The sequence below is a fragment of the Choloepus didactylus genome, chromosome 16 (assembly GCF_015220235.1).
Source record: "Choloepus didactylus isolate mChoDid1 chromosome 16, mChoDid1.pri, whole genome shotgun sequence".
Lineage (NCBI taxonomy): Eukaryota > Metazoa > Chordata > Mammalia > Pilosa > Megalonychidae > Choloepus > Choloepus didactylus.
In genome coordinates, this window is record NC_051322.1 from 6,177,504 (window position 1) to 6,321,682 (window position 144,179).

Sequence of the window (144,179 nt, forward strand, 5' to 3'; positions counted from 1 at the left end):
CTCTCTCTAGCATCTGAAGTAGGGCAGTTCTTTTATTGGCAAACTCTCTCAGCATTTGTTTGTCTGTGAAAAATTTAAGCTCTCCCTCAAATCTGAAGGAGAGTTTTGCTGGATAAAGTATTCTTGGTTGGAAATTTTTCTCTCTCAGAGTTTTAAATGTGTCATGCCACTGCCTTCTCACCTCCATGGTGGCTGCTGAGTAGTCACAAATTAGTCTTATGTTATTTCCTTTGTATGTGGTGAATTGCTTTTCTCTTGCTGCTTTCGGAACTTGCTCCTTCTCTTCAGCATTTGACAGTCTGATCAGAATATGTCTTGGAGTGGGTTTATTTGGATTTATTCTATTTGGAGTTCGCTGGGCATTTATGCTTTGTGTATTTATATTGTGTATAAGGTTGGGGAAGTTTTCCCCAACAATTTCTTTGAATACTCTTTCTAGACCTTTACCCTTCTCTTCCCCTTCTGGGACACCAATGAGTCTGAAGTTTGGACGTTTTATTTTATCTATCGTATCCCTGCGATCCATTGCGATTTTTTCGATTTTTTTCTCCATTCTTTCTTTTGTTCTTTCATTTTCTGTTCTGTGGGCTTCTAGGACACTGAGATGTTGTTCGGCTTCCTCTAGTCTTGTATTGTGAATATCCAGAGTCTTTTTAATTTGGCCAACAGTTTCTTTTATTTCCATAATATCTTCTATTTTTTTATTTACTCTTGCAATGTCTTCTTTATGCTCTTCTAGGGAATGCTTTATGTCGCTTATATCCTGGGCCATGGTCTTCTTGATGTCCTTTAAATCCTTTGCCATGTTTTTGTTCCTCGATTGTAGTTCTTTGATTAATTGTGCCAAGTACTGGGTCTCTTCCAATATCTTGATTTGTGTGTTTGGAGTTGGATTCTCCATATTGTCTGGTTTTATCATATGCATCAAGATTTTCTGTTGTTTTTGGCCTCTTGGCATTTGCTTTGCTTGATAGGGTTCTTTCAAGTTGTAAAAAAAAATATGAATCTAATTTTTCAGAAACACAGTTTAGTGGCATATGCTCTCTCTAACTAACCAGCAGATGGCGTCTGTGAGTCACCTATATCCCTCAAGTCAGTTCTTATCCTTGTTCCCATGGTGTATGGGGCAATGATTCTTGTGGGGTTCAGTTGGAGAACTCAGTTTGGGTGTGTTGCTGGAGCCGTCCGCCCCGAATGTGGGGCATGTGTACGGGTGGCCAGGGAGGAAGGACAGCTTTAATATTCAAATCCCCCAGGTTCCTGGAGATTTAAGGCCACTGCAAGAGTCTAAGCCTTCATTTCATTTCAGCCCCAGAACCTCTCTCACTGTCCCACAAACCACCAGACTTGGCGTAGTGTCCCTGGGTTCTCTGAGTGAGTCCCCCCTCCCAGCTGCAATCCTCCAGGACCTCTGCCAAGGGAATGCTGTGCTATGTCACCAGTGCACACCGTCCCTCAAGGGAAGCCCCGGGCTGCTGCGCTGTGCAGCGCTGCTCTCAGCCTGATGCAAAGATGGCCGAGTGGGGCATCTCAGCCCCCTCCTCCTCGCACAGTTCCTCCTTCCCAGCTCCGGGACAACTGGCGGGGCTCTGGGCTGTGGGCACGGCCCCGGGCAGGAGTTTATCCAGCCCTCCCAGGAGCCAGCTGCGAGCCACGGGGCTTCTTTCTGCTTCCGGCTCTCCCCTCCGTTCCCCCGGCCCCTAGGGTATCTGCAGCAGGCTGTCTTCCAGGCCAGACACTGAGAGGCCAGCCCAGCCCCCTCTTGCTATATTTTCCTGTGTGGTTCCCACTGCAGCCGCTCCTGGGTTTTTCCCATTTTTTTTTTTAAAGGGCCGGTCGGTCTCCAAATGCCAAACCCTGGTTTCCCCGGACTGCCGCGTGGCTGCGGGTCTTCCAGCCAGCTTACTCACTCGTTTCTGAATGCTGACTCCCGGTTTCACCAAGTACACAGCCCCTGTGGAACTAGAAGTCCTCATCCAGCTGGCGCATTGCTGTAACCGGTATTCTGGGTTACTGTCTGGTTTTTATCTAGTGCTTTTCACGGAGGTGTTCTTTTGCCCTGTCTCACCTAGCCACCATCTTAGTTTCCTCTCCCTAGGCAGACTTTCCCCAATAGAATCTTAACTGATACACTTAGCATATCCTTGAACTCACCCACAAGCCCCCACGAACTCCAGAATCAATGATGAGTAATGGTGATTCTACTGAACATTTGTGAAAAGATGGAGAAAGATGTTATATCACAATTACCTGAATTCCTAAAATCCCTTTTAAAACATTTCTGTTCTTTCCCCCAAATTATTTTCCCTACAGAATCTGTTCATTTCTATACTCTCTTCCTGCTCAATCTCCCCCTCAGTTTAACTTATCGCTGTCTTCCCCAATGGACCCTCTCAAATTTTGTCAGCTCGCACACTCTAGCCCAGCGTTCTGCTGGGCAAAACGGGACCACAGTTGCTCACCAAGTATACCCCTGTGGGGTCTCAGTTCATTCTGCCGTATTTTAGGATATAGTTATTCCCCTCTTCCCCACCACTCCGCTTCTCACCCCTCTACCTCACAGGGTGGGTCCCGGGAAGTACAGGGCTGTCTTATGCAGCTTTGTGTTTCCAGGGTCCGTGTTTGTGCGACATGCGAGGAACAGCGTAACACCTGCCTGATGTGGGTGTGACGCGTGTTGGATGATCACGGGAGAGTGTAACTCAGTAACAATCCTCTTTCCTGTGGGCGCTCTCTCCATGGCGGCCTCCAAAGGACAGCAAATGGATAGCGTGGTAGTGCTTGGCCAAATAAAGACTGGCTAAGCCAAGATTATGTCCCAATCTCTGGCAGCTCCTTCAGTTCCTTTTGACCTACGTGTGGGAGGTAAAATTACCTCCTTTTTGGTTTCCTTCTAAATAGACTGCAAGGCAGGGACCTACTTAAATTGCTCTGTTGGTTAAAAATTTCAAAGCTAATGTCCTTTTAGGCTTAATGTATTTCTTGTAGGCTTCACTGTGTGCTTTCATTGGCATTATCCCAAACCTTTTGGGCAATTATTTTTGGCTCATACAGTGAGCGCTTTAAATCAATTTCTTCTGTTCTGAATGCAGAACATAGGGCTCATCCTTATGTAGTGTTCATTGCTTTACTGCAAAGTGTTTCTCATGAGCAAATATTTTTGTCCCTAATGCAGTTCTCTGTGGGTGCTGTGCAGCCTCTTTGCTCAGCTCAGTGGAGAATGCCCAGTGAGCTCTCCGTTGGAGGAGCTTTCCTCCCAGACTCCATGTCCGCAGCAGGGGGAGAATCTGAAAAATTCTGCGCTTGACTTTCCCCCATATTTGCCCTGTGCAGACTAGCATGAGGTGTACGGCATCCCTGAAGAGCATCCCTGTAGCGTGTGGTGGGTCGTGGGCTTGAGGGGCACCCTTGGGCCAGGCTGCAGACCGGCACGGAGAAACCACGGGCAGTGCCCAGTGCATGGGGGAGCAGATCAGTGCCGAGGCCTCGGGCAGGGGCTGGGGTGGGGCTCAGGCTTGTTCCACATCTTCTAATTCCCTCTCCCTCTGCATTAGTTTCCTGTGCCTTCTGTAACAATTCCCACAAACTTAATGGCTTAAAATAACACAAACTCATTAGCTTACAGTTCTGGAGGTCAGGAATGGGTCTGAGGGGCTAAAATCCAAATGTCAGCACAGCTGGGCACTGGTTCCTGGCCTTTTCCAGCTTCGAGAGGCTGCCTGCCTTCCTTGGCTTGTGGCCCCCTCCTCCATCTTCCAAACCAGGGGCTTACCATCTTCAAATCTCTCTCTCTGACTCTGCTTCCCTTGTCACTTTTCCTTCTCCAGCTCCTGCTTCCCTCTTTCCCCTAAAAGGACCCATCTGGTTTCATTGGGCCCACTCAGATGTTCCAGGATAATGCTCCCAATTCAAGATCCATTACTTGGTCACATCTGCAGAGTCCCTTTCACCTCGTCAGGTAACATGCCCACAGGTTCTGGGATGAGGACATGGGCACCTGGGGGGCCTGGATCCATTAACCACACCCTCCCTGTGCTCTGTGGGACCCCTGAGGGCAAGGACCCCTGAGGGCAAGGACCCCTGAGAGCAGGGCCTGGGTCAGCCCCTCTGGGATCCTGTCCCGTCCAACACAGGCTGCCTCCAGGGACCGAATAACCTTCGATTGGCTGAGCCCGTGTGGAAAGCTTCTGCGAGTTGGACCACTGATTTCTTTTTTTCCCTACAGAATGTTGGCCGTACTGTCTTCAGAGAATCCCATGTACCACCTTCCTCCTTTTTTTCTTTTAATCTTGACTTCTCTTTTCTATTAATCCCTTTCTCCCTCATTTTTAATGTTCTTTGATTGCCCAGGAAACCTGGGACTTACCAGAGGGAAGGAAGAGAAGAACACCAATCAAGCGCCATGTTGCTCCTGGCTGTAGCCCCCACAGCCAGCCATGGGGTAGACGGAGGAGGTGGGGAGGAGGCACGTGGGGAAGTTGGAATTGGTTTATTTAAGCACAGAAATGTTTAGAACTTAAAATCATTTTTGCATCTGTTGGCCTTTTCCTCTTTTAGATTGGGTTCTTTAATCATACTTCGCTCTTCCCTTAAAAATAAATAACTTTTATGTGTATTCTATGGCTGGAAAGACAGCATAAGTCTGTTGTTGTTTAGGCAATGTATTAGTTAGGGTTCTCTAGGGAAACAGAATCAATGAGAGATATCTATGAGTATAAGATTAATAAAAGTGTCTCATGCAACTGTTGTTATGCACGAGTCCAGATTCCGTAGGGCAGGCAGCAACTCCAATGAAGATGTTTGATGAAATCCTCGGGCAACAAACTGGCAACTTCAATGAACTCCTCAGGAAATGCTTCACTGGTTAGCCGAAGAAGAAGTGAAGTCCTTTATCTGTCTTCAACTGATTGGATTGAATCCAGCTGACTGCATTCTCTCATTGTGGAAGACATGACCTTCATTGACGTCATCAGTCACAGCTGCAGCTAATTGACCGATGATTTAATAAACCAGCCTGTTGGGTTATTAACCAGCCACAAATGTCCTTGCAGTAACGATTAGGCCAATGCTTGCTTGACCAGACACCTGGGCACCATCATACGGCCAAGTTGACACATGAACCTAACCATCACTGGCAATATTAGGAAATATGGGTCTTAAGATTAGAAAGTGAAAAAAAAAAAGTAATAATTATTCTCATTTGGGTAGCTAGCTATCCCCAACAGGAATCTATGGGCACCATTCTGTTTTAAGGGTGACAGTTTCAAGACCTAGGGATTTTCTTTAAAAGCAAAACAAAGCACAGTTCATAGTCTCTCTTTTCCACTTTAAAAGCTTTTAAATGATTTTGTTTAATCCCTTAAACACCATACACAGAAGATAAGTAAGTTCCCACACACAATATTTTTTTTGGAAAAGAATATGGTCTTCCAAACAGTATTATTTTAATTTTGTGAAATGAGATGAAAGGGTATGAGGAAGTTGGGATTTGCCATGTCACAGAAACAAATACAAGTCAGTGATCTGTATTTAAAAGTCTATAGGGTAAAGGGTTTCCTTTTTTTTTTTGTTTTTTTGTTTTTTGGCTGTTACTGGGAGATTCAGGGTTACTGGGTTGTCTCCGGCCTTGAGCTGAGGAAGTGGCCACCTAAATTTTACAAGAGCAGAGGAAACTGGACCTGAAAACTGCGAGTTCTGCTCGCCCTCACCAGTGCTGGGACGTGTGGAAATCATCTAACTTACCAGAGTGGAGCCCCCTCCTCCTGTTTGTTGCAGTTAGGGGGGCTGTAAGGAGCAGATGCTTGCGGATCATTGTTTTCCCAGGCTCCTATTGTAGGCGTAAATTAGACATTAGCAAATACTTTGAGTGCTACGTGTTTAGTGTTGATGCATTACTGTGGCATTTCAAGTTTGGAACCACGAGACTGTAATGTATGCATGTCCCAGACCCCGCTCTCCTCCGGAGCTCTTATCACAGATCTGGTGGCAGACTCTCTTGAGAATGGGCCAGAGATGCAGAACAAGGCAGAAGTTTTTCAATCTAAGAAATAACATATTGTGCTAGTTAGAGTCTCAAGGCACTTTTTCTTCTCTTTTTCCCACGAGGTTGGGATCTTCCCTTATTCTTTCCCAGTGCAAGTTTGTCAAGCCCCAACATTCCTCTGTGAGAGAGGGCCAATGGGTTTCCAGGACTTAACTTGAGTGCCAGGCACAGGGCCGGGGGTGGAGAGGGCCCTGGCCGGGTGGTGGGGGTCTGGCCCCAGGACTTCACTCGGTGGTCCTGGGAACCCCAGTTCCACGGCCTCAGCGTCCAGGCCCCAGGCTCCTCTCCACAGATGGAGGTGGGGGCATGAACCCTGAGAGCCCTGGGCTCTTGGACCTGTGGCTTGGATGCCCCGGTGGCCTCTTGCCTGTTGAGGGCTGTTGAAACCACACAAAGTCCAGGGGCTGCCAAGCTGCGCACTCCACAAGGCAGGCCCCACTGTGCCCTGCCTGTCTGCGTCTTTGGTGCCTTCCAGTGTGCTCATCGGACAATATGGCGCTCAACAGATGTCTCCACAATGAAGAAATCTGGGGTCTTGGGCTGGGCCCTCACCTGTGCTCAGTTGGGGAACATTTTCGGGAGCCTGTCTGGTAGCCGGAGTGGAAAGCTGGCAGGCAGTGTCTCATCCTGGCCGTGAGGTGGTTCTGAATCTGTGGAAGGTGTCCCGAGGTGAGACGAAATGGGGAGAACCGGGAGGGGTGCTGATCGCTGCAGCCTGGCTCCTCCTGAGCCTGAATCCAGAATCCTGGGTGGGTGGGTGGGGGGTGGAACCTACGGCCGGAGCCAGGAGACAGCTCTGGGTGCCAAACCTGAGGGGCGAGGCAGGACGGAAGGGAACGGTCAGGAAAGCAGCAGGAGAGAGGAGGACCACCGCGCCGGTGATGAACAGAAGGGATGGCTTCAGGGCTTCCGGCTGCTCAAAGCCAACCCCACAGACCTGGCAGGACCAAGGCAAATCAGGCCAAAGGGTGAAGGATGATACTGACTGTTTTAAAACCTCAACTTCTGTGTGAGACCAAGGGAAGAGATTTTATTTGGTGCAAAATCTACATTTTTTGTAGCAAGCTAAATAATTTAACTTGTATGGTCAGTTTGTTCAAGCACTGTAATTACACGGAACTTTGAATAGGGAATGAGACCTGGTTGGTTTGTACAAGTTAGCATGAAATCCTGAAACATCCCAAAGTAATTTGGGCAGAGAATAAAAATGTATATGCAGGGCCTCCTATGAGGAGCTGGGGGAAAATGCAGAAATATTAAACTTCCCCACCTGAGGAATTACTGAGATTCTCACAAGCACTGGGGACTACCAATTTGGTAGCCTGAGCCCTCGATCTTAGGGCTTGCCTTTGTGAAGCTTGTTGGTGCAAAAGAGAGGCTAAGCCTACTTATAATTGTACCTGAGAGTCATGCCCCAGAGAACCTCTTTTGTTGCTCAGATGTGGCCTCGTTCTCTAAGCCAACTTGACAGGTAAACCCACTGCCCTCTTGCCTACGTGGGACATGACCCCCAGGGGTGTTAATCTCCCTGGTAACGTGGGTCATGGCTTCTGGGGATGACCCTGAACCAGGCATGAAGGGATTGAGAAAGTCTTCTGGACCAAAAGAGGGAAGAAAAATGAAACAAAATAAAGTTTCAATGGCTGAGATACTCAAATGGAGTTGAGAGGCCATGGTGGAGGTTATTCTTATTCATTATATTGATATTCCTTTTTAGTTTTTAGTGTATTAGAATAGCTAGAAGGAAAGACCTGAAACTGTCAAACTGTAACCCAGTAGCCTTGACTCTTGAAGACAATTGTGCAACTATGTAGCTTACATGGTGTGACTGTGTGAATGTGAAAACCTTGTGGCTCACACTCCCTTTATCCACTGTATGGACAGATGAGTAGAAAAATGGGGACAAAAATTAATTGAAAATTAGGGTAGGATGGGGGGGATGGGATGTTTTAGGTGTTCTTTTTTACTTTTCTTTTTATTATTATTATCTTTTTGGAGCAATGAAAATGTTAAAAAATTGATTGTGGTGATGAAGCACAACTATACGGTGGTACTGTGAACAAATGTACACTATCGATGACTGTATGGTATGTGAATATATCTCAATAAAACTGAATTAAAAGAAAAACAATCCAAAGGCACAGAAAACTTTGGTGGCTTTTTAGCGGCTTCTCTTTTTCAGAAATCCATAATGAATAATAGCTTGAGACCATACGATGCTACAATTTCAACGTTAATTAAATAGAATGAGAATCGTAACCTTTAAAAAAGTCCATAAACTGTGGGGATTGCCTTACTATGTTTAATCTTGTTTTCTCCTTGCCCTTTAGCTCAGAGTCTTCGGGATATACAACTTGAAAAGAGAAAAGAAAACCAAAAAGCTGATCTTTGTGGAATCTATAAATGCTAATGATGGTGGGAGTGGATTCCCTGACAATTCCAGGGCTTTCTTGCCTTCTCCCTGCTCTAGTGATTTTCCTGAACTTTATGCCAATGTGGGACCCCGATTAAAAGTGTTTCACGTGCAAAATGTGTGCTTGCCTTTCTGAGATGTGAGAGCTGGCACCCTCTGATCTCCTGCTCCACGTGAAGGGGAAAGCACGGCGCCCTCCCTCAGACGAAAGGCCTGGCGGGGAACAGCGCAGGGAACAGAGAGCAGCGTCGGAGGCGGCTAAGCGTCGGCTGTGGAGACGGGAGGGCAGCAGGCAGCTGTGACCCTGGACCAGTAGCTTGATGTCGCTCCTGCTTCGTAGATTGGGATGTGCTGACCCGTTTACAGTTCCTCTTACAGGATAGAGGAAAGCAAAGGTAAAACCTCAGGGAAGAACTCAGCGCTCTTTGGAAGGAAGGTGCTTTAACACAACTTCAGGACAACGCAGCAGCCTAGGACAGTGGGGAGAGGGTACCGCGTCGGGCCGGCCTGCCGTCCCCTGGGCCTGAAGCGCTGGCTGCTCACCGCATCCTTCGCTCTCCAGGAGCCAAACCCAAAGCTTTACATCTGACAGAGTTTACAGAGCTCACAGAAAGCTTTCACCCAACACCATCATCGCCCCATTTCAGCCCCTGCCGGCATGTGATCACCCAGTCCACACGATAGACGGGTGTGGAGGGAATGACATTGGGAAAATGGGGTGAACCTGTTTTCTTGAGAAACTCTGCCCTTTGCCTTGGAGCTTGCGTGGTCTCGACGTCTCACTGTGCTTGGCGTCCACCCAGAGGGGCTGAAGGATTCGGGCTTTCCTACGCTTTTTGTGCTTGAGTCCCTCCCAGCACGATTGTGGATAAGTCACCAGGCTTGGATCAGAGGCACGGGGATCTTAGAAACCCACTAGGGAAAAGGCAGATACATTCTGAAACGGGGGGCGGGAGACCATCCAGCCTTGCGGATCAGACAACGCTTCGTGCGGCTCCTCTGCCTGCCCCGGGGCAGCCCGCACCCAAGCCTATGGAGCGCCCCAAATTCTGCAACTTCACAGGCGCCACCGAAACAGTAACAAGTTAACGGAAAAGTGATGTGCCTGAAATCTGAAATGATTCAATACATGGTGCTATTATGGTGGCGTTCAGACACCTTAACACGGTTGTCATTCGTTTTGTTTAGTTTTCTAGTTTTTGTTGTCAAAATTATACATACATGTGCTTTGAAAAGTCAAATAGTTCTATGGAGATTGTAACAAAAAGCATTAATCCAGTCCCCCACCCCCACCTGCTCCCCAGTTTCCCCTTGCAGAAGCAACCACTTTCACCTCTAGATGATTATTTGGGTATTTACCTCTGTGTCTCCAAATGACATGCTTGACTGCTACTAGCTTTCTTGATTTTTTGGTTTTAGGCGTTGTCTATTTACTTGCAATGGATACGAGGATTTATTGCCCTTTCCTCCCTGCTGCACCCAGCTCCCACCCCTGCTGCATGTGTGCACCCCCTAACTGCGTGCACCCCGAACGTGTTCTGTGATAGTTGTGTCTAGGTCAGTGCTCAGTGTTTACATCACTGTGACTAGAGATTGGTCACAGATGAGCCGTGAGCAATTCACTACAAGAATTTTGGTTTTTCTGGGCTGAATAATTGTCTTTTTTTTGTTTGCTTAGCTTTTGTTTCTATTACTAATTCAACCTCAAGCTCTCCTCCATTTGATTCAGCTCCTCTCAGGACACTCGGAGGCATTGGTTTCACTTTGCTGCGTCGCTCTCTGAGACCTGCACCGTGTCCCAGCCTGACCGCTGTCCCCATGCACGCCCTGGCTGCCATCCGGCATCTCCTCCGCCACTGCCGCAGGCTCCTCGCTGCTCCCCTGTGTTGGGTTTCTCATTCCCTCTTGCCCACATCTCCACTTTCTTACATTTTCCAGAAGCTTTCTGAGAAAAGAAGCCTGGGGGCTAACTTATTTTAGATCTCGTGTCTCTGAAGTGTCTTCGTTCTGCTGTGACAGATGACGGACAGGCCAGACAGAGACTTAGGAGATGGAAAGACTTGACTCCATTGTCTTTTGAGTTACGAAGCTATTCTGATTCCTGCTCATTTGTATGTCACATATTTTTTCTTTCTGGGTAATTGTAGGATGTTTTCTTTGTCTCCAATGTTCTGAAATTTCACAATGACAAGTTGGCTACTCAGTGGGTCCTTTCAGTCAGGAAACGCATGTCCTTCACTTCCGGAAAATTTTCTTGAATGACTTTTTTGATGATTTCCTCTCTCCAGATACTATTTTGTTTTCCTTTTTAGATATTTTCCTTTCAGATATTAAACCTCCTGAACTATCCTCTATTTTCTAATATTTTTCTCCTCTTTTCCATATTTTTCTTTTTTGCTCTATTCTCTGAAGTTTTCCTCAACATTATCTTCTGGTTCTCCCATTGAATTTTTCATTTTGCTATCATATTTTAATATCCAAGAGTTCTTTTATTGTTTTTCTCTGAATGTTCCTTTTTTTAAAAACAATATCTTGTTCTTGTTCATGATGAATATTCTTCCCCTTATCTCTCTGAGATATTGATGATAATATTTCTGAAGTCCCTTCTTCCTCCAGAGTCCTTCCTCCTTCACACTGATTGTCTCCTGTTTTCCTGCCAGGGGCTCCCCTCACGTGCCTGCTGGTCCTCGTATTTAGGGATGGGCACTGAGAACCCATAGGACACTCCGAGGACTTGGGTGAGTTCTGTGGACGGAGGCTTCACTGCGGGGTGATCTGGCTGAGCTGGTGAAGGGCCTCCAACCTCAGTATCTGTATTTAGGAATTTCCTCTTGAGCTGGTCAGGGTCTCCACAGATCATTTTTCAATCTCTTGCCTAGAAGACTTTGACTTGGATGCTAAAGTTCTGGGAGTAGCTTGGAGGAAGAGAGCTGAGGGTCTCCCACGTCAGTGATGCAAGCAGATCCTCTTAATTGGCAGATCCTGAGTGAGCGCCCACTCCGGACCAGACCCTGTGCCTGGCCCTTGCCCCATCTCCCACCCGGCGCCCCTGCTCAACCACACAGGCGGCCTCCGCTCAGAGGGCCTGGTGGACGCTCCCAGAGAACACAGCCTCAGGGCAAGTCGCCTGCATTAGCAGATGGAGGGACTACGGGGCCTGCTTCCTAGAGGAGCCCCTTTATTTGAGTAGCCCCACATCGCCCCTGCATGTCCCAGACAAGCTGTCATCTGCTACTTGTCCATGTGCTTCCCAGATTCTAAAATCATGTTGCTACTTGATCAAATCAGCTGCTTTGTAAGCATTTTAGCAGCTTCCATTTGTAGTCAATTTGAAAATCATAAATGATCCTCACAGATTAAATGGTATTTGCAAATCTTGAAGGGTTTTTGTTTGGAAAAACTGAAACAATAAGCTTTCATTTCTGTGTAATTAAAAATAGTATAAAAGTCTTTAAATGAAATGTACTAATTTATCCTTACCCTCCCTCAGTTAATCTGAATTAATGAAGTTTTGCTATATTATAGTAAACACACAGGAACTTTTATTTGATTTACTATCATTTGAAATGTCTCTTTCTCTATGTACATTGCCCAAGTGTTTATCATGATACTATCACAAAACGCAAAGTTTCTTCAGCTGCATCAAACTGTTAACACAAAAATTATTTACCATGTATATGCATTAAGATGTTCATCACAGCATAATGTAAAACGCAGCACTTGTAAACAATATATAGGCCCAACATCAGGAAAATATGAGTTAATTATGGAACACCATCACAATGAAATTTGAGAAATATATTCAGTCACTGTCCTGATTTGAATCTATTATGTACCCCCCAAAAGTCATGTTCTTTTAATCCAATCTTGTGGATGCAGACATACTATGGCTGGGATCTTTCGATTAGGTTGTTTCCATGAAGGTGTGACCCCACTCATTCACGGTGGGTCTTGATTAGTTTACTGGAGTCCTTAAGAGAGTTCAGGGGCCCAAACAGACCCAGACGCTGGAGACGCAGACAGAAAGATGTTTGGAGATGCTAAGCTAAGAGATGAAGCCCAGAGTTTGCTCTGGAGAAGTTAAGAGAGGACCCCCAGATACTTAGAGAGAAACACCCTGGGAAAACAAGCAAGGATGCACAGGTGCTGAGAGAGAGAAGCTAAGAAAGAGAGAAGCCTGTAGACATTTTGGAGAAAGCCATTTTGAAAATAGAATCTGGGGGCAAAGGACCAGCAGACACCAGCCACGTGCCTTCCCAGCTGACAGAGGTGTCCAGATGCCATTAGCCTTTCCTCAGTGAAGGTGTCCTCCTGTTGATGCCTTAGTTTGGACACTTTTATGGCTGTAGAACTGTATATTTGTAACCTAATAAATCCCCTTTATAAAAGTCAATCAATTTCTGGTACATTGCATAACGGCAGCTTTAGCAAACTGGAACAGTCATTAAAGTGATAATTATGCACATTCCATGGGAAACCTGAGAAACTGATCATGGTATAAAGTTATGTTGGAAAAGAAACCTGCATGATTACTAGAACACTCTGATGAGAACTATATAAAATGCATATAAGAGTAAGGAGAAACAACAAAGCATAACAGTTATGCCATGGTAGGGGATATGAGTAATTCTTTCCTGTTTATTTTCCAAACACTGTAATGCATTATTTGGCTTACAGCACATTATACACAAAACATATTCATTCAACAGATATTTTTAAAAACTGTTAGATGCTTAACTTGTCCTAATAGAAGCATTTCCTCCTTAGGTAATTCCCCAGTGGTTTTATTTAGCAAATCAGAATATTACAACTCAAAATGCTAACCACCTGCTCCACATGATTTGTAGACCTAGTTGAAAACTGGTGTTGGACATGCAGTAACTGGGAGGTGACTGAGCATCTGTCCTCCACCGACGCCTTAAAGCCCAGGGTTGCATTCTAGATAATTCTGTGCACAGTTCCTGGGCCCCAGCCCAGCACCACCCTCCTCTGCAGCCGTGCAGCAGGGTTACCTCGGACTTTGTAACAGAGAGCAGTTCAGGCTGTGCTGGCTCTCCTTTATTTCTCCCCAGCATCTGGGAAAGCATTTGAAAGGCAGAGATGGATTATCAGGGCTGGGGGGTCAGAGTAGGAAGGTAGAAAATAAGGGGAAGGAATTTGGTGGTGGGCAACAGCTGATAAATACAATGAGCAGGAACTAAGTTTCCTTACGAAGGGCTGAGCAAATACTTCTTGAAGAGAGCTTATTTTCCTGCAGTACCAGACCTGGATACCAACCAAATCCTAAGAAACTGTGAACATCACAGGTCTGTCATTTACTGCCAAGGTTCGGGCTCCGTCACGGTGAAGGAGTGGAAAGGAATAGTGTCTGTCTTGGTGGGGGGGCCCCCGCTGTGCTGGAAAGCAGGCTCTGAGAAGCCTGGGTCCCGGGGTCGGGGAAGGCCATGTCCGCGGGCGGCCCCTCACATCCCAGACTTCCCGCTAGCTGGCCCAGCTGTGTCACCCCCATCGCTTTTCTGGCAGAGAAACAGTCTGTGTCCCCACGCTGTGCAAACAGCAACTGCTCCAAACTTGACTGACTCCGACTGCAAAGCAGAGCCAGTAGTTATGTTCCAAACCGCATGTGATAAGAGAAGAGCAGACACCGGCAGCTTTAGGAGCGGCTGTCATAAACGTGCCCCCAGGCCTCACTGGACATGTTCCAGACGGACGCCATTCATGGACAGCAAGACAAGACCATTTTTAGGGCTCTATTCGGTATGTGGACCCGAGCAGGGGCTCTGCAGGCTGAGTTCTGTGAACCCGTTCGAGGTGCCACCAGCCCCTGTGGTCTGGAGGGCCCGTCTGAGATGCAGCGGCTCAGCCCAAATGTACCGCAGGGTGCGCTACAGACCCCAAAAGCCACGTGTGAATCCAACTGTGCCCCTAAGCAGAGTTTGGATTTTCCAGTTTCTGAACCTGCTGCTCCACCTGAATTTCCGTGCATCAAAGTCCCACCCATTCTCCAAGACACAACTACAATGTCACTCATGCCGGGACATTTCCCGGATCCCCCGGTGGCACTTCTCATCTGCCTTGGTGTGGTCCCGCGCCAGGCCCCAAGGCTGATGAAATTTAAGAGCTCTCCGAGCCAGGCTTTGTAAAGCCTTGTACCCTGTTGGAATCTGGTCACGGATGAATATTTTACTAGCATGCCTTGTGCACGCCTGCATACTTTCTACATCTTGTTCATCCTGATGAATAAGAAAGTTACTAATTCAGGGCACAGACCATGAGGAGCACATGGGATACGGGCTGACTCCACAAAGTATTTCCATGGCACCATGGGCAGCTCTGCTTCCCCGTTTCCTAGCTCCTTCTCACATGCGTCATTTGGCAAACAAGCAGTGGTGTTTGTTGGCTGCAAAACTAACAATAAAAGTATCTGGTTAACTTACCATGCAATACTATACTTACTCTGGCTGGTGAATAGGCACAAATTAAAAATGACCTATACAAAACAATTAATTTCAGAACTTCTGAGGTTCTTTTAATATTTCCTCAGGTGCCGGAGACAAAAAAAAAAAACAAAATAAAACCAGGATCTGCTCTGAAGGAAAGCAAACCCAAGATGACAAGATAACCTGTCAAGCTCACAGGTAGAAAAAGGAGAAGGGCCCGATTTGAGTTGGAAAGCAACGCCACCCTGAGGAAAACACGTCTGGCCAAGGGGAAAGGCTCCACAAAGGCAGGAGGGAAAAGGCAAGTAAGCAGTGCTGTCGGCTGGGACACAGAGGGGGTGGCAGTGGATGATTAGGAGCAAGCACGGCCTGGGTGTTTAGCCGGAGAACTTGAACCATGCCCTGTGTCATCACAGTTACAAATGGAAATACTACATTTTAGCAAGACCCTCCGATGGCAGCATAAGGATGAGTCAGGTGGGGGGTGATGGCTGGACGAGGGGTGTCAGTCGGTCGGCAGGTTGGTGCAGCAACCCGGCTGGAAAGCGGAAGAGTCAGAGGAACCCACGCAGCGGGAAACCGAGTGGAGGGGATGCGTGCACGTGTGTGAATGCACTAGTCGAATGCACAGGAGTTGGGAGGTGCTGAGCTGTGTGCTGTGAGCAAGCAGGAGTAATCTGGGATGAACGTCCACATCTTTGACAAGGAGAAGTGGACGATGTCCTGCCACACGGGTCCAGCAGGTTGCGAGAGACGGTGAGGGCGAGGCGCTTGATTTATTGATGGCTTTTGGTGCCAGCTGGGCCTTCATGCAGAGCTGACACTCAGGAGGGCTTAGGCAGAGGGGACTGTGCTGAAACACACATTTGGGGATCACCTGCACGTAAGAGGTGATTCAAGCCAGGGGAGCGCACGAGAGGACAGAATCCTGGGGAACACCCCCATTTCAGGGTTAGGAGAAGGACAGGAACACAGAGGGAGAACCAAAGATGGAACCAAGTCCAGAAGGAGGGTGACCCCGAAACCTGGGGGGAGAGTGCTGGAGGGTGAAGGGCAGGTCAACGTGTCCAAGGCTGCAGAGAACCCAGTCAAGGGCAGTGGGGGCCTGTCAGTCAGAGTTCCCCAAGGGAAAAGACCCAGAAGGATATACATATATATATACATATATATATATATATATATATATGTATATATATGTATATGTATAGAGAGAGAGAGAGAGAGAGAGATTTATTATGAGGAATTGACTCATGCAACCATAGGGCTGGCAAGTCCGAACTCCATAGGGCAGGCTGCAAGCTGGAAACTTGGAGAAAGATGATTTTGAAGTCTAGCAAGTCCATATTCCCCAGGGGAAGCTGGCTGATTGGACTGAAGGCAGTAATTCTGCTCTCTGATTCCTGAAATTGCCATTTCTGGTTTGTAAGACCTTCAACATTGCTAAGAGTAATCTCCTTTGTTGACTGTAGATGCAATTAGCAGATTGCAGGTGCAAAGCCATCCACAAAATACCCTCCCAGTAACAATCTGGCCAGTGCTTGCTTGACCAAACAATGGACACCATCATCTAGCCAAGCTGACACAAGAACGTAACCATCACAATGGCTGGAAAGCATGTTTGGATGTGGTCTTGGTTACAGGCATTTTCAGTGGAGAAGAAATCAGAGTGCAGCAGAGAGAGGAAAAAGTGTCAGAGAGAAAATGGAGGCTGAGTGCAGCACTCCTTTGTGAGTACATCTTAATTCCATGAACAGATTTAGAGATGCCAGGGTTTGTGCCTTACAGTTATTCTAGTTACCCCAGTGGTCAGGTGGAAGGAGCACTGCACTTGGAGTCTGAGGCCCTGGCCCGAGCTTGCCTTCCCTGCTGATGTCTGTGGAATGCCTTTGGGGCTCTCAACCTCCGCTGCACTTTGGCATCACCTGAGGAGCTTGAGGCCTGGGCCGCACCCCAGAAACGCTGGTTGAGTTGGTCTGGGCGTGGCCTGGGCATGAGGGGGTTAAAGCCCCCTGCCCTGGGTGAGCGCAATATGCCCCCCGGGTTGGGAACCACACGCTAAACTGTCCGGCAGCGTCTGTTTGCAAGAAAGAGGTAGAGATCATCTCACACGCAGAGTTGCTGTTTTAATGGGTTCTTGGGATACTGTAGAGAGTCCCTGGAGGAACGCGCCGGGTCTTTGAGGCCGCATTTGGTCTTGATGGCAGTGATCCTTCCTAAAAACAGGAGAATCCCCAGGAATTCCCGCTCCCAGCAGCGTCGGGGTCACTGAGAGGCAGGGCGGGCAGGGCCGCGGGCTCCGGGGAGCAGCGCCTTGGGGTGCGGGGCGCCCCCGGGGGTGGGGACACACACCTGCCTGGGGAAGCACGTTTGGGGGGTGGTGACGGAATCGAAAGAACAGGTAGCGCCGGGGATAGGACCGGGGGTGCCAAGGCTTCCCAGCTCCGTCCTTCAGGGGGACCCCACGTCCGGGCCTGGGGCGCGGCCCCATCTCCCACCTCGGGGGGAGTGGGCGAGAGCGCGGTGGCGCTTTGGGGTCTGCAGTGTCCGTGAAGAGGGGCGCTGCTCTCCCTCCTCTCGGTGAGGCGGAGGAGACGGAGGACCCCAGAGGGGCCTCGTGCGGCTTGTGGGCGTCGCTTCTTTCCCAGGGGGGCCCCGGGTCGACCCCCGCGAAGGCGACCCGCCCCAGGGCTCCCGGCGTGGCGAGCCGGCTGCGGGGGGACAGCCGGGAGGAGGCGTGGAGAGGGCCACCCGGGGCTCCCGGGGAGCAGGAGGGGGCCGGGGTCCCGCGCACGAGGCCTGCGGAGGGGCGGCCCTGGGTTGGGGGCCGCGCGGAGACCAGCCTCTTTGCCCTGAGACCCTCCCGGTCCCCGCATCAGAGGAGTAGCCCAGGCCAGCGCTGCGGCGGGAGGAGCAGAACCCGCCCGTCTCCCCAGCGCCCCTCCCCAGGGCGCACACGCCTGGAATCCCCGGGGCGCCGCTGCAGCCCGCTGGGGCTGGGGAGGGCTGGGTCACACGCAGGACTCAGGCCTCAGAGCGAACAGGGCTGCATCTCAAAAAACCTGAATGAAGCTTTCTAAAACCCTACAAAGTGACTGAGAAGTTGTGGAGTTGGACTTGGTGAGCGCTGAGCAAGGTGTCTGCCGACCGGCGGGAAAGGGCGGAGCCGAGAGCCGGCGGCAGCCTGGAGGTGGGAGCACCGTGGCCGTCACGCTTGGCCGTCGAGGGTGGAGCGACATTTGAGCCCACTCTGCCCCGGGTTCCAGAAGGAAGCGAGAGCCTGTCCCTACCCACCCTCGCGCACCCCAGGCCAGTGGGGGCCTGACAGGCTGTTAGGAGCGCGCACCTCATAAATAAGGAGGATTTAGAAATAGTTTCCTGCCACTTTATTCCCCAGGACCCAAATCCTTGGCTTTTGGACAACTTTGAGCAGCATTTCACCTTTCTTCTTTCTTTTCTGGTGTAGGCCTCCCAATATAAAACATCCTGCATTATTACTCAATTTAGATGAAGCCTCGTTTGGAAGCTGTTTCTGACAAGTGTGGCCTCCTAACCTTACACAGAGGCCAGACCTTCTCGAAGAGCAGGGCCCCCTCCCTCGAGAGCCCTCAGGGAAAGGGCACTCAGACTTGCTGTTTATTGCCACATTGGTTTTCACCTACAGTCAGAGGTGACAGTGCAATCTGTTTTGGATTTTCCATGTGTTGATATGTTGCATAATCAAACCATAATGGGAATGCAGACTGGCTGAAGCTGGGATTTTACTCATATCTATTTTTTTAATAAATACCCCTAGTGCCACTGAGTGTTGGCCTTTCTATGATTTGAAAAATTGAAGGAAGACAATCACACTGTCATAGCGACAACCTTCCTTTTCCTTAATAACTACCGGTATTGGGGAAGAACTGTAGCGTGTGCTCCCCACATTGGCTCATCACCTCTGGCAATTTGTCAGTCTGTCGCCAGCTACAGGCAGGAGACCTCAGCGTATCGTTTCTTCTTTAGGCTTTGGTAGTCCCCACCAGTCCTGAGGTTTATTTGGCCTAAAGTTTATTGAGGGCCTTTGTGTACCCTGGATCCCAGTTCAGGTTCATTCTGTTCTGAAATTTAGGATTCCACAAGGAGAGCAAAGCACCCTGTACACAGTAGGCACTCGGTGAGTATCTGTTGAATGAATGAATATATGATAGTGAGGATATGATTCCCTGCTGTTGACTCCCATCATTGGCAACAAATCTGCTTTGTTTCTCCTATGTCACCTCCCCTTACTTGCAGCATGGTAACGCCTGCTTTTGTGTGGCTAGAGGGAAATGTGTAAAATAAAACTGTTAGAGGTCATACAAGGGGGGATGGAGAGAAAACCAAATACCCCAAAACATATGCCTTCCTGCTTTCCTTCATCTCTTATTTAAAACATTTACTGAATGCCTACTAAGTCGTAGGGAAGCCATATGAATAAAGTCCAAAGCCGCCTTCCGGGCCCCCATAATTTGGCCCCCACTGCCATCTCCTGAACTCCTACAACTTCCCTTGACAAACCCTCCCTCTAGTCAAGCTGGTCTGCTCACTGCCCTCAAACCCACCTGCAGCTTTCCAGCATCCTGTGTTTGCAAACGGCCTTCCTTTGCTCTCCCATTCGTTCCTCAAGCTCACCTCAAGTCTCACATTCACAGAGAAGTCTCCTCTATCCCAGATATTTTGCTTCGCTCAAGCTGATGAGATGCAAATTTACAACTCTAAGGCCTTGAAAATGTCCCAATTAAGGCATCTCCAGGACGACACCTTCTCTGAAGACTGGTTACCCCGCTCCTCTGACAGATAGCAAGGCACATGGTGACGTCTCTTGGTCCTTCTCTCCCGGATTTCGTTGCGTCAGCATCTAGCTTCTTTCTCTGTGGCATTTTCTCTAAACTTCTCTGGGTGTTTCTGTGAATTTCACCTCTTAGCTTCTGTATGTGTTTTATCCTCTTATAAAGGCCTCTAATAAGAGGATTAAGACGCACCTTGAATGAGGTGGGTCACATTTCAGTCAAAATGACCTATCAAAATGTCCAACCTACAGTAGGTCTGCATGCGCAGGAATGGTTTTAGGACCCTTTCTGGGGCACATAACAGCACAGCAGACAGAAGGCAGAGCCCAGGAAATCTCCTTGTCCTCTAAACTCCTAGAGCACTTGTTGTCTGCACACTCTTGATTCCCTTCCACATAATCATCTTAGAAGGAACGGTTCAGCTCCTGCAACATCTTCCTTTGAGCAGATGAAGCTGTTCTATCAAATCCACCTGGAGAATAGATAAAGCCTTCTCAAAAGAAATCTAATGGAAACTTCCAAGGTACAATGCAGACTAAAATTAGGAACTTTGAAACTGAACTATGGGCTTGGTTGACAGTGGCTTTTATAAACTATCTTATTTTAGAAAAGCTGGGTACAAGGCCTCTGTGCTTGTAGCTGGGATTACCATGACATTTGGCTGCTGGTTACTGAGCTTACATAAGCTGGGGCCAACAGTTTAAATAGAACTCCAGATACTCATTTGGAGAGAAGTTGAGTTGTGCTCTAGCTTGGCCATCCCATGGGATGTGGAGGTTTCTAATATTCATTAGAGAAACTAGAGAAATGCGTGACTGCTTCTCTCATTAGTCTGTCGTTGAGTCAGGACTTGTGGAATTCAAAACTAGAACTTGATAGAGAAATAAAATAAAACACAAGAGTGATTGTTAGACTAGAACTTCTCAAAATGTCAACAGAGGCACAAATATGATCTTCTCAGATGCAGTACAGATGTGGCTAAGTATTTCCAGTTAAGGAGTGTGGGTAGAAACCATGGTTTTAAATACCCAGAGAAGAAACAGCCTTCAAAAGAGAATAGAAAGTGTCCTCAAGCTGTTTTATATTAAAGTTGTTGCAGGCTACCACAGGGCTTCTTAACCCACTTTATGGCCTTTATCTCACTTCCTCTTTCAAAGCACAGTATTCTGAATGACAGAAAAAAAATAGTTCTTGGTTTCTTCCTTTTAAATTGTACCAAATTCCCCCAAATTTGTGACTTTCAGGACTTACGGGAACTCGAGCTACCAGCTCCTTAATTTCTTCACTGTTTATCACCAGCTCCAGTTTACAAGGCAGGGTTCTATACAGTGTTTCCTGAGGTGATCGATAATCTCTTATCTGCAAGGGAAGGTAGGACCACAGTATCTCAAAACTTCTAGAATTCCCACACTGTGAGAAGTAGATTGAACAACCATTTTCCAGACACTATAGTAATTAGAGAAAGGGTGGAAGGCAGCAGGGCTCCAAGCTGGCATTAGGTCTCAATAGGCACCCACAGGGAATCTGGGGTGATTTATAGGTGCTAACTACTTACAGAATGCAAAGGAAAATTCTGGATTCCAGCTCACATTCCCAGTCCAATGCACAATTCTCTTCCTCTCTGAATGTTAGTAATAAAATACAGTGACCCGGGACAAGACCAGATACTAAGATTATATATATATACACATATATATGTATATATATATACACATATGTATATATACACACACACACAGACACACACACACACACACACACACACATATATGTGTGTATATATGTATATATATCTGCTTAACCCCTGATGAGGAGAGAATAGGAAAAAAGTTGTAATTTTAAAGTTCCTGCAATTTACTGCCTCCTTACAGATAGGAGCTTGAATTAATCTCTGAGGCGGATGGTGTGTTTTCTTCTGGGAAACTCCCGCAATGGGGAGAGACCCTCTTCTGGGAAGGAGATACTTGAGAGGATGTGGCTACAAAGAGCCAAACTCCTTTGCATAATAATGTAGAGGTTGTAATTACTGTGGTCAGAGTTACTTTTCTGCAGATTTTGATTCTTTAGAGTGATTTTCTTTTCCAAATATGGGTTTAGAGTATGATGGGCCAATGTTTTATTGCTTATTTTTATGGAGTTGTGCATAGTTTCTCAGAGGCAGTCCTGAGAAAAGATCCCCTGAACTGAGGGAAATCCATGTGGGGAGAAGCCATTAAAAATGAAAACTGAAAAGAAAGAAGGAAAAGTATGATAAGATAAGGGAATTAAAGGAAAGAAAAGGAAAAGGAAAGAAAGGGAAAGCAAAGAAAATAAATAGAAAGGAAAGGGAGGGGAGGGGAATGGGAGGGAAGGGAGGGGAAGGGAGGGGAAGGGAGGGTGTGCTGGTTTGAATGTATTGTGTCCCCCAAAATGCCGTTATCTTTGATGTAATCTTGTGTGGGCAGATATATCAGTGTTGATTAGATTGTAATTCTTTGAGTGTTTCCATGGAGATGTGCCCCACCCAACTGTGGGTGATGACTCTGATTGGATAATTTCCATGGAGGTGTGGCCCCGCCCATTCAGGGTGGGTCTAAATTAAATCATTGGAGCCATATAAATGAGCTGACAAACAGAAGGAACTCAGTGCAGCTGAGAGTGACATTTTGAAGAGGAGCTACAGCCAAAAGGGACACTTTGAAGAACACATTGGAACTGAGAGAGGAGCTTCAGCTTACAGAGACATTTTGCAGGTGGCCTTTGAAAGCAGACTTTTGCTCCCGAGAAGCTAAGAGAGGACAAACACCCCAAAAGCAACTAAGAGTGACATTTTTGAGGAACTGCAGCCTAGAAAGGAACATCCTGGGAGAAAACCATTTTGAAACCAGAACTTTGGAGCAGACGCCAGCCATGTGCCTTCCCAGCTAACAGAGGTTTTCCGGACACCATTGGCCACCCTCCAGTGAAGGTACCCGATTGTTGATGACTTACCTTGGACACTTTATGGGCTTAAGACTGTAACTGTGTCACCAAATAAACCCCCTTTTATAAAAGCCGATCCATTTCTGGTGTTTTGCATTCTGGCAGCATTAGCAAACTAGAACAGAGGGGAAGGGAAGGGAAGGAGGGGAAGGGAAGGGAAGGAGGGGAAGGGAAGGGAAGGGAACTGGCTTCTGGGCAGTACAACCTGCACTAGATTGTTGGGGTTTCATCTATTTATTGTATTATTTAGAATGGAATAACCCAGACTTGGGGAGATACACTGATGTTGGGCCATGTGTTCTAATATTTTGGGGGGCCCATTGGTTAGGGATACCCCAGTTCATTTCCACTGCCAGCTACCCTGGGCAGGGGCCACCAGCTCATGTTACTGCACCGTGCAGGTGGCAGCAGAGTGGAGTGGAGGACTGCGAGGGAGGTGTGCTGCACGCTACCTGCTTACTCACAGCTTTACTTAAATGACCTGCAAGTAAATCAGACCCAGCATATGCAAAGATCAACTCAGCATTCTTGCATGCCCACGCCTCATTTATTCCCCTGGATTTGCTCTCTCTGCAAATGGGGCCACGTCCACCTGAGTGCCGGTGCCAGATGTCGGGAAGTCACCCCTGACTCCTTGTTTGCCTCACAGGCCCCAAATCCAAGGAAACAGGACACACATGTTTCTGGCATGAGGGGGCAAGGTGGCCTGCAGTTTCCCTCCTGCTGTAAACAACTGTGAAACAGGAAAAAATATATAAAACAACTATTTGGATAGGAGGCAAAATGGGGCTATGATTCCTGAGAACAGGAGAACAAGCAAGGTGAGCCTTACCATCAGCTGGTCTTTCAGTCTGGAGGTAATTCCTGGACTGCAGTGGAGGCGGGGGAAACCCAAGTCTGGCAATTTCTCTAATTTGAGGAGACAGAGATTGGAGATTGGGGAGGCCTAGTGGCTCGAATCTGTGAGGCAGAGTTCAAAAGAGAAGGGAGCTGCAGGGATGCACTCCAGAAACCTGGGTCTGTTCAGTCTTTTCTGAACGCAAACCCATGCAAACGCAAAGCGAAATCCCACAAGGCCGGACAAGAGACACTGAGGAAAGAATAATTATGGCTCCCAGAACTCACAAAGAGCAAAAAATCATATAAGTTTCTTCCAACCAGAGTGGTCATTACTTAAAAAGGGGCTAAGTAAAAAATAGAATAAAGGCTACTCAACCTAAAAGAGCTTATAAATAAATCCCAAGAGAATCAAAAAAGTCCACAAGTAACTTAATTGTCTATTGGAAAAAGTTCAACTCTCAGTTAACAGAAATATTCAGGAAAAAACAAAAACAAAAACAAAACAGGGAATGTGGAATTTAGAAAAAAGGAAATTAAAAGAGCTATTATAAATATCCTGAAGAATATAAAGGAAAAGATGATGACAAGATACATGTAAGATATGAAACAGACTATAATGGAACATCTAGAGATGAAAATATAATTTGAATGAAAAAAAAACTGGATGGGATTAACAGCAGATTAGAAACTGTAAAAGAATTGATTAGTGAACTCGAAGACAGAGCAACAGAAACTATCTACGATAAAACACAGAGACAAAAAAAAAAAGATTAAATAAAAAATGAGCAGACCATCTGTGACCTGTGGATTAAAAATCAAACAGTCTAACATACTTGGAGTTAGTGTCCCGGAAAGAGGGAAAGAGGAGAAATAGGAAAAAAATTTTTTGAAGAAATAATGGCTGAAAAATTAAAAATTTGTTGAAAACTGTAAACTCAGGTATTCAAGAAGCTCAATAAACCCCAAATAAAATAAATATAAAGAAAAACACACTAAATTATATCTTAATCAAATTGCTGAAAACAAGTGGTAAAGAAAAAAATACTAAAACAAGTGGTAGAGAAAAAAGGACACATCACAGTCAAAGGAACAAAGATAATAAGAGCATCAGACTTCTTTTGCTATGCAAGAATAGAAGAAAATGGAGTAGTATCTTTAAAGGACTGAAAGAAAAAAAATAATATCAACTTAGAATTCTACATCCACAGAATGTATCTTTCAAAAAAATGAGTGCGAAATAAAGGCTTTTTCTGAATTACAAAAAAAGTTAAAATTCTTTAGGCAGAAAATGAGAGCACAAGAAATATGGATCTATATAAATGGTATACATGTAGGAAAATATAAAATACATTTCTTTCACAATTTAAAACTTTAAATATACAATCTAAGGCAAAAATAATAATGTATTTGGAAGTTTGTTACATATGTAGGAATTAGAATCTATGACAATGATAGTACAAAGGATGGGGGTTGTAAATAGAAATGTCTACTGTTGTGAGGATGTCAGTCTACATGTGAAGGTAGACTGTAAGCTAAAATGTACATTGCAAATGCTGGAGCAACCACTGAAACAATAAAACAAAATAAAGAGGTATAATTAATAGTTCAATAGTGAAGGTAAAATAGAATCATAAAGTTAATCAAAAAGAAGGCAGGAAAGGAGGAAGAAAGGATAGTGGGGAAAATATAAAACAAATAGCAAGATGCTAGAGTAGAACCAAACCATATTTATAATAACATTCAATGTGAATGGTCTAAACACTCCAATTAAAAGGCAGAGCTTCTCAGATTGGATAAACAAGTAACACAGAACTATGTGCTGTCTACAAGAAACTGAAATATGAATATATATATATAAGTTAAAAGTAAAAAGATGAGAAAAGGACATACCAAGAAAATGCTAATCGAGAGAAAGTTATAGTGGCTTTATTAATATCAAAGCATACTTCAGAACAATGAATATTACCAGGAATACAGAAGGACATTTCATAATGTAAAAGAGTGAGTTCTTTAAAACAAAGTAATAATCTTAAATGTGTATGCACCTAATAACAGAGTTTCAAAATACATGAAGCAAAAACAGACAAAGCTGAAAGGAGAAATCTTTAAAAACCCACCACAATTATAGATTTCAGCTCTGCTCTCTGAGTAATTTTTAAAACATGTAGACAGAAAATCAGTAAGAACATAGAAGACTCAAACACAGTGCTAATCAAATTGACCTAATTGACATTTATAGAAGACTTCAGTCAACAACAGTGGAATATGTATTTTTCATAGGTGCACATGAAACATAGAACATATATTGGGCTATAAAACAAATCTCAGTTAATTTAAAATTTAAAATGAATGACCACAGTAGAATTAAACAAGAAAGCAACAATAGAAAGATATCTGGAAAAGCCACAAATATTTGGAAATTAAACAACATGCTCCTAAATAGAAGTTGGAAAATCTGTTGAACTGAATGGAAATGAGCATTCATCCAAAACCTGTGGGATACAGCTAAAGCAGTGTTTTGAGTGAGATTTATAGAACTAAAATTAGAAATGAAAGGTCTAAAATCAATGGTCTAAGTTTCTACCATATCCAATTAAAGACTAAGTCCTGTCTTTATAATACTAAATACTAATAAGTATTTCTTAATCCATCACACCATTTGCGTCACATCAGTCTGATAAATCCGTCAGAGCTCCACACCCCCCAACTGATCACCTGTCTGCCCCCTCTCTCCAGCTGCCTCACTCCCCTTGCCTTCTTCCTTGTGCTCCAGTCCTACTGAACTTCTTGAGTTCCTTATACCCATCCTGCCCTTGACTGGCTCATCTCACACATATGTTCCTCTGCCTAGAACACTTTTTTTTTTTTTTTTTTTTAACCTCCAATGGACACTGCTAATTCCTATTCATTGAAATATCTTAGCTTTCTTTCTGGAAGACTTGCTCCTGCTATATGCTTCCATAATAGCTCATTATACTTCCTGGTAGCACTTAGCATAATTTATTGCCATGACTTGTGTAATTGTCCATCTTCCCCACTGGATCAGGGGGAGCACTGTTGTATATCTGGCCCCTAGCCCAATTTTCTGGCACATAGTCGGTGCTTAATAAATATTTAACAAGTGAATGAAAGCATATTTGAGTCGAAACATGACCACTAAATTTGTGGTTACAAGTCGATAAGGTCAAGATCTTCAGATTACAGTGGGCAGTCAACAACTGGTAGTTTCCCAGCATCCGTTTGTTCTTTCCTCTTAGAAAAAGCCCTGAATTCTGTTTGGGGATCCATGGGGCTCCTAAGGTAAGCTTATTTGTACCCAAGCTCCAGCTGTTACTTAAATATTCACCATTGAGAAAACTGATCTGTTTGTGGCTTCAATTGCTTGAAAATGCAGTTTCTCAATTAAGTGAGCTAGTGAGATTCCCTAAAAGGCTAGGGGGCTCTCCCGTTTGGCCAACTCCCTAACAAGAGGGGCACAGGGTAAGTTACCCTGAAAGTTCCTGTTATGCTTTTCTGATAGAACCATCTTGGCTTTTAGCCTCACGTGGCCCAGAGGATCTGGAGGTTACGTGGTGCTTTGGGAGGTCACAAACAGTAACCTGGCAACGTGTCTGAGTGAAACAGGCCTGACATCGTGGAGGAGAAAAAAGAGGTGAGATAACAATGAAAAAGAAAACAAAGGTGGATTTAATGTTCCACAGTTAAACAATATTACTTATGTGATTTTTTTTGCATGTATCAGAGGAAAAACACCCAACTGGCCTAAAGGGAAAATGTTGTGTCTTGCTCCAACTTTTTAAAAAAAATAATAACACAAATTGTCTTTTTCCTTAATACAAATAATTCATAGTTGTTATGGACAATTTGAACATTAAAAAAAGTATATTAAAGAAATGGATCACCAAAAATAATGCACAAAGTAACCACTGGTAATGTTTTATGCACTTCCTTTCAGAAAATTTTTGTTATGTGTCCACACAGGCATGCTTTCTTTTCCAAAATTTGAATATATGCTTTTTTAATATTACCTTTTACTACAGGAGCCAAAAAACAAAAGTGATTTTTATAACCTTCCATTTTGTGGATATGCTATAACTCTCAAAAAGACTTTTCTCTTATTAGTGAACATTTCAGCAGCTCCCAATTTTGTACTATTATAGAAAAGTCTGTGAGGGCCTTTTTTTTTAAATTCAATTTTATTGAGATATATTCACATACCATACAATCATCCAAAGTGTACAATCAATTGTTCACAGTACCATCATATAGTTGTGCATTCATCACCCCAATCTATTTTTTGAACATTTTTCTTGTACCCGAAAAAGTGAAAATAAGAATAAAAAATAAAAGTAAAAAAGAACACCCAAATCATCCCCCCCACCCTGTTTTTCATTTAGCTTTTTGTCCCCATTTTCTACTCATCCATTCATACACTGGATAAAGGGAGTGTGATCCACAAGGTTTTCACAATCACACTGTCACCCCTTGTAAGCTACATTGCTATACAATCGTCTTTAAGAGTCAAGGCTACTGGGTTGCCTTGTTTGATACTTTCAGGTATTTCCTTCTAGCTACTCCAGTACATTATAACCTAAAAAGGTTTGTCTATATAGTCCATAAAAATGCCCACCAGAATCACCTCTGGACTCCATTTGGAATCTCTCAGCCACTGAAACTTTATTTCGTTTCATTTCGCATCCCCCTTTTGGTCAAGAAGATGTTCTCAGTTCCACGAGGCTGGGTCCAGATTCATCCCCGGGAGTCATATCCTGTGTTGCCAGGGAGATTGACACCCCTGGGAGTCAGATCCCATGTAGGGGGGAGGGCAGTGAGTTCACCCACCAATTTGGCTTAGCTAGAGAGAGAGGGCCACATCTGAGCAACAAAGAGGTACTCAGGGAGAGACTCTTAGGCACAATTATAAGCAAGTTTAGCCTCTCCTTTGCAGTAACGAGCTTCATAAGGGCAAGTCCCAAGATAGAGGGCTCGGCACATCAAAACACCAGTCCTCAGTGTTTGTGAAAACATCAGCAACCATCCAGGTGAGGAAGCCCAACACCTCTGCATTTTCCCCCAGCTCCTCAGGGAGGTTCTGCACATTTATTTTTATTCTCCACCCAAATTACTTTGGGACGCGCTGCTATTTCACACTAACCAGGTCTGTGAGGGCCATTTTTGCAGCTGCATCTTTGTGAGGCCACCTCTACTCGCAGGTCACCTCTGCTCTTATGCGGTGGGTCCTCTCCTGCCTTCTTGAGGATGTGGCTCCTGCAACGGTTCACATTTTCTCCTCCCTTTCCAGGAAATTAGCCCACCAGCATGCAAACATTCTCTACTGTCTTCCATAGTAAACAAACAGAAGCCCTCCTCTCACCTCACTTTTCTCTCCAGCTCCCACCCCAATTTCTCTGCTTCCCTTTCCAGCTGAACTTATCAAAAGGCTCAGCCTTGGTGCATCTCGACTTCCCTGGCTCATCTTCACTTGCACACTCTCCGCTCAGGTTTCTTCCCCACCCTTCAATTAAAACTGTGGTTTCCAAGTCAAATCCATGTCTCTGTTCTCACCTTGGTTGACCTTCCAGCAACATTCATTTGAGCACAACCACCTTCCAGAAACAGCCTCATCTTTTGGCTCCCATGACATCACCCTTGTGGTTCTCCTCTTACCTCCATATCCTTCATGGGCACTTCTTCCTCCACCTGTCCAAAAAATGCTGGACATCAACCATATGCATATCCCTATGAGATATATCTGAGCATCATATAAATTGATTTTTATCAATTTAGTAATAGTTACTTCTCCTTTTCACATTCCTGGGTCATCTCATTCTCTCCCAGGCTTTAAATACCAGTGATAAGCTGGTGACCCCCTTTTCTTCTCTAGCTCAGGCCTTTCTCCAGGCTTGTACAGCTAAACACCTGCAAGTTGTTTCCCTTTGGTTGTCTCTTAGGCATCTCAAAACTAACATTGCTAAAACAAAACTTTTTTCCTCCTCTCCAAAACACCTCTGCCCTTCACCTAGCTTTCCTCACCTCAGTAACTACCACTTCTAGTCATCTGGTGTTTCAACCTCAACTGCTTTCTTTTTTTTTTTTTTTTTAATTAAATTCAGTTTTATTGAAATACATTCACACACCATACAGTCATCCATGATATACAATCCACTGTCCACAGTATGATAACATAGTTATGCATTCATCACCACAATCTATCTCTGATCATTTTCCTTACATCAGAAAGAACCAGAACAAGAATAAAAAATAAAAGTGAAAAAAGAACACCCAAATCATCCCCCCATCCCACCCCATTTGTCCTTTAGTTTTTATCCCCATTCCTCCACTCATCCATACACTAGATAAAGGGGGTGTGATCCACAGGGTCTTCACAATCACACTGTCACCCCTTGTAATCTACATTATTATATAATTGTCTTCAGGAGTCCAGACTGCTGGGTTGGAGTTTGGTAGTTTCAGGTATTTACTTCTAGCTATTCCAATACATTAAAGCCTAAGAGGTGTTATCTATATAGTGCATAAGAATGTCCACCAGAGTGACCTCTCGACTCCATTTGGAATCTCTCATCAACTGCTTTCTTTTATTCACCCTTCAGATCCAGCCCAACATCAAGTCCAGTTCCTCTATCTCCAAAATGCTTCTCATCGCCATGTCTCTCCAGTTCCAATGCCTTTCTTTCCTATCTAAGCCAATGTCACATCTTCCTGAGCTACTTTATCAGCCTCTTGACTTTTCTCCCTGCTTTCTACCTTGTCCCTCTATAATCCATTACCCAAAGTAGCCTCTTCACTAGCTTCGCACCGTGTCTCGCCTCGACACGCTGTACCAGGCCCTCAGCGGTCAGCGTCTGCCGCCGTTCAGATCTTGTTTTTCACCAGCCTCACAGTGAGCTCTAGTCACTTTGGCTTTCTTGTTCTTCCTTGAACACTCCGAGCTTTTTCAGCCTTGACCCTCTGCATCTGTTGTTCCTTTTCTTTGGAACGCTCTGCCCCAGCCATCATGTGGCTGCCTCCTTCTTACCATTCAAGACTCAGCTCAAAAGTCACTTCTTCAATTCAAGGTTGGCTCTCTCTTCACCTATCAACTCTAGAGCCTAGAGAGATTTTCACATACATGAATCCCACACAATACAAATCAAACCCACCAAACAAAAATAGGCACAGGAAACCATCCTAAGACCATCTACTGTGAAATGGATAAATTCTGGCACATTCATATACTTGGATACTACACTGAAAAGAAAATGAATAGATTACAGGTGTCAACATAGTTGAACCTCAAAAACATATTTAATGAAAGAAAGCATCACAGAAGAATATATACGACATTGAGTCCAGTTATATGGTGTTTCAGATATACTGCATAGGGATATGCACATGGCTGTAGAAGAGAATGATTGAGAGAAAAGGAGGAGAGTGATTAAGAAAAAACTCAAGAGAGTGGTTACTTCTGTGGAGGTGGGTAGGCAGTGAGACGAGGAAAAGGCCCTTGGGAAGCTTCTAAGGTACTGGTGGTTTTTCTTAACCTGGATGGTAGCATAAGGTCTTTGTTTCATAGTAGCCATTATTATTCTTTAAATTGCACATAAATACTTAAACAATTCTCTAGAATCCATGATTTTTTCACAAAAAAGAGATTTTTATAAAGAGCAAGATGGGACTATAAAGCAACATGATCATGTTTTTCTCATAACTTGTAGTATAAAGTACGAACTTCACGTCGTCCATGCATTTCAGCTTCCTCATGTCAGTAAAGGACCGAGCCTAGTGGACTAAGAGCTCTTTTTGTTCTAACATTCTGTGATTCAGTAAATAGCAGTCAGGTTTGAGGGAAACTTGAGAGGACATCTGGTCTATCCCCATACTTTCCTGCAGAATTACTGGTTAATTAAAACCAGTGCAGGCAACAGTGAATCAATTTGATTTGAAAACCCCACCCCTTTGCTTTCCCCACGAAGAAAATACACAGCCTTGTTATAAAATCAATTTTAAATGCCAGAAACTTCTTCCTTCAGACTTACGCAGATCCTCCATGCTTTGGGGCCTCTTTTTGAGCAGCGTGACAACCTATACTCAAGGTGGGGAAGTTTCTAGGACTCGGTCTAACTGGATCTGCCTGTCAGAAATATCATCATCCCCAGGACACAGATAGCAGTTCATATTCTCTCCTGCAGCGCCAGGGGACAGAGGGGCTCCAGGTACTTCTGTGCATTTGTGTGGTGAGTGCTCTCCTTGGCGAAATGAAATCTCTGTCAAATGGGTAGTACAAATGCAGTGTTCAGTGCTCTCTGAAAGTGGAACCTGCCGGTTGTGGTTTAATGTTTCTGCATGGCAGGGAAACTCAAAACCATATGTTTCAATATAAATATGTTCTGATCATGTAGAACAAGCATTCTGTTTCTCATGGTCCCCAGAATTGAACTGCACTTGAGATCGGGTTAACTAGGGCTAAATTTAATCATCGTGTGACCTGATTGAGTATTTGCAACATGGGGTATTGAATATCCTACTTTATGTTGTTTTTATTCTCAATTTCATCTTGTTATTTCCTTAGGGACGACAGAGCAATAGTAGGCAGCAGAGTAATGAAATGTGGTAAATCTGGTTAAAGAGAAATATGACTAAAAATGCCTTCTTTGTTTCATCTCAGCAGCCCTGTATATAGTATGGCTTATTTCAGTTTATGAAGTACTAAAAGTAGTTCTTATGGAGAAAAAGGAAGGCTGGATTTATGCTCTGGGAAACAGGGCTTGCTTAATTTTATAGCATATAAAAGCTCTTTGTTTTGTAGATGTGCCCTGCAAATCTGGGTCATAATCATTAACTGCCATTTATTTCCACTGGGTGCCACAGCAAGCTCACTGGATTCGGGGGGCTCCTGAGATGGCGATCATGGGGGCAGCCGGCTCTGGGCTCCTAGGGCTCCCCTGCAAGCCTGTGGAGTGCCCGGGGAGACAGGAAGGGCGCGGGGCGTACGTTAGCACCAGGCTTTGGAAGCTTTGACCAGAACCTTGAGGGGGAGGCCTTTCTGCTGATAACTGAGAGAAGTTTCTCAAGAAGTTCTCAGTGCTGTAAACTGGGAAGATTTGGGGGGCTGGCCCACACCAAGTAAGAGTGATTCTTAGGGGAAGCAGAGGAGTTCCCTCCTGCACACCTCGCTTTTGGGGCTTTTTCAAACATACAAGTCCCCATGTGGCACCTCCAAACCCACACTCTGCACCTGGAAACTGAGGCAGTGACATGAGATGCCCTACAAAAGGGGTGTGTTCACGTGGGAACAGGGGAGGAGAGAAAACAGAGAGAACTAACTTGAAGAAAGGTTTTTGAAGGCATTTGTATGTATATGGAACTACTGATAAGCACAAGAAAATGATGAAGTCAACATACTGGCCTGAGGAAGATGGCCAGGCACCTCCGGGCCTGTTTTCCTTCCGAGGCAGACACGGTGCAGCTACCTGCCGGGAAGGCTGCACAGCCGCTGCCGTCACCAGATGGCACCAAAGGCACTAACACATCTGTGGAACATCCCAGGAAAGGAAAGTGCAGAGGGCTGGGGAAGGGGCGATTAACTCTGATTTAGGGGTCAACCTGGCTCCTGGAGGAACCCGTGTCTGTTAGAAAGACTAGTCGGCCTTAACCAGGCAAAGAAGACTTGGTGTTTTATTTCCCATTCTTAGGGACTCCCTTGGTGACAGACCCGTGATTCTTACAGTATGGTAGACTTGTTAAAAATACAGGTTTTCCCAGACTTTCTGGGGAATCTGATACAGACACTAAGGCTTCATTTGTTCTCTTCTTACACAAATGGAGGGTGATAGCAAGTCCAATATAAATTTGCTCAACAAAATTTGCACTGTTTTCTCATATTTTTCTTATTAATGTTCTCAGGTATTTATCTAGAATTTTGCTTGCAACCCCTATACCTGGACCCCGTTTCTATGTGTGTATCGCTGTGCCAGTTATCTACTGCTGTGTAACAGATTAATCTCAAAACGTAGTGGCTTAAAACAATGATGAATACTTACTTCTCACTGTTTCTGTGGGTCGGGAGTAGCTGGAGGCAGAGGTCACTGGGAACCACCCTGGAAACCCCAATAAAACCCCTAAGATCTGGCCTGAATTCCTTCCCCACCCAGACTTCCCCTTCCATTTATCTGTGACTGTGAATCCCTTCCTCCAGCCACTCTCAAACAGTTTAGCTTTTTGGTAACTATTTCCTGCTTCTCTAGGTCATTTTATTTTATTTATTTATTTTTGGTCTATTTCTCTCCTTTCTCTTCAGAGTTTACATGATATGTAGCCACTGGCTGTTTCATAAAACCTCTTCCTATTGAACAGTGTAAGTTTTCACATTTGCTCTTCAAGTTAATAAAGGAGTAGCTTTCTGATGTGCTCTTGCTCTTTATGCTGAATCCTGAAGAAGATATGTAAAATAATAAAACAATATCTTACTTCCTACTGGTCACAAGTAGCTCCATGGTGGAACTCTCTCCTTCCCTCATTGTTTTTTTGCTAACATTAAATTAATATTTTTTGCTAGAGAAGTTATAGTTTTATAGAAATATATCATGCATAAAATATATAAAACATAGAGTTACTATATACCACCTTATTAACACCTTGCATTAGTGAGGTACATTTGTTATAATTCATGAAAGAACATTTTTATAATTGTATTATTAACTACAGTCCATCATTTACACTAGAGTTCATTGTATTGTACAGTCCTATGTGTTTTCCTTTAATTTTTTTCAAGCAACATATAGGACCTAAAATTTCCCCTTTTAACCACATTCACATATATAACTCAGTGCTGCTAACTACATTAGCAATATTGTGATACCATCACCACCATCCATTACCAAAAGTTTATAATCAATCCAAATAGAAATCCTGTACAACTTAAGCATCAACTCTCCATTCCTCACCCACAACCCAGCCCCTGGTAACCTATAGTCTAGATTCTGACTCTATGAATTTGCTTATTCTAGTTGATTCCTATCAGTAGATCATACAATATTTGTCCTTTTGTGTCTGGCTTATTTCACGCAACAAGATGTCTTCAAGATTCATCAATGTTGTTGCATGAATTGGAACTTTGTTCCTCTTTAATGCTGAGCAATATTCCATTGTACGTTTACACCACACGTTGTGTGAACATCAGGGCGCAAATATCTGTCCAGTCCCCGCTTTCAATTCTTTCGGGTATATCCTAGCGGTGGGATTGTCAGCCGTATGGTGGCTCTATACTCAGCTTTCTGAGGAACTGCCCAACTGTCCACAGCAGCTGCACCATTTTACATTCCCACCAACAATGCATGAGTGTTCCTATTTCTCCACATCCTCTCCAACACGTTGTTTTCCATTTTTAAAAAGAATTTGATACATCTCAGTTGCTGTGAGTTCATTCATTTGCAAGTTTAATGAGACACTGTTGGCTAAAGCAGTATTTTTCTTTTTTTCAAATAAAACATCCATCAATTAAGGTTTTGCAACTATTCCTAGTTTTTCCTAGCAATAGGATGTAAAAGAAGGATCACTTAGAGAGAGTGTATATCCTGTGTTCCTGTAGAACCTTCTGCTTCTGTCACAATTAAAACCTATTACATTATAGTAACAATATCTGTCCCTTAACCAGACAATGAACGCCTGGAAAATATCAGGATAAAAAAAATACAGTATACTCCCAATTTTGTGAACACATATACATATGTGCATACACACATGAAAAACTGAAAGGACAAAGGCCCAAAATTTGAATAATGTGTCTTTCTGGGGGGTGTTATTTGGGGTAATTTTTAAATTTCCTTCTTCACAGTTTTCTGCATTTTCTGAACTTTTTCTGATTAGGGTGTGTATTGGTTATAATTCCTTGAAAGGGGCAAAAATGCCCAACCCAAACTGGCTTAAAACAAAGGACATTTTTTGGCTCTTGAAACTGGAAGGCTGTCTCAGGCACCGTGCTGCTGGGGCCAGTTCACCGTCTTTGCGCTGACCCCAGGGTGGGGCAGCGGGGAACGTGCCTCCTGTTTCCGTAAGAGGTGTCCTTGCTTCTCGCTGGCTCTGGGCTGGGTTACATTCCCATCCCTGATCCGAGCACTGTGTCCCACCCCACCCAGGCAGTGCAGAGAGTAGGATTCACGAGCCAGGGGGCCTCAAGCCAGGGAGGAATGGTTTCCTGAAGGAAATCTGAGGGACGCTGGACCCCAAATCACCAAATGTCTGTAACAGCGTTATTACTTTTACAATTAAAAAAATCACCAACTTTGTAAGTGTTAGATAAAGCAGCTTGCAACAGAGCAGATTTGCATTTTAGGCGATAGTTTTGAAGCTGGTGTTTATCCCATTAGCCACGAGTGGCAGAATGCTTAGTGACTGAGAGCACAGACACCAGATTTTAAAACTTAGCTCCTCTTAGCACCTACATAACACTGGGCAAGTTAGCATAACACTGGTTTTCTGATATATGCAAGATATTCACTGTAATGTTGAATTTATCAATTTTTCCTTTATGGCTGGTGCTTTTTGTGTTTCCTTTAAGAAACCTTTCCCTATCCCATATATTATCTTCCAATCATTTTGTACTTTTGCATTTCATATTTAGGCTTTTATCCACCTGGAATTGAATGCTCATGAGTCCCTTTTTCCCCCCATAGGGACACCCAATTATCTAGGCATCATTTATTGACAAGTCCATTCTTTTTATTGATCCACCATCCCACCAAGAGACATATCAAATATTCATATATATATATATATATATATATATATATATATATATATATATATATATATATATATATATATATATATATATGGGTCTCTCTCTTTCTGGATTCTTTATTCTGTACCAATGGTTTGTCCATCTGTATGCCAATACCATTTTGCCTTAATCATTATAGCTTTGTATAAATCTTGATATTTGGAGAGGAAGTTCTCACCTCTTGTTCTTCTTTAAGAATGTTTATTCTTGACTTTTGTATTCCTGTAACAATTTCTGAATAAGCTCAAGTTCCAAAAACAAACCTGTCGAAATTCAGATCAAATTTGCGTTGTGTTTACAATATTGCGTCTTCCGACCCCTGAACATGATGTAGCTTTCTGTTTACTTTGCTCTCCTTTAATGCCGTTCAATAAATTTTACCATTTTCTCCCTAAATTTTTTTTTTATTTTGTGTTTTCCTCTGTTTCTGCCATACACTTAAGTGCCCTTTTGCTTTAATATTATTTTAAACTAAATTCTTGCTTTGAGGTTTTCTCGCATCATGTTGGTAATTTGAATTTGGGCTTAAGGCCCCTGAGGGACCCTTTTTGGGTTGTTTTTTTCCCCTCTTCTACTCAGCACTTTTTCAGGGATGCTTTTCCTTTAATTCTACACAGCACCAAGACAATACACATCTGCAGTCCTATGGGGGTAGAGTGGATGGATCTCCTCATTTAAGGTTTGCCTGTACCCTAGGGGTACAGCATCCCAGCAAAATGTGTGCATTGCAGAGCAGGGAAGGGGCATCTCGGGCCAGACTCCCCGTTTTTGGCAGGCCTTGGGTTTTATTTCTGTTACTTTCAGTCCTCAACATCATCAAAAACACAGGTCAGTTTCAAGTCTGGAATATCAAATACCCTAAGACTGAAAGTGATTTTGAATTTTGTTTTTCTTTCTGGTTTCTCATTTTCTCTTAGGTTTTAGATTGGTGATTATGTATATAAGTTTGGTTCGTCAATGTTTCTATGAATTTTTAAAAATGTATCCAGTGTGATTAACTGTTTTTGGTGAGCGGCTTTGTCTGAATTACCTAGCCTGCCTGTATCAAAAACGGACTGTAACAGGCATTTCAAATTCTGATTCAGACCAAAACAAGAGTTTATTAAGTTCAGAACTGAAGAGGAAAATACGGTAGTGCAGGTCTCTTTACTTAATAAAAGACTTAATTTTATTTCAGTATGGAAGTACTGTTAAGGAGCAGAACTAGGAATAGATTTGAAAAAGGCAACTTCTGTAAAACCCTCATCCTCAGAAATAAAACGTAATAATGGTTTCAACAGAATGTTTCTAAAATTCCTAACTGCAGACCCAGGCTTTTATTTATGTATTTATTCTGGGTGTGTGGTTCCTGGAGGTACTGCAATACTAGGCCGACGCGTGCAGTGGATGGAGCAAACCCCTATTCCATCTTCCTGCTCCAAAAAATCTGCTTCCAGGCTTTTATTTTAAGGCAGCATAACTTGTGCTCTTCAGAGATTTAAAAGGCTTCATTCTAAAATTATCTTATTAGTGAGATAAGTAAATATATAATAAGCCAAGACTCAGTTATGTTTTGCCAGATTTCTCCTTGAATTCGAATGCAGATTTATATATTTTATACAGGAATACAGGCTGTCAACTAGAAGTAATTCCTAGTGGTGCTCTGGAAAAAAGCTTAGTGGAACAAAATAAAAAATATTATGTGCATGATATATTTAATTTCTTTCATCTCTGAATATAAGTACAAACCATTCCTTGGATATTTAAATTCAGGAATTTCATAATATAATGAATAGCCAGAATGATCTTTGTGGAATACAATAAAACATTAATACATTTTTACTTTTTGTGCAAACTAGGAAAATTTTCACTGACAGAAAACATTGACTATAAAAGATACATGTAATATTTTAAAAATCAATCAAGGGCACTCATCTTCCAAAAAATAAGCTGATAAGCTAAGATGTGTGACTGTATGAGTTTTTATCTGTTAATATTTGGTGATAGCAGGTTTCATACTTTTTTTTAATTAGAGGAAAATCTTAACATAAAAAAAAATACTCTGTCCATTTGATGTATTTACACCAGGTGTTGATTTCTTCCTGGTTATCTCTTAGTGTTTCATCTTTGTGTTTCAGATCATACAAGTTCCTTTGCTCTTGCCACCCTCTCAAACTACTGTCTATTTGCCCTTCTCTTCAAAGCTGGCTGCTTGCCGAGTGGTCTAACACAAGCTGCTTCTGCTACCTGACATCCTCATCCTCTTTACCTTTAGAACTGTAGCAGCCATTAAGAGCTCAGACACCAAGGCCATTTGTTTCTGGACTTTGTAGTGACCTCTGATATCGTTGATCTCCTCAAAACTCTCTTCTTCCTTGACTTCTGTGCAACAGGAATTTCTGGTTTCTGATGCTATCCTTCAATTGCTCTTTTTCCCATTTTCTTCTTTTCCCATTCCTTAAATGTATTACGCCTTCAAAGTTGTCATTTGTGTTTTTCTCTTCTCTCCTTGCACTCTCAGACACACCTACAACCGTCATCTCTATGTGAATAGCTCCCCAAGCTATCCCAATTTCTGAGCTTCAGTTGAGTAATCCATGGGCTACCTTTACCTGACTCTTCTGCTAATGCCACCAACCCAGTTTATGACAGGCTAAACCCAGCTTTTTGATGCATTTTTTCCCACCACTCTTCTGTTTTTAAAAGGCAACACTCTCCTTCCAGTGGTTCAAGCTTAAAAATTTAACTTCATCTCTGATACCACCTCTCCAGTATTCATCAAGTACAGCCAGCTTTCATGTCTAGGTCTGTTAGTGCAGTCCTATTTTCCATTCTCCAATCCCTAGGTCATGTTGCTTAAAGAGTCCTCAGATGATTATACTACCCAGTGTCAAACTCTCCTTTCACCATCTTCCCCAGGTCCAACTTTCAGCTGCATCTTCAGTCACCCTGGTCTCCATGAAAAGCACAAGCTAACCAAATCAGAATCAGTCTTCATTGTTCCCTTCCCTGAACACATTTACATCTTCATGCGTTTGCTTAAAAAACATTTCCTTTCTTCTGTTTGGAATACCCTTCTTCCCATTCCTCCTGTGTCCCAAATGTGTCTGGCATAACTACTGCTCATCCTTCAAGGTCCTTCGGGTACTCAATGCCAGTCATAAAGGAAACTGAAAAGATGTGTCCAGAGATGTAAGATTATAGTGGCCATGGGAGAATAGAGTTTCAAGAAGATGATAATTAAGGGACAATATCATTAAGGGGTAAACGAAAATAAGGATGTCAGAGAGTGCACTGATGAGTCTTCTCAAAATGAATCCAGACTCATCTCCATTTTTCTCCCTTCCCTTTTCTCTTAAACTCACTTCACTTAAGGCTTGTGCCTCCACCACTCCATGGAAATTGCGTGTTGCTAAATCCAACAGTCAATGTCCGGTGCTCCTCTTACTTGACTTATCAGTTGATAATAACTGTCTTTCCTCCTGATCAAGCCCAAATCCTTGGAGTCATCCTTGATACCTCTCTTTCTCTCAAATCTCAAATCCAGTGAACTCTACTGTTCAAAATATGTCCAGAATCAACCACTACTCATCTCCTCCACTGCTAACACAGTGCTACTAACCACTGTCATCTTCCACCTGGATATCTGCGATAGCCTCTTAACTGGCCTGTTTCTTCTCTCATACTTCCCTCCACCTGCAGTCTATCCTCCACCCAGCAAACAGAATGATTCTGTTTTTAAAACAGGTCATTTCATTCCTTTGGTCCTGACCTGATTTTACTTAGTGTAAGAGTGAACGTCCTTACCACAGCCTACAAGTCAGTATGATCAGATATTATCTCCTAATATCCCCTCTCTGTTTGATTTTACTCTAGCCATTCTGGGCTGCCTGCTACTTCTTGAACAACAAAAGGCACAGTTCATTCTTAAGAGTCTTTGTGCTCTGGCAGTCACCTATCCCTGGAAAGTTCGTCTTTCAGATATTCACGTGGCTAGCTCTCTCATCTCCTTCAAGTCTTTGCGCAACGAAGTCTGCCCCAAACATCTCTCTTTCCTTGATTTTTTTTTTTTTTTTTTGCTTTTTGCCATTGTACTCATCACTTTCTAATACATTATATAATTTTCTGATTTGTTCTGTTTATTGTTATGCTTATTGTATGTCCCTCCCTGCCAGGATATAAGCTCACTCTTCACTGATACATCCCAAGCATCTAGAACAGATGTTGAATACAAAAATGAAAGACTTGACCCTGGCAATGTGGAATATGACTCCCAGGGAGGAATGTAGATCTGGTATTGTGGGATGGAGAACATCTTTTTGACCAAAAGGGGGATGTGAAATGAAATGAAATAAGCTACAGTGGCAGAGAGATTCCAAAAGGAGCTGAGAGGTCACTCTGGTGGGCACTCTTACTCACAACATAGGCAACCCTTTTTAGGTTCTAGTGAATTGGAATAGCTAGCAGTAAATACCTGAAACTATCAAACTACAACCCAGAACCCATGAATCTTGAAGACGATTGTATAAAAATATAGCTTATGAGGGGTGACAATGTGATTGGGAAAGCGATATGGACCACACTCCCCTTTGTCTAGTTAATGGATGGATGAGTAGAAAAATGGGGAAAGGAAACAAACAAAGGCACCCAGTGTTCTTTTTTACTTTAATTGCTCTTTTTTCACTTTAATTATTATTCTTGTTATTTTTGTGAGTGTGGTAATGAAGGTGTCAGGGATTGATTTTGGTGATGAATGCACAACTATGTAATGGTACTGTGAACAATCGAATGTATGCTTTGTTTTGTATGACTGCATGGTATATGAATATATCTCAATAAAATGAATTAAAAAATTAAAAAAAAATGAATGACTTGAGAATAAAAGTTCTGTGAAGTGGTAAGGATCTGAGACAGTTTACATGGGGCCAGCCAAAAAAATATTTGTGAAGAAATGGGACCACAGAGGTAAAGGAATTTGTACTTTATCTGTCTTCTCAAATTTCACTAAGTGAAATTTAGTGAGTCATTCTGACATTTGAAAAATTCATCTATTTGAAATATCTTTATTATTTTTATTTAAAATAGGACTAGGTGGGATACAACAACATGAACATCCTTAAGCATCAGTCAATAATCACCATAACATCCTTAAATATGTATAATACTAACCATTCTTAACCATAAATAACTGTTCAATATATGCCAGCATAACACCATCTCAGTGGAATTTTTAAAACAAGAGCAAAAATTGGCTAGTCAAATAAAAACTAATCACTGATAAGCTCACATTCTTAACATATTTGCTACAGAAAGCAAATACAAAAAGAAATAATATAACATAAAAATTATATGTTATATAGAAATAACATACAAATATAGCAAGCAGCAAATACTGTGAATCTTAAATATGGGTAGTATATTAATTTTGACATATTGCCAGAGGCTTTTAAATGCAATGGTTGATCTTTATAGGCCTCTGGATATAAGCAAACATAAAAACATTAATTTATGGTTTTAAGAGTGTAATTGTTCTAAAACTAACATACAACTAATAAATACACCCATCTGAAATGTTTAAAATGAATCTGGTGGTGGTGGTGGGGTCCATACTGCATAAATCACCAAAAATTTAAACTAAAGGTTACAACTTAATTTTCCCCAATGAGATGTGGAGTTATCTTGGCTTTCAAAACTTATAAACTTTAAAATTAACCAAAATCTTTATTAATTTCTCCAGTGAATCTGAGTACAGCAATTTGATCTGGAATTCCTCCTCTGAATACAGAATATTAACCATACAAAAAAATCAATCTATCTACAGTAAAGCATACACACACATATATTTCTTTTACTTTCATTAGATAAATATTGTAAGATAAAAAAGAAGCCTGCAATAAGAAAACAGACTGATTCTAATATGAGCAGGTTTTGCCATGTAGATTAACATTCATTTAAATGAAATATTATACTATAAATTCAATGTTTTAGACACTAATGGAGAAGAGGAGGGGCTATCAAGATTATTTATATAAAGAACTGGAATATACTATACAGTTACTTCAGCAGTGAATTTATATTTTTAATTATTTTGCTTAGTCTAATAATAAAATAAGTTTTTCATTCCCTAAGGCATAATGACTGGGCAGTAGCAGGAAGGCAGATTGGGAATATACTGGGCAGAGGGGAAGGAGGCTGGTTTTAAGAATTATTACATGCTGTGGGTGACTGATCTGACCACACATGTATAATGATTAATGTTACTTTCATAAACAATTATTTTCACCACAGCTGCACAAACAAAATGACATGCCACTGTTTTCAGCAATCTGCTAGTTAACTATAATACTAGCTTTGGCACATTCAAAATGGGCTTTAAACCAAATACATTTCCCGATGGGATTGGCAAAATAACTGGAAAACAAACATAATGCTGAAAAACAGAAATGTTTACAGTAAAGGCATATAACAAATTAAGTAGGCACAATTTTAGAAGCAAGTTATATTTGTGATTTTGAAGTATGGTTCATGTTCAATTTTGCTTTTAATTGCAAAGGTTTAGTGAAGTGGTAGACAGTAAATCACTTTAAAAATCAAAAGCAAAGTTCAACTTATATTGGTTCTCTTTTATTTAATGAAGTAAGGTTTCAGTGGAATAGTCATTCAGGGTTTTGGTTTCTTTTAACTATATTACTACAATAATCAGATCATATTTTGTTAATTAAATGTCTAAAATTTTTAAAAGTCAGAATAATACTAATTATGTGAGAAGCTTCATTTGTTTCTTTTTTAGTGTTGGATATTTTATATGTAATTTGGACCAAAAAGTCATTCTTGACACTTGCTTCATTCAATTCATATATACAACTAAGTCTTGCTAAGAACACAAAATAGATTTCTAGAGGCAGACTATAAGATCTCAGAGGATGGAGGTTATGCCAATCTTATTCATTTCAGTACCCTGTCCTTAGCACATGTGACAGTTTGAATGTATCATGTCCCCCAAACGCCATTATCTTTGATGTAATCTTGTGGGGCAGACATAATAGTGGGGATTAAGTTGGAACGTTTGGATTAGGTTGTTTGCATGGAGATGCGCCCCACCCAACTGTAGATGATAACTGATGAGATATTTCCATGGAGGCGTGGCCCCGCCCATTCAGGGTGGGCCTTGATCAGTGGAGCCATATAAATGAGCTGATGGGCAGAGGGAACTCAGTGCAGCTGTGAGTGACATTTTGAAGAGGAGACACAGCCAAGAGGGACACTTTGAAGAAAGCATAGGAAGTAGATGAGAGACATTTTGAAGATGGCCGTTGAAAGCAGACTCTTGCTCTGGAGAAGCTAAGAGAGGACAAATACCCTAAGTGCAACCAAGAGTGATATTTTTGAGGAACTGCAGCCTAGAGAGGAACGTCCTGGGAGAAAGCCATTTTGAAACCAGAACTTTGGAGCAGACGCCAGCCACGTGCCTTTCCAGCTAACAGAGGTTTTCCAGACACCATCGGCCATTCTCCAGTGGAGGTACCCAATTGCTGATGTGTTACCTTGGACACTTAATGGCCTTAAGACTGTAACTGTGTGGCCAAATAAACCCCCTTTTATAAAAGCCAATCCATCTCTGGTGTTTTGCGTTCCAGCAGCATTAGCAAACCAGAACAGCACATCACCTGGCACAGGGCAGGTGCTTAATGAACATTGCTGAAAAAATAAATTTCCATTCTGATATTGTGGTTACATGATTAAAGGCTATAGCTCTGCTGTGAAATCAGTTTTAGGTTTATTCAGGGCTTTTCTATTAGTTTGCATGTTAAACTAAAGTAAATTTAGTGAGTCAATAAAGAAGTAGTAGTTTCCACAAAAATGTAATATATATACACACACATTCCTTTTTCTTCTTTAAAAATATACTATACCTTATCTGTTAGAGATACATACTGAAATATTTATGGATGGAATTGCATAATGTCTTGGATTTCTTTTTAAATACTATAGCATTTAAAGTTTCATTTGTAAGGAACAGATGAAACAGTGGCAAAATATTAATAATTGTTGAAGCTGGGTGATGGATACTGAGAGGTTATTTGTACTGTTATCTATACTTTTTGAAGCTTGAAAATGTCAATAAAAATAATGAATTCAAATAAATTTCAATAATGAAAGTTCAAGAGTGAAGGCAAAATGAAGATATTTTCAGCTGTCAAAACTACTATCTAAGAAGATAATTGGATATTTTACAAAGAACTGTAAAAGATTATTTACCAAGATAATGTAATAATATGAAAAATTAGGAACAACTTAAGCACCAATCAATAGGGAACTAGTTAAACTAGTACATTCACACACAATGAAATACCACGCAACCTTTAGAAAACAAGTGAGTAAAAAAGTAAGCTACACGGCAGCCTCTAGAGTAGGGGTCCATTTGCACAGGAGCGCGTCTTCACAGAAATATCTGGAAGAGTATTCATCAAATGTTGAGAGTGGTTATCTCTGGAAAGAGGAATGACAGGAGCATTTTAACTTTTTTCTTTAAACTTATTTGTATTATACAAATTTTTTACACAGGTATGCACTAATTTTATACTTGGTGTAAACTATTTTCTAGAGTGATATTCTATAATTTTTCTCTTTATGTTGTTATTTTTAGGTGAGGGAATAATTTTCTTTTTATTTTAAAAACTGTGTTAAGTCTTAAGTAATTCAAAGTAGGACAGTGATACACTTCTAAAACAATATGAAATCTCAAACAGATTTCATTTATTTTCAAAAATGTAAATGAAAATTTTAAGGTATGCTAACATATGCATTTTTTCTCAACCACATACTAAATGCATTAAAATGTAAAATGCTAAAAAAACTTTATAAAACACATTATAAAATATATAGGCGCAGATTTCAGTACCTTTCAGTTAATTCCAATCAGGCCAAAAAATTTATTAGTTGTAGGAAGAAACAGCATTTGGGAGGGAAAAGAAGAAAATGTTTTCTAGTTTGTTCATAAAGAATTTGAATTGAAAGAATTCCAATAGTTCCATGCAAAAAAAGTGTTTGTGGATATTTTAGTAATATGTTTGTTCTCAGAATAGAACATATGGCAGAATGGAATAAAATGTAATTTCCAGATGCAAGAGTTTGTGATTCCAGTGCCATGGACTATACATTAGCAGCTAAATCCAAGTTTAGTTTAGCCAGCACTGTAGCACTTTTGGAGTAAATTTTAACTTAATGATTAACCTTTAAAACATCATTTAAGGTTTATTATTTCAGGCAAGAGTCCTCCCAAAGTAGGTGTTCTAGTGGTTGTCAGAATCTTAGTTCTTTGACACTCTGTTGCTGCTGTACCTCTTCTAACTGTAAGGATTTCCAGAACGGGGTGCGGGAGAGCAAGCAGTGGAACCCCTCTCCAGCCCATCTCTCTTAGGGGTCTTTATTAAACAAAACAGTTGGTGTGCACAGTTCTCATGGAAAAGACTGTACAGACGGAATGTACTGCTAACACCATTTCCTATTTCCTTGCCAATTTTACGATTTCAAGGAACCATAGTTCTTTTTACCAAGAGGTTAGAAATCCCTAAACTTGGCAATCCCAATTTGGACACTATAAAGAAGAATACATAAAAGACATTGCGGGACACTGTTATCGAGTTCTGACTTGGCGGGCCTGGGCCAGGGGAACTGATCAGCCCCTAGGAAAGGTAGTGGGGCACGGGTGGTTGCGCCCTCCACGGCCCCCCGGGCCTGAGAAAGTGGAGCCGAATGCAGGCCCCATTTCCTCACCCCAAAGTAAAAACCACTGGGGAGGGCTTGCCGGAGAAAACCGCCCCCTTTACCTTGCCCACCCACTCCCTGTTACCGGAGCAACTCCCGCCCCTTTTCAATCAACCTCCGCGCCCTCTCAGAACCAATCCAAGCCTTTAACCCTTGCAGCTACCCCGCCCTCTAAATGCCCGATATAAACTTGTACTCTCCCCTAATAAACTCTCTTGGTTTTCATCATCCTAAAAGAAATCGTGTCCCGCCTGTTCCTTTCTCGCCGCCCTCCATACTTGCACGCCTCCCGCCGGGGACCTGGCCAAGTCCCCCGCCTCGCCCTCGCCTCCGGGAAAGAGCCCCCGCCGCCGGTACCCTCGGAGCAATCCTGGGAGCCTAGGATTTAGCAACCGGCCGCCACCCTCCCCCAGACGAATCAACTGCGACCGCAAGACATCACCTAAGTTATCTGATGGGGATTTTCCTCTTTTACATGCATATTATAAGCTTTAGGAATAAAGAGAGATTTCTTAAGTTTTGCTTTATCCAAGTCATATATCTGTAACCAGAATGAAGAATAACATTTTGTTACAATTTAACTGTATATACACTTGTGGTTGTGCTAGAGTATTCTGTTTCTTACTTATTGTGTTTCCAGTTGATCTTGGGCATTTCAATCATTATTTAGGGGTTTTAAAGATCTAGCATATGATGAATATCCCCTGTAAACCCCCAGACTAAGCTTGTATTTTCTTTTTACCTGGTTCTTAGTTGAACTGCATTGCCCATAATGAAGAATAGTATCAGAATGCTGCTTCTTTGAAGTTTTTGAAGATTCTTGACATAATTTTCTTTTAGACTTGTGGGCTGTTCTGTTTATTGTCAATCGGTGGACACTCACATCATCTTCAGTTTGATTTGCTGGTTGTTGCTGTAGTAGTTGGGGATCTTCTGTTTCTGTGTCTGATTCAAAAATGTGCAGGTGTCTTTTCCGTTTTAGTGACTCTTGACCTTTCTGTGAAGTTTGCATTATATATTTGCTTGATAATTTTTCTTTCCCATTCACTTGGAAGTCAACAACACTTTTTATTACACTTGAATTATCTGACATCTGAAATATTGAATTATCAAAGGGTTGTTTACTTTCATTTAAATGCACAATAAATGATTTTCCATTAGAAGGGGAATATTTTGTCATTTTTGCACAGGACTCAATATTTTTTCCTTGAAGAGGCCGGGAACTCTTCTGATTTAAATTTCCAGCATGCATCTGAATGTTACTATTAGGTCTTTCTTTTACAACTGTACTTAAATTCAGTTTGTTACCTTGGATCATTTTATTTTTAGGTGAAGACAGCCTACATTCTGTAACAATATGCTGTCTTCTTCTCAGGTTATCAAATTCTGAGATATTTTTGTTCATCTGTAACAATCTATTTTTGAAAACTGGTATGAATTTAGGGGTGATTTTACTTTGGGAGTGAAGATTTGTGTCTTGAACTTGAGTATTTCTTCTGTTGGATTTTGATACTTCCAAATGTACTTGTGGTACCTTGTTAGACAGTGATTTCTTTCTACCTTCAACAGATTCTGACTGGGGATGCTGAGTTGGAAAAATGCATGACTTTGATTGGCTGGCTGAAAGCTCCACCTTGTGGTCCACTGCTACTGAATGTGGTAGAAGACTCTGAACCAAAGCAGGTTTTATGGGAGTGGTTGGAGTCAGAGAAGCTCTGACTACTTTTTTAGTGGTCAAATTAGGTGGCTTGACTTTGTTTATCTGAAAGGATATGTTAGGAAAAAATTTTAATGTAATACTATCCTTAATGGAAAAGAAAACAATATTAAATAAGAATATAAAATAACATTATGATATATAAAAAAGGTAAAGAACACTAAAAATATAAATGAACCTTCTTGAGGAAATATTTAGATTTCTTGTGTTTCTTATCTTTCTTTAGATAATATCCTTTTAAGATAATATTTTAAGATGAAGGCATATTCTAAATTCTGTATAAATCAACAAACAAGCTATTGCAGATAGCTACCTACTGTCCTCCAAACATGCTCTTCTTGTTCTCTTGCTCAGAATGTCTTTCCTTCTTCACTTATCTAAGTTTAGATATCCTCTATGTTCTTCCCAAAGTCACCCTTTCTGTGAATCCTCTACCAATCATCCTATCACAAAGTGATAATTATTCTCTCAACTCCCAAAGACTGTTCTATAACACAGTATTTATTTGTCACAAGTAATAGTACAAGGTAGAGCTCTTATCTTTCTGTGTGCGTGTTCTATCTCCCTAATTAGATTCTTTGAGAGTAGGAACTGGGACTTATTCTTTTATCTTTCACATATCCATCACATTCTTTTTTTTTTTTTATGACCCCAAACACCTCCAACACATTCTTAAATTCTCACATAGTCATTCAACAATACTTGTTGAAATTAATTAAATCCACAGGGGTGATGGTTTCATCTATACTAGGCCCTTAAGAATGAGTAGGATTTTGATGATAGGACAGGGGCTGTCAGGAAATGTGTCTTCATCAATTTTTGTATCCTCACTAGCTGGAAGCAATTCAGTTACTGAATTTAATGCATTTCTCAGATAAATGTGTTCTAGTTTGCTAATGCTGCCAGAATGCAAAACACCAGAAATGGATCAGCTTTTATAAAAGGGGGTTTATTTGGTTACACAGTTATAGTCTTAAGGCCATAAAGTGTCAAGTTCTTATAGTCTTTTAAAATACATATTTATTGATTCCTAATGTCCATAAAAGAGTGATAAGTGCAATAAACTGACATATTGAACAAAGAATTCTTTCCTTGCTCTCCCATATGAAATATACATAGATTAAAATCTTGGGGGAAAAAAAACTTCCCACAAACCAGAACTGGTTTCTCTAACACTGGAGACTGAGTTGTAGAATAGGGTTGAGAGGAGGGTAGAAGAGGTTTTTGGGAGATCACATTGGTTAATAGAGGAAAATTAAGAGAGTGATCCAGTTATCTATTATGCGCAATAGATAGCACCAAAACTTAGTGGCTTAAAACAACAATAATAATTATATTATTATCTCTCACAATTCTGGGGCTTAACTCAGCTTAGCTCAGGGTCTCTTAGGCAGTTGCAGTTAGATGGCTCCGGGGCTGGAATCATCTGGAAGGCTTCCTTCCTGTGTGATGACTGATGCTGTCGGCTGGAATACCTACAACTACTTTTTTCATGTAGCCTGGGACCCTTCACAATGTGGCAACTGGGTTCCAAGAGCAAGTCCCAAGAGAGACCAGGTAGAAACCGTTTCTTTTAATGACCTAGCCTCAGCAGTCACATACCATCACTTCTCTCACAGGTCCACCGAGGTTCAAGAGGAGGGGATATAGATCTCCTGTCTTAATGGCAGGAATGCTGTCACATGTGGGATGGAAGATTTTGTAGCCTTCTTGGAAAATAGAGTAGATAGCAGAGATCAGTCAGTCTCCAACAAGAACCCACGTTAGTCTCTCATCACCTTTAAGCCTCTAATGACAACAATACAGGTGGTCCACAGCAGAGCTTGTGTACTTTGAAATGATGCTGCACACAAACCTGATGCAGGACTGAGAGCAGCTGAAGGGGGAGATGTGGAGGGAGCCGAAAGATGTATGGCCTGACTTCCACCCCACACCAAGAAAGGAACCAACAGGTCCCACATGAGTGAATGGCAGTGGAGACCTTACATAGACCCTCTAAGCATAAATATGGCTCTTGCTTCACTTCTGCCATCCCAGTCATGTGTGAATTTCTCTTGTGGACATTCTAAGCCAGAACTATATAGAGAAAGGAATCCAGGGAAACATATTTCCAGCCTACTAAATTTGACCCTGAAAAAAATCACCAAAGAGAGCAATAGTCCTCTCACTTCGACTATTCTTGGGAGAAGTGGGATGACCCCAAGAAAATCTTGGGTGAGGTTTGGGAATGATGTTGAAACAAGTGACCGGGGCTCACTTCTTGTCTGGAGACTTGTAAATTTGGAGGCTTACCCATGTAACAGGGCAAGAAGAAGTAGTTCCTCCTTCATTTCCCCAGAGGATGACCCAGCAGGTTTCATGACCACGAATGAAGGGATACAGAGGTTAAATGAGGAATATCTATCAAGAAGGGGTATGGCATGACACATACCTCTGCAGACAATAAAGAAGAGATACAGGTCTTCTGAAGACACTCTGTACAAGGGTGCTAGGATAAAGACAAAAACTGTCCTAGGAAACCCTGCACAACTTTATCAAGATACCATATGAACAGAGACCACCATCAGACCAGTCCAGATCAAGAAGTGAATGGCTCCCCACAACCCTCCATCACCCTGCTGTAACTGTGTAATGAATATGGTAGATTGGTGTTTACAGTGGGTTGAACTATGGTCCCCCAAATGGTATGTTGAAGTCCTAAACCCTAATATCTGTGAATGTGAACTTATTTGGAAATAGGATCTTTGCAGATAAAATTAAGTGGAGAATCTTGAGATGAGATCATGCTGGATTTAGGGTAGGCCCTAAATTCAATGACTGGTGCCCTCATTATAACAGAAAAGAGAAAGAGATTTGAAGCACAGAGGGCAGAAGGCCAGGTGAAGACGGAGGCAGGAATTGGAGTTTTGCTGCCACAAGCCAAAGAACACCAAGAGCCACCAGAAGCTGGACAAGGCAAGGAATGATCCTCCCCTAGATCCTTCAGAAGGAGTGTGTTCCTACCAACACTGTGATTTTGGTCTTCTGGCCTACAGACCTGTGAGAGAACAAATTTCTGTTGCTTTAGGCTACCAAGTGTGTGGCAATTTATTGTGGCAGCCCTTGGGAACTAATATAGTGTTCCACATCCATTCCACTCTTACCCTAGTGTTCTTCCTGTACTCAAGCCTGGAAGTCTAAAATCGACATTTTCCAGATTCCTTTGCAGCTAGAGTTCAGGATGTAACTTAGGACAAGACAAATAGACACACTCATACAATATTCGGAAGAAGGAAGTAAAGTCACACTTCTGTTGGTTTTGCAGAAAAGCTTAATTATGACTACCTTTGGTTTTTCAGTTGTGGAATTAGTAGTAAGTCAGTTGTCTACTCACTAGCCTTGTAGGTGTCCAGAAACAGAGCTTAGGACATCCATTTTCTCACTGTGGACCATATTCAGCACAACATATCAAATGCGCTTCACTACCCCACCTCCTTCACCTTACCTTATGTGAGCTTTCCCCTCTATATGCTATCATGGGGAGAAAGGCAATTCTTAGGTTTGACTGAAAGTCCACCTCAAAGAGATTATTTTGTCAGAAGTGACAAAGTCAACTTGAAGTGGCTGGGCTGAGTTTTGTTCCATTTGATGAAAAAAGGTTCAAGAACTAAGCTGAAATCTATTATACAAAAGCAAAGAAGATTCATTTTGGGTTTCATGAACTGTAGTCACTTTTAAACAATATACTTACTATTTGAGATACTAAAAGAAAAAATCCCAGGCATGTTCACCTAAGAATAAATTACTTGTATTCTGACATAGAACTTTTCTAGATTGTGTGTCTGAAACACATTTATATTCACATTCTGTTTCTTCCTCCTCTGTCTCTCAGAAACATACACATGATGAAAATAATCTCCAGGAGCTTGTTGTGCCCCCTAGCCTGCCAATATATTATTTACTCATTCTTTCAATTTCTAAAATACAGTAAATAGACCAAAGGGGAAACCTCTAGGTTTATATTCAAAATTAATAAAAAGGCTACAAAAGGGTCTATATAAACAGCAGATGAGATCATAAATAATTCACAGAGCTAAAATATACTTAAATGGTTAACAAACCAAAGCTTTGTGTAGTTATAACCTAACAAATAACATATGCTTCATTACATCATCTGTACTGTAGATAATGATAATGACACCTAGATAGATGTCACTGCCATATGTAGCTTGGTTGGCTTTTAATTTCTAGAATTTTACATATAATTTATACATATTTCTAGATTAACATAAAATTATAGAAGAAAACCAAAAGCTTTAATTTATGTTTAGATATGAATGCATATCTAATGGTAGCCTAGAATTAAGGTAATGATTAAATGTAACTTAGGGAACAGACAAATGATTGATCAAATGTGTTTTATCTATTCATATCTGATTCTGTGCATTGCACCATCTCAGAGTTTTTCTTGCTTAAAATTTGAACCAGAATTCAATTAAGCCTATAGAAGATATAGAAGAATATGCTAACTTTAAATGATATGATACCACATGGGAGCAATCTATTAAATTCAGAATATGGGACATTCTCCAGGGCAAATGATCCAGTTGTTCAGCAAATCACTAGCATAAATAAAAGGTGTGTGTGTGTGTGTGTGTATACTGTTAAAGAATAAAAGAAACATAAAACACATAACCAAATGAAATTATGTGGAACTTGTTTTGATTCTGATTAAACAAAACCCATAAAAATAAATCTTTGAGATAAATGGTCAAGTTGGAATATGTGCTGGTATTAGATGACAGTAAGGAAGTATTGTGAATTCTGTTAGGTGTACACCGAAATGTTTAAGGATGAAATAATCTCACATCTGGAATTTATTTTAAAACATTCTAGTTTATCCTCCACACAAAAATATGTGAAAGTGGAGCTGGATGACAGGAACATGACAGTTCATTATACTAATCTTTTATATATCTTTGAAATTTTCTGTAAGTTAAAAAAAAAAAAAAGGTTGGGCAAAACATTCCTGCATATTTAATTGTTTAAAGTTTTATCCAGTAATCTGATCAATTTATTTTTTACTTTTTAAATTTACACTTTTTAACACTGCATGAATCTTTGAAATGACGTGGTCTAGTAATAATAGACACTAACATTTATTTAGAGCTCACTAAGTATAAGGAACTGCTCTAATTGAATTTAACCCTAAACAACCTTAAAAACCAAGTACTGTGAAGGACATGGAGTGTGCCACCCAGATCCCCCTTCCTGGAAGGATGTGCCCTGCTGCTAAGAGCGCTAGCAGCAAACAGCCTTTAGCTGGCAGCCCCTTTAGGGACTGCCTCCGTGACAGAGGGCCACCTTGCCCAAGGACATGCCTTTCTCAGGGAAACCCAAATCCAAAAACTGATCAAAGAGGGGGTGTGGAGGCCTGGCTATTTTGGCCAATGCAGAACAACTCTGCTGGGCCATTTTAGCCCGAGGGCTCCTCACAAGGTTGGCGAATACTATTGGCCAGTGTCTCAGCACCTGACTTCTCTCTTTACCTAATCCTGCTTCCTATCCCCCCTTTACACAGATTGATTGCAAGGACAGTACCTAATAAACACTTTGTGCCCTGGACTCCATTTCACAGTCTGCCTCCTAGAAAACTCAATCATTGAAAAATACTATAATTCCCACCATTACCACCTGCCATTTTACAAATGAGGAAACCGAGGCAGAGGGAGATCAAATAACTTGCCCAAGATTACACATGCTAGAAAGGGGTTCAAATCCAGGCAGCCTGTTTCTAGAGCTTACGTTCTTAACCACAAATATAAAATACTTCCAGTTATGGGACTAAGAATCTAAATATCTGGGTTTGAATTCTAATCCTGCAATATATTTAACTGTGTGGCTTTGGTTAAATTATTTGGACACTCTGAGCTTTAGTTGCCTTTTCTGCAAAACTGAGAAAAAATTTTTTTTATCCCAAGGATCTATTTTGATAATTAAAGGAGATAACACACATAAAAGCAACTGGCACACAGAAGGCACTCAATAACATACTCATCAGTAGGACAAATTCTTATTGTCAGGGTTCCAATTGTCAGGAACGACACAAAAACCAGAATTTCCAATTAAGTGTTAGTTTACATTTACAAAGCAAATTTTCACACGTATGTTCTTCTGAATCACTATTTCTAATATAGCCATTGGCTAGGAAATATAAAATGCTCAATAAATAGTCAATAAAAATGCACAATGTAATGACGCATCTTCCAAATCCCTCAGATTCAGACTTTGTCAGTAACTAAACTTTTAAAAATGTTATATCTGGGCACAATTTTATGACTCATTATGATAACGATGTCAAGTGGTATTTGTCTACCAATATGCTGATGTTTAGGCTGCCAAGTTTTTGTACAATTCCTTCCCTACGTCCCCACAATTAATTGTACAAGGGGCCAGGACACCAAATCCATATGCTGGTTAGTGGCAGATGTGGCCTGGCCTGAACAAATGAACTGGGCCTATCAGATGCTGGCTCTGGTTGAGGATTATAAAGAGAATGAAACAATTAGCATGGCAGCAAAAGTTGAATGACTGCCATGAGGTATAGTTTGGGTCATAGAAAGCTAAAGTCATAGTGAACACTGAAATCATTGAAGCAGGAGAAACTAAAAGCAAACAGAGGGCACTAGTGAGTCAAGAAAGGAGACTGAAGATATGGATACAGCAATACAGGAAGAGAGAGACTACACAGTTTATGTGAATGATATCTATGGTTCTCTTGGTTCCTGATGGTTTTCCAAATACAGATCAGTATAAGTGCATCCCTATAGAACAAAAGAAAACAAACACACACACAAACAAACAGAATATTCCCTATTACCGCAGTAATGAGCCAGGCTCTCTTTCCCATGAAAACAAACAAGTTTAACTGTTAGCAAATACACAGAAGGTTATATTTAGAAAAAAAAAAATCTATAAATCTTAATGGGCTATAGAAACTTTTCCAAGAAGGACTCATGGAGCATGATGTCAAAGCAACTTTAGTTTCCCACTGTCCCTCTGAAGTTTATTTAGTGAAGGAGGTTCTTCCTCTGCCTCTGCCCGAAATCTCAGGCAGTCCCATGATTCTTCTTACCAGTTCTGGGTAACAAAAAAGTCCTATGTTCACTCTAAGTCATGAACACAGTCTTAACTAATTGTCTAGCCATGCTGGACACTTCCCTGTTACCAGGAAGATTAATAATTTTAAATTTCAAATCTACATTTACCTAATATTCTGGCCTCAGAATATATAAAGCAGAAGCTGAAAGTAGGAGAAATAGACAAATCCACAAACACAACGGGAGATCAGAACATACCTCTCTCAGCGACTGATAGATTATATGCATTTAAGCCAGAAATTCATAAGAAAAAGATGACTAGAAAAATCTCATAAGTTTAGAAATTAAGAAATACACTTCTAAATAACTCATCAGTCAAATGAGAAATCATAGTGAAGACAGGAGAATATTTTAAAATAAATGATAAAGAAACAGAAATTTTAAAAAGCCACCATTCATAATAACATTCAAAAATATCAAATATCTAGGAATAAATCTAATAGGAGATGCACAAGACTTTTCTAGACATAAAATTATATAATATTAAGGGAAAAAAAAGAAACTATACTAAATGTGGAGATAAATATGCCATGTTCATGGATTGTAAGACCCAATGAAATCCCAACCAAAATTTCAGGCTGTGTGTGTGTGCGTGTCATTTGACAAGTTGAAACTAAATGTGTATTGAAATGCAAGGGTCAAGAATAGTTAACATGCTTTCCAAACCTCCTATAAATTTAATATTATTATAATATTATTTATAATAAATATAAAATTTAAGTTTAAGAATAATAATTCAGATGTGTGGTATTGGGGTGCAAGGATAAACAAAAAGACAAGAGGAAAAGAATAGAGTTCAGAAACATGTAGACACTTGATTTATGACAAAGGTGGTACTGCAGTGTATTGGGGAAAGTATGGTCTTTTCAGTAAATATCACTTGGACAACTGGCTACATATACATAAAAAGCAATTTGGGAGGCAGGACAAGATGGCGGACTGGTGAGCTGTATGTTTTAGTTACTCCTCCAGGAAAGTAGGTAGAAAGCCAGGAACTGCGTGGACTGGATACCACAGAGCAATCTGACTTTGGACATACTTCATATAACACTCATGAAAATGTCCAACTGCTGAGATCAGCGAAATCTGTAAGTTTTTGTGGCCAGGGGACCCGCACCCCTCCCTGCCAGGCTCAGTCCCGTGGGAGGAGGGGCCGTCAGCTCCGGGAAGGAGAAGGAAGAACTGCAGTGGCAGCCCTTATCAGAAACTCATTCTACTGATCCAAACTCCAACCATAGATAGACTGAGACCAGACACCAGAGAATCTGAGAGCAGCCAGCCCAGCAGAGAAGAAACAGGCATAGAAAAAAAACAACACGAAAAACTCCAAAATAAAAGCAGAGGATCTTTGCAGTCCTGGTGAACATAGAAAGGGGAAGGGCAGAGCTCAGGCCCTGAGGCTCATATGCAAATCCCGAAGAAAAGCTGATCTCTCTGCCCTGTGGACCTTTCCTTAATGGCCCTAATTGCTTTGTCTCTTAGCATTTCAATAACTCATTAGATCTGTGAGGAGGGCCCTTTTTTTTTTTTTTTAATCCTTTTTTCTTTTTTTAAAACAATTACTCTAAGAAGCCCAATACAGAAAGCTTCAAAGACTTGCAATTTGGGCAGGTCAAGACAAGAGCAGAACTAAGAGAGCTCTGAGACAAAATGCAATAATCCAGTGGCTGAGAAAATTCACTAAACACCACAACTTCCCAAGACAAGGGGGGTGTCCGCTCACAGCCATCATCCTGGTGGACAGGAAACACTCCTGCCCATTGCCAGCCCCATAGCCCAGAGCTGCCCCAGATAACCCAGTGTGACGGAAGTGCTTCAAATAACAGGCACACACCACAAAACTGGGTGTGGACATTAGCCTTCCCTGCAACCTCAGCTGATTGTCCCAGAGTTGGGAAGGTGGAGCAGTGTGAATTAACAAAGCCCCATTCAGCCATCATTTCAGCAGACTGGGAGCCTCCCTACACAGCCCAGCAGCCCAGAACTGCCCTGGGGGGACGGTACTCACCTGTGACATAGCACAGTCATCCCTCAACAGAGGACCAGGGGGTGCACACCATGGAAGAGGGGCCCACTTGCAAGTCTCAGGAGCCATATGCCAATACCAAGGACTTGTGGGTCAGTGGCAGAGACAAACTGTGGCAGGACTGAACTGAAGGATAAGACTATTGCAGCAGCTTTAAAACTCCAGGATCACCAGGGAGATTTGATTGTTAGAGCCACCCCCGCTCCCTGACTGCCCAGAAACACGCCCCACATACAGGGTGGGCAACACCAACTACACACGCAAGCTTGGTACACCAACTGGACCCCACAAGACTCACTCCCCCACTCACCACAAAGGCTAAGCAGGGGAGAACTGGCTTGTGGAGAACAGGTGGCTCGTGGACGCCACCTGTTGGTTAGTTAGAGAAAGTGTACTCCACGAAGCTGTGGATCTGATAAATTAGAGATAAGGACTTCAATTGGTCTACAAATCCTAAAATAACCCTATCAAGTTCAGCAAATGCCAAGAGGCCAAAAACAACAGAAAATTATAAAGCATATGAAAAAAACAGACGATATGGACAACCCAAGCCCAAGCACCCAAATCAAAAGATCAGAAGAGACACAGCACCTAGAGCAGCTACTCAAAGAACTAAAGATGAACAATGAGACCATAGTACGGGATACAAAGGATATCAAGAAGACCCTAGAAGAGCATAAGGAAGACATTGCAAGACTAAATAAAAAAATAGATGATCTTATGGAAACTAAAGAAACTGTTGACCAAATTAAAAAGATTCTGGACACTCATAGTACAAGACTAGAGGAAGTTGAACAATGAATCAGTGACCTGGAAGATGACAGAATGGAAAATGGAAGCATAAAAGAAAGAATGGGGAAAAAAATTGAAAAAATCGAAACGGACCTCAGGGATATGATAGATAACATAAAATGTCCGAATATAAGACTCACTGGTGTTCCAGAAGAGGAAGAAAAGGGTAAAGGTCTAGGAAGAGTATTCAAAGAAATTGTTGGGGAAAACTTCCCATATCTTCTAAACAACATAAATACACAAATCATAAATACTCAGAGAACTCCAAATAGAATAAATCCAAATAAACCCACTCCGAGACATATTCTGATCACACTGTCAAACACGGAAGAGAAGGAACAAGTTCTGAAAGCAGCAAGAGAAAAGCAATTCACCACATACAAAGGAAACAGCATAAGACTAAGTAGTGACTACTCAGCAGCCACCATGGAGGCAAGAAGGCAGTGGCACAATATATTTAAAATTCTGAGTGAGAAAAATTTCCAACCAAGAATACTTTATCCAGCAAAGCTCTCCTTCAAATTTCAGGGAGAGCTTAAATTTTTCACAAACAAATGCTGAGAGAATTTGCTAACAAGAGACCTGCCCTACTGGAGATACTCAAGGGAGCCCTACAGACAGAGAAACAAAGAAAGGAGAGAGAGACTTGGAGAAAGGTTCAGTACTAAAGAGATTCGGTATGGGTACAATAAAGGATATTAATAGAAAGAGGGGAAAAATATGACAAACATAAACCAAAGGATAAGATGGCTGATTCAAGAAATGCCTTCACGGTTATAACGTTGAATGTAAATGGATTAAACTCCCCAATTAAAAGATATAGATTCGCAGAATGGATAAAAAAAAAATGAACCATCAATATGTTGCATACAAGAGACTCATCTTAGACACACGGACACAAAGAAATTGAAAGTGAAAGGATGGAAAAAAATATTTCATGCAAGCTACAGCCAAAAGAAAGCAGGTGTAGCAATATTAATCTCAGATAAAATAGACTTTAAATGCAGGGATGTTTTGAGAGACAAAGAAGGCCACTACATACTAATAAAAGGGGCAATTCAACAAGAAGAAATAACAATCGTAAATGTCTATGCACCCAATCAAGGTGCCACAAAATACATGAGAGAAACACTGGCAAAACTAAAGGAAGCAACTGATGTTTCCACAATAATTGTGAGAGACTTCAACACATCACTCCCTCCTATAGATAGATCAACCAGACAGAAGACCAGTAAGGAAACTGAAAACCTAAACAATCTGATAAATGAATTAGATTTAACAGACATATACAGGACATTACATCCCAAATCACCAGGATACACATACTTTCCTAGTGCTCATGGAACTTTCTCCAGAATAGATCATATGCTGGAACATAAAACAAGCCTCAATAAATTTAAAAAGATTGAAATTATTCAAAGCACATTCTCTGACCACAATGGAATACAATTAGAAGTCAATAACCATCAGAGACTTAGAAAATTCACAAATACCTGGAGGTTAAACAACGCACTCCTAAACAATCAGTGGGTTAAAGAAGAAATAGCAAGAGAAATTGCTAAATATATAGAGACGAATGAAAATGAGAACACAACATACCAAAACCTATGGGATGCAGCAAAAGCAGTGCTAAGGGGGAAATTTATAGCACTAAACGCATATATTAAAAAGGAAGAAAGAGCCAAAATCAAAGAACTAATGGATCAACTGAAGAAGCTAGAAAATGAACAGCAAACCAATCCTAAACCAAGTAGAAGAAAAGAAATAACAAGGATTAAAGCAGAAATAAATGACATAGAGAACAAAAAAACAATAGAGAGGATAAATATCACCAAAAGTTGGTTCTTTGAGAAGATCAACAAGATTGACAAGCCCCTAGCTAGACTGACAAAATCAAAAAGAGAGAAGACCCATATAAACAAAATAATGAATGAAAAAGGTGACATAACTGCAGATCCTGAAGAAATTAAAAAAATTATAAGAGGATACTATGAACAATTGTATGGCAACAAACTGGATAATGTAGAGGAAATGGACAATTTCCTGGAAACATATGAACAACCTAGACTGACCAGAGAAGAAATAGAAGACCTCAACCAACCCATCACAAGCAAAGAGATCCAATCAGTCATCAAAAATCTTCCCACAAATAAATGCCCAGGGCCAGATGGCTTCACAGGGGAATTCTACCAAACTTTCCAGAAAGAACTGACACCAATCTTACTCAAACTCTTTCAAAACATTGAAGAAAATGGAACACTACCTAACTCATTTTATGAAGCTAACATCAATCTAATACCAAAACCAGGCAAAGATGCTACAAAAAAGGAAAACTACCGACCAATCTCCCTAATGAATATAGATGCAAAAATCCTCAACAAAATACATGCAAATTGAATCCAAAGACACATTAAAAAAATCATACACCATGACCAAGTGGGGTTCATCCCAGGCATGCAAGGATGGTTCAACATAAGAAAATCAATCAATGTATTACAACACATTAAAAATTCGAAAGGGAAAAATCAAATGATCATCTCAATAGATGCTGAAAAAGCATTTGACAAAATCCAACATCCGTTTTTGATAAAAACACTTCAAAAGGTAGGAATTGAAGGACACTTCCTCAACATGATAAAGAGCATATATGAAAAACCCACAGCCAGCATAGTACTCAATGGTGAGAGACTGAAAGCCTTCCCTCTAAGATCAGGAACAAGACAAGGATGCCTGCTGTCACCACTGTTATTCAACATTGTGCTGGATGTGCTAGCCAGGGCAATCCGGCAAGACAAAGAAATAAAAGGCATCCAAATTGGAAAAGAAGAAGTAAAACTGTCATTGTTTGCAGATGATATGATCTTATATCTAGAAAACCCTGAGAAATCGACGATACAGCTACTAGAGCTAATAAACAAATTTAGCTAAGTAGCGGGATACAAGATTAATGCACATAAGTCAGTAATGTTTCTATATGCTAGAAATGAACAAACTGAAGAGACACTCAAGAAAAAGATACCATTTTCAATAGCAACTAAAAAAATCAAGTACCTAGGAATAAACTTAACCAAAGATGTAAAAGACCTGTACAAAGAAAACTACATAACTCTACTAAAAGAAATAGAAGGGGACCTTAAAAGATGGAAAAATATTCCATGTTCATGGATATGAAGGCTAAATGTCATTAAGATGTCAATTCTACCCAAACTCATCTACAGATTCAATGCAATCCCAATCAAAATTCCAACAACCTCCTTTGCAGACTTGGAAAAGCTAGTTATCAAATTTATTTGGAAAGGGAAGATGCCTCAAATTGCTAAAGACACTCTAAAAAAGAAAAACAAAGTGGGAGGACTTACACTCCCTGACTTTGAAGCTTATTATAAAGCCACAGTTGTCAAAACAGCATGGTACTGGCACAAAGATAGACATATAGATCAATGGAATCGAATTGAGAATTCAGAGATAGACCCTCAGATCTATGGCCGACTGATCTTTGATAAGGCCCCCAAAGTCACTGAACTGAGTCATAATGGTCTTTTCAACAAATGGGGCTGGGAGAGTTGGATATCCATATCCAAAAGAATGAAAGAGGACCCCTACCTCACCCCCTACACAAAAATTAACTCAAAATGGATGAAAGATCTCAATATAAAAGAAAGTACCATAAAACTCCTAGAAGATAATGTAGGAAAACATCTTCAAGACCTTGTATTAGGCGGACACTTCCTAGACTTTACACCCAAAGCACAAGCAACAAAAGAAAAAACAGATAAATGGGAACTCCTCAAGCTTAGAAGTTTCTGCACCTCAAAGGAATTTCTCAAAAAGGTAAAGAGGCAGCCAACTCAATGGGAAAAAATTTTTGGAAACCATGTATCTGACAAAAGACTGATATCTTGCATATATAAAGAAATCCTACAACTCAATGACAATAGTACAGACAGCCCAATTATAAAACGGGCAAAAGATATGAAAAGACAGTTCTCTGAAGAGGAAATGAAAATGGCCAAGAAACACATGAAAAAATGTTCAGCTTCACTAGCTATTAGAGAGATGCAAATTAAGACCACAATGAGATACCATCTCACACCGATTAGAATGGCTGCCATTAAACAAACAGGAAACTACAAATGCTGGAGGGAATGTGGAGAAATTGGAACTCTTAATCATTGTTGGTGGGACTGTATAATGGTTCAGCCACTCTGGAAGTCAGTCTGGCAGTTCCTTAGAAAACTAGATATAGAGTTACCGTTCAATCCAGCGATTGTACTTCTCGGTATATACCCGGAAGATCGGAAAATAGTGACACGAACAGATATCTGCACGCCAATGTTCATAGCAGCATTATTCACAATTGCCAAGAGGTGGAAACAACCCAAATGTCCTTCAACAGATGAGTGGATAAATAAAATGTGGTATATACACACGATGGAATACTACACGGCAGTAAGAAGGAACGATCTCGTGAAACATATGACAACATGGATGAACCTTGAAGACATAATGCTGAGCAAAATAAGCCAGGCACAAAAAGAGAAATATTATATGCTACCACTAATGTGAACTTTGAAAAATGTAAAACAAATGGTTTATAATGTAGAATGTAGGGGAACTAGCAATAGAGAGCAATTAAGGAAGGGGGAACAATAATCCAAGAACAGATAAGCTATTTAACGTTCTGGGGATGCCCAGCAATGACTATGATCTGTTAATTTCTGATGGATATAGTAGGAACAAGTTCACAGAAATGTTGCTATATTAGGTAACTTTCTTGGGGTAAAGTAGGAACACGTTGGAAGTAAAGCAGTTATCTTAGGTTAGTTGTCTTTTTCTTACTCCCTTGTTATGGTCTCTTTGAAACGTTCTTTTATTGTATGTTTTTTTGTTTTTTTATTTTTTTTTCATACAGTTGATTTAAAAAAGAAAGGAAAGTTAAAAAAAAAAAAAAAGAAAAACAAGGGAAAAAGTATGTAGTGCCCCCTTGAGGAGCCTGTGGAGAATGCAGGGGTATTGGCCTACCCCACCTCGATGGTTGCTAACATGACCACAGACATAGGGGACTGGTGGTTTGATGGGTTGAGCCTTCTACCATAGGTTTTACCCTTGGGAAGATGGTTGCTGCAAAGGAGAGGCTAGGCCTCCCTATAATTGTGCCTAAGAGCCTCCTCCCGAATGCCTCTTTGTTGCTCAGATGTGGCCCTCTCTCTCTAGCTAAGCCAACTTGAAAGGTGAAATCACTGCCCTCCCCCCTATGTGGGATCAGACACCCAGGCGAGTGAATCTCCCTGGCAATGTGGAATATGACTCCCGGGGAGGAATGTAGACCTGGCATCGTGGGATGGAGAACATCTTCTTGACCAAAAGGGGGATGTGAAAGGAAATGAAATAAGCTTCAGTGGCAGAGAGATTCCAAAAGGAGCCGAGAGGTCACTCTGGTGGGCACTCTTACGCACACTTTAGACAACCCTTTTTAGGTTCTAAAGAATTTGGGTAGCTGGTGGTGGATACCTGAAACTATCAAACTACAACCCAGAACCCATGAATCTCGAAGACAATTGTATAAAAATGTAGCTTATGAGGGGTGACAATGGGATTGGGAAAGCCATAAGGTCCACACTCCACTTTGTCTAGTTTATGGATGGATGAGTAGAAAAATAGGGGAAGGAAACAAACAAACAAACAGACAAAGGTACCCAGTGTTCTTTTTTACTTCAATTGCTCTTTTTCACTTTAATTATTATTCTTGTTATTTTTGTGTGTGTGCTAATGAAGGTGTCAGTGATTGATTTAGGTGATGAATGTACAACTATGTAATGGTACTGTGAACAATCGAATGTACGATTTGTTTTGTATGACTGCGCGGTATGTGAATATATCTCAATAAAATGAAGATTAAAAAAAAAAAAGAAAGAAATATAAGGAAAAAAAAGAAAAAAAAAAAAGCAATTTTATTTCCTATGTCACAACATACTCAAAAATAAATTCCAAGTGGATTTTAAACCTAAATGTGAACAAAAAATACAATAAACCATTTATTAGATGATAGTACATCTTGGGGTATAGAAATATTTTTTAAACAGGACACAAAAAGTACCAAGCATAAAGGAAAAGACTGAAAATTTTGGTAATCAGAGTAAGATTGGTGGATAGTTTCTTGGAGAACTAGATAGGACACGAACTTGCTTACCTGTATATAAGGTTTAGCCAGTTCTTGTGTGTAGTAGCATGGTTTGTTTGTCATCCTTATGGAAAATCCACATATATGTGGAAGTTTAGATTTCAAAACTGAAAGAAAACTTTTCAACACATCTTCCAAATCTACCCTAGGAAAGAACTGTATGGGCTGGCTTCTGATGCAACTGAGAGGGTATCTGAACAATGTTAAAGAACAATATAAAAAATTTTGTACATAAGAGATAGCAAATTTTTGAAATAAAAAGTATTAAAGTAGCAACTTTTTAAAAGGCACACATAAGTAAATCCTAGCTCTTTTTAATAACGCTTATATTCCACACAATCCAGAGCTAAAAAGCACATTTTCTCACAGGGATCTTAATTCTTTCTATTTAAACACTTACAACCAAGACAACTCATTGTATCCTTTCTAAATGAACTGGCAAAATGAACTGGCAAATTACAAATCCAAATTATAAATCCAAAAAACAATTTATAAAGAAGGCACTAAGACACTTTCAGGCTATCAAAAAAAATGTTTATGGTAAACAATAAACAGGTTGCATTTACAAAAGTAGTAAAAAAATCGGTACAGGGAAACAACATATATAGATTGCATTCAAGCTTCAAAACAAGTACTTTGAGAAGAGCCATTATTTTTCCAATAAAAAATATTCTGAAGACTTGGGATAAGGTCTTGTCATCTAACGAAAAGGAATAATTGATATATGTCAACCTCAACTTTACCATTATGATTTGGGATATGAAATGTAGATACAAAAAGAAAAAACAATGGCTCTTCCTTTTTCCATTTTAAACTCCAGCTGGTCAGAATACAGAAACAGAGATAAGTGATAAAATCAGTACTAATATTTGAGAGTTTCACCTTGGCATTTGTGTTTGTTTTGTGTGTGTAGATTTTTAAAAACAAAGTGTTAGAGACAGTTTCTTAAATCACACACTAAATGGAAGTCAAATTTCCTAAACTTTGCCTGTAAAATTAAACAATCTTCCAAAGAGAAAAATATTTTTTAAATAACAGTCCTTTAATTCAACACTTTCAATAAAATCCAATATGCCACTGGAGGGAGCGCTTGGCTAAGGAGAAACTTATGATTGTTTTTTCACTTTCTAATAGGAAACATGTAAATGTTTTTTTCTATCTACTCTGAAGTTTCTTTTGTTAGATAAATTATTGAAATAGTGTTTATGGAAAAAATATCCTTATTAGACTCATCCTCAAATAAAAATTTGGAAAACTCCTAAGCAAAATAAAACGCACTCATGCAGATAAAAAAAGTAGGGAGAAAGTAGTTTCATTTAGACAAAAAAAAGGTTGAAAATAACAAAATCAGGACTGGGAAGCAATTGGATAGCAAGTGTGGGTAGAGAGCATCTGTCATATTTTGGATGTGTAAAGGATATGTGAAGACCCTTTCTCCTATCATCCTGAAATAGATGCTGCAGTTTATTTTAATATTTCCACAATCTTCTGGAAGTTTATAGCCATACTGAAAAGTAAGAAGAAAGTTTAAATCATCTTGAGAGAAAGCTAAATTAGGTTAAGTTATATGAAACAAAATCAAATAACTTTTAATGTAATATATATTTCTATTCCTTACCAGGGCATCCCAGTGCATCTGGATATCTTCATATGAATGAAAAGGACAGTCAGGGGGGGTTGTGTGAAGAATATTTATTATTTGTCCCATTTTCATACTGTGAAAATAAGAGTTGGTAAATACTATGAGCCAATGTTTATCAAATGATGTTTGATAAGTTAACTATGTGATTTAGAAACAGTATTCAAAAAGATTTAGCAACAATTTCACTATCCATACATAAGTAATAAACGAATCATTTGTGCCTAGTTTCAAACACAAATTTTATTAAGTCTTAACTGGAATTGTTAGAGAAAACGGAATTGAATTGGCGTAAACAATGTGCCAATTATAAACATAAAATAATAACTAATAATATGTTGCCACACGAGGTTAACCCTGGTAATTGTTAGTCGTTAGGGGAAAACCTGGTGAGGGGTGAATGAACCAGTCAAATCTAAGTTCCCTTTACCTCTTCCCTGCTTTGACAATTAAATTATGTGTATGCTGCTAATTAATCAAAGTTGTTTTTCCTAAGCAGGTTAAAATTTCATACCAATGGTCATGTTTATATTAATAACAAACCTTTTCTTTCCTGAAGATAGTATAAATTTAAAACTCAACTCATCTCAAATTATCATAAATCATTAATTATTAGATACAAGCTGGTAAAGTTTTTTGTTAATATTATGATAGTTGCCATTTCATAATGAGAAATCTAGAAATCTTACTGTTTTTTTGAAACTAACAAATCTAATAAAATCTAATCTAATAAAAATGTAAACACATAAAATTATTTTAGTAATTTAATAAAGGAAATTGATGGTTTCTGTAAGGATGATGATATTGTTTCAATAATTTTTGGTCTTCTTTAAGTTATAATTCGGTTTCAACAATTCATCTAAATGGTTTATGCTTTTGCATATGTTCATCAATGTTAAGGAAGCAAAATAAGAGGAAACTACTGTATTTTGACCCCACCTTAAATCCCACAATTCTCACCTTGGCAAAACGTAGCACCAGTTGCTTAAAATGGAATGTCTCTCAATAACAGCATTCTTGTTAATATCAAATTCCTTTATAATACTCTCAGAAATATCAAATTCTTTTAGCTTTATATGGAAGTAAGATTTTAATATATAAGTCTTCAAAAGAATTTAGCAAGGAAAAGAAACATTAGAAATACATATTTGTTGTATGTACACAAAAACAGTCAGTTATAAACCAATTTCAAAGGCATAAGTTACCTGAATCACTAATAACCACTTTACATAATGTAATCAGTCTTCAGTTCACCCTGTTTCTCCTCTATAAGTTATTCAAGTATTTCATGATTTCTCTTATCCACCAAACCCAAACTCCTATTTTATATTTATTTCAACTGGTTTTCCATTTTTTTATGTTGATTTATAGGAAGTAGAAATTTTCCAAAAGGATTTTGTGAGAGTATTTATAAGAATAGCACCTTAACCCAAAGCAATTCTTTTTTTAAGTGGAGGATGAGTAAGGTAGTTATATTTCTATCTGGTCTTTTGGAAGGGAAGAGGAAACAGTCAATGACCCCATTCTCCTTTTATACCCCTCTCCACTTCCTGGAACCCTTTCTTCCCTGTTTCTCAGGTACCCTCCTTGTAGGGCATTTAGGCTTGTATAGGACTAGCAACAGTTTTCCATTTACAGTTTGCTCACTCTGGGAAGTTTCCCTGGAAGGAATTTTCTAACAGTAAATCAAAGCAAGCTCAAATGAGGTAATAATAATAATAATAATAATAATAATAATAATAATAATAATAATAACAATAACAATAGTTATATTGGGTGAGAGGACACTAGATGAAGATCTGAAAGAATGGTTTATTAACCCTCGTCCCTTTTTTAACCTATCAACTATAGCATCTTTTGGGACACAATGCCTAACCACACTGCCTATTACTTTTCAAGGAACTCCAGCACCAGCTAAACCAGCAATGTTTTATTGCCTGGACAAGTCAGAAGCATTTTAATTATATATTTGCTTAAAGCATTGGCCCCCACCCACAATTTATGTGTCCTACCAATAAGAGCCTCACAGACCTATACTGGACAAGAGCTCGATGTCCAGTGACCACTCCTTCTCTGAATCCCTATAGCATTCACTAAAACTAATGGAAATGGGAGGGACTATGTGTGCAGGAAGAATAGAAAAATGTGAACGCCGTAAGAGGAAAGTAAGATGTGCTGGAGATGTGTAAGAGATCAAGCACACTCGGAATGAATGATACATATTGCCCTGTGCACAAGAGATAAATCCTGTGCTGTGATGTACTGTGCTTAATTTGTAAGTTGTCTAAGCTGTGTGATAAGAAAAGGGTGGTTAGGGCAGTGATGGCTATGAATGTCAGAAAAGATTGGCTGGAAGTGGAAAGAATAGACAATCTAGGTAAAAATAGAATGTAAAATTCAATTCAGAGGTAGGTATCAGTTTTAAATGTTAGCAGTTTATGAGTTCTCACATAAACCACTTACATAGCTTGACTTTATATCCTTATGGGTGTTTTCTACACCATTCAGAAACTCAAGCCAATTTCTACAGGGCTCTCCACGGCACTAGCAGTTATTGTCTATATAGGTTTTTTCAACACAGATTACTATAAAGACTAGCAAACTTCCAATTGCTCACCATATACCCTAAGACACTGTAAAGCCCTAGAACCAAAATAGTATTTATTTACTTAACAAATATTTACAGAGTATCCTTAGATAAACAAAACCATTATGATAAGCCAGTAATCAATAAATATTACTTCTTCCTCATAATGCCAATCTAAATAATTTGGACTTTATTTTCTCTAGGTAAGGTTGAGATAGTGAGGATATTTAAGTTGGCGACTTTTGTTTTAGAAAGAGAACTGTGTTGACACTTCAGGGGAAGAATTGAGAATAAGGTCAACATGGAGATTGTTTTATTAGTCCAGCAAGAGAAGGGAGTTTTCAGTGGAGCAATGGAAATGGGGATGGAAATAAGAGAGTAGATTTTAGAGACTGAGGAATGCTGTTAAAGACTATTGAACGTAGGAAGTGAGGAAGAGAAAGAGCCAAGGATGACTCCAAAGTTAGGTAACTCATTGGCTGTTGAGGCCTGTAACGTAAAGAGTAACCACAAAGGAGGAACAGATTGGGGGCTGGGAAAGACGACAAATGAATATGCTTGGTTTTAGACATAACTGAGTTTGAGAGCCATTAGTACATTCAAATGAAGGTACTCAAGAGAGGCTGGAGGGGTGCAACTATACAAAAACATTTGGGAGGTGTCACTATACACTTTTCAGGTTAAAGCCATTGGAATGGGTGAGGCTGCTAAGGAAAAAACAAGAGGGCTGCAAAATGGAACCTGAAGGAAGAGCAATATTTAAAGTATGATAGGGGAAAGAAGAACCATGAAAGAATGGTAAGAGATTTTGGGAAAAGCAGTTTCAGAAAAATCGAGACAGAACATGATAATAAGGAAAGGGTAGGGAACAGTGTAAATGTGCCAAAGGTTTCAAATATGAATTCACTTGGACATTTCCTTTTTCTCTAAACACCTAAAGTGGTGGAATTCCTATATATATTGATATTATATTGCCAAACACTGTGATTAATCATTATGTTTTCATTCAAAATATATTAGGTATCTACTGTAAAGTTCTGTGAAGCTCTATGGGGCATACAAATTTGAACCCAGGACTCAGGACAGAAGAAGGAAGAATGTGTAGTAGAAAGAATAGTCTAAGGACAAACGCTACACCCTGACTCTCTTACTTCCTACCTTTATGACCCAGGGCAAGTTATTCAACCTGTGTCTCCATTTCTTGACTTATAAGATAGCAAAAATTTATCTATCTATCTATCTATCTATCTATCTATTCTATCTATATACATATATATATATATAACAGAATTCCAAGCCTACAGTTAATATTTTTTGTGTGAATATTAATCAGTGCTCAGTAAATGCTCCCTTCTCTCAGTAACTTTTGTGTACCTTTTCTAGTGACCTAAATAAAACATTCTGGAAGGAAAAAATATTTCTTTCATTAGCACTATACATAAATAAATAATAACAAATTTGTTACCATGTGCCTATTTCCCAAATTTTTCATGTAATTAAATCTTCAAGTCAAATGGCTTCAGATTACATAATGTTTTTCCGGAATATATCCCTCAAGTAACTATGGATTCAATTATAATCCCAATGCAGCAACAAGTAAAATGGCAGCTGGTACATATTTATTCCTCTCTAAACACTTAATGACTTTCAGGAAAGTATTATTTTAAAGTTTAACATAATCTAGAATTTGATAACTGAGTAAATTATTATTTCAAATACTACTTGAATTTTTTGATGGCCATTTGAACTCTAAAAATAAGGACTGAAATACCATAATGAATTATGATAAAGTGTCTTAAAATTTGCCTACCCAGACTCATAGGTCAGGATTTAGAAAACTATTCTGATTTCTAGCCCAAAAGGAATTAAAGTGAATAGAATTAAGAAATAAAGGTCACCAAGTTCAACATATAAATTAGTCTTCTACCCCACTCAACCCTCTATTTATTTCAAAATATTTAGGAGAGACAGGCTCTGGGGCAGGCTCCCTTGGATAGAAATGTTAATAAAACACAGTCCCTGCCCTCTAAGACCTCTCAGCTTAATGTGACATTTACACAGGCAATAATGAATAACAAATACAGCCAGGAGCACAAAGACAGAGTAGCCTTGGCAGTTGGGGAAGTCTACTCAGGAAGGTGTTAATTCACATAAGCCTTAAAAGATGAGTGGGAAGATGTGGCAAAGAAAGAGCACTACAAATTAGGGAGTAGTAACAGCAAAGACAGGGAAGTTTGAAAGACCATGCTATCTTTGAGAAACAAGAGGTAGTTTGGCTACTTTAGGAGTAGTGATAGGAGATGAGGCAAATATAAAGTAGGCTTGGGTCAGTTTGCTAAGGACCTTTTCTGCCATGCTAAAAAGCTTAGATTTCATCAGACAGACAACGGAAGCCATGGCAGGTTTTCAAAATGGGGAATAAAAGTGCACAAGATGAAATGGAGGGGAGACCCAAACATCCTCTTCCTCACACTTATTCCCTCCACCAGACCTAATAACCAATACTAGATGTTGATAAAAGGAAAATTCAATCCAATTATCTGTTTGTCCCTATGAGGGACACAAAGATGATCAAAGAGATTACAGTTTCGAGGAACATAAACAGGTATGAAACAGATTTTTATAGTATTCAGATTGTGAAAAATGTCATCTAAAAAAGGTAAGTAAAGTGAAATTCAGAGGAATGGATGACTATAATTTAGGAAATTGATTTAATTTAATTTAACAAGTCTTTACTGAATGTATAATGTTGAGAGAAGGAGAGGAAATCATCTCCATTTCTGATGTTTCCTTCCATGACGACAGAGTTCTAACACCTATTCCTGTTGTCTCTCTGTTCCCTCACTGTAGGACAAATGGGGTGACTTTTCTGGTTAGTAAAATTGGGATGAATAAACAGGCATGCTTGGCTCAACTACATCCTCTTGCTCTTGGCAGTGTGCCTTATGGCAAAGAGTCGTATTCTGCTTTCTCTCCAATTTCCCAAGGGAGGCCTGTGGTTTCCCACAACTGCCATAAATGGGGGCATAGGGAGGTAAATATTCCTAATTCGAGGTTCAAATAAGCCACAGTCTCCAACAACTGTCTCTTATTAGCAATAAATATTGTGACCATATATCCCAGTTCATGCATGTTGGGCCAGCATTCTGTCAGGTTTGTGATCCCTTTCACTCTCAAGTATCCCACTGTGGACAATAAATTATATTCCCATGTTAGTAATAAATGTGTGGTTTTTTAAAATCTCCATTTGTCTTATTACTCTTTGTCAATCTTTAAATTGATTCAAAACTATGGTGGGGAAAGTAGAAGTATTATCTGTAGAAAATTCAAAGAGCATAAAACATAATTTCAGTCCTTAAGCAGCTAATTATAAAGCAAATTGGGGTTATAAAAATAAGTATATTTCTAAAAATACAAATAAGTATGTGAGGATGGTTCAAAATTGTATGAGGGTTCAAAAGAAGGTGGGAGATTACATTGGGTTTGGGAGCCTTGGGAAGGTTCCTCATTAGCCCAAGATATTTATATCATGCCATCTGTGCTGGTTTGTATATACATTGTGTCCCCCAAAAAAGGCCATGTTCTTTGATGCAGTCTTGTGGGGGCAGATGTATTAGTGTTGATTAAGTTGGAACCTAGTGATTGAGTGTTTCCATGGAGATGTGACTCAGTCAACTGTGGGCAGGACTTTGATTGGATAACTTCCATGGAGGTGTTACCCCACCCATTTAGGGTGGGTCTGAATTAAATCACTGAAGCCCTATAAATGAGCTGAGAAATAGAAGGAACTCAGAGAAGCTGTGAGTGACATCTTGGAGAGCAACTGAGAGTGATAGTTTGGAGAGCAGCTACAGCTAAGAGAGGACAAAACACTCCAAGAGCAACACTTTGGCAGACACCATCTTGAAATGCAACCTGGGAGCAAGCAGACACCAGCCATGTGCCTTCCAAGCTAACAGAGGTTTTCCTGACGCCAATGGCCATCCTTCAGTGAAGGTATCCTGTTTCTGGACACTTTATGGCCTTAAGACTATAACTCTGTAACCAAATAAACTCCCTTTATAAAAGCCAATCCATTTCTGGTGTTTTGCAAATGGCAGCATTAGCAAACAGGAACACCATCCATTACAGTTATTCATATACAGGTCAGCTTCCCTACTAGATTATATAATTCTTGAGGGCAGGATAGATCTTATTCATCTTTTACTTGTTCATTGCTTCAACATAGCAGGTAATCAAACAAAAAGGAATAAATTACTAGAGGAGACAGCATTTGAGCTGACCCTGAAAGGATAAGTAGGATTTGTAGAAAACAGAGGAGGCATTCCAAGCAAAGGAAATCATCTGTCCTATGCCTAAGATAGTGTTTCTCAATTTCGACACTACTGACAGTTTTGCCTGGATAATTCTTTGCTGTGGAGGCTGTCCTGCGCATTGTAGGATGCACATCCCCAGCTTCTGTCAACTAGATGCTAGCAGCAACCTCCTTCTACCCCAGTTGTGACAACAAAAAATGTCTTCAAGCATTGCTAAATGTCTCGGGAGCAAAATCACTCTTCTTCCTCCAATTTTACACCCCATTGGGAACCAATGGGCTAGGAAAAGGAAAAAAATATTGAGTGACCATTAATGTTTAAGTCCCTATGCTAGGTGCTATGGGAATTAGCAAAATAAAAGATATATCCTTCCATTAATAAGGCAAAAAGTGTTATGTATAAAAAATAGATGCAAAAAGTGGTATCAGAATGTGGATGAGGGGGAGGTAACATTTAGCACGAGCTGAAACAGTTCTTTTAATATTTGGAAGGAGAAGAAGAGGCAAGAGGTGGGTGCTGAAGCAGGCTAAGTTTGTAGAGAGTCTTGATTGCTATCTAAAAAGATTTTTGAGAAAGGGAATAATATAATCAGATCTATGTTAAATTGACAGAATGATGTTTTCTTTGGGTAAACAGATTTATAACAATATAAATATATCAAGCATTTCATAATAAAACAACCTTCCTATCACCATTCTTGTTAAAAATTAAAACCTGATAATATGTAAGTAATAATAGCAAATTAATAGTAAATGTAACAAAGCAAATTGTAGAAATCAAATAGTACCTCAGGTGGTGGCAGTCTAACTGTGCAAGCCTCTATACTCAGACAAACTTGAGTTTCTGTTACATTGATATCTAATACTGAAAACAAAATATTTAACTGTGAATTGTCTGAAATTATCATTCTATCTATCAAATTAAATGTTAGTAATAAAAATTAATTTAACTTATTGAAATCAGAAGCTAATAACATTTTTTCACACATTGCAAAATTAAAATAATCACCATATGATATGTGACAGTATGTAAGCTGAGATATATAAAGAAAACAAAAGTATGAAACAACAAATAGATGTGAGTATGGTGGTGGTGGAGTCAAAATAAGAAAAGTGAGACATCACAAAGCTAAGAAGAAAAAACCCAACAAACAAATTGACATCTATTATATGTGAAAATTTAGAGACTGTCCTCTTCCAAAATCCAGAGTCTTCCCATCATGCTTCTGATTAGAGCATTCCTTTAAATAATAAATGTTCTCAAATATACTGGCAGATATATTCTTGATGTCCTTGAATCCTGGGGCTTCTTCCTTGCTTTTTCATAATTAAAAGTACTTCTAACAAGTTAGGATAGTGATGACCTTGGCAGGGGGGTGAAGGGGTGGGTGGTAGTATCTGGAAGAATGAGGGGGTTCTGGGATACTGGTAATGTTGTATTTCTTGATCCGAGAACTGGTTACAAGAATGTTTAGTTTGTGAAAATTCAATGAGTCATACACGTATAATTAGTGTCTTTTTCTGTAGTGTATTATATTTCAATAAAAGTAAAAAAAAAAATTCTAAGACAGGAGTGAAGAATTTTGCTCTCCTAAACTGTTGTCTTTAGCCTCTGATAGCTGTACTCTCATGTTAGTGATGGGGAATGAAATTAAATTTAATCCAGAGCATTAATCCAGAGCTAGAGTACAGTGATGGCTACTGTACAACTTAAACAAAAAATTAATGCAAGGATGGCAAATAGGTTTCATCCAGAAAAATGAACTCATATTGAATAGCTGTGGATTACAGATGCCAATTCAGGATTTTAAGGCTAGGCCCAAATGGTGGGGAAAACTGCCATGATTAATTAATAATGTCTACTGTGGGTTCAGGATTTCTACATATCTGCTATGCCTGAACTACTATTTGGGAAACTGCCTGCAATACATCCATGCATATCAATTAAAAATTAGACCATATCATAAACTGTATAGTGTTTTAGGTCATCTGTATCCCTTTAGATAATCATTTTTTAGGAGAAAAAGAATCATGTTCTCATAAAAATAATGCTTTATAAACATCAGTATTAAAGAATTTTTTATATGATTCTGGAAACTATATATTATAAATGCTTACCGAATTGAACGCCTTCACAGTCATAATTTTAAAGTAGAGAAAATCAAAGTATAGGTTTTTTTCTCTCAAGATGTGAGCAATTTTGCTTAGATAGATAGAATATATATTTTGAACTACAAGTAATTTCCCAGGTGGAAATTCTGATTGCAAAAATACTTGATTAAATTCTGATGTAATCTAACCATCAAGGTTATAACAACCCAATAATCTGTAACACTGTTTTGTAACAACTGTTAATTATATTAATGCTTCTTAATCTATTGACATATAAGTTTTTACTTACCAACAGCATTTTGCTTTCCCATCTGAGAAAGAAAGTCTCTTCCTTAAAAAATTCATAGGATATGACATGTTATTATAACTCATAAACCATACTTGATAAATATAACTGAAATTATCAAAGCTAAGGAAAATGCTTTAAAATCAAGTTGTTATACAAAGGAATATGTGTGATAGCTCAGGGAGAAATACGATTACTCAAAAATATCTATTCAATTAGAAGGACAGAAATAGTCAAGTCCATCCTCAAATATTTATCTCCTACTATAAAATACTTAGACAATGTTCAGATCTCAACTGAATGAGAATATGACTAAGAAAGAACTTACAATGGCTTTTTCTCCTTTACGGATTTAAGAAGTTATAGGCTAACATGAAAGGCTTAAGTGCTGGTATGTGACAGGGGAGAAGTTACTATTCATAATTAGTATTAACGTGAAGTACACACATGGAAGTAAGGAAAAGAGCAGCATAAATAAATGATAGAACATAAAAAGGAAATCTTGGGTCAGAAATTAAAATCAAGAATCAAGACAGAAAAAAGAGTGTATTTTCTCATTCATGTTTACAAATATGCTCATGAGATTTATGTTTAGTTCAGCAACTAAGACAAACAAAGGGGACAACAGCAGTTACCCTGTAGCTTTCTCACTGTACCACCTGAGGAGTTAACTTCAGCATCCCTGTGGTGATGCTCCGTCGCCTCTGCAGGAGATTTAAGCATCTATACTGGCACAGGGCTCACTGTAGCCTGGGGACCAATGAGCCCAGATTGGCAGCTGCTTTTGTGGTAATCTTCTGGTACTCACATAGCCCTGGGAAACCAGCAGGTGCTGGTCCGGCGGCATGAGAGACTAGAAACTCTGAGGAACCCTCAAACCAGAAACTAGATCCTGATGAAGTACAACTACATGCTTCGTAATGCATTGCTGGCTTTGCAAGAAAGTAAGAAAAACTTCTAAGGGCAAAAACCAAACCAAATAAAAAGCAGTAACCAAATAAAAACCCAAACACTCAGAATAGCCTTGGGGCAGGTTCCAATAAGGTGCTAGAATATGGAGACAGACGTCTCTACAACAAGGTAGGGAAGCTATACCTCAAGATATTTCCAACACATATAATCCGCAATAAATTATTTTCTAGCATATATACATGTGTGTGTATACATATAGAACTCCTACAAATCAAAAGACAATCTAATAAAAAGAAAACAACGAAGAAACACATGAACAGGTAGGAAAAAACAAATGAACAGAGACAACAAAAACTACCCATAAACATCAGAAAAGATTAGTAATCAGGGAAATGCAAATTAACATCACCATAAAATGCCATTGACAAAATTGGCAAAAAGGAAGAATTCTGATATCAAATGTTGGTGAGGCTATCGAGCAATAAAAACTTTTACACACTTAACTTTGTAAAGTAATTTGACATTATCTTGTAAAGTTGAACACATGCATTTCCTACAACCTGGTAAGTCCAATGACAGGTATAAATCCTCAAACAGTGTTTTTCAAATCAATTTAATGGATCAGGTATATATATTTTTTTAAGTAAAACAGGATAGGACAGAATAGAATGGAACAAAATAGAATAGAACAAAAGAGAACAACACAGATGAACTGACAGATGAACTGGACTGCACTAAAAGTAGTAAGGGTAAATGTTGTTTCCAGTAACTATTGTTTCAGTTATTTACATGTGCACACAAATGTGTAGGAAGTGCTTACACCAGATTAGTGGCAAATTCTGTTTCATATTATATTTTGAAAGTCACTGCTTAGGGAACTCTTGCACTTGTAAACCAGAGATAAGGCCAAAAATGCTCACAGAACTATTGCTTGTATCACAAACATACACACATACACACATTCATATACATGTATCTCCAGTGACAGGAAAATTGATAAATATATAGTAGTATATTTGCACAATGGAACATGACACAGCAGTAAGAACAAATGATCTACAGAAACTACATCAGGGATGACTCTTAGAAGCATAGTTGAAAGAAAAAATTAACTTACAAAAGATTACATATAGTATGACATTCATTAACAAAGCTCAAAAAATGAGCAAAACTAAAAAAACTGTAATTCTGTAATTTGAGGGTACATATATGTGTGGTAAAACTATTTTTAAAAAATCGAGGGATGATAAACATAAAATTCAGGAGAGTCAGTTTCAATAATATTGGCAATTTGTGTTCATTGTATTACAATGCTTCAGGATTTACATTTATTCCAAAATATAAAATATTATATAATTAAAAGTAGAAAATACATAATTAAAATTTTAAACAGAAACATCAGCAGGCCTCTGGATATAATCCTAAAATAAAAAGATGACATTTATATTGTTGTGGGCTTGCTTAAAAATGCTTGGTTGGGGCTATACTTAAAGAACTATACCCTAAAAATGATAAATCTTGAAATTTAAAACAGGTAAACACCATAGAAATAATCTAATCCAGAAAGCCTCACGATTGAAGAAGATAACGTTACCTTGAACCAAGAGATGACCAGTTTTGTTCCAGGATGGAGCGAGTCTAGCAGTGAGTGAATAGGAGAGGCAATTTTGAAGAATGACAGGAATTACTCTTTGTGGAGCCTCTGCCTAAAAATATTTAAGAGCAAAATATGGGAAATTTACAGCAAATGGTATATCCTCATCAACTCAGAAAATGTTCACGTATTTAGATCACCATCCTACAAATTGGACTATTCTAAATATTAATTACAATCACTGTTAAAACTAATCTATCTGGTTCTACAGTTAAAGAAATGTTAAAAGATATTCACTTCAAAGCCACGGCTACTGGCATTCTTTAATGCTCAAGCTCTACCTGCCTGTCCTAGCCCAATAAGGCTAAACCTATGGAGCTCCTGGACTAAGAACCTTAAACTTTGTATTCTGCTCCATATAGAGGAAACCAGACCAGAACTATCTTGTAATATTTTTCACTATTGTTCACTCTAGTTCAACATCAGAAAATATTAAATACATGTAACTAGTAGAATATCTGTATTTGCACAGAATTAATTTTTAAAATCAGGACTTTTGCTTCTGACCAATAAGAAGTAACAGGGACCAGATTAATCCTCTGCCCTGAAATGACTAAAAAATTGGAAAGATTGTATGAAACAATGGTTAAACACAACACTGGAAATCAAGCAGTGAAAGAGAGTGTTCCCTGAGATACGGGAAACATAGAAGATGAGCCCATGGTTATCCTAAGTTATGACTAGGGAGGTTTTCCAGGCTACAGTGCAGTGCGAGGAGATCCAGGAAGAGTTGATGGTCTCCCTAAGTTAAGGAGACAGAGCTAGAGTCAAGGGATGCCAAGGAAGCTAGGATTTTCAGGACAGAGTGCTGGAAAGGAGAGAAGGGCAGAGGGAGTCATTATCTTTATTATATTGGACAGGAAACGAATCGACCTGCTTCTCTGGAGGGAGACCTTCAAAGGTTGTTTATTATACAAACCATCCTTGTAAACATAGTCCAGAACAAAAGGCTGTCATTGCTTCTATTAGAAGACATGCAGAAAAGTGAGAGATCTATGGAGACTTGTCTCCCAACACTATTTAGTCCTTGTTTCAATACGCTTGGCTTCCAGTGAAATTTTCCCAGGACACACAATTCATCATAAGTTTTCTAGCCAAAGTGGAATTAAATTAGAAATCAACAACAGAGAGATCCCTGGAAAATCCCTAAATATTTGGAAACTAAATAACACACTTCTAACTAACTCAAAGATCAAAAAAGACATAAAAGGGAAATTAGACAGTATTGGGAACTGAATGAAAATCATAACAAAACATACCAGAATTTGTGGGATGCCACTAAAGCATTACTTAGGGGGAAATTTACAGCATGATACGTGTTTATACTAGAAAAGTTCTCAAATCAAGGATCTCAGCTTTCATCTTAAGAAACTAGAAAAAGAAGAGAAAACTAAACCTAAAGTATGCAGAAAAAAGGAAATAATAGAGATCAAAGTGAAAAATCAACAGCTCTATTACCTATTAAAGAACTTGAAATTATAGTTAAAAACTTTCCTACAAGGAAACACCAGGCCCAGATGGCTTTATTGGTGAATTCTACCAAACATTTAATAAAGAAATTATAAAAATTCTATACATGTTCTTCCAAAAACTTGAAGAGGAGGGATCTTTTCTACTATAATAAAAGCTCGCTGAGAGCAGGGACTGTCTGATTCTCTCCAAAACAAGTAGAGCGTTAAGCACAGTACTGGTGTTCAGTAAGTATCTGTTGACTATGAATAGTATTATGTAAAAAGTATGCATTTAAAGAATAATTGAACATAACCATGAAAGCTTAATGGAGAAGGAAAGCAAGTGAAACTGAAAGAAAGCTTATAAATAACAAGGAATTCAGGGACTGGAAGACTGTAGAGGGGGACAAAACAAATTTATTTAGCAGAAATAAGGAATTGGGATAAGTAGAAGAAGGATAAGACTAGAAACAAAGATTTTTAATCTTTTGGAGTCAGGACACCTTGCAGTGATGAAGTAAAGAAAGTATTTTTAGTAGTGTATAATTTTTCATTTTTTCTTATTTTTGTATAATTTTAAAGTATATATAAAATGATGGTTTTTTATATTCTTTTATCAAATCAATACTCAAATGCTACTTATTCTTATGCTCAGAAAATAACTCTTGATCTTTAGAATTCATCTTTAAAAATCATTGCTTCTATTCCTTTTGTAATATTTGCCATGACTTGTGTCCAAAAACAATACAATTTTAAACTTTGTATATTAATAAGAAGATTAATTCTCTAAGAGCAAGCCAGTAAGACAGCAAAGGGTCCCACTACGTGACTCTGCTGGGTAATTTAATGAAAGAAGACAAAAACCCACTACAGCCAGCTTTAGCCTAGTAACTTGTTATTTAAAAGAACTTTTTTCCGATCACTACATCATGAGATATATTCTACAATTAAAGCTGGATAGAATTCTGGAGGAACTGCTGGAACACATAGGTTCTTAGTCCAGGTAAATGATATGCTGAAAATTTGGTTCTCATAGTTCATAAATGGCCTATCTAGGGTAATCAGAATCCTTAAATGACTAAAGACTCATCTCAGCAAAATGAATGAACTCGAATGCTTTCTCATTGCCCTTAAAGAATACTGTTTTCCACAGATTCTGACTGACTGCTAAATCCAGCTTTCAGGTCATTCAAGGATTTCTCAGGGAATTGAAAAGCACCTCAAGACACTGAACCCTTATCATCATCCAAGAACCTAAAGAAGATATCTCATCTTGTAGATGATCAGAAACCTCCTTAAACCTGAACACCACTAGATCTAGAACAGAGGCCATCAGTAATGCCTGAACAGGCTGTGAAGAATCAGCTGTGACAGAGTGCCTGAGTTCCATATATAGGAACAAAGTGAGCTCTAGCCAAGGCTCCTTGATGAGATTAACTGAGATATGGAGAGGTGCTCAACCCCATGTATTCATTTTTCTCTTTGCTAAGATACAGAAGCTTGTAACCATGTAGAATACAATGCATGTTTTGTTCCTCCACTTACCAGTTATGTAATTATGGATAATAATTTTCACTCTCTGGGTTTCATTTTCTTTGTCTGTAAAAATGGGGAGATTCCTTCCTTCTGTGGGTGAGACCTTTTGATTAGATTATTTCCATAGAGGTATGACCCTGACCATTCAGGGTGGGTCTTAATTAGATCACTGGAGTCCTTAAGAGAGCTGAGAGCCCACACAGACCCAGACGCTTGGAGATGCTAAGCTAAGAGATGATGCCCAGAGTTTGCCCTGGAGAAGCTAAGAGAGGACCCTCAGATGCTTAGAGAGAAATGCCCTGGGAGAACAAGCAAGGATGCACAGGAGCTGAGAGAGAGAAGCTAAGAGAGACAGAAGCCCAGAGAAATTTTGGAGAAAGCCATTTTGCAACCAGAACCCAGGACCAGCAAAGGACCAGTGGACGCTAGCCACATGCCTTCCCAGCTGACAGAGGTGTTCCGGACACCATCAGCAGTTCTTCAGTGAAGGTATCCTCTTGCTAATACTTTAGTAGGGACACTTTTATAGCTTTGGAACCGTAAATTTGTAACCTAATAAATCCTCTTTATAAAAGCCAATCCATTTCTCGTATTTTGCACAATGGCAGCTTTAAAAAACCAGAACAAAGATGTACATAGTAAATGAGATTATGCCACCCAAAACATCTCAAGAAAGCATCCAACAAAACTCCAGCCTCTTCCCCCTCTTTCTATACTACATGTGCACAAAATAACTGGAAAAAATTGTTGAGCTCTTTCACATGACTAGCAATAACTTAAGAGAAAGATACCCCAATTTTTAACAGCTCATAATAGTTAGGCTCATGTGTCAACTTGGCCAGGTGATGGTGCCCAGTTGTCCGGTCAAGCAAGCACTGGCCTAACCATTACTGCAAGAACATTTCATGGCTGGTTAGTAAACCAGAAGCCAGTTTATTAAATCATAAGTCAATTGATTGTATCTGTGGCTGATTACATCTATGATCAACTAAGGTAGTGTCTTCCGCAATGAGAGAATCCAATCAGTTGGATTTAATCCAATCAGCTGAAGACTTTTAAGAGAGAAGAGAGAACTTTCATTTTTCCTTTACCCAGACAGCCTCTCCTGGGGAGTTCATCGAAGACCTTCATTGGAGTTGCCAGCTTGCAGGCTGCCCTACAGAATTTGGACTCATGCATCTCCATAGCAGCATGAGACTCTTTTATAAAATCTCATATTTACAGATATCTCCTGTTGGTTCTGTTTCCCTAGAGAACCCTGACTAATACACTGCTGAAAAAAGAAGGTGAACACAAAATCAATATAAACAGCATCTGGGATTATTATCCTTTCAAAAATTTACCTTAGCTCCATATTTTTTGAGATAGGCATTAAGTTTTCCAGCTTTATAAAAGGGTATCTGTAACAAAAATCCACACATATAAAAAGGACTTAACATGAATATATTCTTAATGCAATACATAAAGAATTTAAACATAATACAGCAGAGGACAGAGAATCAGGTCATCATCCTAACAGCTTCTATGCCTTGGAGACACAAGATATGATCATTCTTTCCTTGAAATTGAATCTGTGGGTACATTCTTGAGGTGAGGAAAGCCTTTCTAAGAGTGATATGATCTCAGAAACCATTTAAAGGAAAAGTTAAAAAATTTTCATATAATAAACAGTTAACACTTTTAACATACAAGAAATTCTTAAAAATGAATAAGAAAAATGGACATAAATAAAAGATCAAGAGGAGGTTCAAAAAAGTCAAGGTGCCTCAACTCACTAATTAAAGAAATACAAATGAAAACAAGATATCATTGTTAACCTAACAGATCGGCAAATATTTAAAGGCTGCTATTACCCAGTATTCATGAAGGTGTGGAAAAATAGGCTCTCACATACACTATTTGTTAAAATGTACTCTAGTACAATCTTTTCAGAGGGTAATATCTGATTATAATTAATGTGCTACAATTGCACTTCTAAGAATTTAACCCATAGAAACTACCAGATGAGTACAAAAAGAGATAATTTCAATGATGTTTTCTGAAGCACTGTTTGTAATAGCACAAAATTAGAAACTCAGAAGTACATTAGGAAAGTATAAACAAAATAAATTATTATATACACATACAATGAAACACTTTACAGTTTAAAAATGAAGTAGATATATGTATCAACATAGAAAGATATCTAGGCGATAAAAGGCAAATTTCAAAACAGTATGCATAATTATCCCATTTTCTCTGTTACATACTTTTGTAACTTTTTTACAAGCAAGAATTGCCTTTATGAGAAAAAAAAGCAAAACATATATTTTAAAAAACAGATGGTTTCTTTCCTCTTTTTACTCTTCTTGCTAAGATCAGGATATGTGAATTTACTGGATCTCTAAAACAATGTCATCCTTGTTCCATACAGATTTTTAGGCAGAAGAGGATACAAACATGAGAGATGTTAGTGTCTACTTTACTCACCAACAGCTTGTCTTTCTTACATCTTATATTAAGGATAAGAAGATAAAAGATGGACATATAACAAAGACCTAAATTAAAATAGAAGAATTGATGGTTTTCGATGGCTTATTAGCCTTCTTAATAAATGTTGATTTCACTGGGTTCTTAGGAATTAAAAATCTCAGGATAACAGGATTTTCAGGAAGACTGACAAAAATCTCAGGAAAAAATGTGATTTTTAGAAATATTTTTGCCATTTCATAATCGTTACCAGTTATATACAACATTGGAAAATATGTTTCTCATTCTAATTTTATTAAGTGTAGAAAAATTTAAAAAAATAAAACCTCCAAATTAAGAAAAATGCTGATCTAGTTTTTAAAAAGTGTTGCAGATTTGTTGGAATGAAAAGTTCTTCCTTTATATTCAGTGTAATTCTAAAGAATAAAACATGAGAAAAGTTATTAAACTTGTGCTATCTTCAAAAATTATACCATAACTTCTTTTATTCACTAACAACCTTTATCTTCAAATTTATGACAGAGAAAACTAAATATCAAATAAGAACTGTGAAAATGGCTTTTAAACGTCAGTCTGTTAAAGTTTCAATCAAACTGCAGCACAGTGTGATTCGTCCTCATAAACCATCTTCTACTTGAGCTATAATTAATATCTGAATTATTGCTTATCAATACTGTGCTCAGTAATTAATCATAGTATATTAAAGATAATACTAACCGCCATCACCACCCAAATTTGGTTTAATATTCCAGGCACAGGTGATGTAAGAATATCTTGGTGCAGAAACAGCAATTGCCTATGGAGATGAAATGTATTAACTTTAAAGTGAATTTGCTCACAGACTGTTTTTATTTTATCTGGTAATTTAAAAAACTGCTTAGCTCCAAACAAAATTGTGAATTTCTTCTAGGCAAGGATTGTTATAGATCTGTTTCTCTCCCCGACTTAGCATGGTACCTTGAACACTGTAGGCTTTCTGCTAATATTTGCATAAAGACAATTATGAAGTTTTACATATTAATAACATTAATACGAGAACTCATCCCTGCATTGGAGTTTCACAAACTCTCTCACCTGTTAATCTAATTTCCTCTGTAAAACTCCATTTTCATCCCAAGCATAGACTTGAGATTAAAATGGGACACAAAACTCATATGCTTACTACTACATAAAAATAGATATATATATTAAAATGGTACGTTATTATGTTAGAATGCTGGTGTTATGGGTAAGTTTTGTTTTTCTCTGCTTTCTAAATTTTTCACAGGATTTTATTAAACTGAAGTTTTTGAAGGCTAAGTGAGAATAAAAGAAGATGGTAAAGGACTAGAAGTGTAAAGAACACTAAAAATGTTATAATGACAACGGATTTTATCGGGTCCAGGCTCAGACCTTTATGTGACTTACAGAGGAGACACAGGTAAGACCCTAGAAATAAGAAACTCACTGCTTATCATTTTATCATCTATGGCATCATTCCTTTGAGTCTTGAGTTTCTACCTATTTCAGTATTTCTAAAAGGGGTTATAGTTAAGTCCTCAAAAGGAATCAAATTATACCTTAGCAGGAAAAGTAAAGGCTCTGGGAACAGGTTTTGTACTGGGGGGCGGGGGAGGGTGGGTTATAGACAGGGGAGAAGAAAAGAGTCACATAAAGAGGAAAACAGAGGCCTTCCTGATAGTGTCTTCCTTATTATTGACCCCTAGCAATCTTCAAGTGCTCTTCTCCAAGGAATTCAGTTATGGATATAATCTTGATACATATTCTAAGAGTCTAATAGTGCCTCAAACAAATTAAGAGACTAATAATACATGGTGGGTCCTCAGTAATCATGGAATTATACTTTCAACTAAGCCATTTTTTAGATTACCTTGGGCCAAATATTTTAATATAGTTCTTGGAGAAATACTCTTCAATGTTTTATATTGATCTGAAAATTAAGAAATTAAACTAATCTAAAATGTTTATAGTATCTCCTAAAGTACTGCATAAACATCAGGTTCTGAATAAATATTTATTAATTAGTATTCCTAAGTTTTGGGATGCCTGATTTAATTGTTCAATGTCTGTAGAAATTTTAAATTAAAAAACATAAAATCTCAACTCAGACATCTCCTTCTCAGGCATTTTAAGTTCCTCCCTAAATATTCCATTATACCTAGTCAGAACACAATTGAATTCCTTTATTTTAAAATTATATTCACAAACTGAATATTTTGCTTTAAATAAGATGTTTCTAAAATAACTCTTACAAGTCTTAAAAATATAAAAACGGCCTTAATTATAAAATGTCCTTTTTACCTGCACATCTTCATTTGTGTACTCCTAATCTCAGTATCTGCCACATCATTACTCAGTATTATCCTGATAGCACAAAGTTTCTGTAAATCTGGAAGAGTGATGAAGAACAGTGACTGCTGCCTAGAATCATTCATGTTTTTCAGTTGACTGAGTCTCAGCAACCAGGCCTTTAAAAACAAATAGGAACAAAAAGGTAGTAAGTGGTCTAACCAGTGGGTTTCAGTATCAACCTACCACATAATGGTGTTGTGTTAGAATAATTTGATAAAAACAAATTAGTTACCAAACCTCAGCAGCTAAATATTATTAACACTTTACCTGCAAGGTTTTCTAATGATAATCTAGAATTTTAAGCCAGCAGTTCTATAACACAAGTAGAGTAATCTGAGTACAAATATTGCAAAAAAGCAGCTACTGTTTTTTAAATATCTATTCTGTTTTAAGTACCAAACACATTTCTCCCATATAGTTTATTTAATAAATGTCTTCTAAAGTTTCTGGTTTTTCGTAGTTTCATTTTGTTTTCAGAAAACAAAATCTCTAGTATCCCAGTGAAAGTATTTTAAAAAAAAATCAAAATGCATTGCAACATCCTCTGCTTTTTCAGATTACCTCTGTAAAGAATTTCAAGTTTGAAGAATTTATTATCTTCATATTACATGAAAGAAAATTCTTACTGAGGTCACTAAATTGTAGTCTTTCCATTTCTACTAAATTATCTGGCTTTAAATCACTTCCTTGGGGCACATTTTACAGTTTGCAATGTATATTATGTAATACAGAAGAAAACCTTGGAAGATTAAAGGAAAGCAACATTTAAGGTCAGGTTCCCTAACATGCATAAATACATTAGCGGAAGATAACCCACACTCGAGAACTTTATGCTTTTAAACATCAACATATCTTCTCTCTTTAAGAAGAAAAGCAGTCACACATAGCTCAGGAATCTAGACTGTCATTTGCCTTTGTCACATCATTTGAGGTATGCTGGCAATACTCTTTTGGCTCCCACACATCTTCCTCAAACCACAGTTTTTGAAATTTTCATCATTAGAAAACCACTTGGTTCCATAAAAAAGAGAAATAGTCTTGGAATGACTAACACAAATAAATTCACACAAGGTGTTAATGAGTTAATCAAGATGACTTCTAGTATCATGAACAATTAAAATATTCCTTCCCTCTCTTTGCTTTCTTGCTGCTCTCTCCTTCAAAAATGCTTACTGTCATGAAAAAGAAAAAAAAAAAAAAAAGTAGAAACCTCCAAGGCAAACACAACCTACTTCACGATTTTGTCTAAAATGGACTTGATATGAAGTTTTCCAGTAGAGGGCATCATTAATGAACTAGGTATACTATAACATGGAGTATGAATTACGGCTTGGTCCCAGGATAATGATAGATATTTTAAAGAAAATAGGCCAAGGACATGGGTGACGTTTGCAATTCATTATTGCCTTTTCTAAAACACATTTCCCACTAAATTACTTTCTCCATCATTTTTCCTTTAAATATCTTATAGAATTTCCAGAGTCCCGTGAGCAGCCATTCCCTTCTTTTGTCAAACTTCAAAGATTCACTGTTCAGAAAATTGTAGGTAAACAACATTGATCTGCTCAACAACAGGCAAGAATTTATTTACTGTTATTGAGAATTACCTTTTCAAAAAACGTTTGAATTTATAATTGACAAAACTTGAAGAGTTAAAGAGAAGTTTGTTTTCTTTTCCTAGATTGTCTAAGAATAGAACTACATTGTAGAACTCAAAACCTGGACCAAAGCTTTACTGATCTATCTGGATAAACTATTAACATATTGTTCCGAGAGGAGCTCCAGGATGATGCCGTCCTGATAACTCATCGGTGTTCGTCATCAGCAGCAGGGCAGGGAGTAAGCGCTGCCTCCAAACTCAGGTTCCCTGAGGAGTCTACATTTGGGGGTCGGAGGGAACCCCAAGCCCGTCGCCACGGGCGCCCAGCCGTGAGGCCGGTCGGCTAAGGCACTGCCAGCGGGTCTGGACCCCCGAGAGCTTCCACCCCAGGCGCCCCTCGGATTTCGGGGCTCGGGGCCCCAGGCAAGTCAGCTCAGCCCACCGGCCTCACTTTCCCATATTCAGCCGGGAAACCCGGGGGAAACATCGCCAAGGTCTTAAATATGGTCATTAGAAGGCGATTCTATATAATGCAATTAACAGCACTGAACTATATATCTAAAAATAATTAAAAGGGGAAATGTTAGATTGTAATATGGCACCAGAATAATTTTTTTTTAATAGCCATGGAACTACACTATGTAGTGAACCCTAAAAGGGGGTGGGGGGTGGGGGTGATTCCATAAATTACTGATAAAATAAAATGCCCTAAATATTGGAAACCATGCACCTTCACCAGTGATGAATAGTGATCACTTTTTTCCTGACCCAAAAGAGAACTAGCTTGATTGAAAATGCGCACAGAAACCGCGCGGTCCCGCCGCGTCCCTGCTCAAGGCCCAATTTCTGCCGAAATCCGCGCCCGCCTTCTAGGCACGGAGATGGAGACCTACTCCCTCGCGTCCCGTCCTTGCTCAGACCGCTTCCTGACAGCGGAAATATAATTTCTACGTTTTCTGAACCTGTCAAAGCGACGCCCTCTGAGCTGTCGCCTCCTGAGGAACAGATGCACTAGCCTTCCCCCTCGTGGGTAAGGAGGGCGGCGCGGGCGGCAGCGCCGGCGGCTACCTCTCTCCCTCCCGGCCTGGCTCCGTAAGGCAGACGCCGCCTGCCTCGGCTCCGACCTCGCCTCGGCGCCTCGCTCCTCGCTGCACTCCTCACGGCCTCCCTTCCCGCCCTCGGCGACGCTCGCGTCAAGCCCTGCGCTCCTCAGCGCCCTCGAACGAGGCTCCCGGCACGCCTCTCGCGCCCGCGCTCCTCATAGCCTCTCTTCCCGCCCTCGGCGACGCTCCCAGCACTCCCGCGCTCCTCAGCGCCCTCGAACAAGGCTCCCGGCATGCCCCGCGCTCCTCACACCCTTCCTTCCCAACCTCGGCCACACTCCCAGCACTCCCGCGCTCCTCAGCGCCCTAGGCCAAGGCTCCCGGCATGCCCCGCGCTCCTCACACCCTTCCTTCCCAACCTCGGCCACACTCACAGCACACCCAGCGCTCCTCAGCGCCCTAGGCCAAGGCTCCCGGCATGCCCCGCGCTCCTCACACCCTTCCTTCCCAACCTCGGCCACACTCCCAGCACTCCCGCGCTCCTCAGCGCCCTAGGCCAAGGCTCCCGGCATGCCCCGCGCTCCTCACACCCTTCCTTCCCAACCTCGGCCACACTCACAGCACACCCGGCGCTCCTCAGCGCCCTAGGCCAAGGCTACCGGCATGCCCCGCGCTCCTCAGCGCCCTCGAACACGTCCCGCGCACCCCGCTGTGTTCCGCTGCCCAGGCCAAGGCTCCCGGCATGCTCCGGGCGCCCCACGGTCCCCGCTGCCCTTCACAACACTCCTGGCGCGCAGCCCAGCGCTCTTCAGCTTTTCCCCGCGACGCCTCAGCGCCTGACACCCGCCAAGCTGCTACCAGCAGTAGTTTTCTGAGCCAAAACCAGGAGGGAGCGGCGAGCCGTTCAGAGAAACAGGCCGCTGGCGAGCCGCAGGCGCTGAAGACCCGGCGTCGTCCGGGTGCGCTGGCAGGTTGCCTGCTGTCAAGAAACCACGTTCGTGCCTCAGGCCTCAGGTATGTCTGTCCCCGCCTTTCATCTCCTGGAAGCCCCTTAGTGGCGCGGCATCGCCCATGCCTGCCCCACTTAAAGTGAGGTGTGGAGGGTTGGTGCACGCACTGACAGGTGCCTCTCATTCCCTTACCAAATTTTTATTAAGCGCCTACTGTGTGCCTGGGCAAACAACATCACCACCACTTGGAGTTCACTTTGACGTTGCTGTGGGTGGGAAGAAGCTCAATCCCAAATTTGAGATCCACTTTGCGCCAGCGCGCAGGACTCGAGGATGTCATGTTTAAAGGTGGCGAGGGGGAGCGTCGCTGAGCGCTGAGAGCGTGGGCTCTGGAGCCGGGCTGCTCCTGGCCCGGCCGGTCTCTAGCTGGGTGAGCTTAGGAAGAACACTTAACCTCCCTGTGCTGCAGTTCGTGGCCTTCCAGACAGGGACTGTGATAGCTCTGCTTCTTGGGGTGTTAAGGTAGCCCTTAATGCAATAAGGGAGCTCATGTACATTAAGTGCCTTCACCGTGTCTGGTGTAAGAGAAACACTGTTCATTATTGATCTTAAACCCTCGGGGAAGCAGTGGAGCACAGGCTCTGGAGGCATAGACCACCTGGGTCTTTGGGCAGGATATATTGCTTCTCTAAACTACAGTTCAATCATCTACAATGTGGGAATAATAATAGTAGCTAGCTCAGAGTGTTCATGTTAGAAATAAACGAGATGATGTGTGTGTAATGTTTGGAAAGGCTGGCACATGATAAACACTCAATGAATGTTGGTTCATCGTTTTGTAGTCTTTACTCTTGTTTCGTCTTATTTTACCATGCTTATTTTCCTTTACGTTGATTTCCGTCTATAGTCTTTTAAATTTTATCATACTACGTGAACTTCTATAAGAGGACTGAAACTCTTATTCAAAAAAGACAGGGTAAGAATAAGAGAATTAATTAGAATTAATGAAAATGAATGAACTGTTTTTAAAAAAACTTGATGTTGACTTAGGAAAGAATGAGATATCTGCTTCCCAAGAGTTTGTTTGCTGACACAAAATAAGAGATGGGAGCTATACAAAAGCATTGATACCTGCTTTCTCCAAAAATTGAGAAATTGGGGAATCAAGATATTCCTTTAGTCTGTGTAACTTCAGTATTATACCCCAACTAATGGAAGAGCAGGTTGGCATAGTTCATTGCCAAACATCCTTAACTGTTAGGAGCTTAGTGCATACAAAGACTTTAGAGGAATGTACCTACCAGTCATTATTTCAAATCCTGTTTTCCAGTGGTGTACACAAGGGAGAGAGAGGCTCTTCCTATTCAGTTTAGTCACATCAGTATCCTCAACAACTAGGAGTCCTTCCATCTCAGTTCTTGGGGATGCCCCACCCCATCGGCCCACTCCTTTCTTAGTCACGAAGTACCCAGAACCCTCACCTTGGAACCCTTTTTCCTTCTGTTTAACTCCTCCTCACTCCAATCCCACCCCACCCCCTCCTCTTTCCTTAGTCTCACAACATTCATTTCTGTCAGGTTGCATTCTGCAGGAGTCCAGAGGATATTTTAGTTTATGCAGTAGGCATTGGCAAGACAAACTATGTAGATAAGTGTTCTCTTAATTTACTGTGTGTATGTATTTTTGCTAAAAGAGCCTAGGTATTTTTATTCCCCTTGATTTACATTTCTAATTATTCAGCATACATTTTTGAGCACTTACTAGGGCATTACTCTCGGTACAAAGTAGGTAGCAGTGAAGCTTGAGGTTTATTAGTGTCAGCATGAAGTTACCTGTTAGATAAGAAATAACTGAGGCTTGAATTGGAATGGGAGCTTGAATCATGCTCCACCCCCACCCCTAAATTCATGTTCAAGTCTTAGTCTGTGTTCTTGTGGGTTTGACCCCTTTTTTAAATAGGCCCTTTGAAGATGTTACTAGTTAAGTGTAAACTTTGAAGATCATGTTTAGATGAGCCAAATTGAATCAGGGTGGGCCTTAATCCATATAACTGGAGTCTTCATAAAGCAGAGAAAATTTGGACACAGTCAATCAGAGAAAACTACAAGAGGAGACCAAGGAGATAGATTTCCATGTGATAGAAGCAGAAATGCAAGCCAGGGAACCCCAAGAATTGCAGCAAGCCAGCACCAAGATGCTGCAGACTCTAGGAGAAAGCATGGCCTGTTGAGACATTGATTTTGAACCTAGCCTCCAAAACAGTGAGGCAATAAATACCTGTTGCTGAAGCCATATTTGGTATTTGTCATAGCAGCCCTGGCAAGCTAAGACAGAGCAGTAAAAGAGGTGAGAAGTAATCAAATTCTGGATATATTTAGACGGAAGAGGTGACAGATTTGTTGACAGATTGGATATGGGGTGTGTGAGAGAGAGGAGACAATGATAACTCTGAGGTTTGAGGCCTGAGACATTTGTGGAAACATCTACAGGACACATGACCCAGTTTCTTCAAAAAATAAATTATAATGAGGAGAAAGGGTGGTGGTGGGGTACTCATAGATCAAAGGAGATTTAAGGTACTAAATCAGCCAATTGAAAGGTATAGACCTTATTTGGATCCTGGTTTGAATAAACAAACTATAAAAATTATGTATGAAGTTTGTGACTGTATATGATAATACTAAAGAATTATTAATTTTCTAAGTGTGAATATTATGTGGTAATATAACAGTCCTTGTCTCCCAAGCATATATATAGAAATATTTATGGATGAAATGAAATGTCTGGAATTTGCTTTTAGAATAATTCAGGGTGGGAGAAGGGGGTGACAATAGAAATGAAACAAAATTGGTTATGTGTTGATAATTGTTGAATATGAGTGAATGTTTGTGTTTGCTTGAACTTTTCTGTAATAATTAGTTAAAAAAAACACTTCTGTTTTTCAAACACAAAATAAAGATACAGGCCTCAAATTGGGAGAAGATATTTACAACTCAGATAATCTACAGATGATTAGTTTTCAGATTATATAGAGAATCCTTGCAGATCATTTGGAGTATGACAAATAGTCCCACAGAAAAAAGTGCAAAAGTTGTAAGTAGGTATTTTGTAGAAAAGGGAAAAGGAATGGCCTGTAAGCATATGAAAAGATGCTGAATGTCTTTAGTTATCAAAGAAATCTAAGATAACTACAGTGAGATACCATAGCATTGTCAAAACACCAAGAGTAGGTAAGGATGCAGAATAAGATCTCTCATACCCTTTTGGAATGTAGGAATGTAAATTGGAAAATAATCTGACCTCATCTGAAGTTGAATATTCATGTACTCTTAGACTCAGCAATTCCTTATTCCTTATATAACCTGCCCCTGAATAAACTTGCTTATGTGCACCAAGAAATGTATTTGTAGCAGTGTTATTGAATAAAACAGCTGCAAAACATGCACAAATACCCAAATGTTATTGACAGGAGAATGGATAAATAAATTGAATTATATTTACACAATCGCATAGAAAAAGCTATATGTAAGAGCATAGATGAATCTTTTAAAATTAAAACAGATTAAATTAGAGCTTGATTTTTCAAAAAGTGACCATCTGGTATATCCATCATGCAGATCTAAAAATAGAATATTACCTGCATTCCTTACATCCTCTTCATGCCCTTTCCAAGCCACTTACCCATTTCCTCAAAGGTAACCACCATCCTGACTTCTAACACCATAGGTTAATTGTGCTTGCTTTTAAAATTTTTATTAATGGAATCATATTACATAAACCCTTTTGTATCAAGCTTCTTTTTTATCCATATTGTTGAGAACAGCAATAATTATTCACATTTATTACTGTGGAGTATTCCATTGTATATATTTCAACTTATTTATGTTTATAAAGTTTATAGACAATTATATTCCGGTTTGGGATTATTATGAATAACATTACTAAGAAATCTTGTACATTTCTTTTGTGATTTCTTCTGTTAAAGATGGTTAAATTTTTAAAACATAATTTTGAATGCAGACAAAAAGTCCCAGAAGACTACTGTAATCTCTTTTTTATAAAGCTTAATAGTTGCCAAACAAAGGTACAATATATTGTTTGTTGATATAAACATATGTTTTAGATTATTTTTTTAGAGGTAAGGAAATAATAAACAATTCATGATAGTAATTTATCTTGGGGAGGCAGAAGGATGGGATATAGGATATGGGAGGGGTACATAGTCCCTAAATCCAGTGAAGGGTTCATTGGTATTCATTATACTTCAAAACATATGCTGTGTCTCTTATATATGTATAAAATGTTACACAATTTTTTTTTAAATTTACAAATGTTTTAATTGCATTCACCCTTTTTTTTTAAACCCAGCAAAATATACGTATTTAAAAAGAACAGTTTCAAATTTTTTCCTTGCTTTTAGGTGTAGATGAAAAAGGCAGACAAATTCTAGATTTCTTATAGACCAAGTTGCAATGAAAAATATTCAAAGTAACTCTCCTTTAAGAAGCAAAATTTTTTAATGAGACCGAAAAAAAAAAAAAAAAAAAAAAGGTCACGGAACTTGTCAGAGTTTCCATCTAATGGAAAGACTCTCCTCACAGGTTTCATTTTGATTACAACCCTGTGAGCCAGCTCATTCAGTTTACCAGTTATATGAAATATACTTGTGTTTCCATTTATCTCACTCACAAGCATTCAAGATGTGAAAGAAACCTCTGCAGGACTCCACACACCATTTTTTGATTGTGTATTGCTATTTTTGTGAACATTAAGATTATTGCATTGTCTAGAGCTATGTTTAAACTGTTGAGACATGCAAAGATTAGGTCATATTTTGTGATAAGGCAAATCCCACATGAAGATAAGGGTCATTTCTTGAGAAAGATTACCAAGGAAGAGGCAGATCTTTATGCAGGAAATTGGGACTATGATGATAGAGTCTAAGTTTAGGGGGCTGGGGCTGGGGTTCAGCACCCATCTTGACCTGGAATTTGAAGAGGTTGGATGTCTAAGATTGTATTTCTGGGTAGAAAGTAATCAGCTGTCCTCGAACATAGGGAGTAAATAGCATGGGTCCCTTAAAAGGGTCCTCCTCATCTGGGAGGTGCATCTCAAAAACACGGAAATTTGAGAATCAGTTACTGCTTTGTTAGTTAAAGATGAGTAAGCTGTGTTTGGCCCTAAATTCATTGTATATTATTCATACATCTCTTTATGTTTTAGCAAAATTCTTTTTAATATACTGGCCATGCTATAAGAAAGCAAGGAAAGGACTATTGCCAGAGTAATGAGAAAAGAAGAGTGGTGGTGGGTGGTGGGGAATGATATCAGCAATCAATGAGGGGATCAAGGAGAGGAGGATCCTGGCCAAACAGTTGCATCCCATGGGACTAATGTCAAGAGTTTTGTTTCTTCTACTGTTCACCTTAGATGTCCTCAGCTGTATTTTGATTAAGGTAGGTGGCTGTGTTTCTGACATGTGGCTCCTGGCTCCCGAGCTTGCTAGAACTCCAGTGCCCTCTCCATCATTCATATTACTTGTAAACTTATCTGAATGCATTGAGCAGCATGGACAGGCCCTAGAATACAGCACACTTTATCACTTTAAACTAGCTTCTTCCTGCTGCTGCCTTTGGCCTTTCTTTTCTCCCAGTTTTCTGACTGGGAAAGAAATAAAATGATGTTTCAACTTTAGTAGAAATGCTGGGAAAAGTTTAAAAACTTGATGAGCCAGTTTGAATGTATTATGTCCCCCAAAATTCCATTATCTCTGATGCAATCTTGTGTGGGCAGACATATTAGTGTTGATTAGATTGTAACTCTTTGAGTGTTTCCATGGAGATGTGACCCACCCAACTGTAGGATAACTGATTGGATAATTTCCTTGGAGGTATGGCCCTGCCCATTCAGCATGGGCCTTGATTAGTTTTCTAGAGCACTATATACACTCAGACAGAAGGAGTAAGCTTGCTATAGCCAAGAGGGACACTTTGAAGAATGCACAGGAGCTGAGAGAGCCGCTGCAGCTTACAGAGACGCTTTGGAGACGGCCTTTGAAAGCAGACTTTTGCTCTGGAGAAGCTAAGAGAGGACAAATGCTCCAAGAGCAACTAAGAGTGATATTTTTGAGGAGCTGCAGCCTAGAGAAGAATGTCCTGGAAGAATGCCATTTTGAAACCAGAACTCTGGAGCAGATGCCAGCCACGTGCCTTCTCAGCTAACAGATGTTTTCCAGATGCCACTGGCCATCCTCCAGTGAAGGTACCCGATTGTTGATGCCTTGTCTTGGACACTTTATGGCCTTAAGACTGGAAGTTTGTAGCCAAATAAACCCCCTTTATAAAAGCCAATCCATTTCTCGTATTTTTCAAAATGGCAGCATTAGCAAACTGGAACTCTTGAGTAGTACTCTTACTAGCAACAGATGAGTAAATCAATCCATATTTCTCAGTATGGTTATAGTTATGATTTTCCAACTACTTTCATACTATCTTCTATATCACAGTTATATTCTTGTTCATTTAGAAACATTTATTGAACTCCTGATGAGTGTCAGGCACCGTGCTAGGGGCTAGAGATACAAATGTGACTAACTGTCCTGCCCTGGAGGAATTTATGGTTCAGAGAGAGATATATAATGTAGTAAGCATGTGATAAATAAACTCACAATAAAATCATCTTCAAGTCATAAATGCTTAATTTTAAAAGGAATAAAATTTTTAAAATTGTGGTAATTACTGCTGATAGATGGAAAATTGTTTAGATATCAACTAACTATATGAGTGATAGAGTTATTTTTGTAAGGTAAAAGTTAACCTTTGCTAACATGATATTTGAAAGTCATGGATGTTATGCAAACCATTTGTGTGGCTATTTGAATTGGGGCCTAGTTTTGGTGAAGTGCCCATTTGTTTTGAGAACCAGCTCTTTATGGTTGGGCTAACTTTTTGCCCTTTGGCAGGAAGGAGCTGCTTACATGCATTTCGTTCATAAGTGGAAATGGAATTAGAAAAGTAGTTAAACTGTAATAATATTTGCTTTTTTTTTTTGTCTTATAGTGGAAGAGAAGGCTGAGTGCTTTTTACAGTATATTTTTGTCTGAGGCAGTTTTGGAGCAGAGCTGGTTTTCTAAATTTTATAAAAATTTCTTTGCTGTAGAGAATGTTGACAAGAGGGTTGTAAATATTTGTGCTCCTTTTATTTCTCAGGTTGTTTGTCTCTAAATTTGCCTAAATTTACTTCACCATGGTGCACCTGTCAGATATTATGCTTCCTCATACCCATGTTTTGTGATAAGGAAGTCTTGTTGAATAATAGTAATAGTAGCACTAGTTAAAATAGATTGATTGCTTTTCTTTGTGTCAGGTCCTGTGCTAAGCATTTTATAAGCAATGGTTTATAACAGTTAGCTGACTGGTTCATAGTCATGCATCTAATAAATCACAAAACCAGATTAAGGATCCAGGTGTCTGGTTCCAAAGTTTTGCCTTTATTGACTTCTGTGTTTGGAACTGGGACTGAATTCTGAAGCAGTCTTGACATTGGGTTATAGAGGTAGCCATGCATTCAACAAACTGATTTCTCTGTTAGAAGTCATGGAGAGATTTAGCAGTTCTGAACTGTTAGGAAACTAATATCACTTAGTTTACTATTTAAAAAGATCTATATGAAATCTATGGCATTAAATTCATACATTAGAAAAGAGAAGTCTCAAACCAATAATCTGAACTCCCCTTAAGATGCTGGAAAGGGGGAAAAGAAACCCAAAGCAAGAAGAATGAAAGAAATAATAAAGATAAGAGCAGAAATCAATGAAATTGAAAAAATAAAAACAGTAGAGAAAATCACTGAAACAAAAAGCTTGTTCTTTGAGAAGATCAATAAAATTGACAAACCTCTAGCAAGGCTGACAAAGAAAAAAAAAAGAAGCTGTGACTTACTAATACCGGGAATTATACAGGAGATATCACTACAGACCCTGCAGACGTCAAAGGAATAGTAAGGGAATACTACAAACAACGCTGCACCTATAAATTTGACAACTTAGAGGAACTGAACCTCAAAAGAACAGTCTACCATGACTCACCCAATATGAAGCAGATAATTTGAATAGACCTATAACTATTAAGGGAATTGAATTCGTAGTTCAAAACTTCCAGAAGATGAAATCTCTAGACCCAAATGGTTTCACAGGAGAATTCTGCCAAACCTTTAGAGAAGAATTAACACCAATTCTACGTAATCTCTTCTAGAACATACAAGAGGAGGGAATACTTTCCAGCTCATTTAATGAAGTCAGTATTACCCTGATGCCAAAATCAGACAAAGAGTATTCAAAGACTGTACACCAATATCTCTCATGAATATGGATGCAAAAATTATTAACCAAATATTAGCAAATAGAATTTAGCAATATATATAAAGAATTATACACCATAAACAAGTGGGGTTTATTCCAGGTATGCAAAGCTGGTTCCATATTTGAAAATCAATCGATGTATTCCACCATATTAATAGGCTAAATGATTATATCAATTGATGCAGAAAAAGCTTTTGATAAGATTCAACACCCATTTGTGATAAAAAATAATCTCTCAGAAAAGTAGGTATAGAGAGAATTTTCTGAGTTTGGTGAAGAGCATCTACAACAAACTTATAGCTAAAATCTTAATTAATGGTGAAAGACTGTAGGATTTCCATCTGTGTTTGGGAATAAAGCAAGAATGTGTATGCTTGCCACTGCTATTCAACATGGTACTGGAAGTTCTAGCCAATGCAATAAGACAAGAACAGGAAATAAAAGAATACAGATCAGGAAGGAAGAAAGAAACTATCACTTGCAGATGATATAATGATCTACATAGAAAATATCAAGGACCATACAAAAAAATTGAGTTCAGCAGTGTTCCAGGATATAAGATAAACTTATAAAAGTCAATTTTATTTCTATATACTGGCAATGAACAACATAGAAATTGAAATAACAATACATTACCATATGTAATTATTCAAAAATATAATACTTAGGTGTAAATCTAACAAAACATGCACAGAACTTAATGCTGAAACTACAAAATGCTGATGAAATAAATCAATGGAAATCTAAGGAAATAGAAATACTATGTTCATGGATTGGAAGCGTCATAAAGTAAAGATGCCCATTCTCCCTAAATTGATATGCAGGTTTAACACAATCCCTATAAAAATCCCAGCAATATATTTACAGATACAGACAAGGTTATTTTAACATTTATATGGAAAAGCAAAGGGAACTAGAATAGCTAAAGCAATCCTGAAAAAAAAAAAGAAAGAGGAATCACTACCCAATTTCAGAACTTATTATATAGCTAAGGTAATCAAGACTCCATCCATAGATCAATGGATCAGAATACAGAACTCAGATATAGCCTCATTGTGGTGTTTTGGAACTTTATGTACCCCAGAAAATCATGTTCATAAAGCTAATCCATTCCTGTGGGTATAAAACTATTTACTGTACATAGACTTTTGGATGAGGTTACTTCAGTTAAGGCATGGTCCAGAGTAGGTCTTAATCCTCTTACTGGAGTCCTTTATTGATGGCTGGTGGGAATATAAAATGCCAGCACTCTAATATAATTGTTTGGCAGTTCTAAAAAAATCTAAACCTTCACTTACCATCATGACCCAGCAGTCACACCTAGAGGAATAAAATTTTATGTTCACACAAAAACCTGTACACAGTTATTCATAGCAGCTTTATTGTAATATCCAAAGAAGAAAAACTTGCACCTTGTCCCTCAGTGGGTGAATGGCTAAACAAAAGTGGTACATCCATTCCACTCAATAATACTTAGCAATTAAAGGAAATGCTCTATTGAAAGAAACAAGAACTTGGTTGGATGTCAAGAGTATTTTTATGCCAAGTGAAAAAACCCAGTCTCAAAAGGTCATATACTGTACAGTTCCATTTACATAACATTCTCAAAATGACAGAATTATAGACTTGGAAAACAAGGGGTTAAGGAAGGTGAAGGAAAGTGGTAGGTGTGACTAGAGTGGGGTGGAACCCGTAGATCTTTGCAGTTCTGTATCTTGATTGCGGTGCTGTTTGCACAAATCTACGTGTGATAAAATGACTTAGAACTAGGAACACACCTCGTACCAATGTCAAAGTCCTGGTTTTGATATTGTACTATGGTGACATAAAATGTACCATTGGGGAGCACTGTGGGTAAAGGGAACACAGAACCTCTTATCTCTGCAACTTCCTGTGAATCTACAAGTATTTCAGAATAAAAAAGTAAAAAAAAAAGTGTGGAGCCTTCTTAGAAATTACTTCAGCATTATCTTTCATTGGTCAATGTGTAATCAGACATTTGTATATTCTATATGAACCACAACTGATTAGTATTATAGGACAAATAATTTACCTTCTTTTCTTGTTAACACTACGTAGTCCTTTAGAAATATTTCTGAGTAGCAAAGTGTTAACACTTGCAAATGTTTGCTTGGCATGAAAGTGAGTGAAAGAAAAAGTATTTGGAATGCGCAGGAAGATGTTTTCTTTGAGGCATTCATGAAGCACCTAATATGTGTGAGAACTGGGCTGAGTCCCCTGGGAGGAGGCCCTAGCTGTGTATCATACTGTGTGGTTCTTTCACCACTCCAGCCACCACTGCTGGAAAGGGCCTTGATAACAATATATCAAATTACTTTTTAACAGGCTGTGATTTTTCCAGTTTTTGTCTAACACTTGTAATTCTTCATACACGTGGCATTAGGGGAAGAGGAGGGCCTGGCTTGGGAGGGATGGCCTCTTCCAGACTCTATTCTAAGTGCTCCTAGTAAACAGTGCTAGTTTATGATTTCCTTAAACAATATACAATTGAGACGAGATAGATGAACTACTGCCAGTGCTTGACTGATAAGTGGTCATCAGTGGAAAAGCTACTTCAGAGTGCCAGGAATAATTAGGAAGTTTTCACTTTTTATTAAAAAGAAAAGACTTCAGATTTCTCAGGAGTTTTTCGTGTCCTGTGAGAACTAGGTAATCCACATCTCGAGCGCGGGGCGGACAGCAAAGTTACAGCTAGTAAAAGTTTAATGTTATTTTGGGCAACACACTTCACCGTTACGAAACTGTTCTTAAAATGTCTTCCGTACTCTTAGTTCAGGAGCTCTTTTATATTTACCTACATGCTACGTTTACCCACAGTGTCCATTTTACGGACTTAGAGCCTAACTATCCTAACCAATTAAGGTCCGCGTGGGTGGCTGCTTTGATCGCAACACACCACGCGACCCTGAGGCCCCGCCCGCCGCGCCCTTTCACCAGCTCCGCGCGCCGCGCCTGTGCGGCTTTCGGCCACGCCGCGTGATTCTGACGAGCATCTGTTCCGACCAATCAGTCACCCGCGCGCTCCGCGGAGGCGTCGACTGGGAGCGGGCCGCCTCCGAGTGACAAGACTTCGGACCAATCGGCGGAGGCTTCCTCCGGGTTCGCACCCCTGCGCTGCGCCTGCTCACTCCTTGTCGGCGGGGCCGGACGGAGCTGGGAATGTCCAGGGCGGAGCCTCCGAGATACAATCTGTCTCCCGTTCGCGGTGTGTGCGCTCGGTTCTTGAGGCTCGCGGCTTGCGGAGATGGCGGAGCCGGCGAACGCTACCGTGAAATACTACACGCTTGAGGAGATCCAGAAGCACAACCACAGCAAGAGCACCTGGATCATCCTGCACTACCAGGTGTACGACGTGACCAAGTTCCTGGAGGAGGTGAGGGGCGCCGGCTGGCCGGGGTCCCGGGGGCTGCTGGAGACTGCGTGAGGGCTGCGCGCCCCTGCGGGAGGGCTCCCCACCGCGCCCCGGGAGAGCGCCCTGTGCGGCTGGGACCAAGTAGGAAGGGGGCCGAGATTTTGCCTCTGAGAGAGGCACTTGGTCCTTAGGCGACTTTGGAAGTTGTGCAAGAACTTGGCTTAACGTAAAGGAAAACCTTCCTTTGATAAGATTATTTGCATTAAATTGTTTTTTGCGGTAAACTCGAAGGGGATTTTCTAGTAACTAACTCTCTTTGCTGCCTATGGATGTGATGTGTTTTAGCACTTTGGGGGAGTTTGAATTACAAATCTTAAGCCGACACTAATTCCCCTCCTTCCCAGCCCCCGCAATTCATGAAAACGTTTAGTGATGGAAATTATTTACATAGTTTGGGGAAAAGGGCGAGAATAGAAGCCTGGGTCACAGTTTACATCAAGGGAATCCTGTTTTGCAGAAAATGTTAACAACAAAACAAAACAACTGCTTTCAAAAACAGTTGGGGTTAATGTTAGTTGATAATGCATTTTACTCTTAAATGTCGTTTGGTTGAGTGCCAGAAGATAAACGAGTGGTTTGAGTTACAAGTGGTTTGTAGTAAGAAATCAGATTTGACCTGTCTGAGCCCCTTGTGCTCTTCTGGATCAGTCGAGTATTTTCTTTCCACAAACTCTTGTGCACCTCGAGTTCATTTCCCATTAGAGTTTCTTGAAATAACCCCTAATAACATCAGGTCTAATTGACACTCCCCTCTCACCCCCCACGTAGCATATGTAATTCTAGGATTTTAAGATACAGTGTATGCTTTGTGTAGTCATGTTGTAAAGAAGCAGCACTTATAAAAGAATAATAGAATACTTTATATTATGAAGCATTTGCCTTTTTTTTTCCCCCATTTCAAATTACCTTATAACTGCTCCTAAAACAGGGTTTTTCCAAGCTTTGCACTGTGTTCTTTGGGCCTTAGAACTGCCTTTGTCCTCCCTGTACTTTCACTTGCTTGCCCAAGTGTCCCTGCAGCTTGTTGGTAACTTGGGAAAGGGAGGCAGCCTGGCGTCACCATTGACTCTGTGCGCTAGCCTCAGCACATCTGGAGTCTGCGGTTTTTGGACATTTTTTTCCATTTCCGTTTTTATTTTTTTGTACTCTGTGTGACCATCTCTTGCTTAATGCAGGGTCCTGCTGATGGACCTTTACCTCCAGCATTGCTTTCTGGGCCTCTCTTTGGTCTACTCAGGCTGGTCTCAGATTCTCCACAGGTGGCTTCCTGCGCCCATTTGGGTTACATCTTAAATAAATGCACATAATCTTAATTCAATCCTGGTGTTTTGTTTCTTTTAGTTTCTGAATACTATTCCATTGTATAACACCATGTTTTGTTCACATATTCACCAGTCATTGGGCATTTGAATTGAGTCCAATTTTTAGCTATTATAAAAAAGCTAAATAAACATTTTCATACAAAAAAAAAAATCTTAATTCAGAGGTCTTTGTCAAGATTAGCTACTGGACAGTTTTACTTCTTCCTAGACCCATGTGTTTTCATTAAAGATTTACGGTTTGTCTTTGCTTGCCAGAACTCCTGTGACAAATACTTCACAGTGAGTTGGCCTGAAGGCTGGAAGTCCAAAATCTGCTATTTACACTCTCTGTGCCTCAGGTTGTTTGTAAAATGGTAGGATGATAATAGTGCCTATTTTACAGGGTTGTCATAAGGCATAAATAAAATAATGCTTGTTGAGCACTTAACACGATAGCAGGCATATGGTCTGCTCAGTAAACACTAGCTGTTACTTATAAACTTCTACAACTGTAGGGGGCAAGTCTGGATATTCCTTTTCTTCCTGTAGCATCACTTGCCTGTAGCTATGTGGTTATTAAGAGTTTTTAGGTAAAGGTGTAAATCTGGCAGGTGATGTTGAAACAAGAGAGTATTATAAAACTTATAACCTTCCAGTCAAAAACCAAAGGTTCACGTTTCTAAGTTGTTGTCAATGTTTGCTTTTTCTTCCTGAAATAATGGCCTTATGAAGCTGTTTTTGTTCAAGAGGAGGGATAGAAACCTGAGAGAAGCCTGGCTCATTATTAAAGGCAGTTTGAATAGCAGGAGGTGTTCAGTTACTGTCTGGTACTTACCTATAAGATTATGAGCTTTACTGCCTACATATATGAACTAGATTTTTTTTTTTCAATCCTGAGTGCTAGTTTTTAAGTTTATATTTGTGAGATTGTGTTGTCATATCAGAGGATATTATTAGCAAGTTGAATGATTATAAAACGTTGAGGACAGTTATTTGATTTCAGCAGCAGCATTTATTCGGTTTTAAAAAGAGCTATGGAAGAAGAGGAGAAAGTATCACATAATTAGTGGCAATTATAGTAACTGTTGTAATTAGTTGAAGTCAGTGGATGTTTAAGCTGTGAAATAGATATATACCTGAAAAGTTTTTAACTTTATTTTGGAATACTTTCAAACATACAGGCCAGTTACAAAAATAATACAAATTCCAGACAGAGAACTCCAAAATCCCTTACCCTCCCCCACCTCTATGGCCTTTTAACATTTTGGAGCAAGTCCCCCCTTATATTTTAAAGCAGTTTTATTTGTACACCATACAATTCATCCAAAGTTTGCTATCAGTGGCTTTCAGTATAGAGTTGTGCTTCATCACCACAATCAACTTTAGAACATTTTCATTGCTCCAAAGGAGAACCTCATACCCCTTATACCCACCCCTTATTGACACAGCATTGGCGTGGTACCTTTGTTATAACTGTTGAAAGAATATTGAATTATTACAGCTACGTATAGTCCATAGTTTGCATTAGAGCATTAGGAGTGTTTTTTCCCGTTTACCACCCTGTTATTAATGCTTGTAATACTGACATACATTTGTTCTAGTTCATAGAAGAACATTCTTATATTGTACTAATAATCAGATTCATTGTCCACAACAGGGTTCACTATGTTGTACAGTCCCATATTTCATTCTGTAATTTCCTTCTAGTGACATAAAGGATCCTACACTTACCCTTTCAAGCACAATCATACCCACAACGCAATGCTGTTAATTACACTCAAGATAAATGTGCTACCATCACTTTTTCCCATTTCCAAACATTTAATCAACCTTATTAAAAATTCTGCACAGATTAAGCATCAGCTCCCCATTCTCTACCCTCAATTCTATCTGCTGGTAATCTGTATTCTAGATGTTAACTCCATGAGTTTGCTCTTTGTAATTAGTTCATTTTAGTGAGATCATACAATATTTGTCCTTTGTGTCTGGTTTATTTCACGCAACATGATGTCCTCAAGATTCATCCATGTTGTCACATACATCAGGACTTCATTTCTTATACTATTGAATAATAATATTCCATTGTATGTATATATCACATTTTGTTTATCCATTCATCGGTTGATGGACACGGGTTGTTTCCATCTTTTGGCAGTTGTGAATAATACCACTATAAACATCAGTGTGCACTTTTCGCATCCCTGCTTTCAGTTCTTCTGAGTTTATACCTAGTAGAGGGATTGCTGGATCATATGGCAATTCTATACTTAGCTTCCTGAGGAACAGTCTTCCACAGTGGCTTTCTGTATTCCCAGCAGCAGTGAAAAAGTGTTCCTGTATCTCCAAATCCTCTCCAATACTTATGGTGTTTAATAGTGGCCATTCTAGGAGATGCAAAATGATATCATAGAGTGGTTTAGATTTGCATTTCCCTAATAGCTAGTGTAGATGGGCATCTTTTCATGTGCTTTTTAGCCATTTGTACTTCTTCTTTGATAAAATGCCCATTCAGGTCTTTTGCCCATTTTTAAATTGGCTTGTGTTTCTTTTTATTGAGTTACAGGATTTCTTTCTTTATTCTGGATGTTAAATCCTTTTTGGATAGTGGTTTCCAATATATTCTCCCATTGAATAGGCTGCCTTTTCATATTCTTGACAAAGTGCTTTGAAGCACAAAAGTATTCAGTTTTGAGGAGGTCCCATGTATCTATTTTTTCTTTTGTTACTTGTGGTTTGGGTGTAAAGTCTAAGAAACCACCCCCTACCACAAGATCTTGAAGATGCTTCCCTACATTTTCTTCTGGGAGTTTTATGGTGCTGGCTCTTATGTTTAGGCCTTTGATCTATTTTGAGTTAATTTTTGTATAAGGTGTGAGATAGGTGTCCTCTTTCATTCTTTTGGATACGAATATTCAGTTCTCCCAGCACCATTTGTTGAACAGACTGTTCTGTCCCAGTTGAGTGGACTTGGCAACCTTGTGAAAAATCAGTTGACCATAGATGTGAGGGTCTATTTCTGAACTCTCAATTCTATTCCATTGTCAATATAGCTGTCCCAGTTTCATGTTGTTTTGACCACTTTAGCTTTGTAATATACTTGAAAGTTAGGAAGTGTGCACCCTCCAACTTTGTCCTTCTTTTGCAAGATATTTTTGGCTATTTAGGGCCTCATAGTCTTCCAAATAAATTTGATGATTGGCTTTTCCATTTCTGCAAAGTAGGCTATTGAAATTTTGATTGAGATTGCACTGAATTTGTAAATCCATATGGGAAGAATTGGCATCTTACCAATATTTCATCTTCGAATCATGAACATGGAATGTCCTTCCATTTATTTAGGTCTTCTTTGATTTCTTTTAGCAATGTTTTGGAGTTTTCTCTATACATGTCCTTTACATTCTTTGTTAAATTTATTCCTAGATATTTGATTCTTTTAGTTGCTATTGTAAATGGTAATTTTTTCTTTATTTCCTCCTCAGATTGCTCATTACTAGTGTATAGAAAGAAACACTATTGATTTTTGCATATTGATCTTGTATCCCGCCACTTTGCTGAACTTGTTTATTTGTTCTAGTAGCTGTTGTGGATTTTTCAGGACTTTCTAAATATAGGATCATGTCATCTTCAAATAGTGAAAATTTTACTTCTTCCTTTCATTTTGGATACTTTTTCTTTTTCTTGCCTAACTGCTCTAACTAGAACTTCTAATACAATGTTGAATTACAGTGGTGACAGTGGGCATCCGTGTCTTGTTCCCGATCTTGGAAAGCTTTCAATCTTTCACCACTGAGTACGATGTTATCTGTGAGTTTTTCATATATGCCTTTGATTATGTTGAGGAAGTTTCCTTCTGTTCCTATCTTTTGAAGTGTTTATATCAGGAAAGGTTGCTGGATTTTGTCAAATGCTTTTTCTGTGTCAATTGAGATGATCATGTGTTTTTTCCCCTTTGATTTTTTACTGTGGTATATTACATTGATTTTCTTGTGTTGAACCACCCTTGGGTCCTGGGATAAAACCCACTTGATCGTGGTGTATAATTTTTTTTTCATTTTTATTGAGATTGTTCAGATACCATACAATTATCCAAAGATCCAAAGTGTACAATCACTTGCCCCTGGGTACCCTCATACAGCTGTGCATCCATCACACTTAATTTTTGTTCAATTTTTAGAAACTTTTCATTACTCCAGACAAGAAATAAAGTGAAAGATGAAAAAAGAAAAGGAAACTCTAACCCTCCCCTATCCCTAACCAACCCCCCTCAATTGTTAACTCGTAGTATTGGTATAGTACATTTGTTACTGTTTATGAAAAAATGTTGAAATACTACTAACTGTAGTATATAGTTTGTAATAGGTATATAGTTCTTCCCTATATGCCCCTCTATTATTAACTTCTAATTGTATTGTCATACATTTGTTCTGGTTCATGGAAGCGATTTCTAGTATTTGTACAGTTGATCATGGACATTGCCCACCATAGGATTCAGTTTTATACATTCCCATCTTTTGGCCTCCAACTCTCCTTCTGGTGACATATATGACTCTGAGCTTCCCCTTTCCACCTCATTCACACACCATTCGGCGCTGTTAGTTATTCTCACATCTTGTTACCAACACCCCTGTTCATTTCCAAACATTTAAGTTCATCCTAATTGAACATTCTGCTCATACTAAGCAACCACTCCCCATTCTTAAGCCTCGTCCTATATCTTGGTACCTTATATTTCATGTCTGTGAGTTTACATATTATAATTAGTTCCTGTCAGTGAGACCCTGCAATAATTGTCCTTATGTGTCTGGCTTATTTCACTCAGTATATTGCCCTCGAGGTTTTGTCATCAACCCATTTTTTTTTTTTTTTAATATGGTTTTGTTCACTCACCACACATTCCATCCCAAGTAAATAATCGATGGTTCTCTGCATGGTCATACATTTATGTATTCACCACCTTCACCACTATCTATATAAGGGCATCTGCATTTCTTCCACAAGGCAGGAGGGAGAGTCAAAGAAGGTAGAGAGGCAAAAGAAAGAGGAAAAAAAAATGACAGCTAGGAAGCACCAAAGGAAAAATAACCTTAAATCAAAGTAGAATAAAGAATCAGACAATACCACCAATGTCAAGTGTCTAACATGCCTCCCCTATCCCCCCCTCTTATCTGCATTCACCTTGGTATATCACCTTTGTTACATTAAAGGAAGCATAATACAATGATTCTATTAGTTACAGTCTCTAGTTTATGCTGATTGCATCCCTCCCCCAATGCCTCCCCATTTTTAACACCTTGCAGAGTTGACATTTGCTTGTTCTCCCTCGTAAAAGAACATATTTGTACTTTTTATCACAATTGTTGAATACTCTAGATTTCACCAAGTTACACAGTCCCAGTCTTTATCTTTCCTCCTTTCTTGTGGTGTCTCACATGCTCCCAACCTTCCTGTCTCAACCGTATTCATAGTTACCTTTGTTCAGTGTACTTACATTGTTGTGCTACCATCTTCCAAAATTGTGTTCCAAACCACACACTCCTGTCTTCTATCACCCTGTAGTGCTCCCTTTAGTATTTCCTGTAGGGCAGGTGTCTTGTTCACAAAGTCTCTCATTGTCTGTCAGAAAATATTTTGAGCTCTCCCTCATATTTGAAGGACAGCTTTGCTGGATATAGGATTCTTGGTTGGTGGTTTTTCTCTTTCAGTATCTTAAATATATCACACCACTTCCTTCTTGCCTCCATGGTTTCTGCTGAGAGATCTGTACATAGTCTTATTAAGCTTCCTTTGTATGTAATGGATCGCTTTTTCTCTTGCTGCTTTCAGGATTCTCTTTGTCTTTGACATTTGATAATCTGATTATTAAGTGTCTTGGCGTAGGTCTGTTCATATCTCTTCTGTTTGGAGTACGCTGCGCTTCTTGGATCTGTAATTTTATGTCTTTCATAAGAGATGGGAAATTTTCATTAATTATTTCCTCTATTATTGCTTCTGCCCCCTTTCCCTTCTCTTCTCCTTCTGGGACACCAATGATACTTACATTATTGTACTTTGTTTCATCCTTGAGTTCCTGGAGACTTTGCTCATATTTTTTCATTCTTTTCTCCATCTGCTCCTTTGCGTGTAGGCTTTCAGGTGTTTTGTTCTCCAGTTCCTGAGTGTTTTCTTCTGCCTCTTGAGATCTGCTATTTTATGTTTCCATTGTGTCTTTCATCTCTTGTTTTTGTGCCTTTCATTTCCATAGATTCTACTAGTTGTTTTTTTGAACTTTTGATTTCTGCCGTATATATGCCCAGTGTTTCCTTTATAGCCACTATCTCTTTTGCAATATCTTCTCTAAACTTTTTGATTTGATTTAGCATTAGTTGTTTAAATTCCTGTATCTCAGTTGAAGTGTACGTTTGTTCCTTTGACTGGGCCATAACTTTGTTTTTCTTAGTGTAGGTTGTAATTTTCTGTTGTCTAGGCATGGTTTCCTTGGTTATCCAAATCAGGTGTTCCCAGACCAGAACAGGCTCAGGTCCCAGAGAGAAGAAATATTCAGTGTCTGGTTTCCCTGCGGGTTTGTCTTAGAAAATTGCTCCACCCTTTGATGCCTCAGGTCACTGTGCTTTTCGGCCCAGCATGTGATGCCTGTTAGCCTATAATTCTTGACTTGTGTGAGGAGGTATGGCAGTGGTGCCCCAGGCTCTGGGGTCTGGTTCTGAATGGAAAGGGCCCCACCCCTTTCCTCCTAGGGAAATGGACCCCCCAGGTGGAGGTCATTAGCATTTCAGTGGTCTTGCTGTCTGCTTGTGCTGTCTCCACCCTTCCCAGAGTCACAGCCCTGGAAACTGAAAATGACTGGGGCTCTCTCCACTGAGCCGAAAAAGAAACAGATAGTCCCCTTCAGACCCAGTCCAAGGCGACCCTCCAGCTCTCCAAGGTCAGTCGTCACCCAGAGCCTCTGTTTTTTGGGGATGCATACCTGTAGTGAGCAGTTCACACTCGCTACTTAAAACCCCAGTTGAAGCTCAGCTGAGCTATATTTGCTTGCTGGGAGAGAGCTTCTCTCTGGCACCACAAGGCTTTGCAGCTCCGGCTATGGGGGAGGGGGACTCACGACTTGGTTCCGCAGGTTTTACTTACAGATTTTATGCTGTGTTCTTGGGCATTCCTCCCAATTCAGGTTGGTGTATGATGAGTGGATGGTCTTGTTTGTCCCCCCGCAGTTATTCTGGATTATTTACTAGTTGTTTCTGGTTTTTTGTAGTTGTTCCATGGGGACTACTTAGCTTCCACTCCTCTCTATGCCGCCATCTTGCCCCGCCTCCGTGTATAATTCTTTTAATGTGCTGTTGGATTCGATTTGCAAATATTTTGCTGAGGAAGTTTGCATCTATGTTCATTAGAGAGATTGGTCTGTAATTTTCTTCTCTTGTAGTATCTTTATCTGGCGTTGGTATTAGGGAGTTGTTGCCTTCATAGAATGAGTTAGGTAGTGTTCCCTCCTGTTTTTTTGTAAGAGTTTGAGCAAGATTGATATTACTTATTCTTGGAATGATTGGTAGAATTCACCTGTGAAGCCATTTGGTTCTGGGGCATTTCTTTATTGGGAGGTTTTTGATGACTGATTCAATGTCTTTACTTGTGATTGGTTTATTGAGGTCTTCTATTTCTTCTTGATTCAGTGTAGGTTGTTTGTGTGTTTCTAGGAAATTGTCCATTTCATCCAAGTTGTCCAGTTTGTTGGCATACAGTTATTCATAGTATCCTCTTAGGATGTTTTTTTATTTCTTTGTGGTCAGTAGTAATATCCCCCTCATTTCTTATTTTATTTATTTGCATCTTTTTTCTGTTTTTCTTTGTCAATGTAGCTAAGGGTTTGTCAATTTTGTTGATCTTTTCAAAGAACCAACTTTTGGTTTGTTGATTATCTTTTTTTTTTTTCTTGATTTCATTTATTTCTGCTCTAATATTTGTTATTTCTTCTGCTTGCTTTGGGATTAGTTTGCTATCCTTTTTCTAGTTCCTCCAGGTGTGCAGTTGGGTCGTTGATTTTAGCTCTTTCTTCTTTTTTAATGTAGGCATTTAGGGCTACAAATTTCCCTCTCAGCACTACCTTCGCTGCATCCCATAAGTTTTAATATGTTGTGTTCTCGTTTTCATTCATTTCGAGATATTTTCTGACTTCTCTTGCAATTTCTTCTTTTACCCACTGATTGTGTGGGTCAAATGTATTGTTTAACCTCCATATATTTGTGACTTTCCCAGTTCTTTGCCTGTTGCTGATTTCCAGCTTCAATCCCTTATGGTCAGAGAAGGTGCTTTATATAATTTCAGTCTTTTTAAATTTATTGAGACCTGTGTTATGACCCAACATGTGGTTTATCCTGTAGAATGATCCTTGAGCACTTGAGAAGAATGTATATCTTGCTGTTTTGGTAAAGCAGAATGTTTTTGTGTCATGTCCACCCACCTCCTTATATTATAAAAGTGGAAACCTGTTTCTGTTAAACATTTTCTGGTGACCCTGGGGTTCTGAGACTTTGCCTCTGTGTCTTTAACAGCATTTGGCCTTATAAAGTATTTAGCTCCTGGCTTAATTTTGCTTTTGGAGTCTTAAGGTGTGTTCTTTATAACAGTACTTAATTTTTGTTATTTTGCATTTAACGTCTGTCTTTGTGGATAAATCAGTGGCTCCTTGCCTAGAGACCTCGGTTTCTCATCCAGGAAGACAGTATGTGTGTTTGAGACTTGCTTTCCTTAATTCTGAAAGAATATAGAGTGACTTAACTTTTATTGTTGATAGGGCTATGGTATTTTGGGTTAAGATATGAGGTACCTATATTTTTTGAAGGAAGCTTGATAGCATTATGTATCTCATACTAATAGAAAGGTGTTGTTGATAAATATAAAATGGAAACAACATTAATTATTATTTAATATATGTAGTTTTGCAAATAAAATTAGAAAGTATGAAATCTGTAGGAAGAAAATATAGAGGGATCCTTGGTAGTAAAAGTGTCTCAGGCATCTTGGGTACAGGGTGGCAGGGCTGCATCTCCCAGGGCCACGTGGAAAATGGGAACTTGTGTTCATGTAAAAGGTCTCTCTCTGTGTATTTCTACATAGTGATTTTTGTAACAGGTTGCTATTTTTTGAGAGATTCCAAGAGTACTCTTTAGGCTACTTTGTTTTGAAATAGTAACACTCTCCCTCCGCCCCGCCCCCCGATCAACTTTTGCTTTTTATTTATCTTTAAGATAGATAAATATTGTTACTACGGAAGAGAAGGTAGACCAGCCAGGGTCAATCAAGGAACAATGCACTAACTTCTACTTAATTCAGATGTCTGTTATTCTAAAAGTCCTTCAAACCATAGACGACAATAAGTACTCCTTAAATTAATTGATACAGTAAATTATCATAGAGTCTAAACTACCTTGGCTGTACTAGATGTTCATGGGAAATGGTGTATTGGGGTTAGGAAAACTACAGTCTTTGACCTGTTATTGAGGTGACCTTGGGCAAGTCAGGTAAATGCTCTGAATCACTTCCTTGTTCTTAAGTGGGGAATGTCCTGTCACCTGGATCTCCCTCCCACTTGTGAAGATTGGGAGAAATAATATGCGTCAAAACACTTGGAAATACAAAGCACTCTGTAAATATAAGGTATTCAAATCACTATTTTGATTAAATTTTGTTATGTGGTGCAGCCACCATTTGTTTAGTGGGAACAAATCTCAGAAATTACAGTGGTAGCTATTATAATTGACAAAAATAATTGATCACACTAATATTCACTTGAAATATAAATTTTCAGGAATATGTGCTATGCGTAATGGGATGTCATCCCTTTTCTGGAGCTTTTAAAAATGCAAGCTTATTGTTTGGGGGGAAAATAATACATCATTATTGTAAGGAATTGAAGTTGGGAAAGTGCAAAGAAGAAGATAAAAACCATCCAGAGTTTCACCACCCAGAAGTAACCACTGTGAACATTTTGGTAACCATTTCTCCAGAGAGTTCTATTTGCATACACCTTTGGGCATGTATGTGTTTTACATAAATGGTAATGTACTCTATATGCCATTTTGTAATCTCCTTTTTTCATGGAATTATATGTTGAAGACACCATTCCATGGCAGTAAATCACTTTTTGTGGATATCTCCTTATTATATGGGTTTATCGTAATAATGTGTAATCCTTCTTCTCTTCTTGCATAATTTATTGTTTACTTTCTTACCTGTGTGATTATTTCCTATAGTGTTGAATCCTTACCTCATGTTTCAGTCTTAATTCACATCCCTGTGGGTGTGACCCCATTTGTAAATAAGACCTTTTGAAGACTTTATTATTCACTAAGGTGGGGCCAGAATGAATCAGGGTGGGTCTTAATCCATATGACTGGAGGCCTTATCAAGAAGAAGTTTGGACCCAGAGAAGCCAAAAGAAGCCACAGGAAGAGAGAATGAAGCAGATCGCCATGTGATGGAGGACTGCCGTCCCCAGAATGCTACCCACTGTGGGGATAAAGCTTGACATTTCTGACACCTTGATTTTGGACTTCTGGCCTTGAAAACCACGAGGCAATAAGTTCTTGTTATTTAAGCCAACCCACCGTGTAGTATTTGTTATAGCAGCTCTGGCAAACTTAAGACATACAGTAAATCTTTATAAGTGGGATTGTTGCATCAAATCATTTATGCTTTTTATAGTTTTGATACATGTTACCAATTGCTCTTGAGTGGTTTTACTAATGACCACTCACAAGTTCTAACATAGCAGTGACAGTTTCTTTCCCCAGGTCTTAGTTCTCTTTAGTATTTGTTTAGTATATCCTCTCCTGCATTGTTTGAGTGTTTACCTGTCCCGGCCGGCGGGACGTTCAACGGAAGCTCCAAATCCTGTGAGGGAGGAATGGTATGGGACAAGAGACACGAGGAATGACAGCAAGACAGGTTTCTGATCAAGCTGCAAAACTTTATTGAAGAGGCAGGGTATATATACCCTAAGGTAGAGGGAGTGGCTAGTACGAACGGGTGGCGGCCTAGGATTGGCTGCTGCTGTTGCTAGGGCGGATGGCAGATGTAAGGCTAGCACAGGATTGGTAGATGCTGTTGCCGGGTAGAAGGCAGGTAGTAAAGCTAGCACCCTAGATGTGAATTTTAGGCGCAAACGGCTATCACTTCCATAGAAGGCTGAGGGCAACTTAAACTGTTGTTACATTAGCCCCAGCTGTTATGTTGCATATCTCCAGCATCGCTGAGGGTGGATTTTATACATGCTACCTTAATCGTCCCCAACATTTACCTTTTGTGACAAATACCTTTTATTACAAAGGGGAATTTTGTAGCCTCTTTCACATATAAATTCTCTTAAAAGTGCAGTGCAGCAAGTAACACTTTATCTGTCTTATGCAAAAATTAGCCATGGTTATTGGCTCTAGTCTCAAAGTCAGCAGGAAGCAGCCGAGGTAACAGCTAATTTCAGTGAGAATTAACTTAGTAATGGCTGAAAGTCATTCTCTTTGTCTTCATAAAGCATGCTTTTTTTTTCTATTACCTTTGAACTTGTTTTTCTTGGGAATATAGACTTAAGTATATTTATCAGTTGGCTGATTGTGTTCTTGGACTAAGCTCTAATATGGGAGTGTGACCCCATTTGTAAATAGGAGAATGAGTTGAAGATGTTACTCATAAATGAGAGAGGGAATATTCAATTCCTGCTGACTGAAAAACTTGCCTGTGCAGCCCACTAATGAATGGCCTCTGGTTAGAGAGTGCTGATCTCTGCATGATGGCACCAAATCACTGACTACATCCTTCCAGTATATTTTAGACAGGCCCATAAGTACATGTCCAAAAGGGTGACATTGGAACCTGCCCTAAGGTGGAGAGGTTTTGGGAGCAGATGGCATTCACTGCTGCTGGGCATACTTTGGGCCCTTCCTTGCCTGGCCTGCTGTGGACCGCAGCCTGTTTGAACTTGAACTTGTGCTTTTCTGCTTTGAGGGCCTTGGCTATACCAGTGCCTCACTTGTTTCTCTTCTAGTGTCTTCTGTTCTTTATTAGGGGCAGAGCTGTTCATCGGGCTTTGCAAAGCCAATTGGTCAGGATACAACGTTGATCCAGCCTGCTTTCCCCTCTCTCCATCTTTTGCAAAAAGTGTTAAATAAGATAAACATGATTCATATTCCCTCCCCTAGGATAAATCCTCAGTGAGTTAATAATAGTAACAGTGGGCATTTGTGGAATACTGATTGGAACACTCAGTGTTTGCTGGATAGTATGCTAAGGGCTTTCCATGCATAAAAACTTTTCTTTGCATTTGTACTGTTAATCCACCAATCACTTCTCTGAGGTTGGTGGTGAGGGTATTCTCCTTTTTAAAGGTAAGAAAAATGTAGCTCTGGGGGAGGTTCAGTAACATGCTGAAATCACACAGCCACTAAAGAGCAAGGCCAAGATTTAAATCCAAATTGAGCACAGCCCAGGTTCTTACGTGTTAACTAGGTTACCGGCCTGTGCTCTCCAGAAACAAGGCATGAGACCTAAGGGATTCTTAAGATAACTAAATGCAGATACTAGAATAGCTTTTTTAAAAAATAGTTCTACTGGTACATAGCTGTTATTTTTTGCCTGGTCATTTTCTTATTTTTCGTATTGTGGAGTTGTCGAACTGGGGAGAAAGCAGGGAAACTATAATGGACAAACTTGAACAAAAAAAGAAAACCTTTGGAAGGTAAAAAGGCAAAAACTCGCCTTTCTTTCCAGCACCTGTTAGAGGAGGTTTGGAATAAACAGATCTCTGATGGAATCTTCATGGCCTCTGGGTTTACTCCTTACTGGGACGTGTGTGGCATGGTCTTAAGAATCAGTGCTGTTTTGTTTAGTAAAGTTATTATTTGTGTGTCAGAACTATATTTTAAGGATGTGCAAAGAGGTTAAGTGTTGTTGTTTTGGAATAGGCCTCTTAAGTAACTGGTCCCAGAGTAATGGTTCTAAATGGAATCCTGGTGAGGTTACTGCTCTTTCAAAATCCCTCAGTGGCTTCCCTCATTGCCTGTCTGCACCCCTGTCCACAGCCCTCACCGAGGGGCCCTGGGCGCCTCGCGCAATATGTTCCTGTCTTCTCTGCTTGCAACACCCTCCCCTTCCCGTCCTTGTCTGCATTCATTTCTGCACAGATGTCAGTTCCCCCGTTTCATGTACATATTGTCTCCTCTGGGACACCCCTTAAGAAGAATTTTTGCCTCCTTTCTTTTTGCTGTAGTTGTATCTGTGCTCCTCTCTCCTGTTTGTTGCCTTTGTACCACCTATGGCCATGGGTCATTGGAATGTCATTTTGTCCCCCTGTCTCATCCTGTCAGTTTTCCTTCCATGTCCAGTGCCTGTCATGAGGCCACTGCAGAGTAAGCACTCAGTATTTCATCTATTTCATCAAATTGTTTTATGAGTTTTCAGTCTGAGTAATATGTTGTTGTTATAGTAAGTAAGAGTACTTGTGGAAACTGATTGACATTTCTCTGCTTAATTCCTTTCAGTGGCTTCCTGTTGCGTTTAGAATAAAATCCTGACCCTGCCCTGGTTTTAAAAGCCATGTGGGACCTGGCCCATACCTGCCTCTCTCATCTCAGTTTGTAACACTAACCCCTCCCTCACTACACCCAGGCTACCCCCAGCCCCAGTCACTCTCTGTCACATCATCCTCTCTTACTTTCCTGCTACCACTTTTATCAATACTTGGGGTTTTTCTTGTTGGCTTACTTGTTTTGCTTATCTTTCTCTGACACACACACACACACATACACACACAAACACACACACACACCCTTTCTTGACCCTCCCCATTTTTCTGCTCCCCTTTTGTAATAAAACCCTTTAAAAGGGTTGTTCAGCCTGCTCTCTCCAGTTCAGCTCCCCCATTCTCTTTTAAACCCATTCCAGTCAGGTGTCAACCCTGCTACCTCCCCCATTTACCAAAACTGCTCTTGTTAAGGTCACCAGAGATAGGACTTGTCAGTTCTCATTTAACTTGATTTATCAAGAGAATGTGATAGATGATCACCCCTCTTGGAAACACTTTTTCACTTGACTTCCAGGTGTTATGCTCTCCTGTTCCCTCCTCCCTCACTGGTTATTCTTTCTCAGTTTCATCTTCTGATTTCTCCTCTTCTCTCTGACTTCAGGGTTCAGGTACCCTAGGGCTAGTTGGGTACACTTTGCCTTGGTCCTCTCATCCAGTATCATGGCTTTAAATATGCTGATGACTACTAAATTTTTGTCTCCAGGCCAAATAGACCTTCTCCTAGACTTAGGATTCTTGTATCCAGGTGTCTGTTTGACAGCTCCACTTAGATATCCAGTAGGCTTCTCAGCCCCAGCTATTAAACTCGAACCTCTGGTCTCCCCTCCCAGACCCTGCCTCACCTTTATCCTTCCCCGTCCTAGTTGATGGCAGCCCCATCCATCCATTCTGTTGCTCAGGCCCAACCCAGGGGTCATGCTCAATTCTTCTCTTTCTCTCACACTCCATATTCAGTCCACCAGGAAATTCTGTTGGCTAAACTTTTAAACTGTAGTCAAAATCTGACAAAGTTTTACCACTACTACTGCTAACAATCTACTCTGGTCTGAGGCACCATCATCCCAGTCTCCCTTGCCCCTTACAGTGTATTCTTACCAAAATTGAGTGACCTTTTAAGAATGTAATTGTGTCACTTTTCTGTTTAAACCAGTTAGTGGCTAATCACGCTCCCCGATTTTAGAGCTTGCAATGTATCTATAGTGATAAAGTAAAAAAGATGGTGTTGTACTGACAGAGGAACAGATACATAGACTTAGATCAATATAACAGAACAGAGAACCCCAAAATAGATCTACACAATTATGTCTGACTAATTTTTGACCAAAATGCAAAAGCAGTTCAGTGAAGGAAGGAATGCCTTTTCAACAAATGGTTCTGGGAACAGTTGGACATCAATAGCTAAAAATTGACTTGACCTAAATCTTTTAACTTGTACACAAATTAACTCAAAATGGATCATAGATCTAATTATAAAATACAAAACTTTTTGAAGAGATTTAGGATTAGGTGAAGAGTTCTTAAACAAGACCCCGAAAGCAGGATCCATATAAGAAAATATGGATAAATTAGACTTCATAAAAATTAAAAAATTTTTGTTCTCTGAAAGACCCTGTTCAGAGAGTGAAAAGACAAACCACTGCCTGGGAGAAAATGTTCGCAAACCAAATCTCTGACTCATATCCAGAATATATAAAGAACTCTTGAAAGTCAACGGCGAGAAAACAAGCAATCCAAATAAATAAATGGATGGAAAATACATACATGGAAAGGTGCTCAACATTGTTAGCCACTAGGGAAATGCAGATTAAAATCACAGTGATATAACACCACACATCTGTTGGAAAGACTACAATTAAAAATATTGGTAATAACAGATGCTGGTAAGGATGCAAAGAAGCTGGATCTCTCATGCTTCACTGGTCGGAATGTAAAACGGTGATGACACTCTGGAAATCAGTCTGTCACTTTTAAAAATTATGCATATACTTAAAAATTAAACATACACTTACCATACAACCCAGCAATTACACTCCTAGGTATTTATCCTCGAGAAATGAAAACTTATGTTCACACCAAAGCTTGTAAATGAATGTTTGTAGCAGCTTTATTTGTAATAGCCCAAAACTGGAAACAATTCATATATCCTTCAATGGGTAAATGATTCAAATGTTTAAACAAATCATGGTGCATCCATATAGTGGAATACTACTCAGCAATAAAAAGAACAAAACAACTTGAATGGATCTCAAGGGCATTACATTAAGCAAGAAAAGATGATCTCAAAAGATTATATATGGTATGATTCCATTTATATAATATTCTCAAAATGAGAAAATTACAGAGATAGGGAGCAGATAAGTAGTTGCCAGGGCTTAGGAAAGAGGAGGGAGAATATGACTATAAAAGGACAGTACATGAGAGATCCTTTATTATAATAGGGTGGTTCTGTATTACATGAATCACTATATGTGATAAAATGTCATCAAACAATACACAGAAACATAACAAAACAAATAACAAAATAAATGCATGCAAAAACTGGTGAAATCTGATTCTGATCTGTAGCCTAGCTAATTTTGCTGTGCTGATTAATTTCCTGATTCTTACAGCACACTGTAGTCATGTTAGATGTCATCCATTGAGGGAATCTGGTTGATGCAACTTCTTGTGAGTTTGTAACTATTTCAATTTATGGAGTTTAAACAACAACAGCAACAACTTCATTGGCTCTCTGTCTCGTTCCTGATTAAAGCTCATGTCTGTATGATGGTTACAAGGGCCTACATAATTTGGTGCCTAGTGACATCTCTGATGATTTCATCTCTACCGCCTGCCTGGCTCATTCTGCTTCGGCCATAGTGAGACATTTGCTCCTTGAACATGCCAGGTCTCCTTCACCTCACGTCCTTTGCTCTGGAATGTTCTTCCCCCCAGATGCCTGCCTGATTCACTCTTTCATCTCCTTCAAGTATTTACCAAACGTCACCTTCTCAATAAGGCTTGTCCTGGCCCAGCCTATTTGACATTGGAAGTCCGCCCTTACCCCAGCCCTGTGCCCTCCTGAGCCCCTTGACCTGGCTCTATTTTTCTTTATTCTTTAGCACATATCACCTCTACCATGCTGCATAATTGACTTAGTACGTTTATTGTTTGTCTGTTTCCCTCCACTAGAATGTATGCTCCATGAGTGCAGGAAATGGTCTGTTTATTCACTGATATCTCCCAGCTTCTAGAACAGTGCTGGCACATAGAAAGGACTCAAATATTTATTGAAAGAAAAATACTTTAAAGTTTATAAGTATAAAATATTAGAGAATTGATGTAGAATGGCTTTTGGGCTTGAATAATTTCCTGAGAACTTGTTTTATTTCTCCCTTGCCTGCACATGCATGTTTCAATCAAATTTATTCTTTTTAGCACTAAACATAAAAGAAAAAGGAAAAGACATAAAAGGGTATTGATGGGGAGGGAGTAAAGATAGCAGTGGTGCCACTGTCATTCCTACTTCTCTTGGCTCTCTGGTCTCAGGGTGTCGGGCGCTCCCGTCATCTCATTGTTTGGACATTCTTACTCAAGATGGAACCGCGATAGAATTGATGGAGTGACAGGCCTCTTAGGTCATAACTCATCTGCCACTGGTCCCCTGATTTTAGTGACTTTGCTTATTCTTAGGAGGAACATTGTGTTGAGTTGGATCGCAAAGCAAGATGCATGCTGTATGCGTCCATCCCACCTGGGTAGGCTCAGCTCCATGGTGTTCCCTGCTCGTGACCTCATAAGCAGGCTTGGCCTTCCCCCCCCGTAAGGTCATGATGACAGAAGTGGAGGCCTGTGTACCCTTCAGAGGCCAGAGGAATAGTTATGTCTCCCCTTAACCCCTTGCTTTGTTTTACCTAACAAGATAAGTTTAGTAGATTCAAAATACTGGTCAGGGCATACTGACCAACTATGAAATAATTTTTGATTCATAGTACATTTTAGACCAAACATTAACTGTTGCAGCTCTAGAAATAATTAAGAAGACTTCTGCTTCTCTTTTTCAAGGAGAGAAAATCATAACAGCATTCTGCAGGATAATGGCCAGCACTGGGCCGGCGTCTGTAGTATCTGTCTGTCCTTATCTCACTGAGAGTAGGCCGTCATATGCAGACCTCAGAGAAGTAGCTCAGGCAGAAGATTTTCATGACTTATAATACATTGTTTCCATTAGCTCTTGTCATTTAATTCCATGCTTAGTAGAATCAGAGTAGTTGGTAAATCCACAGAATTCTCTTGGAGAAGGGGGCAGCAGTGATGAGATCGGGAATCCTTGGGGGTCTGGTGCTGGAACTGGCCTTCAGCAGTTTGAGGGCCTCCTCTGTGCCAGATGCTGTGCAGGTTCTTTGTGGTGAGATAAAACGGGTTGAGGAAGAAAGGGAGAATTTAAATTAATATTCAGTACACCCATTATATGTCAGGCATTCTACTAATTATGCCATTTAATCTCCACCACAGTTTAAATGGGAGATGTTTACTGTTGGGGAAGTGGTGGCCCAGAAAGATCCAGAACCTTCCGAGTCACTCAGCTGAGATGGGACAGAACTGGACCTTGGACTCAGGTTCCTCAACTTCCAAACTCATGCTCTCCCCTTAACGCTCTACTCCCTGCACATAGAAGCTGTGAAAGAGAATAGACTGTGCTCCGAGAATACATATGATGTGGGATCCCAAGGAGTTTAAAGGACAACATGGGTGCTGCCTGAGATTGTCGAGGAGGCTTCTCAAAGGAGCAGGGGCATGGAGTAAGTGGCTCAGATGTGTGTCTAGTGAACCGTTAATAAGCTGTTTTGATGAATGATATGGAAAATGAAAAGTGATTTACAGAGTTGGGAGGTTATATATTGGGAGATATGATATACTTATTTCTCCTTTCTAACTGCCTCTCCTGCTCCAATACCAAAAACAAATGAACAGACTCTCAGACAAACGTAAATATTTTTATACACGTGCAATCTGGTTAAGCTGAATATCCAGAGCAACCCTGAAGAAGGAAGGAGGCCCTAAAAGTGCATGTGGAGAGGCTTCAGAGGAGATGGTGGTTGCCAGATAGAATCTGCCTGAGAGACACCTAGAAGTACCTGGCCTGAGCCCTGTTAGCAGACCTCAGGGAAGTGGCTTATCACTGTCCACGGTGCATGAGAGAATCGGCCCACGGGCAGACAGCCCAGTGCCGCACCCAGCGCCTCAGCTCACCAGCCATCCCCTTGGATGGCTTCTTTCCCTCTGGCCTCTTCACATGTCAGATGGGAAGATCATAACACTGCACATGGGCTTGTTGCGAGGATCCAGTAACCTGAGCCACATGCTCAGAACAATTCCCAGTACAGAGTGAGTATTTGGTAAATACTACCTGCTAGTATTTCTCATTATTTCCCCCCAGACTTTTTCCACAGCTGCTAGAGTGGACAGGAGAGTAATTGAAAGCCAGAAGGCAGCATAACAGGGGGGAAACTTTGGAAGACACAACACTTTTCTGGGTTGTGAAATGCAGCATCTTGAGCAAACAAGTTCTCTTTGTAAGGCGACGTGCCTCCTCACCTTGACTCACCAACATCCCCTCCACTGTTACTTACAGCTCCCTGCAGTTCCTTCAAGATGCCCTCATGTTTTCTGCCTGTGGGCCCTTGTGATCTCCGCTTCCTTTGCTGGGGTTGCCCTGCCCTGGTTCACCAGGTGAACTCTACCGAACCCCCAGTGCCAGAGCCCAGGCCTCACCTCCTCGGTGAGTGCTCCCTGGCGCTGTCACATACGCCCCTTCTCCTGGGAGAGCTGCCCTCTCACCTTAGGGCTGTGGCTCCTGTACCCTGCACTGACCGTGCTTAGCTCTGATTTGGCAATGGGCCAGTTTCCTGATTTGACTCTCAACTCCTTGGGGCAGGGGCCATGGCTCACCCATCTTGGCAATAGCAGAGCTTGGCAGGGCACTCAGCACATGCTAGATTGAGTGTACAGGTCCTAAAGCGGGCTGGGGGAAGGCACGCACAGCCTCCTTCAGAGTTTCCTCCCATGAGCTTCCAGGTGAAGTAGGGAGAAGTAATGCAAAAGATGATGTGAACCTGGGAGCACCAGGTATAGTGCCAGACACAGATGCCAGCACCTCCATGGTGTCCAGAAGGAGGCAGAGCAGACCCAGCCCACTTGGAGGCCAGCACCCTCTGCCTTCTTAGGAAACAGCATCCAGAAATCTCCAGACTCCTTTCAGTTGTTTTCATTTTTGTCTTAATTATTGCAGATAATCTCCTTAAGTGTGTATTTTGCCTAGTCATTGTTTATGGGTAACTTGCCATCTTTTTTGGCAGTGTTTAAGTGAAAGGTCCTGTTTAAAACTCCAAAACTGGTGGACTTTTGTTCCACATAACATTACATTTAAGTGGAAAGGTTTTGTGTTTTTTGGTTTGTTTTTTTTTGTCATCGTTTGTTTTTTGCTTGCTTAAGCAAACTCTCCAAGATAATGACTTTGACCTGAGGCATATTGCAGTATTGTGGTGTAATTCTGCACAGCCTGTTGGATTTCCTATAAGAACAACCTTGTAACCACATAAAACCCTGACCTAGAAGTTGGTGTCTGTGAGTGTGTGTCAGAGTGTGTGTGTGAGTGTGTGAGTGCGAGTGTCTTTTGAATCTTTCTTAGTTGGTAAGGCCCAGGAAGACAAGGAAGAAGGCAAAATTTCTTGAGGTTTAGAAGAAGTGAGAGAGATTTTTCCCCAGATTCTTAGAAACTTTATTTCAAAGGCTTCCTTTGTACATCTAAAGTCATATTGCTCAGCAACAGAAAAATGGTCATTTAATTTGCATGTTAAAAAAAAAGGATGGTTGAACTAAAATGTCAGGACCTGAATTCTGATCCTACCTCACTCATGAACTACCAGTGTGGTCTGGAGCTTAACTTCCCTGGGTCCTTTTTTCCCCATCTGTACATTTAGGATGTTGGGTCTCTAAAGGACCTTTTGAACTCTTAAGTTCTATTAACCTTTAACCAACCCTTTTGAGCCATGATCTGCAGCTTAGCTTTATGCTTCTGATGCTAGGGCTCACAGATGAGATAGAGGACTGGAGGGTATTTTGGGAAGTTGAAAGTAGTTTATTATTATAGCTGGAGCTTGTGGTGAGCAGAGGGGAAGAGAGGAACTTGGAGAGGTGTGACTGCTGCCACCAACTGTTCTGATCACCGTGTGCTTAGGGCAGTTTTCTGCAGATCTGGCCTTTCCATCTCGGAGTTCTGTCAGTCTTCTCTGGCCCATCAGGCTGTCCTTCTGTTCAGGGACTCCAAGGGTCCTCATTGTCTCCCTCATCATGCCAGCTGTCCAGGCACTACATGATGTAGACCATTACAACCATCTAACCCTAGAGAGTTTGCTTTATTCAGACTAATCTCTTCCCTAACCCCAAGCAGCCAGTAACCACTGATCCATGGTCAGACTCTTCTTGAGCTTATTCATCTTCATTCATCAACTCGATTTACTCAAAATTTCACTGTCCTAAAGGGAACTAGATTAATTTTTAAAAGCTCATAATTTTCTAGACTTCTGCTCTGCTTAGCGAGCAATTAAGATCCACTTATTATTTCTCTAATTGTGGAATGTGTGAGGACAGTTGCCTGATTTGGTTTCAGGTCTCCTAGAACTGTGTTTTCATGTCTTTTATAGGCCTCAGGACATTAGGATAGTGCCTGACATGTGGTAGTTCTTAACTAAATAATTGATCTACTGATTAGTACTAGGCTCAAAAGAACTCCAGGTAACTGGGTAAACAAGAAAGAAGTATATTTATCTTTCATAAATAAACCAGCTCTGCACTCCTAGGCTTGGCACGATTGCTGTTCTGTCAAGTCCTTAGGGGTCCACTGACGTAGCTCTCTGCCTCACCATTCCAGGGCACTGTTGTGCCTCCTGTAAAGTATCGTCAGCTGTTTGAATTTGGAGTCTTTTATTTTCATTTGAAGAAAGTTGTGTCTGATTTTTGTTTTCTTTTTTGTGGCTTTTGGTGTTTTCTGCATTTTCTACAATGAACATATATTACTTTTATAATTGGGGAAAAGTTGAAATGAAAGATCTCCCCCCTCCCATATATAATAAATACATGTGTATGTATATGTGTGTGTGTGTAGTGTGCTACACACACACACACACACACACACACACACGTCCCTTCCTGAAATTTGACCTATGGGAATGTGAAGAAGATATTAACAAAGTATAAAAAGTGTGTGCCTAATGCTTGTATTGCCATGTGATAACATGGGGAAATTAATATTTTATTATTGGAGAAAGGTTCATTGCACTTTTGGAAATTGAATACCAAGGTATATATTGGGTCTTTTTTTTTTGATTGGTATAGTTGTTTTAATTCATGTTATATTCATCCACTTTCGTCTGTGACTTCTAAAGTAACCTTTAGTTAAATAAACTGGCCATTTCATTTTAACTACATTTGCCTGAAAATATTATGTTTGTTTTTCCATCCACCCATCCTTTGAACAGCATCCCGGTGGGGAGGAAGTCTTAAGGGAACAAGCTGGAGGTGATGCTACAGAAAACTTTGAGGATATTGGTCACTCTACGGATGCTCGAGAACTGTCCAAAACATTTATCATTGGGGAGCTTCATCCAGTAAGTACATTTTTGAGGGTCTTTTCTTACTTCTTTTTAAGGCTATTTGTAGACCTTATCCAAGTCTTGCATGTATAACAACATTTTTAAAAAAAGCATTATACCAAAAGCAAAAACAACTCCTCTTGAATTTGGAACATCATTTTTGTCATAAATAAATTGACCAAAAACTTCTTGTATTTTACTGGTTCCATTTTAACTCGTATCTAGAATCAGAATCCCTAACCCCAATGCCAGTCCTGGAGAGTGCTGCTGACTTACAGAGCAGGAAAGTTTTAACCTGGGGTTGGGGGTGGGGGGGAAGTATTGATTCAGAATAGTTTTCTTTTTTTTATTTTTTGACCAAAATATTTTTCTTAAGAAAGCACCTTCTACTTTCATAAGTTTGAAGGTATTTTAGTACTAGAATTGATATAAAAGTTTAAAAAATAAGCACTTTGTCCTCATTTTTCTCACTTTATTCTTAAACTCTGAGAGCTTCAACTTCAGTGCCGATCCATGGACTGGCTCTTTGAAACAGCAGCCTGATTCAGCTTCCGTGTAGACAAGGGGCTGTAATACAACCTTACGCCCTTCTGTGGCAGTTTGAAATGACTGCCTAAAACTTGACTGCTCTGTCAACCTCAATTATGAGGAACATAACCAAAAACTTGGCAAGAAGTAGCCAAGTTCTCTGAGCATCCAGAGTCCTGGGCGACCCTATGGTTGTGCACTGAGCCGTTTTCTTCACTCCTTTGCAGCACTTCGACTGCTCCTTAGAGCCAGTCTTCTACCTGCTGTCCCAGCTCATGGTGTGTGACAAGGAGCCAACAAGCAGGCGGCTAAGAGTACTGCACAAAAGGAGAGGCATTCTAACAAGGGAAAACATTATAGGCAAATAGCCTCATTCCAAGTGAGCAGATTGAGAACTATTAAAAAACAAAAACCCATATGAAAAGTGACAGCATATATAATTGACACTTCTTTAATAACTGAATGAACCAAGGTTAAAAGTAGTTTTATGATCCTACAATCGGGAGACTGCAGGAATTCACTGAGGATATCAAAAAAGCAAGGATATAAGTACACATCTCAAAGGGCATGTGAGAGTAAAGGGAAGAATCTAGTAGGTCTTCAGCTGCCACCTGGAATTCAGGATCATAATCCAAGCCTAATAAATGTATATACAGATAATCACATAAATGTAACATTGATGGATGCTATTCTGAACTTTAGAATTCTAGATAAAAATTACTTCTTGGTATTTAATCTTCTATTTTTGCAATCAAGTCAGATCAGATTTTGTGTTTAATTACTTAGAATGTTGAACCTGAAATGGTAATTGTTGAATACTATTTAAAAAGAAAAATCTCAGTAAAAGTGAGCTCTCCAGAAGTGATACTTTTATGGATGTTTTCTGATTTTTTAATGTGCCTTATTTATTTATTTATTTATTTATTTATTTTACAGGATGACAGATCAAAGCTAGTCAAACCTTCGGTAAGTGTAACTTTCTCAAATATCTCAGTGGGTATAGATACCTTTATTTACTTTAATATCACTTGCCTAGCTCAGGACTTTCTTGGTAAAATGAACATGTAACTTGTTGTTCTAACAAAATTGATATTTATATAGACCAGTCTATTTTATTAGGATAGCCTTGTGTGTTGTTATCACTTTCAATTCTTAAAATACTTTTTTATCATAATTACCAATGAATATTTTTGAATCACTACCTTTTTTTAAGTAGCACTGTGCTTTTGAAATGAAAGATATGACACAAACTTTATTTTCAGAAAACTTAAAATCTGTGTAGAAGCCTTATTACTTCCTTCTTTGAGGACACTACCCACATCTTTATCTTTATGACTCTGGGACATAGTAGGTGGTCAATAAATGGTTGTTGGATGAATTGAATGTTAAATGAATTAAATAACTTTTTGATGTGTTTGTCCTAAGGAAAGAAAATAATTCTAGTAATTCTAATGTTAATAATTCTAGTCCTCCCTGAGCTGATTGATCATCTCACTTATATTTGGAGATAAATCCATAGTAAGAATTGGTGAGCAGAGCCATGCAGTGGTTAGGCAGAGTGCCTGAAGAGTCCACGCAGGCAGACTAGGTCCTGGCCTGGAGCACAGGACTGTGGGGGAAATTTTGCCTAAAACAGATCACAGAAAGTAATTTTTCTGTTTGGGCTTATGCACTAGAGAGAGTGCAACACCAAAATTCTGAGCTTGTACAGCTGAGGTTATATTAAGAACTGCTGTTGCTGAGAAGACATTGTCTATAATCTATAAAAGAATCAGTTAATCCCATAATTCAAGTATAAAGGCCATATTTACTTCAGTGCCCCAAATAGTGCAATAAAAATCTTGTGTGATGGTGTTTAGTGAAGAGCGTTTTCATTTATGTTCTCGCCTTTCTCTGATGAAAAAATCTCTAGTTCAATGTTGGTGAGAGTGGTACTGCAGGGAGGTGAAAGATGGACTTCAGTGTTTCACTTGTCTCTTATGAGCCTTGCTGCAGTTCACGTGACTTTATTAACTTTTTCAAGTTTACTTTTTGGACAGTGAAATTTTGTGATACATGGAGGTTTTGTTTTTTTTCCTGAAGTTTGTCATGGAAAATACATATTTCTTTCTGACGTTTGTTCAGTATATTAATAATCTCGTGGTAAGTCATTCAACTATAGTAAAATAATGATATGATTTGACTCGTGACCTTAGATACGCAACAGTAAGATGACAGCCCTAACCAGAAATCTGGGCTACAAGCAGAAGGCAACACGTAAAAGAGAGGGTAGGGTAGGGTGGTGAGCATGTCTCTTACCATGATCGCTTTAATTTTGAGGTGCAGACTCTTTCCCTCTTTATTGACTTCCAGAACATGTGTGTTGTAAGCCATACTATATGTTGGACTAATTGCTTATTACCATATGCTGTTCTGTATTTATATTTCTATTTTAAAGTGCTGATCATTTTAATACCTAGAATGTTTTGGAGACAGAGCGAGGTCACATGCTAAAGTTTTCCATCAAGGAAGGCTTTCCTGACAGCCCATGATGTGTGAGCCCTCCCTCTGTGTTGAAAGGCTTCAGCATTTGATATTCAGTCATCTTGCTTGGTATGGAAGACCTCACTGGAGTTTTCAGCATCTGCTCACTCTTAAAGCAGATCGTTTTTATTCTCTCCAGAGATTTTACAGATCGTCCAACTTTTGAGTATTTTAAAATTTTTGTTTTACTCTGTTGTGACTTTGTTTAAATTAGAGAACATGAGGAGCAAGAATTTGCTGTTTGTCTTAGAAGCCTTAAGCAAAATGAAAGAAAATAAATTATTACTTTTCTGGATTTATCTTTGTTATCCCCTAGTTTACCAAAAGACAGGTGTGTCCTTAAGTATTTATTTTGTTGTGTGTATCTAAGTTTGTGTGTGTCTGTAGAACCATCCGTCAATCTCCTGGCTGATAAATATATCCTGTAGTCTGGATTTTTGAAATGTTGCCTGCTTAAATTATCTAGTTGAATTCTGAAATCGGGTGCACCAAAAGTTATTCACTTGAACCTACCCAAAAAACATGATGTTAAGTTGTCGAATAATATATTTGTAGATACACAAATTATACATTTTTAATTAAACAAGTCTTTTTATCAAATTTGCTTCCATGGAAGATATTAGTAATAGTAATACCATTTATTTACTACAATTTTCAGAGCCTTGTTACATAAGTTATGCGGTTCTCACAGTAACCCTGTGAGATCAATAGATCTGCCACTGAAGATAGAGACAGTGAAGCTTGAATGTGTTAAGAGCCTTGTGCAGAGTCACACTGGGCAGAACCGAGTCCAGCTCCCATTTCCAGGCTTGTCAGTTGCAGTCTCTTAAGCTTCTTCCATAGGCTTTGGATTTGATGTAAAAGGCATCACTCCACCAGTAGTATTTTAACGGAGAAAGTTTTCCAACTAAGGAATGGCTGAGTTAGATAAACTGTTAGAGGACTTTGATTTGCAAAAGCTTGATAGGTGGTATTGCATGTTTTTGTTGGAATTTATCATGTACTGGTTTAATTGTTAACCTTTTCCTAATGGAAAATGAACCCCCCAAGGTCATGGAGTGAACAGATCGTTGACAGATATAATCACGCACATAAACCTGATTTAGGCCCTGCAGAGAATTGGCCTCTAAGGACAATTTCCTTTTTCATCCAAGTGGTCATTGGTCATTCAAGCTTGTGTTAGCCCTCAAGCATCCTTGGTTTCTAGAGCCTAGCAGATGATAAGCAATCAAAAATGTATCTGATTTTTTTTTTGTTTTCGTTCAACACTGTAGAAGATCACTGTTGGTAGTTGCAGTTATGTGTGCTGGCAGTGTTCTAGCATTTGTGCTCTTGGTGAGTACAGCAGAGAGGAAGGACAATATACAGAGTTGTCCGTGTGTTTCATGTTTAGTAAAATGTATGCTCCTGCTCAAAAATAACAGTGTAATGGATTTTCCATGTTGGCCTTCTGTTTGCTGTTTCAAGCTTAACTGTCTAGTGTGGCAATAATTTACCTTCAGTGAACTCTTTTGGTTTCAGAACTTATATCTTCCTGCTAATAGCTAATAAATAACATTTTTTTGGATATTTTGACTATTCCCAGTAATCCTTATTAATTTTATTCAAATATACAAAATGTGAAAAATAATCTTGCAGTAGTTGTGAATAGATTTTGTAACCTCTAAGATTTAATATGGCTTGAAAAGTTAATAAATGTGAAGTTGCATTCTTAAATGACTTTTTTTCCCCCTACCATGTTAGGAATCTTAAAGGCGATATTTCAAGGTTGGTGGGTCTCATAAGCTGCTTTACTTGCTCTTCCCTGTAAGGTTTCTGCCTTTCATGGGAGTTTCTTTAACACGCTTTGCAGAGTGTAGCTTCGTCTCACAGGAAGCAGCAGATTGTTTGGCTAAGGCTTTCTTCTCGTGTGCTCTGGCGAGCAGCAGAGAGGGTGACTCTGAGCCTCTTCAGCTGCCTTACATGTGGCCTCCCCAGTTGGAAACACTACTAATATTGGTGCTGGTGTGTAATACCAAAAGAATGCTTCTTAACAAGTGTTGAAGGCTTTTGTGATTTGGCTGTTTGGGGAAGTGTGTGTTTTTCTAGTCATTTTTAGTTCACTTTTCTGATACTGATGAGAGGAACTTCTCCTGGAAAGCCCTGGAAGGTAAAACAGGCCGTAACCGACAGAGCCAGGCCACACTGCTCCCTGACGTGCTGGTGTCCGAGGCGCGCTGGTGGTGGCCACACGGGTCCTCGCTGCCACAAGGAGTTGGGGAGCTCAGCAAAGGGTGTAGGGTGGGAAGGTGCTGATGACTTTAAATAACAACTCTCATTTTCCATTTTGGTAGACATGTCTTTTGATATAATTTAGGTATGCTATTACTTTGGGTAAGAATTGAATGAAATAAGTGATGGTTTCACTGAATATCTCATTTGTGCTTTTGGGGGGTAAAATTGTTCTTCCTGAAGATGATGGTGTTGGGTGTATGTTTAAATGTGTTATCTTTTCACTTTCTTTGTGAAGGTATTTAAGTGCCTATTCTGTGCAGGATATTTTATATAATATGTTGATTTTTAACATTTTCTTTCAAGTTATATAGGTAAAGTAATGCTTTTATGTCAATAAGAAAATTATAAAAATCTTTTCTTCTGAAAGAAATAGTGAAATCAGGCATTTTATGAAAAGAAGTTTATGGTATAATTTTCCCTTCCATTGTTTTTAATACAGGGTTTTGGTCAATTTAATATTCAGACTTTTCTTTTAACCATTTTTGCTTTTTCTTTTGTGTTTCAGGACACTCTTATTACAACTGTTGAGTCCCATTCCAGGTATGTGGTGAATGTTGTTTGGAAGCATTTAGAGGGCTGGAAGGCTTATGAAATCAGAGTTGTTCTGGGCCTTGTACGCCTACCTGAGCCCTGTGTGGTGCTTGATTTCCACCATATCCTCTTGGTGGCAGCCCAGGCTGTGATTGGCATCCCCATGTGCCCAGTCCCGTTGAAGGTGCCCAGGCCTAAGCTGTCAGCAGGCCCCCAATTGCCCACTCCATCCTCAGGAACACACGGGACTGTTCGACTCTCATTTGTTCCCCAAGGCAGCCCTTCAGATGTTCTATACTATGGCCTGCTCAATCTTTTCATCTCCAGGCCAACATTCTATTTCCTTTCTTTTTTGATGTGTGCTGTTTCTTAAATTGTAGTGATTATATTTCCCTAAGCATGGTTTAGTTTTCCGTTGTCCCTTTTATAAGTTGGCCCTAAAGTTGAACCTGGTAATCCAAGTGTAGCATGAATCACTTGTTCTGGTCCCAGGTTTCTTGATTGTGGCTCAAATCCATCTCACCCTTTTTGGCAGCTCCACCATATTGACTTATGTAATAGCTGCCTTTTGGGAGAGGGCGACGTGGGAGATCCAAGCTCAAAACCACACACTTACGCCTCTGATATTTCGTCTATCAAGATTTAAGTGCCCCAGTCTGTTTGTATTCTGTACATTGCTGTCCTTCAGGCCAGGCCTCACCTTACTTTCCCTAGCCTGTGAATTTCTTTCTAAATAGAAACTAAAGAACCTTGCGAAACTCCACTGAGATGAAAATTACACTTGTAATCATTATGAAATTTTAACCTTTATATTGAACTTGCTCTTTGGACGGGATGATGCATGAAGAGTATTAAAGATAAAAAGTTTATGACAAAATATATGTATACATAAGAATTATCAGTTTTTTTTCAGGTTCCAAAACCTATACATTAATTTTTGTTTTGCAAGAAATTATAAGTTCAAATCTAAATTGAAGATTTTCTTCCTAGTTCTGTTTCTAATTGATCCATGTTCTGTAATTTATACTAGACCAAATTCTATGCTTTAGGATCGAGCAATGTGTCAATTAGGGATATTTGTGAATTTAGATTATATGGACCACAGAGTAAGTAGTTCGGGCATACCATTCCCTACCACTTTAAATCTACCGAACACAGGTTGTCAGGGTGATATTTTGAAACAGAATCATGAACGTTAGAGCTGAGGTGCTGGGAGCAGCCTTAGTAATCCACATGTTTGGTTCAGTCCCTGTATTGACAGTTCAAGGTACACGAATCTGCCCCTAGCCATAGAGCTTGCCGAACGCTCACCTAGAATGAGAGCCTTGCTCTTCCAGCTCTCAGTTGAGTGCCGGTTTTCATTCTTCATTAATGTATATGTACATATAACGCATATAATATATATGATTAAACGTATAAAGAACATTCACTTTTGCTAACTAGTACTCCCTAACGTAGAGTTTTTGTCCATTAAATAAGACGTTACTCCTGGGCAGTAACTGATGGAAGAGTGACTAAGGTCTCTTTGTGTAAAGTTCATAGACCTAGATTTATGTGGAACCAGCAAGGTCATCTGCTTTCCCACAATGCCAGCAGGGCAGAGCAGTTGCCAGGATTCTAGGCTGGGGCATGTCTTACACTCACATCACTTTTGGCAACTCAGAGTTATCTTTTCAGCCATGTAGGTTATTGCAGTAAGAAAAAGATGCCATGGAAATTTTCTGTTGGGAGGAGCAAATATTTTGAGTTCCTCACACCAAACGTCACACGAACATCATGGCTCACTTTCTCTCCAGCTGGTGGGCCAACTGGGTGATCCCGGCCATCTCCGCACTGGTTGTCGCCCTGATGTATCGCCTCTACGTGGAAGACTGAGTGCTTTCTCAGACGCCAGCCAGGGAAGAGACTGTGTAGATGAGGGCGGAGAGAAGCCAGTGCAGCTGTCTCCTTCAACTGACGGAAAGAAACCTTCACCTGAAAAGATCATCTTAATATGTCTGCTTACAAACAAAAAAAATCAAACTGTTCTGTTCTTTCTACTCTTGGACTTTTCTTTTACTGTGTGCCTTTTAGTCTTTGTCCTTGGTTTTATGTTTCATCAATATGTAATTTACTTATTGAGCTGGATATGATCATTAAAAAATGTATCTGGCTTTTAAATTTTACCACTGTATTTGCCTGTCAGTTTGGTATATAATTGTCTTTAATTTTTAAATCTCAGATTATTTAGCAGAATCATTTAATGTGCTAATCCTTCAGAGCCAAACAGAATATATGATTTGAGAACAGATAATGGCCTCTGGATCCTTTCTTGCACTTCTTCATATGTAATTGAATAAGCAGGTATGCATGCTTGCAGTGTAGTTTCTTTTTCAAGGAGATTAAGAAAGGCCCAGAAATTTTACATTAAAGACATCTAATAATTATTCTACCTGAAATAGATGGTTTTATAGGACCCATACAAGAGGCACCCTCCCTTTGATTAAAAAACACCAGCAAGAAAGGCTACATACGGTATGATGCCAACGATATGACGTTCTGGAAAAGGCAAAATTATAGAGACAATAGAGAGATCAGTGGTTGCCAGGGGTTCGGGGGAGAGGAGGAGAACTAAGTGGAGCCCAGGGGAGTTGCAGGGCAGTGGGACTACTCTGGATGTTGAGTAACGGTGGAGACATGACACTGCACATTTGTCATTACCCACAGGACTGAGCACCACAGAGAGTGAACCAGAATATTGTAAGCTGTGGGCTTTAGTCAATGAGCATTTATCAATATTTGTTCAATTGTAACAAATACACCACACTAATCCAAGATGTTGATAATAGGAACTGGGGGAGGGGATGATATGGGAACTGTACTTTCTGAGCACTTTTTTTATAAACCTAAAACTCTGAAAAGAAAGTTTATTATTTAAAAAGCAACAACATAAACACCTATGAACTAGGAGAGGACATTACAACTGTCCATTCTCTCAGCTTAAAAAATACTCTAAGGGGGTTCTTAGATTTGTTGGTTCTGAAGTTTTGAAAATTCCTCCTCTAGAGACACAAGCTGTCTATGTACTGTTCTAAGGAAATTTTGACTCTAATTTGTGGAAGAAAAAAACAAAAAACAAATTTGAAGCATATCAGCAAAGAAATGTAGTTGAGGTGAGCCACAGGGAATTCTGGTAAGCTGTGTTTATTTTCTCGCTGGTAGCTCTAGCTGGACTGATTCAGGAATCTAGTCTTCCGTTTGTGATTCTTTGCCTCGTACTTTTTTTTTTTTTTAATTTGGAAACTTGAGGGATGAACTTATTAGACTATACATGCTTTGTAGTTAGCTGTGATTATGCACGTTTCCAGGAGCAGGTTAGCCAAATGGTGAGCAGTTGCATTCTTCAGGAAGATGTAAAGCACAGTGGAAAGGAAGTTGCAGAGGGTAGATTTTGATAATCAAGGGCATGTACCACCCTTGTCTCTGCCCTTGTCACTGAAAGAGGGTGAAACTAGGGGTAGGAGTGGGGAAGGGTAGCTGTATTGCAAGTGAAAAATTATCTTGCATAAGAATCTATTCAAATATTAATAAACATATGCTTGGAACAAAATCATGCCTTTTAGAATGAATTTGAAGTGGTGTGCTTTGAAACATACACCTATGAAGTTTAATACATGCACAGATATTCAAACTCTGTAGGCTCCAACACGTATGTAATCATGGGTAGGTTGTTGGCTAACTGAAAAAATGAGCTGTAAGACCTTCAGCCTGCTTTTTGGTACCTACACATCAAGGATATCCATTTCAAGTTATTATTTTTTCCCCTAGGAGGGAGAGCAGTCATTTAATTGCTCAAGATGTCCTTTGGCATCATGGTGAAGGGTGTGTCTGGGAAATGAGCAAATTGCCTGAGGGATGAAGGCAAGAAATTAGTGCTTGCTCCAGTGCTTCTGTCATCCGAAAATATTTTAGCAACCACTCCTATCAAACTCCACTTACGGTGAGCAGGTAACATGCTGCCATGATGGGGAGATAAAATTTCCCATAAAACTGTGAAGTGCAATAAATTTTCTTAAGTGAGAATATTCAGATTTTAAAATACAAGCTGAGAAGTTTCTTTTGGTTAGTTTACAGTTTATATCCATGAAAACTTTAGTTGTGGAATTGGTTTAGTACACTAAAGAATATAATATACTCTAGAACATTGCTTATATTAGCGATTGCGATAGTAGTTTCATTAATCTCATTAATTTCTTGTATTAATGAAAATTTAGAATATATTACATAATTTAATATGCTATGATTATAATTTGCATAGTTGCTATATTTATAGGGGATAGTACTATCATTTTTATTTTACTGGCGTTTTTGAGCTCTTGTTGGTTACGAATCTCTGTCTCACATGATTTACATGGATCATATCGTCCTCATGATTATGTCATAATTCCCATTTTGCAATAACATAACCAAGATTTCTAATCAGTCTGTGTGACTCCAAACATTGACTTGGATTGTGAGAGTCACCGTGGGCTTCCTGCAGCTGCCCCGTGCCAGGTGCTCGCAGGAAAGCAAGGTGAAAGCATGCACACTCCTGTCTGATAATGGACGTGAGCATTTGCACAAGTTAATGGGAATAGGAATTGTTAGAAAGCTGCAGATCCGGTCCTAGGATACTGTGGAGACCCAGAGGAGGTGTTTCACAACCTTCGGGTTCTGCCAGGCAGGCGATGTAGGGGGAGAAGAAAGGACTCGGGCTGGCCAGACCTGGGTGACTTCAGGTCTCGCCTGCCGCTCTCTTCAGCTGTGTGTTCCCCTCACTCCTCTTTCCTCTGCCCCCAGATTGCTCTGAATGTGCTAGTTAGAATAAAGCATGCAAGACTGAAGCAGAGAGGGCTGTGGGCTGGAGGTGAGAAGCTGTTTCAAAGAAACGTATAACATTTGTTAAGGGCCCTGTTTAAATATTTTGTGTTTAGATTGTGGTTTTTGGCTTTAAAACTTCAAATGTTCAGTACTTTTTAAAACATTGCTACCTAAATCAGCTATGAAGTCAGTTGAAGTAGGTGTATCATTACCAGAGGATACTGAAAGGATTGATTTGTAATGGATTTTTAGGAAGTTGGCTAATTACATCAGTTTGTTTTTAAGGACTATAACAAATAATTGTATAATTGTACTTTGACCTTTTTTTATCACTGATTCAGCAGTTTTGCTGCTTCAGCTGTTAGGTTTTTTTATTTGTTATGAGAACAACTTGTAAAGGAGAAAGAAATGTGTTCTTTTAATCATATGTTTAACTTTGGTAGTTTGTGCAACTAGAATCTCAAGTAAGAAATTTGATACTTCTTTTCTCCACAGCATTTTTCTCCACGGCATTCCATTAGGAGAGAGTCGAGATTTCCCGAGCCGCCCTTCCTTTCTGGGCTGTGGCGGAAGGCATGGTGTGAGGGTCACCTGCGAGTTCCCACAGCCGTCCTGTTCCCAGGACCTCCTCCCCAGACCGGCCGGCTGCAGGCGACGCTCCTGCCGTCTGCTTGCTCGCTCCGGTGTCCTGGCGGTGACAGGGCTTTTGTCACAGGCACCGGCCTCCTGCCAGGAGGTGTCCAGGCAGCATCCTTATCGGGGGGCTTGCCATGGGGGTGTGCAGGCACAGCAGGGCCTGAGGATTGAGCTGCATGAGGATGGGCCAGTGGCCATGGCGGCTCTTCTCCCTTCAGCCCCTCTTCACACACAGTTGCTGTCTTGCTGTTTTCAGAAAAGAGGCTTTTGTTGTTTCTCATTTTAGTCTTGTGGTTTTTGCCCCAGGGGGGAAACCTGCCCAACAAGGGCACAGTGGAACTAGTGGGATCTGCAAAGCCGCCTTTCACGGAGGTACTTCTTTACGAGGTCCTGTCATCCTGAGTGGGGCTCCATGGGCTCCTTCCTTGTCTCACATGCGTCTCCTGTGGTTGGCAGAGCAGCAGGGACAGGCCGTTTGGCCATTTGGGGCTGGTGTGAATTCGGGTGTAACAGAACGTGGCAGCAGGGGCAGTGGCGTTTTTACTTAATGATCTGTCTTCTGTGTTCACTGTCTTCAAAGAATGCATCCTCCTGAGGGAGAGACCTGGAGACTGTTGTCAAACAGTAGTATGAAACCTTTATTGTGATAGCATTTAAGACGCATCCCAACTCTATAAACATAACTAGACTTTTTTCACGAAGGCTGAAAGTATTTATTAGAAATTTTTAAAAATATTGTGTAAAGCTTTTGTGCAGTCACCAGCAGATTGTAATAGGCATTGCTCAGCTGTGGCTGTAGTAAAGGTTATAACCCTGCACACTGCTGGTAGATAAGATAGCAGATGCAGGGCCATCACTGCAGTCAGATAAGACTGCCTCTTCACACCCAGTCTACTGAACTTGGTAGAGAACGTGAAATTGTAGGTGTTCATTGGGGTATGGTACAAATGGTGACAGAAAAAAGATATGCCTTATAGAACGAGTCCACGGATGTTTTGAAAATTCTCAATTAATAATGTATGTGCACTTTCAGGGCAAAGAAAATAGCAACACCACTGAGACTATGAGAAGCGGAAACTGTGCCTAGGAATACAACTGTTCAAGAGATTTCCCAAATCCTTGATTTGTTTCTCACTGATTTGTTTCTCTTGATTTGTTTTGCTCTTAGGTTGAATAGAGGCCCAGGGTTCCCACAGGTAGGCCTCCCACGGTGCCTGGGCAGGTGGGAGAGCCTGGTGTTCCCTCAAGTGGGCCTCCTTGGTCCTGGGCAGGTGGGAGAGCCAGTGTTCCCACAGGTGGGCCTCCTGGGGTGCCCGAGCAGGTGGGAGAGCCTGGTGTTCCCACAGGTGGGCCTCCTGGAGTACCTGGGGAGGTAGGAGAGCCTGGTGTTCCCACAGGTGGGCCTCCTGGGGTCCTGGGCAGGTGGGAGACCCTGGGGTTCTCACAGGTGGGCCTCCTGGGGTACCGGGGCAGGTGGGAAACGCTGGGGTTCCTACAGGTGGGCCTCCTAGGGTCCCTGGGGAGGTGGGAGAGCTTGGGGTTCCCAGAGGAGGGCCTCCCGCGGCACTGGGGCAGGTGGGAGAGCTGCCCTGCACATTTTTCTGTGCTTTAAGGCCAACTTGAATCTGGGGACACTGTTTATTCTCAAATGAGCCATGGCTCCTAAAAACTTCAGTCACGATTTACACAGAGCATTAGCTGTTGCCATTTGAATGTTATTATTCGGTCCAAAGCACTCAGAAGTAAAATGGTTTCGTGGAAATGTGAATTGGCAGTTTTTTGAATTGACAATGAAGTCATGCTTTTTCTTAGAAAAAGTAATTCTGCATTCAGTGATTCATTTGACAGTGAGGCCTGGCTTTGCCAATAGATTATTTAGAGGACATTTTCCAGACTGAATGAGCTAACGCTAATACTTCAAAGTTTCGAAATACATTATGATTCATAAAAACATTTTATCAAGATATGTTTTGGCTAAGACTTTGAAAATAGCAATATCTCACTTTTCCCAATCTGATGACTAACATAGTGGAGTAAACAAGGTACAGCACTGAACAAGTATCATCTCTAATTAATAGTTATTTGCTAAGTCTTAGTGAAACTTTTTTGGTACCCTTCCCAAATAATGAGGAGGTGAATGCCTCGAGTAACCGCATGTCAAATCCTTTTAAAAGATGGGTAGTTTCTGGTTTGTTTCCCCCACCCCCCAAATTGTAGGAGAACTCATTTGAGTGGTCACTCAAGAAATACTATGAACATTTGATAAGTCACTATGCAATTTTTTTTGCATATAATCTTTATGGACTTTAAAATGAAACGGCATTTAACAGGAATGTTATCCGTGTATTTGTAAAAATAATAAAAATTAAAAAAATATATAAAAAGAAAAACCAGTAACAGAATTGATGTTGAACTCTATCTCATTCTAGCAATTAATAGTAGTTCACCAAGGAAATTTGAACTATTTTTACAAAGTCCTATTTATCTCATTGATAAAATAATTTCCCGTAGTATTTTCTTTTCAGATTTAATAGTTTATCAACATCTGTAATATATTTATGTTTTTTTCAGATGAGTACTAGTAATTGTAATGTATGATACTAGAAGTGCTATTAATTGTAATTTTTATTTTAACCATAAACCTTGCATCCACAGAAAATTGAAATAAATTATTTTACTGCTATGTATGTGCATATGCCTGTTGTAGAGAAGTATAATAGGATGATAAAAACTCTGGGGAGAAGAGAAATGGAAATACAATTTCAAAGAAAAAAAAGAACAATATAAACTTTCTGTCTGTTAAGAAAAATTGTTATTTTTACAAAATAATAATGATAGAAAATTGCCCTGATATTTAAATTCCACTAGACTTATTTAAAAGAGTGAAATTTCAGCTTTTAAATTATTTATTTTAAAAATTGTGGTAAGTTATACATAAAAATTATTTTAACCATTTTTATGTGAACAATTCTGTGGTTTTATGTATACTGACAATATTGTGTAACTTTCACCACTGTGTAGTTCTAGAATGATTTTTATTATTCAAAACAGAAATACATATCCATTAATCAAAAGCTGTCTATCCCCCCCATCCCCCACCCCTGGTAACCAGTATTTTGCTTTATGTTTATGAACATTCTTAATCTAAGTATTTCATATGAGGGAAATTATACAATATTTGTCCTTTTGTGTCAGACTTGTTTCACTCAACATGATACCTTCAAGGATCATCCATGTTGGAGCAGGTATCAGTATGTTATTTCTTTTTATGGCTGAATAATATTCCATTGTATGGATAGACCACATTTTGTCTATTCCTCTGTTAATGGATACTTGGGTTGCTTCCAGCTTTTGGCTTTGGTGAATAATGCTGCTTTGATCGTTGGTGTACAAATAGCTGTCCAAGTTCCTGTTTTTAATTCTTTTGAGTAGACACCTAGGAGTGGAATTGCTGGGTCATGTGGCTATTCTATGTTTAATTTTATGAGGAACTGCCAAGCTGTTTTCCACAGCGGCCAAGCCATTTTACATTCTCACCAACGATGTTCTAATGTTCCTATTTCTCACATTCCCTCCTACATTTGTTATTTTCTGGATTTTTAAAGTTTTCTTTTAAATAACGGCCATCCTACTGACTATGAAGTGGTATCTGATTGTAGTTTTGATATGCATTTCTCGAGTGGCTAATGACGTTGAGCATCTTCTCACGTGCTTTTTGGCCAATTGTATATCTTTGGAGAAATGTCTATTGAAATCCTTTGCCCGTTTTTTGATTGGAATGTTTGTCTTTTTGTTGTTGAGTTGTAGGTGTTCTTTATATATTCTGGTTATTAAATCCTTATTAGATACATAGTTTTCAAACATTTTCTCCCATTCTGAAGGTTTCCTTTTCCTTTGATGCACAGAAGTTTTTAATTTTGATGAAGTTCATTTTATCTATTTTTTCTTTTGTTGCTTGTGCTTTTGGTGTAAAATCTAAGAATCCATTGTCTAATACAAGATCCTGGAGATATTTCCCTATGTTTTCTTGTAAAAAATAGTATTAGCCCTTGTATTTAGGTCATTTGATCCTTTTTGAATTAATTTTTGTATATGGTGAGAGAAGGGTCCAAATTCATTCTTTTGCATGTAGATTTCCAGTTGTCCTAGCACCATTTGTTCAAGAGATTTTTCTTTCCCTTATTGAATGGACTTGGTGCCCTTGTCAACAATAAATAGGCCAAAGATGTGTGGGTTTATTTTTGAACTCTGAATTTGATTCAGTTGGTCTTTATGTCTGTCTTTATGCCAGTATCACATTGTTTTAATTACTGCAGCTTTATAGTAATTTTTGAAATTAGAAAGTGTGAGTCTTCCAACTTTGTTCTTTTTTGAGATGGTTTAGGCTGTTCGGGGCCCCTTGCAATTCCATATGAATATGAGGATCAGCTTTTCCATTTCCACAATAAAAAGGCTGCTGGAAATTTTATAAAGATTGCATTGAATTTATAGATTGCTTCGGGTAGTATAGACATCTTAACAATATTAAGTCTTCCAAACCATAAACACAGGATGTCTTTGCATTTATTTAGGTCTTCTTTAATGTCTTTCAGAAGAAAACTTGTAGTTTTCACAGTACAAGTCTTTCATCTCCTTTGTTAAATTTATTTCAGACACATGATTCTTTTAGACGCTCTTGTGAATAGGGTTGTTTTCTTGATTTCTTTTTCATATTGTTAATTACTGACTTCGTGTTTATCTCGTATCCTTCAAGTATGCTGAATTCATTTATTCTAGTAGCTTTCTTGTGTATTATTTGGAATTTTCTGTATGTAAGATCATGTCATCTGTGAATATGGGCAGTTTTACTTCCTTTCTAATTTGGATGCCTTTTTTTCTTTTTCTTGCCTGATTGCTCTGATGTTGAATATCAGTGGTAAATGTAAGCATCCTTGTCTAGTTCCTGAAATTGGGAGGAAAGCATTCAGTCCTTCCTCATTTAAGTCTCATGTTTGCTGTGGGTTTTTCATAAATGCCCTTTATAATACTCAGAAAGTTCCCTTCTATTCCTAGTTTTCTAAGTGTTTTTATTATAAAAGAATGTTGGATTTTGTCAAACGCCTTTTCTGCATCTATTGAGATGATCATATGGTTTTTGTCCTTCATTCTGTTAATGTGGTGTGTTACATTGATTTTCTTATGTTGAACCAACTTGTATTCCTGGAATAAATCCCACTTGATCATGGTGTAAAATCTTTTTAATACACTGTTGGATTTAGTTTGCCAGTATTTTGTTTAGGGATTTCCATGTATATTCACAAGGAATATGGGTCTGTAATTTTCTATTCTTATGCTGTCTTTATTTGGCTTTAGTATCAGGGTAATGCTGGTAAAATATTTGACTGAAAGTCTGTTTTGTCTCACAATAATATAGCAACTCCAGGTCCCTTTTGATTACCATTTGCATGGAGGATCTTTTTCCAGCCTTTTGCTTTCAACCTCTTTGCGTCTTTGTGTCTAAAGTGTGTGTCTCTTAGACAGCATATAAGATGGATCATGTTTTTTCATCCTATCTGCCTCTCTTCCTTTTAATAGAGTTTAATCCATTGACATTTAAGATAACTATTAGTTCCAATATGAGCTTCCTTAAGGATGGTTTCTGGCAAATTACTTTTTTCTTGTGAATGGGCCGTATTTTCCTGTTTCTTTGTGTGCTCTATTTTTTTGTTGAGAACTGGACATTCTGAGTTTCATAGTGTTATAACTCTGGAAATCTCATTCTCCCACTCCTCTGTAATTGCTAGGATATTTTTACTGTTGAGAGTTGGAGCCATAAATTTGTGACTTTTCCAAACTATTTTTGCTCCCAAATGGGGAATGGAAAGAGAAAATTAAAAAGAGGTCTGCCTCTTTAAGATTCCTCTGTAACTTTTGTCTGGAGGTGGGGTCTGGGGGCTGGGCTTGGAGCATTGGCCGCCCTCAGTGCTGGGACCCCAGGATCAGAAGTGGCTGTTCAAAACCAGTGATCAGCAGTCAGACCATACCCCCCAGATGTTGGAGGCCTGGGTCTTTATAGCCCACCCTGGCACCAGCAGGCTGTACCAGGAGCCCAAGTTGCAGTCTAAACTGCTGCCTACACTGGTTGAGGGGTGGGGAGTGGTAGCTGCCACACAGGGGGTGAAATTCACTGATGATTACCACAGTTTACTCCTTTCTTTCTCCAGTTCTTACCTGGATGCTACTGCTGTTCCACTAGACTCCAGAGTTCCCAAATAGTTGATTGAGACCATCCCTGCCAGTCCAATAGTGGTTTGGATATTTCTTCACTCTGTCCCTTATCTGTAGGGGCCATTTGGTCCGGCTCCATATCAGGGTGGGGAGCTGTGGGGTTTGGGATAGTGGAGCTGCTCTGAGAGATTGGGGTCAAAACTCCTCGCTCATGGACGCTGCCCCAGCAAGCTCTCACACAGAAGGCATGTAGCTGCCCCTGCTCTCAGAGAGCCTCATGGTGTTACTGGGAAGAGCCGGCTGTAAGTGAAGAGAGAATGGGGAGGGGAGGGGCTGCCTATAGCTCTTGTTCAGCTGCTTAGGGGCCAGTGCAGAACAGGCCACAACAGAAGGGAAGATGCTTCGGGCCCAGCAGCCTAGAGATCAGTCTCGGAAACAATAGACAAGGTATTCCCCTGGTGGAGGGAGGAAGGAGGGGGCTCTGTGAGGCGGTGGGTTTTGAAATAAATAGTTTGAGAATTTGAGAGAACCTGAAATCATCATGTAAATTCTGAAACATAAATCACAGTCCTATTTGTTTGACTGTCAAATGTGAACATTGTCATCAAGGTAGAAAATAAAACCCAGATTGTGGGTGGGAAGGAGGCCTCTGTCAGAAAATTAATGCCTAAAGAATTAGGAGATAGGTGAAATTTGTTCTCCTGTTTGCTCCAGCTGTTCTCCCCTCAGGGCTGCGTGTCTTCCTGGCCACTCCTTTCTGTTGAAGGGGCTACACAAATAATCCAGCCAGTCAAGCAGTTCAGCGTGAAGCAAACCCTACGTGATTTTGAGAGTGTAATTTCTGACTTAAGTAAAAGCTACTTTAATGGGGGCAGAGGGTGCAGGGTGCAGAATCTGACCCCATAGGTGGTCTGAATGTACGTGCAGCCAACTGCATATACTTGTTTTGGGAATCTTCATAACTTTGGATTAGGCGATGGGTTCTTAGATAATGACATAAAAGTACAAGCAATGAAAGAAGAAATGGGTAAATTGAATTCATCGAGATAAGACATTTTTGTGTTTCAAGGGACACCTCCAAGAAAGTGAAAAGACAGCACAGAATAGGAGAAAATATTTGCAAATCATATATCTGATTAGGGGATTATATCTAGAATATATAAGGAACTCTAAAACTCAATAATAAAAAACAACTCAATAAAAAAAATAGGCAAAGGACACGAACAGACACTTCTGCAATAATAAATACAAATGGCCAATAAGCACATGCGAAAACACTCAACATCTTTAGTCATTAGGGGACTGCAAATAACATCACAATGAGATACTGCTTCACTCCTAGGATGGCTGTAATCAAAGAGATGGACAATAACCAGTGTTGGTGAGTGTGTGGAGAGATTGGAACCTTCCTGCACTGTTGGTGGGAATGTAAAATGGTGCTGTGTCCTTGGGAAACAGACTGATAGTCCCTCAAAAGGTTAAACATAGAGTTGCTAATAGATACAGCAAGTCCATTCTGTATATGCCCAAGAGAATGAGAGCACGTCCACATGAAAACTTGGACATAAATGTCATAGCAGCATTATTCATAATAGTCAAAAACGGGGAAGCAACCCAAATGTCCATGAATAAGTGGATAAACAAAATGTGGTATATCCTTGCAATGGAATATTATTTTGTACTGATATATGCTACAACATGAATGAACTTTGAAAACATTACACTAAGTGAAAGACGCTATTCACAAAAGCCACATATTGCATGATTCTGTTTATATGGAATTTTTATGTCTAGAATAGGCAAGACTGTAGAGGCAGAAAGTAGCTTAGCAGGTACCTTGAGCTGGCGAGGAGTGTTGGGGGAAAATGGAGGGTAATGGCTAATGGATGTGGGGTTTCTTTTTGGGGTGATGAAAATTTTCTACAGTTGTTTGTGTCGATGGTTGCGTAACTGTGGATATGCTAAAAACCATTGAACAGTAAAATGGGTGAATTGTATAGTATGGGAATTATATTCTAAAGCTATTATTTTGTAAAAAGTTAATATGTTAAAGAAAACTCCAAAATAACAGTCCAGTGTTTCTTCCCCCAGGAGCATGCACCCAGTGCATTCCCAAAACGAGTTTTCCTTCACATCCCACTCCCCTTCAACATCCCTTCCCCAAATCACCAACTCTTACAAGTGTTCTCCTTTAAGGTTTGAGATTTGAAGCTAGTGGAGGAACTTCTACTTTTTTACTTAATGTTTTATATATGTGTTACTGTTTGAATTAAAATATATGACATGCAACTGAAAATGAACTAATCGTTTATATATGTTTCTTGATAGTCCTAAATGTCCGTCTGTCTGCTGTCTAGTACCCACCTCCCCTCTACAGCTGCACTGCCTCTGCCTCAGTTCAGGCCTTTAGCTGTTGTCTTCTGAATTATTACCACAAATACACCCGGATCAGCCTCTGCAGGTATTTGTGTTCTGTACTGTGTCCCTAGTGCCTGGCCCCAGTGCCTGGAGCATGGAAAGTGTTGACTGAATAACTAAACTAGTAAATGAATGC

General features: G+C 39.8%; 2 protein-coding genes and 1 long non-coding RNA gene across 4 annotated transcripts in view; 2 read left to right on the forward strand and 1 right to left on the reverse strand.

Moving 5' to 3' along the window:
• Positions 1–18,179: 18,179 nt before the first annotated feature.
• On the reverse strand, positions 18,180–88,570 carry C16H18orf63 (chromosome 16 C18orf63 homolog). Its single transcript, XM_037805759.1, has 19 exons — positions 88,461–88,570; positions 85,148–85,314; positions 83,564–83,642; positions 81,721–81,777; positions 77,331–77,442; positions 74,828–74,869; positions 73,215–73,291; positions 66,485–66,594; positions 65,504–65,600; positions 65,307–65,392; positions 63,895–64,078; positions 46,773–47,792; positions 46,506–46,571; positions 35,480–35,588; positions 33,546–33,602; positions 32,908–33,035; positions 29,173–29,205; positions 20,956–21,063; positions 18,180–18,239 (listed from the first exon to the last, which is right to left on the reverse strand). The coding sequence occupies exons 2-19, from the start codon at positions 85,279–85,281 to the stop codon at positions 18,180–18,182; spliced, it is 2,559 nt and encodes an 852-aa protein (XP_037661687.1). The 5' UTR covers positions 85,282–85,314; positions 88,461–88,570.
• An 11,722-nt stretch (positions 88,571–100,292) lies between these two features.
• On the forward strand, positions 100,293–131,957 carry LOC119511516 (cytochrome b5). 2 transcript variants are annotated; one of them, XR_005212191.1, is made up of 6 exons: positions 100,293–100,544; positions 123,974–124,102; positions 125,552–125,581; positions 128,882–128,905; positions 129,918–129,952; positions 131,740–131,840. XR_005212191.1 is itself a non-coding variant. In XM_037805995.1 (5 exons), the coding sequence occupies exons 1-5, from the start codon at positions 100,416–100,418 to the stop codon at positions 131,816–131,818; spliced, it is 402 nt and encodes a 133-aa protein (XP_037661923.1). In that variant the 5' UTR covers positions 100,302–100,415; the 3' UTR covers positions 131,819–131,957. The 2 variants fall into 2 exon arrangements, 1 of the variants encoding a protein (XP_037661923.1); XM_037805995.1 differs by lacking the exon at positions 128,882–128,905 and having other exon boundaries at positions 100,302–100,544; positions 131,740–131,957.
• An 11,354-nt stretch (positions 131,958–143,311) lies between these two features.
• The window catches only part of LOC119511735, a 4,365-nt gene continuing 3,497 nt past the window's right edge, over positions 143,312–144,179 (forward strand). Inside the window, exon 1 of the long non-coding RNA XR_005212239.1 lies at positions 143,312–144,086. This is a non-coding gene — a long non-coding RNA (uncharacterized LOC119511735). The remainder of the gene's footprint in view (positions 144,087–144,179) is intronic.

Coding starts and splice junctions, on each gene's coding strand:
- C16H18orf63 (XM_037805759.1), bottom strand. CDS start 85,281: ATGAATGATTCTAGGCAGCAGTCACTGTTCTTCATCACTCTTCCAGAT. Junction 77,443..81,720: donor TCAAAAAATATGGAGCTAAG/GTAAATTTTTGA, acceptor AAATATTTTTAG/GCAGAGGCTCCACAAAGAGT. Junction 29,206..32,907: donor TGGCCATCTTCCTCAGGCCA/GTATGTTGACTT, acceptor TTTTTTGGACAG/GTGGAGGAAGAAGTGCCCAT.
- LOC119511516 (XM_037805995.1), top strand. CDS start 100,416: ATGGCGGAGCCGGCGAACGCTACCGTGAAATACTACACGCTTGAGGAG. Junction 125,582..129,917: donor CAAAGCTAGTCAAACCTTCG/GTAAGTGTAACT, acceptor TTTGTGTTTCAG/GACACTCTTATTACAACTGT. Junction 129,953..131,739: donor ACTGTTGAGTCCCATTCCAG/GTATGTGGTGAA, acceptor CTTTCTCTCCAG/CTGGTGGGCCAACTGGGTGA.